This window comes from Hakea prostrata, chromosome 9 (assembly GCF_041222555.1).
Source record: "Hakea prostrata isolate BN-2017 chromosome 9, UWA_Hpros_2, whole genome shotgun sequence".
NCBI classification, from domain to species: domain Eukaryota; kingdom Viridiplantae; phylum Streptophyta; class Magnoliopsida; order Proteales; family Proteaceae; genus Hakea; species Hakea prostrata.
In genome coordinates, this window is record NC_142608.1 from 47,771,371 (window position 1) to 47,915,549 (window position 144,179).

General features: G+C 37.9%; 1 protein-coding gene and 3 pseudogenes across 7 annotated transcripts; 2 read left to right on the plus strand and 2 right to left on the minus strand.

Annotated features, from left to right (window-relative positions):
• Positions 1–30,728: 30,728 nt before the first annotated feature.
• Positions 30,729–32,338, minus strand: LOC149005376 (putative pectate lyase P59; annotated as a pseudogene).
• Positions 32,339–48,329: 15,991 nt separating this feature from the next.
• Positions 48,330–49,962, minus strand: LOC149005377 (putative pectate lyase P59; annotated as a pseudogene).
• Positions 49,963–81,397: 31,435 nt separating this feature from the next.
• Positions 81,398–109,148, plus strand: LOC149005378 (NagB/RpiA/CoA transferase-like superfamily protein). Of its 6 annotated transcripts, XM_089167738.1 has the most exons (14): positions 81,404–81,600; positions 81,679–81,757; positions 83,073–83,144; positions 83,638–83,717; positions 88,539–88,610; positions 88,723–88,877; positions 93,402–93,689; positions 94,061–94,190; positions 95,584–95,691; positions 95,839–95,941; positions 96,017–96,142; positions 101,997–102,190; positions 104,240–104,365; positions 107,330–109,144. In XM_089167738.1, exons 5-13 carry the CDS (start codon positions 88,558–88,560, stop codon positions 104,334–104,336), a joined length of 1,254 nt encoding a protein of 417 aa, XP_089023864.1. In that variant the 5' UTR covers positions 81,404–81,600; positions 81,679–81,757; positions 83,073–83,144; positions 83,638–83,717; positions 88,539–88,557; the 3' UTR covers positions 104,337–104,365; positions 107,330–109,144. The 6 variants fall into 6 exon arrangements, 4 of the variants coding, with proteins under 4 accessions (XP_089023864.1, XP_089023863.1, XP_089023862.1 ...); XR_016175462.1 differs by lacking the exons at positions 83,638–83,717; positions 107,330–109,144 and adding an exon at positions 106,564–107,317 and having other exon boundaries at positions 81,398–81,600; positions 101,997–102,167; XR_016175461.1 differs by lacking the exon at positions 83,638–83,717 and having other exon boundaries at positions 81,399–81,600; positions 101,997–102,167; positions 107,330–109,148.
• A 21,082-nt stretch (positions 109,149–130,230) lies between these two features.
• On the plus strand, positions 130,231–135,372 carry LOC149005379 (AUGMIN subunit 3 pseudogene; annotated as a pseudogene). The gene is made up of 2 exons (XR_016175562.1): positions 130,231–130,315; positions 133,220–135,372. The product of XR_016175562.1 is annotated as an AUGMIN subunit 3 pseudogene (transcript).
• Positions 135,373–144,179: the final 8,807 nt, after the last annotated feature.

Here is a 144,179-nt window from a genome sequence, read left to right on the forward strand (position 1 = left end):
TTCAAAGACGAATGGACGAAATATTTCTTAAACATAGGAAATTTGTTATAATATATATTGATGATATCTTAGTCTATAGCAAAACTTCCCAAGAACACATAAGCCATTTGAAAATAATATTTGCAGAATTTATGAATAATGGAATAATAATCTTAAAAAAGAAAATGGAATTAGGAAAACAATATATAAAATTTTTAGGAATGGAATTAGGCAATGGAACAATAAAATTACAACCACATATTGCAACCAAAATAAAAGAATTTCCTAATAAATTAACATCAATCACACAAATAAAGTCATTTTTAGGACTAGCAAATCAAGTTAGACCATTTATACAAAATTTAGAAAAATACTTAGGACCTTTATACCATAAAACATCACCAAATAGAGAACATAGATGGAATAATCAGGATATTATACTAGTACAAAAAATCAAAACCATTTTTAACAACATACCCCCATTGAGGTTACCCACTGATAGAGATTACCGAATAATAGAAACCGATGGTTGTGAAGATGGCTGGGGAGCCATTCTAAAAATAAAACCATCAGAACAACATCCTAAATCTACTGAGGAAATTAGTAGGTAAAACTCAGGAAAATTCGATACAAAAAGAGGCCTTATTAAAAGGACTTGATTGCATGAAATATTTTTAACAAATAGATCATTCACAATTAGAACAGATTGTGAAGCCATAGTAAAAACATACCAAAAATTGAATGAACGAAAAATACAACATAAAAGATGGGTGATTTTAAGAAATCACTTTTATAATAGAGGTTTTAAAATAAAAATTGAACACATAAAGGGCACAAACAACAAAACAGCTGATTTACTATCCAGGATACACCAAATTTTACAAGGTCCTGGTTAACTTTCTCTATTTTATGATTACAGGAAGACGACATGATCCATGCTATTGTAGAACGAAGTAGTATACCCCCTGAACAACCTCCTACAACCTCTCATATAATAGAAACAGAAAATCCTCAACCTTCTCTTGTTACCCCATCACAGTTATTGAACAATTCACAAATTTTTGCTCCACAAATTCCTGCTCAAACCAGAAGATTACCTGCTAGCATAATGGACACTTTCAACAATACCAGCACCAGTAGAACATTCCAACCCTTTTTTCCACAAAGAATACCATCACCACCTGCAACCATTAATTTTTTACATCATGTTTTGTTCCGAAATGAAAACATCAAATTCGACAATCTGAACAATAATTTGATAAATGATGAGGAACAGATCTGTCTTGATAATATTTGGTACACCGCCAACTGAAGCATTTCTCAACAAAAGCCCATTCCTGGATTAGCCAATGCAATCCACGCTGTTGCCTTTCTCTTTGCACAACTTCGAACAAAGAAAGGTAAATTCAAATTCTACGTCGTCGCTCAAGGGAACAATGCAGAATATTCCTTGACTTGGGAAGACATCATTAATTGTATAATTGAATTTGTATTTTTCCATCTTGAATCGTATATTGTTACTAAGGCTTTTGTTCATAAGTGTTTTCTTGTAAGAGATTTTATTCCAACTACAAATCTTCCAGTGTGTATTAGTTTAATAATGTTTTTAGTTATTTGTCTACTATTGGTAATCTAACTGTTTGTCCTTCTAAAAAACTTATGATTTCTTCATTTTTATGTTATGAATATTGTATATCTTGGAAATTTGGCTGTGTTATATAATGTTTTTGGATTTAATAGATTTAATGCATTATTCTTAAAGATTTCTATATTTTCATTTATATATATATATATATATATATATATATATATATATATATATATATATATATATATATTATTTCAGTTTTTTATTTTCTTAAGGACTTTTATATGTTTTAGATGATTGTTCTATCATATTTTTATTATTAGAGAATTTTTTTTTATCATTTTGCTTATTTTTTTGTTATTAAGAAAGTTGCTAATTTATTTGTTTGTTGAGGTCTAGATTCTCCTATTGATTTATTAATATTTAAATTTTACATTTTTGTAAGTATTTCATTTATATCTGTTTTCTTTGGTTGTATTGAGTGTAATTGGAGAATGTCTTGTCTTGTTGATCTATTTCTTTTAATATTCAAAGTTGTAATAATATAATTAAATTATTTTGTTTTATCATAATATTATCTACTTGTTGATGAGCTTCATGTTTTGTTAATCCTTTAATCTCATTATGATATGTTTTTGCTTAATTTATTATTTGTAAATAAAAAGGATTTGTGTCTTGACTCATGATGTGTAATGCCCCAATCTCCATGTAAGGAGAAAGTCGTCATTGATCAAGGATCGACGTTACTTAGGTAGTGAACCAAAATACACTAAGAGGGTTTCCACAGACAATGTGAATAATAAAATCCACCAAAACTACAAATGATCGCAGCGGAAAATATTCAAATATAAATCAAAATGCTTCCATGAATTGTCTCATAATTTTAATGAAATCTAAGTAAAGGTCTAGAATCCAAGATTTACAACTAATAGGAAATTTCAATATTTATCTATCCTAAGAGATGTAGTAGACATGATCTTGATCTTCATCCTTCGAATATCCATCATCCCTCTGATCAAGTCCATCATCTATAGAAGTAAGGGATAAATTTCGGGAAGAAACTTAGCAAGTACAACCTAACACATATCAACAGTTTCCTTTCTTTTTATATTTAATATTTAATTAAATAGAATCTTATACAAATAAAATTAATTAACATGTATAAATGAGAAAATAAAGTCATGATATGCCCAATGATATGAATGAGACTCAATGATGCCAAGAAGAAAGAAATTAACCACACCTTCACTGGTCTAGGGTCGATAGGATGTCCCATGCCGTTACATGGCTTGCGTGTGTTACACAGCTCAACATCCATCTACCCTAACCCAAATGTTTCCAAACTCAATGTATGTTCCATGCCGTTACATACGTTCTCATCCGTTACACAGCCTTAACATACATTCTCATGCAAAAACACAACTACCATCTCTCATGCAAAAACACAACTACCATCTCTCATGCATACATGGTCTAAGGTAGATCGGATGTCCCATGCCGTTACACAGCCCAACATCCATCTACCTTAACCAAATGTTTTAGAATCAATGTATGTTCCATGCTGTTACATGGTCTGCGCGCATTACACAGCCTTAACATACATTCTCATCCAAAACATCTACTAACTCAACATCACACATAATGCTAATATGACCATGACATGTCTTGATGAATCATATGCAAACAATGCAAGATCATATGAAAATGATGAATTTTGGATATAGTCCATTATAAAAATCAATGCATAATACAATAATAAATAACCCAATAAAACACAAATATAAAGATACATTCATGCTTATAGAAAAGATTAATAAATTCAAGGGAGAGATTAGTTATTGATAGATCATAATAATTTCATAAAATATAATCTAAAAGAATACATATTTATATACTCAAAGACAATATACTAATAAATCAAGATAGACAAAATTTAAAACGTATTCATACTCAAAATCAAATTATTAAATCAAAGAAATAAATCATATACCAATAAACTATGTAAATCAAACATCATATAAAACGTATTATTAATCAAGATAAGTTATAAATTCAATAAAAGAATCAATCACTAAGAAGTCACGTAAAACTATAAATTAGATCATAGAAAAAGAAGACAATAACACATTGAAAGTGTGAAGATTGTACTTAATGTGGAGAAATCACAAAAAGAATATCACCCTTCGATAGAGGGCCTTCAACGCTCTAAATTATCTTCTTCTTTTCTCTGCACCCTTGTCTTTCTTTTCTATTCTTGCATAACCAATATAGGCTCTCAATTCTCTTCTTTAATAACCAATATAGGCTCTCAATTCTCTTATTTAATATACCACGTTCTCATCATCTTTCTTCTCTCCCCTCAATATTCCTCAAGATTCCTCAATATTGTCTCTTCCTAAACTACACCTAAATCCTCCTAAAACTCCATGTTTCTTTCACCATCAATTTCTCTCTCCTCTCAATATTCCCTCCTCTTACCATCCATTTCTCTCTCCTCATCAATATTCCTCAAGATTCCTCAATATTGTCTCTTCCTAAACTACACCTAAATCCTCCTAAAACTCCATGTTTCTTTCACCATCAATTTCTCTCTCCTCTCAATATTCCCTCCTCTTACCATCCATTTCTCTCTCCTCAATATTCCCTCCTCCTAACCTCCACGATTCCATCAACCATCTCCTCCTGAATTCCCACGTTTTCCTTATATTGCCATACTTAGTTTCTCTCAATACTTGATTCCCTGAATATTGGATTCCTCTTTTTATATGATTACATATTTTATCTCTCATGCAATATTTGATTTGTCTTTTATTCCCTATTTATGCAATATTTGATTTGTCTTTTATCCCCTATTTATGCATATCCCCCTATTTATGCAATATTTTATTTATCATTTAATCATTCTTTTATTTATGCAATGTTTTTGACTTCCACGCATGAAATCCCCAAGATTCTAAAGTAGATCCGGATGGGGTTAAAACAATATCAAAATGTGTAATATAATTTATGCAGCTATGAGGCATTGAACTCCGGATCTCTTTCTTTATTCAAGGAGCTTGTTAACGGTCTAGCTAATTCTCAACCCATGATTGAATTTAGCAAATAAATCCTAGTAACTATGTTAATCCCATACTAGTTCGGCTTTTAACGGTAATTATTTGAATATCAATACAAAATGCCAAGACTACCCCTATGTTTTAGTTGCGGGTGTTACATGATGCAAATTGTGCTAATTCTTTTTGTTTAAATCCTAAGATTGCTTTTAATCTAATTATTTGGTATCTTTTATCTAATATTGTTGGTTGATTATCTATTTTCCAAAGTAAATTAACTAGGATATTAACTATGGGTTCATTATGATCTATTTCTGCCATTTTCCTTCTATAATAATTTAGTTCATTTTTATAATTATTTGTTTCTTAATTTATTTTTTTTTAAAATTCATGTGTATCACTATCTCCATTATAGATAGGTGTAGTTAATTCATTATCTTCTTCATTAAGTATAATATGTTCAAAATATTTCATTAGATTACTAATTTTTTTCAAATAACTTATGATTTGTTTTTCTAATTTTATTCATTTGTTTTCTTTCTTTTCTTGTCATAACATCTTGATTAAGATTATGTACTCTATGTTCTAATAATTTATTTAATCTGGTATAATTTTGTCTAATTTTATTTTTTAATTCGACTATTTCATTACTAATATTTTTCTGATATTGTATTTCTATTTTGAGTTCTTGTATTTTTATTTTTATGCATTCCGGTACGGTTAATATTCTATCATACGGATTATGTTCATATGATGTAGCTATTTTATTCTTCATTTTCTAAATTTTTATACCAAGGTAATTCATTATCTGGATTATCAAAGAAATTTGTAAGACAATATATACATAATTTTTATCTCTGTAATTTTGTAGCAATTTTTAATTGTTCTTTTTGTGCTTTTAATTTTGCATGGGTGGTTTCAATAGATGAGGATAATTTATTAAATATAATTTCACGAATTTCTAAAGGAAGATATTTATCCTATACTACAAGTTGTTCTGGAAGTTCTATATTATTCACAATTGTTTTGTAATATTCAAGTAAACTACAAAATACTACTTTCATTCCACTATTCATGTATCAATTATGCAAAGATACTATAAAGACTGTAAATGTATCTATTAAAGCATGCATGATTGAGATTGATCAGAAAGACAACATGTGAGAAGTAAAGTAAATAAAGTGAATAGTGAAGAGAATAGTAAAGTGATAGTGAGCAGAGTGAATCTTAACGTGAACAATAATTTTGTGTATTCCTACTCAGTACTACCGTCATAATTGAGACTTGTTTCTTGGGCCTAATGCAAATTACACTAATGCGAATAAAAAGATATTGAAGGGTTTTCTTTCCCGTGGTCATTAGGCGCTTTTTCAGTCATCTTGTCGAACATCCAAAGGCGCAAAACACCAGAGAGATAATTTAAGGCACACATGCCGGACTTATGGTCAACCGTATCTCTGGAATTATAACCGTAGAGGCGACCATACGGATTTACAATTTGCCGTTCCGAAGTATAAAATACTAAGGGCCTTTAAAAGACTCTCTTCGGGATGCATTCCTAAGGAAACTGTCAAGAGACTCCCAGAGTTTGATTTTAAGGGAATTGATGACCTTTATGATATCTTAATGTAATGCGATTCAATGACATGATCGATAAAAAACCACGCTCTGATACCAATATAAGTGCGTGGGTGACATAGTGCATATGCGAGAGCCACACACGGGCGGGAGCGAACGAATTGTTTAGTCTCCTCATCGTAGACCTCGTGACTTTTTGGTATCATTTTTTTTTACCACGTGTGTGTGTGTGTGTGTGTGTGTGTGTGTGTGTGTGTGTGTGTGTGTGTATGAAGATTCCTTCGGTGATTAACAAACTGGGTTCTGCTTGAAGGATGTGAGGGTCAAGTGACCAGATGGACTATGTGGTGATGCTTTAAATTATCAAGTTATAAAAGCTTCAAATCCTCATATTTGATTTAACTTCTGTTTGTTACTCAAAATCCTTCGGTGGCACCATCACATGCCTTTTCGATTCTAATTTAAGAACTTTACAGAATCAAGATGCCCAGCCACTACCCACGCTGCCCTTACACACATAGCTAGCGGGACTTACTTGCAGGACTTTAGGACTGGCACATCAGATCTCTGTATTGTTCAAAAATCAGCTAGTACTCAGGCCTTATAGGAGGAATTTTATGCCCAAATTTATCCTTATAACAGAAATTAGAACTTCATCTTTAGCTTTTAAAGGTTAAAACTTGATAAAAACAGAGATCAGTGGAAATAAATATAAGAAACAAAATTTACAGATGCAACTATTGCTATTGATGCATGAAATGCAAAAATTCGTAGAGGGGCCTAGGAGAGATGATAGAAGCACGACTGTAGGCTTTCATCCTCAAATCCTTCCTCTACTAAATTAAAGAACAAAATAAAAAGAAGCAGAAACAGGCCAAGAAACTACATCTCAATTACTAAGGGTTCCCTTTCCGGTTCCCAAAAACTATAAATAAACTAAGTAGGAAAGGAAAGACTCACCATTGTAGACAAATATTCACTGTATTGTATTCAGAAGTATTATAGTTACAGAGGTAGAGCTTCTTCGCTAACCATTACAGAAAACTAAAACTAAAACTAACACTCTTTCTTTTCGTCTCTCAGTCTCTCTTTTTCTCTCTCTTTCTCGGATTCTTCGGGTTCTTCTCTCTCTTCCCATTTTCTCAAATGAGCTCGAGGTTGGTTTATAAAAAGAAACAAAAGAGAAAAAGACAAAAATAAAAAAGCAAATAGTAACTACTATTACTATTCTTTGTGACATATCACTTCTTCATTGTGCACATGTAGATACTTTCACTTTTCATGAATAGTGGTAATGTCTACTATTCCATCTTGTACCAATTGTTCAAGTGACGGATATTTTTTTCTTGATTCACTGTTCATGTTTGGACTTCTTCTTGTTCTACTATTCATGGACAATTTTGTCCTTCTTCTTTTTAAGAAAATCCTAATATGTTTTGCAACTATTCATCTTGTGCTGACGTAGGGATCATTATACTTGGAATATTCCGTTGTTGTAGTGTTCTTCTAGAGTCTCTTTGAGGCATTCCATGTGAATAGTAAATTCACTGTTTTCCTCATTGATTTGACTCAGTGTGTTAATCCGATTTTATCCAGCAGGGTTTTTACTGGGTTGGTTTTTACTATCCAACAAAGTTTACCAAATATTTTGCATGGTTGGTACTACCATGGAGTCTATTCTTCCCAACTCAGGGGGTTACAGACAGAAATGTGATTTTACATGGTCATCTGATGAACCATGTGGTCCTTTATAGATTGGGCCAAAATCTTAGTGGTTTTGCTAAGGTCCACTACAACCATGCCTTAGTTTTACGTCATATGGCCGTGAGACGGATGATGAGGGAATCACCCCTTTGTTCACTTTACATTGTGAGTAGAAGAATAAGCCTTTCCTTTTCTTCGACGAACTAATTCAAAATCAGAATCAATCTCTTCTGATTGACTCAGTGGGTTCATTGTTCTTTCAAGCATCGCCTGTGGGTTTATGGGCCCAGGATGACTTCCGCTAAACTGTGCAAATTGTTGTTGAAGAGTTTCACTGAACTGTACAAACTGTTGTTGTTGGAGCTTTTGAACATCTCCCAATATTTCATTCTTGAATTCTGTCATGGATGTGTTGGCAACTTGAGCTGCTTCTTGTGTAGACAGAATATTATTGTTGCTTTGTATTCCAGATGATGGAGCAACTTGTGCTTTGAGAACTTGTATGTCAGCCAATAAGCTTTTGTTTTGTGCCTCCAATCGTTGATTGGCTCTGTCTTTGATTGAATTCTCCGTTTGTAAATTGTTGATCCTAATGTGCAACTGGCTATTTGATCTAACAATTCTTTATTCTTATTTTTTATGGGCCCACACTATTGGCATGGTAAATTCCTTTGAACCATATTTGAGAAAGAGGGTTGTTGAGGAGGTGCATTACGTAGTTTTGGATACATAGTAGTTTGTGCCCAATATAGATCTTGCAAATATTTGAGCTTGTTCAAGTGTCTCATATCCCTTGTAGAGGGGATGAGGATGTCCTTTCAAAGCATTTATGACGTCTTCCCAGTCAAGGAATATTCCTGCATTGTTCCCTTGAGCGACGACGTAGAATTTTAATTTACCTTTCTTTGTTCGAAGTTGTGCAAAGAGAAAGGCAGTAGCGTTGATTGCATTGGCTGATCCAGGAATGGGTTTTTGTTGAGAAATGCTTCTATTGGCGGTGTACCAAATATTATCAAGACATATCTGTTCCTCATCGTTTATCAAATAATTGTTCAGATTGTCGAATTTCATGTTTGCATTTCGGAACAAAACATGATGTCAAAAATTAATGGTTTCAGGTGATGATGGTATTCTTTGTCAAAAATTAATCTTTGTTCTACTATTTCATTACTCATATTTTTCTGATATTGTATTTCTATTTTGAGTTCTTGTATTTTTATTTTTATGCATTCCGGTATGGTTAATACTCTATTATACGGATTATGTTCATATGATGTAGCTATTTTATTCTTCATATTTTCTAAATTTTTATACCAAGGTAATTCATTATCTGGATTATCAAAGAAATTTGTAAGACAATATATACATAATTTTTGTCTCTGTAATTTTGTAGCAATTTTTCATTGTTCTTTTTGTGCTTTTAATTTTGCATTAGTGGTTTCAATAGATGAGGATAATTTATCAAATATAATTTCATGAATTTCTAAAGGCAGAATTTTACCCTGTACTACAAGTTGTTCTGGAAGTTCTATATTATTCACAATTGTTTTGTAATCAGGGGCGGACCTATGAAGGGGCCAGAGGGGGCCATGGCCCCCCCCCCCCCGGATTTTTTAAAATTTTATCCATATTCCCCTAATTCCTTTAATTTTTCCGATTTTTTCTCTTCCCACTTGTGAAATGTCACTATTTGCCCCCCCCCAATATTGTGAACAATTTTTAAAAGTAAAATGATGGGTATAAATGTCATTCCTAATAAAAAACTAATCCATCAATCCCTATTTATTCTCCCTTCTCTTCTCTCTCATCTTTTATTCCTATTTATTCTCTTATGTTTCTATAAACGTGGGTTAAAGGAAATTTTTGAAAAAAAAATCTTATTAGGTATTCAAAAATCAAAATGTTATTTCTAATTAAAAACTAACTCTTCAATCCCTATTTATTCTCTTATCTCCTCTCCTCTATCCTCTCTTTTTCCTATTTATTCTCTTCCCCTTCTATAAGCGTGGCTTAAGAAAATTTGAAAAAAAATCTACTCCACAATTAAGTTTCCTTCTCTTTCTCAATTTATTCATTGTTTCTTTCTTTTGCTCTTTTCTTTTGTTATTCCTTTTAATTTGATTTTATATTCTATGTTTCTTTATTTCTTCTGCAATTTTTGTTTTTTGATTTTGTATTGTGAATAAAATGTCTATAATTAGTAGGTAACTAACTACCATTGATTTGCATCTCTTACCTAAAAAAAATTTTGGTTTACATCTCCTACCAATGAAAATTTTGGTTTGCATTTAACTTTTTAGGGTTGAAGTCATGTGTATATTTTTTTTATATTGTTGCTTTAATTTTACCTATATTTTGTCGAAAAAAAATATACCATTATCAATAATTTATCATTTTTTTCAAATATGTGTGGGTCCCACAAAATATATGTGGGTCTATTCTTTAATTTAATAAAATAATTTAGCGGTGGGACCCCAAATAGGAAGGTTATTGGCTTTCATTCTTCGGCCCCCCCCACTATTGCATCCTGGGTCCGCCACTGTTTGTAATATTCAAGTAGACTACAAAAGACTACTTTCATTCCACTATTCGTGTTGCAATTATGCAACGATACTATAAAGACTGTAAATGTATCTATTGAAGCATGCATGATTGAGATTGATCAAAAAGCCTAAATGTGAATAATGAAAGAGAAAAGTAAATAGGGAATAGTGAAAGAGAATAGTCAGCAAAGTGAATCTTAACGTGAACAATAATTTTGTGTATTCCTACTCAGTACTACCGTCATAATTGAGACTTGTTTCTTGGGCCTAATGAAAATTACACTAATGCAAATGAAAAGATATTGAAGGGTTTTCTTTCCTGACGGTCATTATGGCTTTTTAAATCATCTTGTCGAACATCCAAAGGCGCAAATGTGAAACCCAGCCTTGACCCTAATCCGGAAACTTTGTTATTTGTAGGTCCCGTGCCCCGAAGTAAGGCAAGAAGTCATCTTTGGGCCATTTCTGTTGAAGACTTGATGGCTGGATTGGAATCCATGAGTGTTGATGCCAATGTTCCAATGGTGGAAACTGCACCCTGATGAAGATTGGATTAGTTGATGGTCTTGGAGTGGTCTCTGTATTGATTCAAAGGCATTTCTAACTCCTAGGTATGTCACTCTAGGTGTGTGCAAAACCCCTTGATGTTTGGACTTGATCTGAGCCTCCAATTCCCTGTTTTGAAGTTGCTGTCTTGATTGGTCGACTCATTGGTCGATTGGACCAATCGACCAATCAATCGACCAATTGATTTTGTTTTTGAAATTTGAATCCTGTCTCTTCTATTTAAGTCTAATCTCGGGAATACTCTGCCTCATCTGCCTCCTAAGCCTCTGGAACGAGTTAGAACCCTAATCTAACCCATTCCCTTGCATTCTTTGGTGATCTCTCACAAAGACTTGAAGAATTCTTCATCCTCCTACAGCAAAGGTATGATTTCACTCACTCTTTCTTCTATCTCCGATTTTCTTTCTTTAATTACGTTTCTTCGTTGAGATCGGGAAGAAGATGATGCACTCTTGCAACCGTCTATTCCATGATCTCATCATGTTCTTTAAGATCCATGATCATCATCATGATCTTAATCTCAGCCAGTGAAATCTTCGAAACCCTAACCCTAATCCTTTGAAACCCTAACCTGTGTGATCATCTGGAGAACTTTTGGTAACCTCCCTTGTGAAGGAAAACCTCTTGGGTGACATTTGTGTTAACCTAAACTTCATCACTGAATGACCCTTCTTGTTATTTTTGGCTAACAATTTATCTCCCTTCATCCAGAGCTCTCAACTTTTCCGAGGGGAACCAAAAAGGGTGAAACCCTAATTTTTTGGAATCAAACCAAGAACCCCTAGTTTGATCATGGTAACCCAATCAATGTGTTTTTCTTACTATATCTGTAATCTTCATATCCTAGTTCTTTTATCTTTGATTTTAATATTTTCCCCTCATAATCTATGTTTAACCTAGTAGGTTAACCTTTTTGTTCCTAGGTTACAACTTGGGAACTTGATTTGATTTATGAATTGATATCCTCTATACCCTAGAATACTACCATGATAATTTCCCTATGATTTGTACCCTTTTGAACCATCGAATTCGGTTCTTGATTCTCAAAATTCGGATTCTTGTAAGCCACTGTCTCCATTGGTCGACTCATTGGTCGACTGGTCTAGCAGACCAATCAATAGACCAATGAGTACAACAACCTCATTCTTGGTCTGTTTCGATTGATTTATGATCTTTTCCTTTATGCATCTTTCCTAACATGTTGTATGCACTTGTTTAGGACTGTCTTCTCAGTATTAGTCAAGATCATACTTGATTCTTTAAGATTCTATCCAAGTTAGAAGGTAAGGACAGTTAATTCCTTAACTACATAGATTGCTTGTTCTCTGGTTTCTACTTTATGAAACTATGAGATTACCTACTGTTGTTGTACTTTAATTCTGATCTCCTACTGTGGGAACAGTAGCACTTGTTTATATTTGTCTTTTTATTATTCATGATATATGAATTACTTATTATTGCCTAATCTGATTTTTGCTTTTACATTCTCTTGTATATGATGAACTGCTGGTTGTGTATGTCATGACTATTCTGAGAATGTGTTTGCTTAAGTTTGGTTTGGGATTGGGGAGTATCCTTTTGATGCTTCTGTCCTTGGACATCGGAGGGAATAGTATGGGATGTTCTCCGAAGATGCCCATCAACACTTTCCTGAATCATTGGTTGTCATACCTAGGGATGTCTAGCAGTATTTGGCTAGGATATACCCCTGTTATATCAGACCCAATTCAGAAGGGTATTGAGACCGAACGACCCGTGGTAGCAATGGGGATTCACGGGCGCTCAAGACCAGTGAGTTATATCCGTGAGAGGACGGGAATCACATTGTGGGGGCCATTTATTGGAGGGTTGCATATGGCTAGACTTGGGCTCATGGGCGCTTGAGACCAGTGAGTTATATCCGTGAGAGGACATGAGAGCTTCCCATTTACCATATGTGGATAACCAATAGGGTTGATGAGTCCGTAGTCCGGGACTATTAGGACTCTAGTGGAAAGGATACCGGAAAGGATCGCCCGGGGCGAGGAATGGAAGTATCTGGACCTGAGTTGATGTAACTGACTAGATGACTTGCATTGGGCTAGGCTTTTCCTTGACATGCACCGGTACTTATGCCAAATGGTTGTGAGAGAGTGTGTTGACTTAACCCCCTGCCATGGTTTGTCCTGAGGGATGCCGGACCCACTGCCAACAGGAGCCGTTTGCGTGACCTACCCAAAGAAGTACGGTGCTATGACTTAAAGCATGTCTGCCATAGAGACCAGCATACATAGAGTTTAGATGCATTCATACTTTATCTGCTTCATACTGCATTGCATCATGTTATGTTTTGCCACGTGTTATCTATGATGTTATGGATTAACTACCTTACTGAGTTTCTTCGAAACTCATTCGTTTTTGTATATTCTCTGTTTAGATTATCCTGCAGGTACAAATTATTATGACGAGCAAGACAGTGAAGCGCAAGCCGATGAAGCATATTACACGCAAGGTGCTGGCGACGATCAAGATTACTCTGATGATCCCCCGGCAGATCAAGCTGCGTACTACTTTTGAAAACAGCATAGAGTTAGAACGGATTCATTGGATTGACGAAGTCCACACTTATGAAGACGTTATCTATAAACTAGAAGATGCTTGATCTTAGTTTATTTCTTAGTACATTTGTTTCAGTTGTATTTCCTTTTGACTTTCATACTGCGTTCCGCTATATTGGTGGAGTGAGTTTCCACCTCACTTTACTCTTTTTGATATCATTGGATATCTGGTATCTTTTCCGCACTCTGATTATACTGATTATTCATTATTGTTTTGAACCTTTGTTTATAATATTAAACCTTGATTATTTCCTGTTTATGACTATGTTATTGTATATGTGGGAGGATGATTTCCTCGATACTTGATCTTCGGGGCTGTGGATCACACTCTCGGGTATGCCAGTTAGGGTACCGGCTGGGAGGATGTGACAGCTCAGAGGGGAGAGAAACAAAGGCCTCATTGCCACTATCGCTTTTACCGGCGCTTGGCACAGGGGAAGCCTCAGGGGAAACCCTATTATCTTCCATTACTAAAAGGTCTGACGGTAGTTTCTAGAGAAAAAGAAACCTGGAGATAGAAAGTAAACTTTGCAAAAAGATCAGTAAACTTACTGATTCACTAAGGCAGAGAGCTCGAGAATGAAAAAATCGTAAAGGCGCGAAGAAGACGACGAGGTTTCAAAATTCTAGATAAGAAGAATGAAACCTACGAAGACAACGAACCGCTTTTAAACACCCACACGAATGTTCGAGGACATCAACGATCGAGATTCATTTCGGCATCAACGATCGAGATTTGAAGATCGTTCGAAAGTTTGAACTCACGAATCCAAAATAGGTGTTCAAAAACCGTCGTTTTGATTGCGTGAGCCACGATAGTTTTCAATTGCAGGAGAATGTGTGTGGCATCCTCACAAAGCTCGAGGAAAAAGCGACACTACCGCATTAAATGCGAAATGACATTTAAAGGATTATGCAAGACTATTACTTGATGACAAACCCAATTAAAAACCAAGCCCTTGGGATCGACCGAACGCTTGGTTTGGGGGGCTCATGATATGGAGAAAACATGATCGAACTTGGTTCATTCATGGTTCGACCCTCGACTCCGGTCTAGACGAAGGGAATCGACTCGTTTCCGAGTGAGCCGGGTTCAGGAAGTAGCTTGTTGAGGAAGAAAACTAAATCAGCCACAAGCACGCCCTAATCCAATACTTATGGAGGAGGTTAATTAACCTAATGACGACAGGCAAAATTTGGCGGCTATCACTTATCACTTTCAAAAGGATAACCATCAGATAACGATCGGATTATCCTAGGAGTCCTCTACTAGTCCAAACTAGTAGAAGTCTATCACTCAACGGATCTATCTGTTGAGATCCAATGACTATCCGAAGAAAGCTCATATACATCCAACGAAGAAGATTTGAAGGTACACTCTATATAAACATCGCCTCCCTACAAGGGAGGGAGAGATCTGGATACACACACTTGAACGTGACACTTAGATGCTTACTATCTGAATCGTATTCCAATTATTCATTCCTTAGCTCTGTGTTCTAGCAGAGCCGTTTGTGATTAAGTTCATCAACTGACTTAGCCTTTTGAGGTGGACTCCCGAACCCAGCGGTCGGGCCACATCTGACGCTTTGTTTTGCAGGTCATTCTCAGGAGATCTAAGGGCTGAGAAGATTTTGGACGCATCACCACCTAATCAGATTGAAGCATGTGCTTTAAGTTCTAGCCTATCCCATCATGTCAGTGATTGCTATATGGCTACACAATACCCTGAGTTTGTTAAGGAGCATGCACATTTGGCCCAAAGAGTTTCTAAATTGAGCAATGACACTACCTACAACCTAGGATGGAGAGACCACCCTAATTTTTCATGGAAAAAACCAATGCCCAATCCCTCTAATCAAATACCTTATAGACCACCTCCATTTAATATGCACCAAAATGCCTATAGGAATGAGCAACCATCATCTCCACAACCCTCACATAATTCATCATTTGAGGATAAGGTACTAAAGGCACTTAGTGGACTAGAGCAAAATATTCAATTGTTACATTGTCATTCTCACTCTATTAACAAATTAGAAACCCAACTTGGTCAACTAACTGATGCCATTAGTAGGAGGGAGGCTAGCCAATTACCTAGTCAACCAATAGGTAACCCTAATCATCAAATTGGGTCTGGGAAAGAACAAGTCCATCCAGTTTCAGTTGTGACACATAGTGGGAAAGAATATTATTCACCTTTGTCCATGCCTAAGCCATTGCCCATCGATCCTGAGAGTCGAGAAGAGGTTGATTTGACCCATGAGACTAGTGATGATGCACACAAGCCTAGTAAAGAGACACCACCTATGAGTATTACCCATCAATTTCCTCGTAAGGGGTTGCACATTCCGATTGTAGATGGTCCTCCTCCTAAATCTTACGCTCCCAAAGCCCCCTTCCCTGAAGCTCTTGAGTCCTCAATTCAAAATCCTAGAAAGAATGCTAAGATGCAAGAAATGATTAATTTAATCCAACTAGTTCATATCAATCTCCCACTATTGGATGCTATCAAGCAAGTCCCAACTTATGCTAAATTCTTAAAAGATCTATGCACCCAAAAGCGTATGTTGAGAACTCAGACTCTTAAAATTGTGCGCCTAACTGAACAAGTTAGCTCTATAATTTCCAACCAACTGCCCCCTAAACTTAAAGATCCATGTACACCTTTAATTTCATGTGTCATTGGAGATCTATCCATAGCAAAGCATTGCTTGATTTGGGAGCTAGTGTGAATATTTTACTCGGTTCAGTTTATGATAGGTTTGGCCTAGGAGATTTGAAATCCACTGATGTGATACTACAATTAGCAGACCGCTCAATCAAACGACCTCGTGGGCTACTTGAAAACGTTTTGGTAAAGGTTGATGATCTATATTTTTCTATAGATTTTTTGATCCTAGATATGGATAATCCAACTACCAATAAGTTACCACTAGTCATTCTTGGGCGCCCCTTTTTAGCCACTGCGAATGCTTGCATCAATTGTAGATCGGGTGTCATGGATATATCATTTGGAAATAAGAAACTTAGAGTCAACATCTTCAATGCATCCTTAAGCCCAAATAGAGATGAAGAGTGCTTTGCAAATAACCTTATTGATGAGGTAGTGGCGGATTATACTCCAAACATGCTTATTGATGATCCCCTACAACATTACTTGACATCTGGAGAATCTGACCTGAATATTGACGAAGTCAACACATTGTTGGACTCTTCCACTCCTTTGGAGCAGCCTCCATTTACAAATAGATTTGAGCCTCTACCTCCATTAGCTGCATCTCCCCAACCCTCATCCCTCATTTCTCCCCCTAAGTTGGAACTTAAACCTCTCCCTTCCAATCTAAAGTATGCATTCTTAGGGGAAAATGAAACATTGCCTGTCATTATTTCTTTTGATCTATCACCTAGGCAAGAAGACCACCTTCTAGGAGTGCTTTCTGAATTCAAGTCAGCCATTGGCTGGTCCTTTGCTGATCTTAAGGGCATAGACCCTTCCATATGTATGCATAGGATATATTGTGAGGATGGAGCGAAACCCCGTAGGGATCCTCAACGTCGTCTGAATCCTAATATGAGAGAGGTGGCGAAAAATGAGGTGATTAAGTGGTTAGATGTTGGAATTATTTACCCAATCTATGATAGTGAATGGGTCAATCCTATCCAAGTTGTCCCTAAGAAATCCGGCATTATTGTGGTTCCGAATGACAATGGTGATCTTGTCCCAACTCGTACCACTACAGGTTGGCGTGTCTGCATCGATCACCGAAAGTTGAACACAATCACCAAAAAGGATCACTTCCCCTTGCCATTTATTGATCAGATTCTAGAGAGACTAGCCGGGCAAAGCCACTATTGTTTTCTCGATGGTTACTCTGGTTACAACCAAGTTCCCATTTGCCCTATTGACCAAGAGAAAACAACCTTCACTTGCCCCTTTGGTACATTTGCATTTAGACGCATGCCTTTTGGATTATGTAATGCTCCAGCTACCTTTCAAAGGTGCATGATGGCCATCTTATCTGATATGGTTGGCCAATCCTTAGAGGTTTTCATGGATGATTTCTCCGTCTTTGGATCTTCCTTTGACGAGTGTCTCAACCGGTTATCACAAGTTCTCAAAAGATGTGTGGAGACCAACCTTGTTTTAAGTTGGGAGGAGAGCCATTTTATGGTTCAAGAAGGAATTGTCCTTGGACACATAGTGTCTGCACGTGGTATTGAGGTTGATCCGGCCAAGGTTGAGGTTATTGCCAAACTACCCCCTCCCACTTCTGTTAAGCAAGTCCGATCGTCCTTAGGCCGTGCTAGATTCTATAGGCATTTCATTAAGAACTTTAGCTTGATTTCTAGACCCTTATGCAATTTACTTGCAAAAGATGCCCCTTTTACCTTTGATGAGAAATGCCTTCATGCTTTCCATACCCTTCGAGATTTATTGTCTAAAGCACCTATCTTGAAATCACCTGATTGGTATCTTCCTTTCAAGATTATATGTGATGCATCTGATTTTGCTCTTGGTGCTATATTGGGTCAAAAGGTAGATGGGAAGCCAGTCGTTCTTTACTATGCTAGTAAGACCCTCTCAAATGCTCAGATGCATTATACAACTACTGAGAAGGAATTACTAGCAGTGGTTTTTGCCCTTGATAAGTTTCGTTCATATCTTTTGGGCTCAAAGGTGATTATCTATTCAGATCATACAACTCTTTGGCACCTTCTCTCTAAGCCTGATGCCAAGCCTAGGCTCATCCGCTGGATTCTACTCCTTCAAGAGTTTGACCTAGAGATTAGAGATAAGAAAGGCTCGGAGAATGTTGTAGCAGATCATTTATCTCGGATTCCTCTTGATTCTATCCCCTCTAAGTTGATTAGTGAGACATTTTCTGATGAGCAATATCCTCTACATCTACGCCTTGGTATGCATATTGTTAATTATTTTGTTACGGGGAGGATTCCTTCTGATTGGGATAAGGCTGCTAAAGACCGCTTCTTCTCCTCACTTAAGTACTATTACTGGGAAGATCTTGAGCTCTTTCGTTATTGTTTAGACCAAGTCATTCGTCGCTGTGTCCCTGAGAGTGAGATTCAGAGTATTTTATCCTTTTGTCATACTCTCGCTTGTGGGGGGCACTTTAGTGGTAATAAGACCGCAGCAAAGGTGTTGCAGAGTGGTTTTTTTTGGCCTACATTGTTTGAAGATGCCCATTCTTTTTGTAGAGCATGTCTTAGATGCCAACAGGTTGGCAATATATCCCATAGAAACATGATGCCCCTTAGCCCCATTGTTGTTGTTGAAGTTTTTGATGTATGGGGTATTGATTTTATGGGACCTTTTCCTAAATCATTTGGACATGAATACATACTTGTAGCAGTTGACTATGTCTCTAAATGGGTAGAAGCTAAAGCTACTAGGATCAATGATCATAAGGTAGTGATGTCCTTCATCCAGAGCCATATTTTTAGCCGCTTTGGCTTTCCTAGAGCTATTATTAGTGACGGCGGTAGTCACTTCCATCATTGTCGGGTTGGATCTTTGCTGAAGAAATACTCCATTACCCATAAGGTTGCCACTCCTTACCATCCTTAGACATCTGGTCAAGTGGAGGTTTCTAATCGTGAGATCAAGCGCATCTTAGAAAAGACCGTTAGACCTGACCACAAAGATTGGTCTGTTAGATTAGAGGATGCATTATGGGCTTATCGGACTGCTTATAAAACTCCAATTGGTATGTCACCATATCGTTTAGTCTTCGGTAAAGCTTGTCATCTTCTTGTTGAGTTAGAGCATAAGGCATTTTGGGAAATTAAGACATTTAATTTTGATATGTCTGATGCTAGTTCTACTCGTCGTCTTCAATTATCTGAATTAGAAGAATTGTGTAATGATGCTTATGATAATTCGTGCATTTATAAGGACCGAGCCAAAGCTTTTCATGATAAACATATTACTCGGAAGTCCTTTGTGCCTGATCAGCGAGTGTGGTTGTTTAATTCTAAATTGCGTTTATTTCCTGGTAGGCTTCGATCTCGATGGGATGGTCCTTTGTGATTGTTCAAGTATTTCCCCATGGTGCGATAGAGATCTGTAACCCTCTGAATGGGCAAACCTTTAAGGTTAATGGCCAACGACTAAAGCCCTATATTGATGGCCTTGTTGATGGCCTTGCCGATGGCCAACTTATTGAGGAGTTAGACCTAGAAGACTTGCCTCAAGACTCTTCACGAGTCTCTCACTGAGTCTGGCTGAAGACTCTAAACTTAGCGCTTTATGGGAGGCAACCCATTTGTTTAGATGTTATTTCTTGTTCTTTTTCTTTTCTTTTATTTGTTTGTTGTTAGGTTTTACTGTTGCGTGCTCTATCACGATTTCAAACATCAGGTACACTCTTTCCTCTATTTGCTTCTATCATGTTTTTTTTTTTTATATATCTTGCATCCACTAAGGTCATTGCATAATTTAAGTGTGGGGGGGGGGGTGTCAACTCGAGTAAGACTTACTGATAGTTGGTAGAGCATTGTCACAAAGATAAAAAGTGCCCAAATTTTTCTGGCTTTGCTAAGATAAATGTTTTAATTCCTTGCTTAGATACAAAATGAGAGTTTAAGTGTTTTAAAAATTCCATCTGATGTAATGAACACCCTCTTGAGAGAATAGTAATGGGTTTTACATTTTGAGACTGAGGTTGAATCGGAAAATAGGAACTCCAGGTAGTCCAAAAGGTTTGACCATCTAGTTATCTTGTATTGCCTTGTGCTTATGGTGACAAGTTGAGACCGATTTTAGACTATTTAAATGTGAAGTGAATTGAAGTATAATGTGAAAAAAGAAAAAGAAAAAGAAAAAATATGCTGAAGTTTAAAGGTTAGACCTCCTTCTTAGTAACCGGGTCTCGGTGTCACCAACATCGTGCCTTGCATCAAACAGTTGGAGTGTCTTTGGTCCAGTCTTGGCCTGTAGCCTAGTTGGCTTGAGTAAGTAAGTTCGAGGGGTATTCTACACCTAGTCCTTTAAGGCCATCTGGCTTGAGAGCGGCTGACCCAACACTCGTTATATAGGCCATCTAGAAAGTTTAAGAGGCAAGACATTGCATGGACTAGAACTGTGAGCATTAAAGAAAGAAGTGAATTAATGTGCTTATAAAGGCGAAATGTCTAAGAAGGTCAATATTGCTTAGATCTTAAGTTCCTGGTATTATTTGGTACCTAGTTAGTCTTATCTGAGGGTGAACTGGTAGACTGAAGATAAGAGGAGACTTCTCAATTGAATTGTTTGCCTAGAGCTAGACTCAAGAGAGGGTGTAAAGAGCTTAAGTGTGGAGGTGCCTATATTCCCTTCAATCTTTAATGGAGTGTCTTTGTCTTGGAATCTGTCTTTTTACTCTTACTATTGCCAGAATAATTAGAAGAGCACTAAGAATTTTGTGTGTATATTCTCTGCAAACACTCACGAGACACAACTCGTCCACTATGGTAACCTAGGGGTTTAAAGGCTTGTTGCACATACTAAGTGCAACCGTGATTCCTACGAAAGTGAGTTAAGTTTTTCTTTATTTATTTTTCGTATTACTTTTATTGTTTCGTTTTGCTCGCGGACTAGCAAACACTCAAGTTTGGGGGTATTTGATAAGCATGCATTTACCATTATTTATTTGATTTAATTCCCCATACTTATTTAATTGAAGAGAGCTAATTGAGTATTTTTGTGTATTTTTCAGGAATAAAGTGATTTTGGATATTAGAGATAATATGGAGTAAAGTTGGCAAATATATTAGATATTGGTGGATTTTAAATCATAGCATTCAATCTTGCTGCCCAAGAAATCATGAAAAGTGAGATCTTAGCCAAATTGGAAACAGATGGAGGTCTAAGGAACAAAGTTGGTAATAAATCTGAAAATTGGGTAAACAGACCTACCTTCAGTATTTTGGGCATATCTCTCTCGTATGAGCTTGGATTGCGATGATTCAAGATGCTATGGAACTATATTGAAAATATATTACAACTTTCTAGTTTTGCGTTTTCCCAAAATCCGAACGAATAAAGGTCAAATATATGGGTAAAGAGAGGGGATTCATTGTGTGCGAGAAACATAAAAGAGAAGCCAGCCACAAAGAAGAGGAAGAAGACGGCAAATGCGGCTCTCATCTCTCTCATTACTGAAGAAGAAGACCAAATCTCTCTCTCTTTCTCCCTATGTTTCATCTTTATTTTTCTTATGAACTTTGTGATAATGATTAGCTAGTTCCTTTTCTTTGGGATGTAGATGAACCATGCTTATTTCATTAATTTGATTGTTTTATATCTTCTAGTTGATTGTATTTGAGTTTGGCCAAAGATGTTCTATAGCTCAGCAAACTAAGCGTGCCAAGCTTCCACGAAGGACGATAGTCTTGCGAAGATAGGGCATATCTAAGAAGACCATCCCTAATTTACTTTGAAGTGTAGAGTTATATCGGTTAGGGAAAAGCATTGGGGATTCGAAATCCCAAAGATCTTCACGTATTCATAGTTAACATTATTTCATTAATTAGTAGATTTAGTTTAAATTTAGTTTTGTTGAATTCAACCTTAGTGACTTAGCCTTTTAGTTCCCCATAGTTCGACCCCGTACTTTCTGCTTGCTAGATTAATATAGGATTTTATTTTTTATTGGTAAGCGACACGATCAGCAGTTGCTAGTGGCGGTTGATTGGACCAAACAACCGCCTGGTCCTGGTTGCGGGGTTTTGCCCTATTTTTCCCCCAGACTTCTATAAATAGCAACCCTCACCTATTTTACTAATATTATATACGGGATTGTTGTTTTTGGTGGTTTGGCGGCAAGAGAGACGTGCTGGAAGGTGAGAGAAGTGCTGCTGGTGATCTAGAAGCTTCTCCTTTCTTTTCTAGCTGATCTGGTTGAGGTAAGTGACTCCCTGTTCACTCATTCTTTACCCTCGACTATGATTAAAGTATATTTGTTTCCCTCTTTGGTTGTTCATGATCCTCTCTTACAGTACCTACCTTTTTAGTGCTCTTGATGAGATCAGGTCCGAAAACAAAACCCTGCTTTCGTGAAAAGGATTGATCCAATCAAGGGGAGGATTTGGGTAACCAATTTGGTGTCAATTGTTAGGTTTCGTGTTACCCCTTGGTTGTGGTAGTGTTAGGTTTGAAGTTCGGACTGTGATCATCCAAAAATCGGATCGAAATTAGATGATCAGAAGCCTGAGTTCGGATTGAAACTCTCTATTTTTGAGGCGGTCACTAGTGGCGGTTGCTCAACCTAAGCGACCGGCCCAAAGCGATCGGCTGGTTTCTAAAGAGCAACTAAATTTTGGCTTTTGTCCGATTTGATTCATTCGACTTACATATTATTGTAACCCTGTTTATAGGTGTCCTCTGTTTCCAATAAAAGTCTTATAATTGTTTCTAGTTTGCAATCTAGAGGATTTCTACTTATTTACAAGTAAGGACATACAACCTCATCTTTATGAAATGACTTGAACATGCTAGTCCAGTGTCTTTCAATAATGTTCTTTCATTTTATATACTGTTGTAACCATGAATAGCATGCTAATCTTATTATATGCTTGCTGTTTGTATTGTCTTTACATATGCTTTATCAATTATGAATGTGGTATGATGATGATGATGATGGTTTGTGGTTCTAATGGAAAGGGTATTCCGTTGGGATATCTTGGCTTGAGATATTAGAGGGCAGTGGTATGGGACACATGCTCACTAATGTCTCCAGCACTGTCATAACTACTAGATGACATACCTAGGTAGAGTCTAGAGTTGCATGGCTAGGTACCTCACATACTACTACCCTTTCGGTAGGGAATTGAAGCCGAATGACCCGTGACGACGATGATGTGACTTTGTTTCATCCTATAGTGGTAACCAGTCCGTGCGGAGACTCAGTGGTCCACTATTGTTCATACAATGGTAGGGTTGCATATGTTAGGGTTGGGCTCATGGATGTCCAAGGAGCGGACCGGATGTCGTGAGGAGTCATGAGAGATTTCCACCCCAACAATATGTGGATGACCATAGGGTTATGGAATGGAGTCCAATAGTGGTAGCCAATCCGTGAGGGTTCTCATTCCTTGGTTGCGAAGGATATTGAACCGAGTTGGTTGGTGCCATAGGGGATGTATCTGGACTTCATGTAGTAAGTTACTATTGTGACTTGCATTGGATTAGAAACCCCGACATGCGCCAGTACTCATGCCAATGGTCATGGTGAGAGAGTGTTCACTTAACCCCAACCATGGTTTGAGAGCTAGTGTGGCCTTACCATTTTAGCCAGAATCCCTACAGAGGTAGCCAATCCTTGCTGGATCAGAGTGACTAGACCTACCCAGAGGAGGGCTGGTGTATATCTTAAAGCATGTCAACTGTTAGAAACTTGTTGTGAAATCCAGCCCAAACCTAGCCAAGACACCCAATCTGTTTTGGATGAAGAAAGGTTTGTTTAATGTTTGATCTTAAAGTTGGACCTTGATAACAGTGTTGCTATCTTTGAAAGTCTTAGGAAGTCATGTCAGACCTTTCCCTTAGGGTAGATCCAATGTCCCGAAGTGAAGGTAGTGGTCTCTGTGGACCCTCTCAGTAGAAGACATGGTATTGGACCTAAAACCCATTTGGACATGGTTTGAAGGTACCCCTATGTTAGGTAAGCCATATGTTGAGTTGGGAGAAGCCCATTGGATTTTGATGAAGTTTGGGCCTTGAAGTCCCTGACTAAGCCTTATTATCAGGCTTGGTCGACTGGGTGGTTGACTGGGCCAGTCAACCAACCAATCGACCAATAGGGCAGCAAGATTTGGTAAGATCTTCTTTTAGGGTTTTTAATGCTCTATATATTTAGACTTCATTTTTCTTAGCCTCCTTTGTTTCTAAAACCCCTAGAGAACGTGGGAAGCTCCCCTCAAAGCCTCTCTTGGTGTTGTGGAAGATTCTCAAGCATTCCTCCTAGTTTCTAATTTGGTTCATCTTCAACAAGGTTGTTATTCTACCTCTTTCTTCTCTAATCTCTTCTCTCTACTGTTCTAGTTCATTGTTTTGATTGTGGAGAAGGTGTTACACTATTGTAACTACCTATTCTCTGATCTCCTTGTGTCTTAGAGTGAAACCCCATTAACTCTATGCATTCCTTGAAGCCATATGGTGAATCTCCTTGATTTTCCTTGTTTCTAAATTGGTTTTGATAGCATGATTCTTTCTTACTGTACTTTTTCCTTTCTAATCAATATTAGACATTCTTATTCTTAGTTTTCATTGCTGATCTACTGTATTCAATGTCTTTGAATGAATCTCCCTTCATTCCATTGATGCTATGATCTTCATGCTTGAATTCTTAGCCATGATTATATGATATCTTCATGATCATTCCTTTAATCTGATTTCTCAATCATATTAGATCTGAATTCATGTTAGTATTCATCTCTAATCTATTTCTAATGATCCTCTTGAGTGAATCCTTAATCCTCCTTTGCAACCATGGTTGTTTTCATTGAAAACCATGTTTTTGATCAAAATAGAAAGTCATGTTTCTAAATTAGAAAGTCATTGATTTGGATCATCGATGGTGTCTGATCCAAGCTAGATAGTCTTAGTATGTTTATGTAGAGTTCTCCTTCGAATTTCGGATCAATTGGACTTCAAACGAAGAAGTTATGATCGATTTATGGTTGTTGTCGCGTACTGTTCATCTGGTCGATTGGACCAAGCTACCACCCAATTGACGAAGGCAGTCAGCAACTCCAATTTTGCTCTGTCCTATCTCTTGGATTTACTTCTTATGACCTATACATGTTTTGTCAAGTTTGTTTAGGTGATTTTGGATCTGTTCTCTAAATCTCTTACTTGAAGATTATAAGTTCGGATTGCGAGGTGAGTATTCCAACTCACAATATGCCTATTTACATGTCTTATTTTATTATGACATGAATGCATGACCTAGCTACTGATGTTTTATTTTCTTTACATCATGATACTTCTACAACTACAACAGTGTATTCATATTGTTATTTACATATTGGAATTGATGATATAGTATTGTGAATGTGATTTGGACTATGATATGAATATGAATGTGAATGTGATTTGTATGGAATCATGATGTGATGTAAATGCCTAGGTTGTGGTTGTGGAATGGGGAATGCCCTATTGGCGTTTCTGTCTTTGGACATCAGTGGAAGTGGTATGGGACGCTTTCCTATGGTGCCCCTTGACTCTTTCCCTGACTACTTTTTGACATACCTAGGGCTTGTCTAGCAGTGTTTGGCTAAGAATACCCCTGTTATATCAAACCCGATTCGGAAGGGTATTGAGACCGAACAACCCATGGTAGCAATGGGGATTTGTGGGCACTCAAGAGCGGTAACCAACCCGTGAGAGGACATAAATCACATTGTGGTTACTCGTGAGAGGCCATTTATTGGTAGGGTTGCAAATAGTAGACTTGGGCTCATGGACGTTCAAGACCGGTAACCAATCAGTGAGAGGACATGAGGGCTTCTTGTCTATTATTTGTGGATGACCAATAGGGTTGATGAGTCCGTAGTCCGGGACTACGTTGACTCTAGTGAGAAGGATACCGGAAAGGATTGCCCGGGGTGAGGAATGTATGTATCTGGACCTAAGTTGATATAACTAAGTAGAAGACTCGCATTTGGCTAGGCTTTACCTTGACATGCGCCAATAACTTAGACCAATGGTGATGTGAGAGAGCGGTGACCTAAACCCCAGCCATGGAATGTCCCGAGGGATGCCGGACCCATTACCAACCGATGATGTGTGATTTGAGACCTTCCCAAAGAAGTATGGTGCTATGACTTAAAGCATGTCTGCCAATAGAGACCAACATACATACATAGAGTTAGAAGCATATTTGCCTTTATTGTTTCATATCATTGCATATATGTTTGTTTGTGAATGCATGTGAAGATGCTTATTGTGTTTCGATTATGTGCTAAGTTCTTTTGAGCTTACCCTTCAGGGGACTTGTTTTAGATGACATTGCAGGATCAAAAGAGAACTCGTGCCCCAGCACTGAGGACCTTTCCGTACATGATACAGCTTCCGAAGTCCTTGGACAAGGTAATGATCAGCGAAGCAGCCAACACTTAGATTTGGAATGCATTGATGGCTCCCATTAACGGCAACCGGCATCGTCTTACTCACCGATGGGATCGTGCACTAGATGCTGATCTGAAGCTTCAAGAGCATAACCTAAAGGTGAAGAAGATGAAGACTGAAGAAGAAGAAGAGTCGACTGAAGATGTTGATTAGACTTCTCTTGTTTCTTCTAGACTTTCACTTTACTATATTAGCTTAGAGCTTAACCTTAGATTTTGATCTACCTTCTGCATATGTTGTGGAGTATATTTCGCCTATACTCTACAGTTGTCTTTTGATTTGGTATCATGTTATTTCGCACTCTGATATTCTTTAGTGATCCTTCTAAGATCCTTTCTTGACTTTTATTATTAATTTATTAAAATACAATGATTTGTTCTTGCTTTTGATTATGTTATTGTAATAAATGGATATGATCGTTCCTAAACTTGATCTTCGGGGCTGTGGACCACACACTTGGGTATTCCAGATAGGGTACCGGCTAGATGGATTTTGCTGGATGTGACACTTGCATAGTTAGATCTTAGCGGTATTCATATTTTTGCATTTCATTCATATCATATTTGCATTTCTGATGGTATGACATATGGATGAGAATTATTGATGTTCTTACTGAGTTCATCAGAACTCATTCCTTTATTTTTCTATGTTATATTAACCTGTACAGATGGAGGATGTACGCCAGAAGATAGATTGGTTTCCCATGAAGGAGCCTTCTCGTATGAACAAGATGTGGCACCGGCAATGGAAATGGAGATAGCCTGTGCGGGAGCTCCTGCGGGTGCATGGAGTGCGCTTATAGCACCCATTGATGGGTGAAGGAGACAGGTTGCCAGGCAGTTTGCCCATCGTATGGAGAAGAATTGGAGGACCCCTCACCTTGATAAACTTGAGTCGAAGTTCTTAGCTTTAGAGAAAGAAACTGGAAAGAAGATTATTTAATTCTTTTTTATTGCTTCCGCTAAACTCATTATTCTTTTGATAGTTTATTCTTTCCTTGATTATTTTATTGGAGTATTTGGACTCCTGTAATCTTTTTATTTAATTATTGAACTTATTCCTGCTCATGATTATCTTTACTTGCATTTATTATTATTGATGGGTAAGACCGTGTATTTTGTGATGGATCACTCCCACGGGTTGTCAGGCAGGTAACCAAGATAGGCGGGTGGGGTGTGACATACATCCTTGTACTTTTATTCACAACTGTTGGATTTATATTTGTGCTCGTGGCGCGACTGTTGCTTGTGTCTAAAGATGCTACGCAAGTGCACATGTCGCAATCAAGTAATATATAGTAAGTAGATTATCAATCCCACGGAGAATTTTATCTTCAAATATCAATGTAAAAGGAAGACTAAATTTAAACAAGAATGATAAAGTGACTTTGTGATTAACAAACTAAATAGACAAAAGACAGGTGAAGTAAACTAGAGATACTAAATGGGAAATATGCAATAGAAGGAACTATAAGAGATGGAATGAGTGTTGGGAATCAATTTCCCCTCCCCTGAATTTATATTGTCAAAACTACAGCAACACTGCAGCACAACATATATCAAAGAACCTGGAACAAAATTACATACGGGTATCTTCCAATCCACATATGCATTAACATCCTAATTAAAGTTCCTCATATTCCTATGGAGAAGTAAAATGAGAATGCAAATCATGCCAAATTTCAATCATGATTACGTGAGACAGGTGAGTATTCCTACTCTACCCACTAAATTTCTAAACCCAAATAAGGATTAAGCTAACTCACGCCATTTAGCAATTATCTAGACTTAATTAACTTTCCAATTAACTAAAATCACAGCATTCATTCATGGATGATCAATCAATAAATGAAATTAATCATAAACTAACATGTTGAATTCATTGATAATAGATTTTACTGCACCAAAGATAAATAGCACTGGATAATTACAGCTCAAAACATAGGTTCAGGTACTCTTATCATCCCAACACGGTAAAAACTTAGCTCATATCAGAATTCAAAAGCAAAGAAATATATACAATCATCAACATAGTTCAGCTAGAGTATGAAGATTTTAGAATTATAAAACTGAATAGAAAACTAGGAGATGCTTCCACACTGCTCCAGCTTCCTATCTCCAGTAGGTATGCTTTCTTCCACGAGCTCAGCTCTCTTCCGTTCAGTCCTGGTTCTTCTCTTCTCCTCTTTGCCTCTTTTTCATCCGCAACCCTCTTTCTCTTTCCCCCAAAAATTCCTCCAATCATAGGGTAGAACCTGGGCTATAGGATTAGAACATTCCCTTCTGATATCCAGGGATGAGATCATTCACGTATTGACAAGAAGAAAACCCCATTTAGTTAGACCTTTTTAGTCATTTCTACGTGAAATCAATCTGGGAATATTCTGCTCCGTGATGCTGCAGCATCTTTACAACAAAGTGAGAAGACATGTTCTTCTTCTCTTATGGGTCTTCACCTAAAATGCCAAGAGAAAGAGGGTTAATCAAATTCATCCATTAATTGAAGAGAAATTCATGCAAAAATGACATAAAGGACCTTTACAAGACTTAAAATGTTAAGACTCACTCAAACAACATCTAATGACAACTAACACTAAACAAAGATAAAATACTCTTAAATCAAGCTATCTTAAGTATAAAATTACCAAACATAACTCTATTTCATAGAGTTATAAGAGACCGTAGCTGCTAGCTGCAGGCAATAGCGGCTGCCACAAATAAAAATTCTCCCAATGCAAGTCATATCAATCTCGAAGTTGGATACTTCCCTTCCATGCACTAGACAGTCTATTCCAGTCTCATTACCTCCCTTCTGTGTCTAGGCAGTAAGTTCCAGTATCTCCCTCCCTAGAGTCATCGTATCCTATGGCACCCAACCAATCGAACTATGGATTCTTAACCTTATTGGTCATCTACATATAATAAACCGGAAGCTTGTCCTCTCACGGGTTACCTACCGGTCTTGAGTGCCCATGAGCCCAGATTTATTATGTGCAACCCTAATAATAAAGCCCCCAACAATGTGAAAAGAGGAGAAACAGGTAGTGTTAAGGCAAAGGTTTCTATTTCAGGCAGTAGTTTCGGTGATTCCTGCGCTGAGAGACGAGAAGAAGTGAAGAACAAGTGAACAACAGAAGATAGAAGGGCTTTGGGCATATTTCAGTTTTAGTTAATTGGAGCTAGACCAATGTTGAAAAACATAAACTAGCATGATCCTTATGTGGGTTTAGCTAATCAATGGATAGGGTAGGGATATTCACCTACCTCACGTAACCACTATTGGAACTCATCAAGCATGATTCGCATCCTCAGTTAAATTCTCCATAGGGATATGATGATTTTGAATTAGGATGTCAATGCATATGTGGACTGGAAGATACCCGTGTGTAATTTTGTTCTAGGTTCTTTGATATGCCTTGTGTTGCAGCTTTGTTGTAGCATTCACAACCCAAATTCAAGGGAGGGAAAATTGACTTCCAACATTTATACCACTTATTATAGTTATTTCCATCGTGTGCTCTCCAATTTAGGACCTCTTGTTTAATTCTTCTGTCCTTCGTCTCTTTAGTTCATTGATCACAAAGTAATTTTGTCAATCTTGTTTAACTTAATCTTCCTTTTGCATTGAGATTTACAAAAAAAAAATCTCCGTGGGATTGATACCCTACTTACTATTAACTACCTAATTGTGACGCGTGCATTTGCGTAGCATTTTTAGACATGAGCAAATAGTTTACTAAGAGCATATCTGAATTTACAACATGCAGCCGTTTTTGTTGGCCTTTTGGTCTTGTTCTAGCTAGTATTGAAGTAACGGAAGACCCCTTTTTGTCAGTACTTCTATTCATTGTTTTGGAAAATCAAGAGTTACTGTTTTTATTCATTCCATGAAGACCAACATGCAGCGCCTAAACTTACAGAAGAATCAGCCCATGAAGAATAACTTACAGTGCTTGAAGTTACATTAATTAAAATAACGAGAAACAGCTCAGCAAGGGCTGCCGACCTTACAATTGAGTGCACCAGCAGACTGAGTGAGGCTGCTGACAGTGCTGCCGTCCTTTGGGCTAATAAGGTCTCCAGTGAGGAGGGCCTTCTTCTGTGCTGGGGAACCTGATTCAACAAAGAAGGCACCATTCTCCATCACATCACCTTGCGATACCCATGCCCAATTCTTCCACTCGCTTTCTGGCGCTGCAGCCCTCTTGGTAACCTCCTTGGTTCTCGATGAGCTTCCAGCGACAAAACGGTTGCCCTGGCTGAGGAAGGATGGGTTTAAGCTGCCCCCAATGGCATACATTCCCCATTCCGTGTAGTCATTGTTCACCACGTGAGCAAATCCATTTAGGACTTTGGGCAACCTCTGTGTTAATCCTTTCCCAAAATGGTTATATGCTATCGTAACCTTCATCTTATTGTTAGCAGAGGTATTTGCATTTAACAACATCACCTGTCAACACGATTGTTCACCAATAAGGAAGCAACAGTCAGTGGGTCGACTTGGAAGGTCGAAGTACTCCTATTTTTTACGTAGTCAATCCTTTTATAAAATAAGTTAGTTATATTTAGAGAAATCAGTTTTAGCAGGAGACTTATAGAAAATTGACCAGTTATACGTACGTGGTCATGATTGCTGAAGTCGATATTCGAGATGGTGATGGCAGTGGAACCCTCGACGGCATCGATTAGGCCATCTGCAGCTTTGGACATGGTCACGTGGTTGATCCAGATGTCAGAGGAGCCAAAGATGTTGATGGCATCACCGTCGCTGACGGTGCGTTTTCCGTAGTGGTCGACAGAAGCGCGAATCATACCACCTGGAGTTGAAACGATGTCATGCATATGGAGGTTGGTGATGATGACATTCCGGATGGACTGGAGGGTAAAACCAGCGCCTTTGGTAATGTGGACATTGGCACCACGGCCATCGATAGTCTTGTCAGGGGCGATAATAAGCTCACCCTTGAATACGATGTTCATGTCTTTCTCGAAGATTATCCATAGTGGTTCCTTCTGAATGACGGCATGGCGGAGGGTGCCATTCTTTGGGTTGACCATGTCATTGTCGGAGGGGTCAGTGACGGCATAGATCTTGCCGTCCTTGCCACCAGCAGCCTTCTTGCCGAAGCCCAAAGCGCAGTTGGCGTATGCCTTTCGATCGTCGGCCCAGTTAGCCTTGCACCTCCAGCACGCATCTATTGGGTTCGTCGCCTGGCATGCTCCTCCAGTCTCCCCCAGCCTCCGTTGTCTTGTCCTGCATCATTCATTCAGCCAAATCTATCGTAAGTACAGGAGTTATCAATTTCTCAACGTAAAATAGCTCAATTTATACATTATCCATGGAATTTTTTTTAAAAAATATAATTTGCGAGCACAAAGAATTTTCAGAAGATTCAAATTCGGGACCTACATGTGCACATGTGAGTTGAGCTGAGCAGCAACTGTCGTAGGATTGGGCTCAAAGCTGTCACTGCTGTGCTTTGCGGCCACCTTGGCTCGTTGTCGCCACACTGCATCAAAGTTGACTATATCGGCCTTCACTGCATAGTTGAACAAAAACAAGAAGACCAACAAGCTGATTGTTGTAGCTAATCCCATTTTCTTTTACTCTTGTCCCCCCCTTTTTCTTAACCCTCCACTGGTGAAATGGGTTTTTTTTTTTTATTTAGTTTTTGTACCCTCCACTCAGGTGGAATGGGTCAGAAATAAAATACAAGACCTTGGGCCCAAAACCAACAGATTGAAAGCCACCTGAGTTTCTCCAAAGCATCATCATCTCTATATATATTGCAATTGAGAGCCCAAATATGGGGAAGTAACATATGGGTTGAGAAAGTGAGGCCTTCCGTGAACTTCGCATATAACAGTTAATTTCCTCCCGTGATTTGTGTTTTCTTTTCCTATCTCCATTCTCTGTTTTGGCCAGATTGAAGGATTCAAACTCTCTACCACCATATGTTTCACTGCCTTATTATATCATTATTTCTCCCCCAAAAAGCCTCATGATATCGTTTTACCTAAATTAAGAGAGTGGGTTATCGTGCAAGCACGGTGTCTCATTTCAAGGAGCAGTTTCCAAATTTATACAAAGAGAAACAGGTGATTGCAGGGCCTTCTTCTCCTTTAGACCCATTTGCATCTAGAATCAGGATCTCATTCCATCCGAAGTAAAAAATTCTAGCCCTTCATGCTTATACATGCCTCCATTAGCTCCCGCTTGCACAGGGGCCATGCAAATACAATTAATTTCTCTCTTCCTTGAAATACATATATTCAGGAGAACATCAAAAACTATATTATATATTTACAACCATAAGAACCCCTCGAATCTAAGGACCAAGTTTCTTGGAGTAGTTTCCTAATTTATACAAAGAGCACAGGTGATTGCATGGCCTTCTTCAGTTTTTCTCCCTTAGATCCATTTGTAGCTAGAATCAGGGCTTCATTCCATACGGAGTCAAAAATTCCAGCCCTTCATGCTTATGCAGTTATGCATGCCTCCATTAGCTCCTACTTGCATGGGGCCATGCAATTATATTTAATCCTCTCCTCCTTGAAATACCTATAGTCAGGAGAAATAAAAAACTATATTATACATTTACGACCATAAAAACCTCTTGAATAGGACCAATTGTTAGCAACCAAAGAGAACCTTGTTTCTCAAATAATTGCCAATAATTCATGCAATATAAATTGGTTGTACCACCAAGTTAAACCTTGAATTTAATTGAAACTGACGACATGATATGGGAATTGATCTTTTATATGTTTGAGGTTAACAAGCTTAGCATTCAACAATTATGTCGCTTGCAGTCATTTAGAAATCAGAATGGGTTCTGGTCAACCCAGATTGGATCCTCATTTTCAAGCCAGGGATTGCTCCGGGTCTCGCTTCCAGCTTTTAAAACATAAGTTGGTTGAGTTGCTTCTGTTGTAATATAGTTTCAAGTGGTCTTCTCCTAATAGTTTAAGACTTTTACGAAGAAAACAATGTATTGAAGTAGGGAGACAAACTGTTCCACAACAATCATCTACAGAAAGAAATCTTAGACAAACGGATTTTAATACATGTTGGATTTTATTTTAAAAAATATATAATATAATATAATATAATATACTATTTAGATAAGTTTCAAAATCATTAAAACTCTATCTCCCTAGTTTTGTTTTAGGACTCTTGTTTCTATAGGACTCTTCTGGATGTCTATTAGGTGATTTAGATTACCATATGCGTTTAGTCCCACATCGGATGGAGCTAATGATTATATGATTATATAATCGTATATAGCTCCTAAGTGGGGTGTATGCTGGTAGAGAGCTATGTGTGGATCACGCGTATGCAACGAGCTGGACCAAGTCGGGCGTGGTTGCGGTAGTGGTCCGTAGACCCTAGTCTAACCAAGCCATGAGGCACCTTAATATTATATAAATAATATTAAGTTGTCTATGATGGGACTTGGGACTTGGGGTCGTGGGTCATGGATCTAAAAAACCCGGCTTTGGGTTTTGCAGTAGAGAGGTGATTGATCATACAGTCACAACTCTCTGCAGATGACCTTACGTACATATGCAGCCCTCTGAAGGTGTCCATACGAGTCAGTAAAATAGAGGTTAAGCTCTGAACAAGAGGCCATTCCGTTTTTGATGAAAAACAGAATTTCGAAAATCTAGTGTTAGAAAATTCCTTCTTTTGTTTTCTTCATTCGGTGCTGTGTATTACCTTCGGATCTCCTTTGCAAGTAGACTCCGTTGGAGTGCTGCCTTCGGATCTAAGAGTTGTTGTATCTTGGAGGTAAGAACGTCAAGGTCAAACCCAGCAGCATAAAGGGGGCGTTCAAATACCTTAAGGAAAAGTACAGTTCGTACACCTCAACTCACCCTGTGAAAGTTCGTGCTATTTTCCTTTCGTTCATTCTACTACATTCGGGTAAGTGATACTGACATAAAGATTTCGTTATATATTTATTTCTTTTTTATTCTGTTATTGGTCTGTCTGTACTGTGCCTCTGGTCTTCTGGTTCTAACAATACATAAACAGAAAGAAATTATCCCTGCGAATATCAATATGCGTGCAAGTCTATTGGTTTCGGTTTCATCTACGACTCTGTAGATAATGCCAACAAGTACGAGCCCAAGTATGGGCTTACCAGGAACAACCTTGATATCAAGGTGGAGAAGTTCAGAAAGCAAATGAAGGAAAGAAAGAATGGGTCCAAGAATATTTGTGGTGTTAAGAAGATTGAGGCTGGAGATGCATCTAAAGTTGGGAAGAAGAAATGAAAAAGATATGGAGTCATATTTTGATTTTATGTTTTCACTACTACTCGCTACACTTCTATTATAATTTCTTTATGAACGGGGAAGCACTTTAGGTGTTTTATTTAGATTTTAGTGCTTGTTTAAATTCTAGAATTATGAGGTTTGTGATAACTCTATGAAATAGAGTAAATTCTAGTGATTTTACATTTGAGATAGCTCGATTTAAGAGTGATTTCTCTTTGTTTTAGTGTTAGTACTAAATAAAATTGTTGTTCAATGAATCTTAAAGTTTTAAATCTTGTAAGGTCTTTTATATAATTTATGCATAAATTTCCCTTCAACTAATGGATGGAATTGGTCAGTCCTCTTTTTCTTGGCATTGTAAGAAAAGGACTATAATGGATGAAGAAATGACATGAGAAATAGAACAGTAACAAAGAACAAGTCTTCTCAATTTGCTGTAGGGATGTTGTAGCATTATGGTAGCATGATTTTCCCAGATTGGACACGTGACATTATCTAATGAAATCACTAAAAAGTGCTAACTGATTAGATATTCCTCTTGTCACTATGTGAAGGATCTTAGCCATTGATCTCATAAAAGAAGGTTCTAATCCTACAATCCATTTTTACCCTATCACTTTGGGAAAATTTGGGGGAACTAAAGAGGCGGAGGAGCCACTAAAAGAAAAAGAGAGAACCAGACATGGAGAAAAGAAAGCTCGTGCAAGATTGGAGATAGGGAGCTGGAGCATTGTGGAAGCATTATCCTAGTTCTCTATTTGGTTTTATATTTCCTACTTTTTATATTCTAGCTAAACTCTTTTAATGGCTGCATTTATTTATCTGTATTTAAACTTTAATATGAGCTAATTTCTTACTTTGTTGGGGCAATAAAAGTACCCGAACCTATGATTTGAGTTGTGATTATTCAGTTTTTTACGATGCGAAATCTCGCCTTAGTTCGCCAGTTCGCCTCGGTGAGATTTTGCCGATCTCCATGCCTCAGACATGTCTTTCTCATAACCAAACTAAAAAATAACAAAGCCTCTACCAATGGAGTACAAACTCACCTGAGCATCTAATTTCCAATTCCTCACTTCCTCACAACTACCATGGTGGCTTTCCTAAAACCAAATCATCTGATCAAGGAGAATTTGAACAAGTTACATTGATGCTCATATTCAGCCTATGGAGTAACACAAGTACAGTCAGGGGCGGACCTATGAAGGGGCCGGAGGGGGCCATTCCCCCCCCCCCCCCGGATTTTTTTAAATTTTATGCATATTCCCTTAATTCCTTTAATTTTTCCGGTTTTTTCTCTTCCCACATGTGAAATGTCACTATTTCCCCCCCCCCCAATATTGTGAACAATTTTTAAAGGTAAAATGATGGGTATAAATGTCATTCCTAATAAAAAACTAATTCATCAATCCCTATTTATTCTCTCCTCTCTTCTATCTCATCTTTTCTTCCTATTTATTCTCTTCTGTTTCTATAAACGTGGGTTAAAGGAAATTTTTGAAAAAAAATTTTACTAGGTATTGAAAAATCAAATGTTATTTCTAATTAAAAATTAACTCTTCAATCCTTATTTATTCTCCTATCTCCTTCCTCCTTCCTTCTTTTTTTTTTTTTTTTTTTTTATGGTACTGGTGCTATTTTAATACTGGAAAATGAAATGTCGCCGGACGGGTGTGAACCCAAGATCTCCCCATGGGAGTCTAGGCTTTTAACCGCTCTACTAACCCACCATTGACTTCTTTCCTATTTATTCTCTTCCCTTTCTAGCTTAAGAAAATTTGGAAAAAAATCTACTCCACAATTAGGTCTCTTTCTCAATTTATTTATTGTTTCTAATTCTTTTTAATTTGATTTTATATTCTATGTTTCTTTATTTCTTCTGCAATTTTTGTTATTTTATTTTGTATTGTGAATAAAATGTCTATAATTAGTAGGTAACTATCATTGATTTCTCTTACCTAAAAGAAAATTTAGTTTACATCTCCTACTAAAGAAAATTTTGGTTTGCATCTAATTTTTTAGGATTGAAGTCATGTGTATATTTTTTTTATATTGTTGTTTTAATTTTACCTATATTTTGTCAAAAAAAATATCATTATCAATAATTTATCATTTTTTTCAAATATGTGTGGGCCCCACAAAATATGTGGCTCTATTCTTTAATTTAATAAAATAGTTTAGAGGTGGGACCCCAAATGGGAAGGTTATGTGGCTTTCATTCTTCGCCCCCCCCCCCCCACTATTGCATCCTCGGTCCGCCACTGAGTACAGTTCCTTGCTTGGATCCACTTGGGCAAACCTTCCAAAAAAAAAACTTGTAGGAAAAAGAAAGGCCATAAGATTAGCTCATGAACTTTCTTCCTTGTTTAATGAACTTCTCATATGGTTTATAAAAAATTATTGTATTAAAAGATGAGCGACAAAATCTTAGTGACCCATTGTATAATATTCTCTCTCTCTCTCTCTCTCTCTCTCAAAAACGCATAAGAACAGAGTGTATGCCAGTTTTATACAACTTGACACATAATGTGTAGTTTCTTTTTTTAATTGAGAGGCTCATTAATGATTACAAATATAATTACCTAAATGATTAGGTTTAGTACTGTCTCATTAAGGTACTATAGTGCTTAAAAAGGAATCATTAATGAAGAAGAAGCACTATCAGAAGAAAAATAGTGAAGAGAAGAGAAGGGGGGGAAATTCACTACTACACCCAAAACCCAATCTGGGTCAGCAAGTTTACAAAGAAACCAAGAAAATTACAAGTTTCTGAGAACTTAATGGGTTCTTTGTTCAATGCTTATGAAGAGAATTCCAACACAAACCATATTGATATAATCTCTCCTTTTGTTGCTTAAGAGTTCAGCAATTCAAACAACCCTGCTATTTCACTATACTGTCTTGAAATATTTCACAGAGGAATCATTGTATTCCTCCCTCTTCCATGTCTTGTGAAGAACAATCTCCCAGTTGAAAATGATCTCTTCATGGTAATGGGAGTCATAAGACAATGCAAAGCCCTGCTTTTATTGCTAGACTTTCTGTGTTCACTGCGTGGTTTTAATGATCCAACATCCATCTGAACCTGGTTATCCTCCAATTCAGAGTCATCATCTTGATTAATTCAAGAATAACAGCAATTGAGATCTGACTTTGACAGTAATCCGTCGAAACCGATCGTCTAATAGGTTGAATGCTTTCTTCTCTGATCGTCTAATAGGTTGAATTACTATCATGTGTCATTATGTTATTACGGATTGAACTGCCTTGCTGAGTTCTTTTGAACTCACTCCTTTTTGCAACATCTATTGTTAGACTTACTTGCAGGTAATACTACTACTATTGATTATGACGGTCAATACTATAAACACTAAGTTGATGACTCTTACAGTACCCAAAGTATTGGCTACGGTATCTACGGCGATGAAGACTACCGGTCGAGACTGAAGGCTGTCTTACACCTTTTCTGGAAGCCCTTAGGTCTTACACCTTTTTTATTTTTGGAAGCCTAAAGTATCTTAGGTCTTACACCTTTTCTGGAAGCCCTTAGGTCTTACACCTTTTTTATTTTCGGAAGCCTAAAGTATCTTAGGTTTTACACCTTTTCTAGAAGCCCTTAGGTCTTACACTTTTTCTAGAAGCCCTTAGGTCTTACACCTTTTCTAGAAGCCCTTAGGTCTTACACCTTTTTTGGAAGCCCTTAGGTCTTACACCTTTTCTGGAAGCCCTTAGGTCTTACACCTTTTTATGCCTAAGGAACTTAGGACTTTTTCTTCCCAATGCTGGTCAAGTAGAGTTATTGATTTGGTCGTGCAGCTTCCTTCCAATATTGGTCAAGTAGAATGATTGTGGTCGACTCATAGGTTTCTAGTATAGTAGTCTTTTAGATTTGTACATCTAGACCTCTTTCGTCGAGCATGGCTACTTCTATGTTTTGCTTACAAGGAGGTCAAGATGTGAGATGTTTATCTCTCTTTACTCCCCCGAGCATGATAGGTCAAATCTTTTTTGAGTTGTTATGCTAGCTGAGAACTTTTGCTTGTATGTAGAACTCCTTTCTTTTGATCATGTATGGTCGATTATATCTCGAGCTTCCATACTTGTAATTTTGATGATATTTTGCTATCCACGAGCTCAAAGGCTTTCAAAATATTGTATATAAGACTTTTGTTGTTGAAGGTAAATATATTATTAATGCTGAATTCCAGTGCTACTTGACTTAAAGAGTAATATTGCTTGTTATTCCACATCCAATTCTAGGTTGTATATGGCGAATAATCCCGATCGTGCATCAATGAGTATGATGAAAGCAGCATAGTCAAAAATGATTCTTGAACAAGATTATAAATGTGATGATGGGTTCAGAAAATATATTAGAATAGTCTCATGACAAATATGTTTAAACAAATGTGTAGCATTGGAATATTAATCTCAATCAGCCCATGTTTGTCTTCTAATTCCCATTCATATACAGTCGATAGAATTGAAGAGGAAATTGAACATATATATGATATGCATGGTAAATATAGATACCAAAAAAGGCCATGAACGATAGGTAGAATAAAATTCTAAATCTGTTAAATTGAGAAAGTGGACGGAATCAAATTTAGTTTACCGTAATTGACACCAGAAAGAGCCCTGAGGAACCAGTAGTGTATGAATCAAGATATAGGAGCCCTGAGGAAGAAAATATCTCCTACAGATGACATTATGCATCTTAGTGAACTTCAAGTCTTTTCGTTCATCTCTTCCACCTGCGAATTGATTTTTTGAATCGTAACTTTGTGTGTATAAGAGAAACAATGGAAGATTTCGATCGGGAAAATCGTCTGATGTGTGCTCAAGATAAGCAATCCAATACGACGTGAGCATTTTTTTTTTCTCTCTGTCATTATAATTGTGGACGTTGATCTTGGAAAACCTGAATGTGAATCAACTTGAATCACGATCCCACTAATAATCTGGACTCCATTAAATTGCATTGTTGTTGCTTCTCCACTTTTGAATTGGTAGACGTGTCAAGCACAACACTAATATTTTCTCCACTTCTAATCTCTTATGTTCACCATTGGAGTAGTTGACTTGAGCGAACGCTCTACCCTACTACTGTTGTCCTCCGCATCATTTTTGCTATAAAAACTCATGGATTCCTGAGGATCATAGAAATCTTCACCCTCAGAGTTTTCTTTTTAAATTGAACGTGACGGACTTTGGCCAATCCTCGATTCTAATCAAACTGTCATCCAAACCGCTATCGACGAAATCGTCGTCATGGGAACGGTTTCGACCTTCCTAGTAATAAACTTCGGAGAATGCACAGGAGAGCTTCTACTCTACTCCACAGAATCATCTCCTTTCCCCTATGTCTGAATGCTTAATAGACTTCGCCTGGCAAGAGAACTTGGACTTTTCACTCCGTTGTCGCTCGAGTCAGAGGATCTTGATTTTCTTGTTTTCTGTATATTTCTATTGTTTTCAGGCCGTTCGTTGTTTCCTGTGGCGACAAGGCCTCACCTGTTAAATTTAGATTCCGACGAACTCTCATTCTTTTCACACAGTAGATTGAAAACGGAGAGCGAGAAGGCCTTATCACAACCATATAATCACGGACCGTTAAGGACACTCTGGTGGCCGATCCGGTCCATCTTTCTTTTAGAGTGCAGAAGGCCTTTGAGTTGCAGAGCTACAAGGATCTGCTTCAATGTTTCCAAATCTTTCTGTGGTTCATCGATTCCCCTCAATTTCAACCGCTTCTTTAGCTCTGGAAAGAAATCCTTATGAAGCCGCATTGTCTCTTTTGTGTTGTTGCAGCGATCTCGACAGCGACGCCGGTAATCCTGCATTTTTTTTTTTTTTTGGGCTCACTTCTCGGCTTCACAGCCGAGATTTGGGTTGAGCCGTGACCTATGAGGGGCAACACATGGGACATATTGCAGATGAGATGGCATCCGAGGATGGTGACTTGTGAACAATTTCCTTAAAATTTTCATCTTCTGGATTCCATTTGGCGATGGTGGATTCTCCTTGCTTCAAGCTCTTGCCAAAACAAAAATAACACATGGGAAGTAATTTCCTGTATGGTAAATCCAACAAAATAACAGTGGATGAAAGATTCTTCCACCCGGTTTCATATGTTGCTTAAAGGTGGTTGTAAATTGTAATATGCTTTGGCAAAAGACAAAAATCATGAATCTCAATCAATTCTCTTCTCTTTATGTAACCGCCTTTGCAAAAAGCACAATAATTAATTTATTGTAAATCTGCCCTATCATATGTTCTCTTTATGTAACCGTACATAAAAAAAATGAATAATTTGATAATGACATTTGATGATGTAAATTGGGTTAATTTAACCTTGACGATAATGTAACTTTACAAAACCGATGCAATTACTCAACCTTGTGGTTGGTTCTCATAAGTCTGAGAGAATTCCCACCAAACTTTGATTAATTCGTGTTGTAATTAGTCCCACATCGACTGATGTGGGAATATGTGGAGAGGAGGAGGCTATAAAAGAAAGCCTCCTCCTTCTTCTTTAAGCATCCCAAATATCTTTCCTCTTGGATATTTCTTTATTTATAGTGGAGTTTTCTCTCTTGCCCATATATTCTTGTGTTCTTCTTTTCTCTTATTTGTTGAATATTCTATTCGGTGGGTTCTTCATAACCCGATAGTGGTATCAGAGCGAGGTTTTTTCCAAAGTATGCTCTGTGGTTGCAATATAGTCTGATCTTTCCACATCGAAAAGGAAAATTCCTTAGAGGTCTGTTTGTTTGGTTTAGGGTGTGAGTATCTACTTATAGTATGCTCTGTGATTGCCACTTAGGTGGATCCTTCACATCAGAAAAATAAGTAAGATATTGTCTTTCATCCTACGGAGGTGCTGCAGAAGTCGCAATTTCACGTGGTTTCTTTTCGGGTATCCTAGAAAGGTGTATTGGGTGATTAAGTGCATGTCTAGGAAAATTTTGTCTAAGGAGTCTGGTATTTAAGCGGACTGTTTGTGTCCCTCCAGTCTTTCCTGGAAATTTTTCTGGTGCATTTTGGTTCAACCATATACCAGTTGAAGATAACCTGAGAAGACAAGTTTCACGTGAAATAGTGGGAGTTATTCTGCAGCCAACAACAGTTCGTGATAGAAGCAATGGCAGCAAGGATCGACATCGGCAAGTTTGACGGCATGAAATTTTCATTATGGAAAATGAAGATGAAGGCATTATTGATAAAAGATAACTGCCTGGAAGCCATCAGTGTTCGGTCGGCGGAGTTCACAGATAACGAATAGTGGAACAGAATAGATGCGATGGCCCTTTCCAATTTGCATCTAGCATTATCTGATGATATTTTAGCGGGCATAGAAGAGAAGAAAACTGCTATGGAGGTTTGGAATCACCTCATCAAATTGTATGAAGCCAAAATCACTTCACCTCATCAAATTGTAGATAAGGCAGAGACATCTCAAGGGTGCATTGCTGAAGGAGATATTCTTTACAGCGAATCAGCAATAGCAGCCAAGGATAGATTGGAGCATACTGATGCTTGGATCTTGGATTCGGGAGCAACATGGCACATGACCTCTCGCAGAGATTGGTTTCAAACTTATGAACCTATCTCTACAAGGTCTAGGTACATGGGAAATAATCATGCCTTGGAGATTACTGGAGTTGGCACCATCAAGTTGAAGATGTACGATGGTATGGTACGCACTATTCAAAATGTGCGGGCATGTGAAGGGCTTAAAGAATAATCTATTGTCTTTGGGACAATTAGATGAAATTGGGTGCAAGACACGCATCCAAAATGGAATGATGAGGATCGTTAAAGGAGCGCTAGTTGTAATGAAGGCTGAAAGAAGCGCTGCAAATTTGTACAAACTAATGGGAGAAACGAGTCTGAAGGCAGAAGCATCAGTTGCATCAACCGGTACTGCGGAAGAGATGACAAAAGTGAGGCATCAAAAATTGGCCCACATGTTAGAACAACGGTTGAAGGTTCTCGCAGAACAGAAATTACTCCCGGGTCTCACAAAGGTTTCATTACCCTTTTGTGAGCACTGTGTTACAATTAAGCAGCATAGATTGAAGTTCAATGCATCTGATTCCAGGAGTAAAGGTATTCTGCAATTAGTTCACTCTGATGTATGGCAAGCACCGGTTACATCTCTGGGAGGAGCAAGGTACTATGTATCTTTCATTGATGATTATTCCACAAGATGTTGGGTGTTTCCTATCAAGAAGAAGTCAGATGTGTTTTCAGTTTTCAAAACATTCAAAGCGCAAGTTGAACGAGAAACCGAGAAGAATATCAAGTGCCTCAGGATGGACAATGGCGGTGAATATACAGGGGATGACTTCTTTGAGTTTTGTAATCAATAAGGCATCTCAAGCCAAATCACGGTGGCTTACACTCCTCAACATAATGGAGTAGCGGAGCGGTTGAATAGAACTCTACTCGAAAGAACAAGAGCCATGTTAAGAACTGCAAGTATGGCTAAGTCCTTTTGGGCAGAAGCCGTAAACACTACCTGCTACGTGAATAATCGATCACCAACAAGATCGATTGATCTGAAGACATCGATGGAGATGTGGACTGGCAAGCCAGTTGATTATTCATGCCTGCACACATTTGGGAGTCCTGTGTACGTGATGTATCATCCCCAAGAAATTTCAAAGTTGGATCAAAAATTCAGAAAATGCAGATTCTTGGGATATGCTGATGGAGTCAAGGGGTATCGACTGTGAGATCCCACTGCCCACAAGATCGTCATCAGCATAGATGTCATTTTTGTAGAAGATAAGCTGCAAAAGGAAGATGTGAGTAGCATTTCAATAGAAATTCTAGAGAGTACAACAGTTCAAGAGGAAGAGAAGTCCAATCCAGAAAATTCTTCTGGAGGAGAATTAGAAAATGAGGAACAAGTACCAGTTGAGTCTACAACTATAGAAGTTCGACGGTCACCTCGTGAAAGACATACACCAACCTAGCAGTCTGATTATATTATGGAAAGCAACGTTGCATACTGTCTTCTAATAGAAGATGGGGAGCCATCAACATTCAGAGAAGCAATTGATATCTCAGAAACGTCACTTTGGATGACAGCTATGCAGGAAGAACTAGAAGCTCTTCATAAGAATAAGACGTGGGAGCTTGTACCTTTACCGCACAGAAGGAAGCCCATTGGTAACAAATGGGTTTACAAGATCAAACGAAACAGTGATGATCAAGTAGAGCGATATCGTGCAAGAATGGTGATCGAAGGATATGCTCAGAAAGAAGGTGTCGATTTCACAGAAGTCTTTTCTCCAGTGGTTCGACTTACTATTGTCCAGATAGTTCTGGCACTTTGTGCTACGTTTGATCTACATCTTGAGCAGTTAGATGTAAAAACTGCATTTCTTCATGGAGATCTTGAAGAAGAAATCCATATGCTCCAACTAGAAGGTTTTGAAGAACCAGAAAAGGGGAACTTGGTTTGCAGGTTGAACAAATCTCTATATGGCTTAAAACAGGTGCCAAGATGTTGGTATAAGAGACTTGATTCCTTCATATTGAGCCTTGGATACAACAGACTTGCTTCAGACCCTTGTGTGTATTACAAGAGGTTTGGTGTTGATGATCTCATCATTTTACTGTTGTATGTCGATGATATGTTGGTGTCAGGCCCCAACGAAGATCGAATCGTAGAATTAAAGGCTCAGTTGGCTAGGGAATTTGAAATAAAGGATCTGGGACCCGCAAACAAGATTCTAGGGATGCAAATTCACCTAGATAGAAATAATAGGAAGATTTGGCTATCTCTGAAGAGTTACTTAAGGAAAGTCTTGCGCCGCTTCAATATGCAAGACTATAAGCCAATTTCTACTCCTCTTCCTGTTAATTTCAAGTTATCCTCAAGTATGTGTCCTAGCAATGAAGCAGAGGGGATGGAAATGTCTCGAGTACTGTATGCATTAGCAGTAGGAAGTCTGATGTTCGCTATGATATGTATAAGACCGGACATTGCACATGCAGAGTGATTAGTTGGCATATGGCGAATCCAGGACAAGAGCATTGGATTATAGTGAAGAGGATCCTAAGATTCATTAAAGGAACCTTGGATGCTGCTCTATGTTATGGAGGATCTGAATTTATTGTCAGAGGATATGTTGATTCTGATTTTGCAGGGGATTTTGATAAAAGGAAATCCACTACTGGCTATGTGTTTATAATTGCAGGAAGAGTTGTGAGCTGGATATCTAAACTACACTACAGACAGTTGTAGCACCGTCTACAACAGAGGCTCAGTATATGGTAGCTACACAAGCTTGTAAAGAAGCAATCTGGATAAGAAGATTCATGGAAGAACTTGGGCACAAACAGGAGAAGATTCTCCTATATTGTGATAGTCAGAGTGCCTTGCACATTGCAAGGAATCCAGCTTTTCATTCTAGAACAAAACACATAGAAGTCCGATATCATTTTGTTAGTGAAGTGGTGGAAGACGGAAGGGTGGATACACAGAAAATCCACATGAAAGAGAACCTAGCAGATGCATTGACAAAAGCAATCAACACTCGCAAGTTCATTTGGTGCAGATCCTTGTATGGCTTGACAGAGATAGAGACAGTATGGTGGTGGCAAGATAGAGACTGGTGTGGAGATTGATTGGTTCTCAATCTAATCTCCAAGTCGGAGATTGTTGTATTATTAGTCCCACATCGACTGATGTGGGAATATGTGGAGAGGAGGAGGCTACAAAAGAAACCCTCCTCCTTCTTCTTTAAGCATCCCAAATATCTTTCATTTTGGATATTTCTTTACTTATAGTGGAGTTTTCTCTCTTGCCCATATATTCTTGCGTTCTTCTTTTCTCTTATTTGTTGATTGTTCTATTCGGTGGGTTCTTCATAACCCAACAATTCGTTTGGCAAACTCGATTTGGGAATAAGTCCTCAAATTTGATTAAAAAAATAATGATTATTTTAAGAAAAGGGATGTGCGACATACCTTATGGTTAAATTACCCTAAAGGGAATTTGAAGACAATATTACCTCACAAGTGAATTTGATCACCTCATTATTATTCGGAGGGTTGATTTAGCGTTCTTGATCTTATCTGCACGATGGCTTTTTGATCAAGTTTCCCACAGACAGCACCATTGTTGATACGAAATCTTGCTTGTCCTTCCCTGTCACGTTCTTGCAAAACACGTGCTCGACCTTGGGTGGTCAAGGTACGTCTCCGACGAGCAAGTCAATACCAATGATTTGATCTCAACTACTCAATAGATAATTCAAGTAATTGATCACACAAAATATGAATACTTACTACATAAAGCCTGCTTGAGGTGCTTATATAGCTTTAGATATCAGAGTTAGACTCCGAATATAACTCTAAGAAGAGTTGTATTAGGAAAGTAACTCTAGAAAGAGTCTTTTACCTAACTTATCCTTTCTAAGAAGTTGGGAGATGATAGAAGTTTATCTTGATTGGGTACTCTTGACACGATGGTCGGACCGTCCATTAACACTATGGTCGAGACAACTGTATTGAACCCATTGGTCAGACCGGTCAAGGTAGAATGACTATTTCAGTCATTAACACTTGTCTTGCATTGTCTTCCCCGGCACAAGCAACCTCTCCTCCATCATAGGATTTTTAGGTTTTTTTGAATAAACGTAGTGCTACTACATGCTCAAAACATCTACAAGAGGCATACATATTTTCTCCATCTTCACACACAATTGATTGAGTAAAACTAAAACCATTCTAGTGTCAGTTTCAGTTCAATTTGAACTTAAAGCACACTCTCCACCCTATTTTCCACCTCAACTATGATACAAGCATAGCTACCCAAAAAATCTTGCTTAGCTTTGTTATCAAGAGTGATGAGACGTCCCACTTCTTTGGCTATTGAAAAAAGTGTTCAGACATGCCAATACTCTAATGGAAGACCTAGGAAATAAATTCTCACCAATATAGTCAATGGTTGGGCAATGTTTACGTCAAAATCCAGCCTTCAATAATGAAATCAAACCACTTGCAATGCAATCCGGCAAGGATAATACCCATTCCCGATTCCCAAACCAATCCTTATAATACCCTATTATCATGACACACAATCCCAAGGTCCCACCCACTTTTAAACTTCAAAATCCCAACCCATTCCCATCATCACGCTCATTTTTCATAGTGGTGCGACATATCTCTTTTCATTTTTCAAAGTAGTGCGTCAAAACTCTTTTCATTTTTCAAAATGGTGCGTTAGAGATATTTCTTCTCTTTCCATGTGGGATAACCGGATAAGTTTTAGGCGGTGGTTCCAACTTCACATCTTCGCTCTTCACTGAGATTTTAAACAAATAAAAAGAGGAGAAATAGGAAGTGTTAAGGAAAAGGTTTCTATTTCAGACAGCAATTTCAGTGATTCCTGCGCTAAGAGACGAGAAGAAGTGAAAAACAAGTGAACAACAGAAGATAGAAGGGCTTTGGGCATATTTCAGTTTTAGTTAATTGGAGCTAGACCAATGTTGAAAAACGTAAACTAGCATGATCCTTATGTGGGTTTAGCTAATCAATGGGTAGGGTAGGGATATTCACCTACCTCATGTAACCACTATTGGAACTCATCAAGCGTGATTCGCATCCTCAGTTAAATTCCCCATAGGGATATGATGATTTTGAATTAGGATGTCAATGCATATGCGGACTGGAAGATACCCGTATGTAATTTTGTTCTAGGTTCTTTGATATGCCTTGTGTTGCAGCTTTGTTGTAGCATTCACAACCCAAATTCAAGGGAGGGAAAATTGACTTCCAACATTTATACCACTTATTATAGTTCTTTCCATCATGTGCTCTCCAATTTAGGACCTCTTGTTTAATTCTTCTGTCCTTCGTGTCTTTAGTTCATTGATTACTTTTTAGTTCATTGATCACAAAGTAATTTTGTCAATCTTGTTTAACTTAATCTTCCTTTTGCATTGAGATTTACAAAAAAAAAATCTCCGTGGGATTGATACCCTACTTACTATTAACTACCTAATTGTGACGCGTGCATTTGCGTCGCATTTTTAGACACGAGCAAATAGTTTACTAAGAGCATATCTGAATTTACAACATGCAGCCGTTTTTGTTGGCCTTTTGGTCTTGTTCTAGCTAGTATTGAAGTAACGGAAGACCCCTTTTTGTCAGTACTTCTATTCATTGTTTTGGAAAATCAAGAGTTACTGTTTTTATTCATTCCATGAAGACCAACATGCAGCGCCTAAACTTACAGAAGAATCAGCCCATGAAGAATAACTTACAGTGCTTGAAGTTACATTAATTAAAATAACGAGAGCTTGACTCGGCAAGGGCTGCCGACCTTACAATTGAGTGCACCAGCAGACCGAGTGAGGCTGCTTGCGATCTTTTGCCGTCCTTTGGGCTAATAAGGTCTCCAGTGAGGAGGGCCTTCTTACGTCTTTGGGAACCTGATTCAACAAAGAAGGCACCATTCTCCATCACATCACCCTGCGATACCCATGCCCAATTCTTCCACTCGCTTTCTGGCGCTGCAGCCCTCTTGGTAACCTCCTTGGTTCTCGATGAGCTTCCAGCGACAAAACGGTTGCCCTGGCTGAGGAAGGATGGGTTTAAGCTGCCCCCAATGGCATACATTCCCCATTCCGTGTAGTCATTGTTCACCACGTGAGCAAATCCATTTAGGACTTTGGGCAACCTCTGTGTTAATCCTTTCCCAAAATGGTTATATGCTATCGTAACCTTCATCTTATTGTTAGCAGAGGTATTTGCATTTAACAACATCACCTGTCAACACGATTGTTCACCAATAAGGAAGCAACAGTCAGTGGGTCGACTTGGAAGGTCGAAGTACTCCTATTTTTTACGTAGTCAATCCTTTTATAAAATAAGTTAGTTATATTTAGAGAAATCAGTTTTAGCAGGAGACTTATAGAAAATTGACCAGTTATACGTACGTGGTCATGATTGCTGAAGTCGATATTCGAGATGGTGATGGCAGTGGAACCCTCGACGGCATCGATTAGGCCATCTGCAGCTTTGGACATGGTCACGTGGTCGATCCAGATGTCAGAGGAGCCAAAGATGTTGATGGCATCACCGTCGCTGACGGTGCGTTTTCCGTAGTGGTCGACAGAAGCGCGAATCATACCACCTGGAGTTGAAACGATGTCATGCATATGGAGGTTGGTGATGATGACATTCCGGATGGACTGGAGGGTAAAACCAGCGCCTTTGGTAATGTGGACATTGGCACCACGGCCATCGATAGTCTTGTCAGGGGCGATAATAAGCTCACCCTTGAGTACGATGTTCATGTCTTTCTCGAAGATTATCCATAGTGGTTCCTTCTGAATGACGGCATGGCGGAGGGTGCCATTCTTTGGGTTGACCATGTCATTGTCGGAGGGGTCAGTGACGGCATAGATCTTGCCGTCCTTGCCACCAGCAGCCTTCTTGCCGAAGCCCAAAGCGCAGTTGGCGTATGCCTTTCGATCGTCGGCCCAGTTAGCCTTGCACCTCCAGCACGCATCTATTGGGTTCGTCGCCTGGCATGCTCCTCCAGTCTCCCCCAGCCTCCGTTGTCTTGTCCTGCATCATTCATTCAGCCAAATCTATCGTAAGTATAGGAGTTATCAATTTCTCAACGTAAAATAGCTCAATTTATACATTATCCATGGAATTTTTTTTAAAAAATATAATTTGCGAGCACAAAGAATTTTCAGAAGATTCAAATTCGGGACCTACATGTGCACATGTGAGTTGAGCTGAGCAGCAACTGTCGCAGGATTGGGCTCAAAGCTGTCACTGCTGTGCTTTGCGGCCACCTTGGCTCGTTGTCGCCACACTGCATCAAAGTTGACTATATCGGCCTTCACTGCATAGTTGAACAAAAACAAGAAGACCAACAAGCTGATTGTTGTAGCTAATCCCATTTTCTTTTACTCTTGTCCCCCCCTTTTTCTTAACCCTCCACTCTGGTGAAATGGGTTTTTTTTTTTATTTAGTTTTTGTACCCTCCACTCAGGTGGAATGGGTCAGAAATAAAATACAAGACCTTGGGCCCAAAACCAACAGATTGAAAGCCACCTGAGTTTCTCCAAAGCATCATCATCTCTATATATATTGCAATTGAGAGCCCAAATATGGGGAAGTAACATATGGGTTGAGAAAGTGAGGCCTTCCGTGAACTTCGCATATAACAGTTAATTTCCTCCCGTGATTTGTGTTTTCTTTTCCTATCTCCATTCTCTGTTTTGGCCAGATTGAAGGATTCAAACTCTCTACCACCATATGTTTCACTGCCTTATTATATCATTATTTCTCCCCCAAAAAGCCTCATGATATCGTTTTACCTAAATTAAGAGAGTGGGTTATCGTGCAAGCACGGTGTCTCATTTCAAGGAGCAGTTTCCAAATTTATACAAAGAGAAACAGTTGATTGCAGGGCCTTCTTCTCCTTTAGACCCATTTGCATCTAGAATCAGGATCTCATTCCATCTGAAGTAAAATATTCTAGCCCTTCATGCTTATACATGCCTCCATTAGCTCCCGCTTGCACAGGGGCCACGCAAATACAATTAATTTCTCTCTTCCTTGAAATACATATTGTCAAGAGAACATCAAAAACTATATTATATATTTACAACCATAAGAACCCCTCGAATCTAAGGACCAAGTTTCTTGGAGTAGTTTCCTAATTTATACAAAGAGCACAGGTGATTGCATGGCCTTCTTCAGTTTTTCTCCCTTAGATCCATTTGTAGCTAGAATCAGGGCTTCAGTCCATACGGAGTCAAAAATTCCAGCCCTTCATGCTTATGCAGTTATGCATGCTTGCATTAGCTCCTACTTGCATGGGGCCATGCAAACATATTTAATCCTCTCCTCCTTAAAATACCTATAGTCAGGAGAAATCAAAAACTATATTATACATTTACGACCATAAGAACCTCTTGAATCTAAGAACCAACTGTTAGCAACCAAAGAGAACCTTGTTTCTTAAATAATTGCCAATAATTCATGCAATATAAATTGGTTGTACCACTAAGTAAAACCTTGAATTTAATTGAAACTGACGACATGATATTGGAATTGATCTTTTATATGTTTGAGGTTAACAAGCTTAGCATTCAACAACGCTGTCGCTTGCAGTCATTTAGAAATCAGAATGGGTTCGGGTCAACCCAAATTGGATCCTCATTTTCAAGCCAGGGATTGCTCCAGGTCTCGCTTCCAGCTTTTAAAACATAAGTTGGTTGAGTTGCTTCTGTTGTAATATAGTTTCAAGTGGTCTTCTCCTAATAGTTTAAGACTTTTACGAAGAAAACAATGTATTGAAGTAGGGAGACAAACTGTTCCACAACAATCATCTACATAAAGAAATCTTAGACAAACGGATTTTAATACATCAACAGAAAGAAATTATCCTTGTGAATATCAATATGCGTGCAAGTCTATTGGTTTCGGTTTCATCTACGACTCTGTAGATAACGCCAACAAGTACGAGCCCAAGTATGGGCTTACCAGGAACAACCTTGATATCAAGGTGGAGAAGTCCAAAAAGCAAATGAAGGAAAGAAAGAATGGGTCCAAGAATATTTGTGGTGTTAAGAAGATTGAGGCTGGAGATGCATCTAAAGTTGGGAAGAAGAAATGAAAAAGATATGGAGTCATATTTTGATTTTATGTTTTCACTACTACTCGCTACACTTCTATTATAATTTCTTTATGAACGGGGAAGCACTTTAGGTGTTTTATTTAGATTTTAGTGCTTGTTTAAATTCTAGAATTATGAGGTTTGTGATAACTCTATGAAATAGAGTTAATTCTAGTGATTTTACATTTGAGATAGCTCGATTTAAGAGTGATTTCTCTTTGTTTTAGTGTTAGTACTAAATAAAATTGTTGTTCAGTGAATCTTAAAGATTTTAAATCTTGTAAGGTCTTTTATATAATTTATGCATAAATTTCCCTTCAACTAATGGATGGAATTGGTCAGTCCTCTTTTTCTTGGCATTGTAAGAAAAGGACTATAATGGATGAAGAAATGACATGAGACATAGAACAGTAACAAAGAACAAATCTTCTCAATTTGCTGTAGGGATGTTGTAGCATTATGGTAGCATGATTTTCCCATATTGGACACATGGCATTATCTAATGAAATCACTAAAAGGTGCTAACTGATTAGATATTCCTCTTGTCACTATGTGAAGGATCTTAGCCATTGATCTCATAAAAGAAGGTTCTAATCCTACAATCCATTTTTACCCTATCACTTTGGGAAAATTTGGGGGAACTAAAGAGGCGGAGGAGCCACTAAAAGAAAAAGAGAGAACCAGACATGGAGAAAAGAAAGCTCGTGCAAGATTGGAGATAGGGAGCTGGAGCATTGTGGAAGCATTATCCTAGTTCTCTATTTGGTTTTATATTTCCTACTTTTTATATTCTAGCTAAACTCTTTTAATGGCTGCATTTATTTATCTGTATTTAAACTTTAATATGAGCTAATTTCTTACTTTGTTGGGACAATAAAAGTACCCGAACCTATGATTTGAGTTGTGATTATTCAGTTTTTTACGGTACGAAATCTCGCCTAAGTTAGCCGGTTCGCCTCGGCGAGATTTCGCCGATCTCCATGCCTCAGACATGTCTTTCTCATAACCAAACTAAAAATTAACAAAGCCTCTACCAATGGAGTACAAACTCACCTGAGCATCTAATTTCCAATTCCTCACTTCATCACAACTACCATGGTGGCTTTGCTAAAACCAAATCATCTGATCAAGGAGAATTTGAACAAGTTACATTGATGCTCATATTCAGCCTATGGAATAACACAAGTACAGTTCCTTGCTTGGATCCACTTGGGCAAACCTTCCAAAAAAAAACACGCAGGAAAAAGAAAGGCCATAAGATTAGCTCATGAACTTTCTTCCTTGTTTAATGAACTTCTCATATGGTTTATAAAAAATTATTGTATTAAAAGATGAGCGACAGAATCTTAGTGACCCATTGTATAATATTCTCTCTCTCTCTCTCTCTCTCTCTCTCTCTCTCTCTCTCTCTCTCTCTCTCTCCTCTCTCTCGCTCTCTCTCTCTCTCAAAAACGCATAAGAACAGAGTGTATGCCAGTTTTATACAACTTGTCACATAATGTGTAGTTTTTTTTTTTTTAATTGAAAGGCCCATTAATGATTACAAATATAATTACCTAAATGATTAGGTTTAGTACTGTCTCATTAAGGTACTATAGTGCTTGAAAAGGAATCATTAATGAAGAAGAAGCACTATCAGAAGAAAAATAGTGAAGAGAAGAGAAGGGGGGGAAATTCTCTACTGCACCCAAAACCCAATCTAGGTCAGCAAGTTTACAAAGAAACCAAGAAAATTACAAGTTTCTGAGAACTTAATGGGTTCTCTATTCAATGCTTATGAAGAGAATTCCAACACAAACCATATTGATCTAATCTCTCCTTTTGTTGCTTAAGAGTTCAGCAATTCAAACAACCCTGCTATTTCACTATACTGTCTTGAAATATTTCACAGAGGAATCATTGTATTCCTCCCTCTTCCATGTCTTGTGAAGAACAATCTCCCAGTTGAAAATGATCTCTTCATGGTAATGGGAGTCATAAGACAATGCAAAGCCCTGCTTTTATTGCTAGACTTTGTGTGTTTACTGTGTGGTTTTAATGATCTAACATCCATCTGAACCTGGTTATCCTCCAGTTCAAAGTCATCATCTTGATTAATTCAAGAATATCAGCAATTGAGATATGACTTTGACAGTAATCCGTCGAATCCGATCGTCTAATAGGTTGAATGCTTTCTTCTCTAGTCGTCTAATAGGTTGAATTACTATCATGTGTTATTATGTTATTACGGATTGAACTGCCTTGCTAAGTTCTTTTGAACTCACTCCTTTTTGCAACATTTATTGTTAGACTTACTTGCAGGTAATACTACTACTATTGATTATGATGGTCAATACTATAAAGACCAAGTTGATGACTCTTACAGTACCCAAAGTATTGGCTACGGTATCTACGGCGGTGAAGACTACCAGTACAAGACTGAAGCTTATCAAGAGTAGTTCGACTCTTGCACTTGAGTGTCAGCGATGAGACATCGTCTCATTCTCTTTTTTATCTTTACTAGATTCGTTGAGACCTTAGTTGTTTGGTCCCCTTTCATGTTGGGAACCGGTTCTAATCTTCTTTTGCTTTTGATCTACCATCCGCTTGTCTGTGGAGTGATTTTCCGCCTCACTCTACACTTGATTGGTATCATTTTCCGCACTCTGATATTCTTATGTGATCGTTCTGAGATCCTTTCTAATGTAACATACAAAGAAAATGAATGAGTTCTGACGAACTCAGTAAGGAAAACACATCTCACATACATATCAACAACATATCAAAGCAAGCATATATGTAATGAATGTTATGCAAATATATGAAAGCTACTAGAATCTAACTATGCAAGTCTGTATATGGTTGACATGCTTCAAGATATAACACCAGCCCTTCTCTGGGTAGGTTTAGTTGTCACATCCACTCAGCTGGTACCCTATCTGGAATACCCGAAGGAGTGATCCACAGCTCCAAAGATCAAGTTTAGGAACGATCATATCCACTTAGCACAATAACATAATCAAAAGTAAGAACAAATCATTGTATTCATGTAATTTATTAATAATGTCCTCTCACAGATCGGATACTGGTCTTGAGTGCCCATATCCCCATTGTTGTCACGTGTCACTCGGCATCAATACCCTTGCCGATGGGGTGAGATATGACGGGGTTTCCTAGCCAGACACATCTAGACAATACCTAAGTATGTCATTGTAATTATCATGGAAAGCGTCAAGGGGCAACATAGAAAAGCATCTCATGCCACCTCCACTGATGTCCCAAAACATAAATGCCAAGAGGGCATTTCCCATTCCATAATTATAACTTAGGCAAACACATCATAATATGATTGCATAAAATATCATATCAAGGTCCAATTACAATAGCATCATTCACAATCATACAAGTATGCAAGTTAACATTATGAAACATATTCTAAAGTTACAAAAGTATAACAAATATGAATAAGTCCTATAACGGTAGCTAACACATGCCTGCGAGTTCTATCAAAATAGTGAATGTACGCATGCCAATTGTGAGTGAACATACTCACCTTTTATTCGATTAGTAAACTCTGAAGAATGAGATGAGAGGGTAAGTCCGAAATCACCAAAGAAAGCCTAAACAGACAAGTATTGAACGTAAGGAACAACCCTAATGATTGGAGACAAAATGGAGACAAAACAATGAAAGTTGGTGTCCTAAAACACCTTGGCCGTTTGGGGCGACCAAGGCAGTCGACCAAGCAAACTGTGTACAAACAAGAAACCTAAATTTAGATCGGAAACTCCTCGTTTGGGTTCCAATCACTCCGAATTTAATAGGAAAATTCTAAAATAGTATATGGAGACCATCTGTCATGATCTAAGCATCAAACATGGTCATTGGAAAGAAGATCTAACAATTCATATAATAGGCCTAATCCCCAGATTCTCATGGATAGACTAGAGTGAGTGGGGATTCACTCTAGAGATAAGAATTCAGTAGACCATGATTAGAAAACAACCTAGGAATAGATCTATCATAGATTAGAAGTTTAACAACTCACATAAGAATAAGGTCATGAAGATCATGCTTGGTTAAACACCAAAATCACACCCTGTTGCTCACAGAAGGAATAGAGTGAATGGGGATTCACTCAAAGATTATGAGGATGAATAAGTAGGTCATTATAGTAGCATAAGACCTTCCTCACAATCACAACAATGAGTTGAAATAGTAGAGAGAATAGATCTGAGAGAATGAGATCTATTACTAACCTTGTAGAAGAAGATTCGATGGAGGAGTCTCTCACGGATGCTTGGGGATCTTCCATGGCCTTGAAGAGAGAGCTCTAGGGTTCTTCTCACGTTCTCCAACAACTTAGAGGCAAAGTGGTACAAATTATATCAAAGTTTGTACATATCGAGCTTTGGAAACCTAAATTTCCAAAAATACCCAATTATGTCCCGAGGTAAACCATGGTCGCTTGGCTTGGTCTCTTGGGGCAACCAATGCAATTGACCATGAAATGTCAGATGGTCAAAAATAGATTTTTGGTCTCTGAAAGCCTCAAGCTTCACTTGGGTCCATCACCAACTCAAGAAGGGGTCTTGCCTGACTTTATAGGACCTTCCAAGGGTGTCAACACTGCACTCAAAGTCCATCTCCCAAGTCCTTCATCATTCAATTTACATCTCCTTCCAAAGTTAGTCAAGGCTTCCATACTAATCTTCATCATCAACCTCAATTGGTTCTAAGTCAGATCCAATGGGTTCCAAAGGGATAGCCCACAACTGTCTTCTACCTTGACTTCGGGTCTTTGGAGTTACAACATAGATTTTCGGGTTAGGGTTTGTAAGGGATTTCACACCTATTGGTAACTTCAACCTAACCATTACTCTAAGGGTATGCTACTGAGGAGAGGTGGTGTTCGATCCCCTGGTCCTTGTAAAATCTTTTGAACTCTGGATTCTCGAACTATTTTCCATGGTCGGTTACAACTAGTTTTGGAACTCTATATCTATATATGATGTTGTGTAATGAATTTCTTCTTCTGGTCGGTATTGATCGAAGCAAGAGGTTTAGCTTCTACCCATTTTGTAAAGTAGTCCACTGCAACCAACAAGTACTCTATGCTTCCTAAAGCTTTATGCAACTTTCCTACCAAGTCTATTCCCCATCTTGCGAATGGAATGGGTGATCCCCATCTTGCGAATGGAATGGGTGATAGAGTTGATGTTAGGGGCATTGCAGGGGCATCAGGTATGTTGGCATGGACTTGACATTTGTCACATCTTCGAACATAATTTCTTGTGTCTTCTTGTATAGTAGGCCAAAAGTATCCTTGCCTTAATACTTTATCTACAAGCGCTCAAGCTCCCATGTGAGCTACATTCCCTTCATGTATCTCCCTTAAAACTTTGTTAGCTTCTGGAGTTCCTAGGCATTGTAGCAGTGGTCGTGTCACAGACTTCTTGTATATCCGACCTTCTCTGATAGTGTATTGAGCAGCTCTTTGTTGAATTGTTCGGGCTTCTTTTTTATCCTTTGGAAATTGATCATGTTCTAAGTAGCGAATGATCGGATCCATCCAACCTTGCTCAGTCTGTATCTGCATGTGATCGATTATGCATATGCTTGTACTTAACAGCTCTTCAAGATAAATAATTGGTTTTGTGACGTCTAGATTTTCTTTAGCTAAGCGATAGAGTGCATCTGCTTTGTCATTCTCTGCTCTAGGTACCTGCTTGACTAGCAACTCTATGAAGTATTATCTATATTGGTCTACCATACTGAAATACTTACTCATCCTTTTTTCTTTAGCTTCATATACTCCATTCACTTGATTCATCACTTTTGACTTCTCTGTTATGGATCCCTAGAGTAGTTTTTACTCTTAGGCCGACTAGTAAGGCTTCATACTCTACTTCATTATTGGAGGCTCTGAATTTGAAATGAAGTGCATACTTTATTTCAAACCCTCCTGGACTTTGTAGAAGTAATTATGCTTCGCTTCCTTGTGCATTACTGGATCCATCCACCGACAAGGTCCACCCTTTTATAGGTTTGGAAGTGATACTCTCTTCTTGCTTGTCTTGTGAAGTTTCAAGAATGAAATCCGCCAAAGATTGAGTGTTGATGGTTGGATGTGGTCGGAACTCAATCTAATGTTCACTTAATTCAATTGCCTAGGTTACTAGTCGTCCCACCAGGTCTGGTAGGTGCAATATCTTTTTTAAGGGAAAATTAGTCAGTACAACAATAGAATCTGACTAGAAGTATGGTCAAAGCTTTCATGCTGCAATAACCAAGGCTAGCGTTTGTTTGTCTACTTTTGGATATCTGATTTCTACATCAATTAACACATGGCTTAATTAATAAACAGGATTTTGTTTTTTACCTTCTTCCTGTACGAGCACTGCACTGACTGCGACGAATGATGTGGCCAAGTATAAAGGTAATTCTTTACTTGTGGTCGGTCGGACAAGCAGGGGTCATGTCACACCCCACCCAGCCGGATCCAGTAATACCCGAATATCCGTTGGGGGTGATACACCGCAAGATCTAGGTTCAGTGACAAATCCATACAAAACATGATATAGCATAATTAAATGGACAAGAATAAATCAAGTTCAACTAATAAATTATCAAATCTGAAATAATGATTACAATCATCCATTACTTTAAATCAAAACTAAACATCAGAGTCCTAGAAGATAAAGAATATTTAAAGTTGAGCGGAAAATTATTTAAGGAAGCTCTAAGGAAAAGAACTCCATAAGAGCAGTCCTAGCATGAACATGAAGCGTCATGTGCTTCCACTTCTTCTCCAACAACGCCCTCTTGGTAGCCACTCATCAAAGGATCCTCAACATAGGAGGGGTCCTCATAACCTGTAGAGCAATCTAAAGAACAAACAAAAAAAGGAATGAGTTCATAGATCTTAGTGAGGTAACTAACATTCATGTTATACATTCATCCAATTTCCACATCATAATTCATAAGACAATCATGTAATTAATAATATAAACAAACAAATGTATGGTGATGATATGAGGTTCCTAACTCTATAATGTAGTCTCTAAAGTAGACATGCATTAAGTCATACACCAGTCTCTTCTGGGCAGTCTCAGTCACTCTCCCTCACAACACCAAAGCACGTTGGGTTCTCCACGATTGTTGGGTCAAGTCACATCAATCCGTGGCTGGGGTATAAGTCACCACTCTCTCACATCACCGTTTGGCATGAGAACTGATGCGTGTGAAGGATTACTCTAAGCCCAATGCAAGGTCATATGGTCTCGTACTACATATGGTCTAGAAACTTCCCCTATGGCACCAACAAACTTGGTTCAGAGATCTGTTCCCACCGGAGTCAACATATCCTATGGCACCAACCAATTCAGACTACGTTGACCCCTAACCCTAAGGTCATCCACATATAATGGATAGGATGCTCTCTATGTCCTCTCATGGGTTGGTTACCGGTTTTGAGCGCCCATGAGCCCTTATCTAGTATATGCAACCCTACCATCTCATGATGGTAGTAGGCCTTTGATGCTCACAGGACCAAGCCACTGACATCACGGGCTAACCGTTTTCAATACCCCTACCGGAAGGGTAGTAGTACTCATGAGGTTACCTAGCCAAACACTTCTAGACGTGCACTAAGTATGTCAACCAGTAATCAGGGAAAGTGCCAAGGACACCAAAGGAATGCATCCCATAACACCTCCTCTAGTGTCCTATGACAGAAATGCCAAAAGGGTATTCCCCATTCCCCAATCATAACCTAGGCAATCACATAAAGTCACTAGGGCAATGGGCGAACCCATAACCCTAGTAGAAATACAAGGTAAGGATAATAATATCATTCTTCCTCTTTCATCTCATACAATGTCATATCATATTCATATCAATAACATAGAATTCAACAACAAAGAGAAATACTCAAGCAATAAATCTTACATTCCATTTGTGCAAAGTCACACGCATGCATATCATGGTAGATAGAAATTTACAAGCAATTTATATTAACAATAGAAATTAAAATAGCAACAATTAATTATGTATAACATAATTAGTTATTCCTCACCTTTTACTTTGCTCCTTTCTCCAAAGTCCAATAATTCACTCCCACAAGTTGGTGATTAAAGATATATAAACCTATTCATGCAAGAGGATTAACAAAATAAAAATAGGAGTTAATTTTTGGGTTTCAAAGGATATCCCAAAATCTTAAAAAGGGTAATTCTCAACCTCATTAGTAAATGGTCTCAATTCACCACCAATTCGAAGTCGAAACGAAACGAAACTTTGGGGAAAACTAATTGGCAGCAAAAGGATCCTACAAGTACCTTCAATTTGATCCAATTTAATCAAGAGCAAAAAGCCCCAAATTGGCTCCCCTAAATCACCCGTGGGTGACTCGGAGAGTCAAATTCCGAAATCTTTTGTAAGGGGATGTACCATTACTCCCATAAACTAGAAAGGAACATTAATACAAGAAAACAAAAGCATCCAAGATACCTAACATTATTCCCTTTCAAATATCCCTCAAAAGAAGAGAAGAGAAACTCCCACCAACTATGATTAAAGAGAAGGGTTAAAGAAAACTAACATTTCCTAGTGATTTCGCGAAGATTCAGATCACAAAAACCTTCAGAAGGATGGGAACCGCTATTCCTCTTGGTTTCTCCTCTTCCCGCAGCCTCAAACTCATTCTTGCATGAAGAAATACGGTTACAGATGAGTTAAAATGTAAAATAGGGCTTAAAAACCCGAAATTCCGTTTTTGCCCCTAAACAGAAAATGGGGTGGGGGTTGGTTCACCCAAATGGCCCAACCGACCGGTCCATGGTTGGACCCCAAAAGGACTCCGATTTTGGTGATTTTTTTCTCGTTGGAAATTTCTTTCGATCTTCGATTTGAAACCTTATTCGCGTCAATTGGATTTTCCATCGTCGATCTATGGTCATTCCAATATCACCCTATTTACACCATCGTGATTAATCTTTTCTCTTCACTTAAACTCTAGCAGAGTTGTTGAGTCATCACAAGGGTCATCCACCAACATTGCGTCCATTCCAAACCTTCTGGCTTGACTTGAATGTCCACGGTTGTCGCCAACTTGAGGCCCAGGTTCTCGGTCTTGAAACCAAAGTGGATTTGATAATTTCTCTTTTAGTTCATCAAAAACTTTTTGACATTCTTCATTCCATATCTCTGTCCTCTGACTGGTTATAATTTTCAAAGCCTTGAAAAATGGCAAACATTTTTCTCCTGACAGAGCAATGAATCTCTTCAAGGCTACTACTTGACCATTAAGGCTTTGCACTTCCTTGATGTTTCTCAGCGACTTCATTTCCTGAATTGCTTTAATCTTCTCTGGATTTGCTTTGATTCCTCTCTAAGATACCATGAAACCCAGGAATTTTCCAAATGATACTCCAAAGACACATTTTTCCTAATTGAGCTTCATTCTATATGTACAAAGTACGTTGAATACTTCTGCCAGATCACTTAGATGGTCAGTCTTGAAGGTACTTTTCACCAGCTTGTCATCAATGTAGACTTCCATATTTTTGCCAATCTGGTTAGCAAATATTTTGTTGACCACCCTTTGATAGGTAGCTCATGCATTCTTTAGACCAAATGACATCACCTTATAGTAGTAATTGTCTCTATCAGTCATGAAGGTTATATGCTTTTCATCGTTTGGGTGCATCAAGATCTGATTATACCCTGAATAGGCATCCATGAAACTAAGCATCTCATGTCCACGGTTGCATTAATGAGAAGGTCAATCCTTGGGAGTGGATAACAATCATTGGGACATGCTTTGTTGAGGTTGGTGTAGTCCGTACACATCCTCCATTTGTCGTTTGCCTTTTTGACCATTACCACATTGGCCAACCAAGTCGGGTGATCAATGGGCCTTATGAATCCTGATTGTTTTAAACCTCCATTCTAATTGCCTCATGTTTCTCAATGGAAAATTTTCTTCTTTTTTGGACAATTGAAATCGCTTGAGGATCAATGCATAGTCTATGTTCAGCAACTCGTCTGTCTATGTCGGGCATATCATCTACCGACTAGGCAAAGACGTCTAAGTTTTCTTCCAAAAACTGAGTTAATCTGGCTTTGAAGTCTGCTTCTTGCTCTGCTCCAATCATTGTCCCCTGAGTTAGCTACTCGTGGTTAAGACAAATTCTGCTTCTTGACTGGTTAAACTCTTTGTATTGCTTCTTCGTCTTAATCATCCTTGATTTCAACAAACATGGTCGAACGAGTTCTTACCCTTTTCCATATACAATTAATATAACTTTGTCGACTAGACTTCTGATCGGCACTACATTCTCCAATAGGATTCTTGGCCAGAAATTTCATCTTCATGTATAATGTTGACACCAATGCTTCTAAAGCACAAGAGAGTTGGTCAACCCGAATGACATTATATGCTGAAAAATCTCAGACAACCATGAAGATCTAACCTGATAGTTCCTTCTTCTCAGGTTGAAGATCCTGTGAATCCATATAAATGGGCTCCACATGGGATGAGCATGTCTTCACTTAATTTCAATTTCCTGAAAGCTTCTAGAGATAATATGTTTACTAAAGAACCAATATCTAATAAGACTCTATGTACTTCAATTCTAGCTAGGATGACTTTGATCACAAGAGCATTGTTATGCAGAGTCTTTACACCTTGCATGTCTTTAGAAGAAAAGGTAATTGGTTATGATATTATTTTCATGTATGGCCTTTCAAGTTCAACATTCCCTATGTACCAAGCTTTCCTTTTAGCCTGCCAAGTTGATTCTTCTGTTGGACCACCGAGCACCGTATATATTGTCAATCGTTTCCTTTGGTTGACATCCTCACCTTCTAGTTGGCCTTTGCTAGAGCTTCTATGCCCTTCTCTACTGGTTGACTTAGCTCTTTTCCTGTCTCCTTTGGGTGGTTGAAGGGTTCCTTGCTTTGCTCGGACGTACTTCTTCAATTGTCCTTGTGAGATTAACTTTTTGATATCTGTCTTCAAATGCCTGCAATCATCGGTCCAATGACCATGCTTTTTGTGGAACTCACAATGTTTGTTTTTATCACAATCCTTTGGACGAGATTGAATCTTGTTTGGCCATTTTAGCAATCCTTGGCTCTTAACCTGGATCAGAATCTTTGACCTTCTGGCATTCAGCAGGGTATATACTCCTTTAATTTACTTGGTCGACTCTGTCTGACCAACCTTGCTGGGGTTTGTGCTTGGGTTCTTACTCGACTAGAATCTTTCCTTATTTGCTTTTGTTTCTGTGGTTGTTTCCTTCTTCCAAAACTCTATGGTTTCTGATACCTCTGCCTACTTATGGCACCGTTCGAGCATTTCCATATACGTCTCGAACATATCCAACAAAAGGCACTCGAGCAGTCCTTCATGGTTAAGCCCTTGATGAAGTACATGAAAGGCTACCTTCTCATCTAAATTCTCGATTTGAATGGTTAGATTGTTAAACCTCTGGAGATAACTTCTTATTGATTCCGTGTGACCTTGTTTAATGGAGAACAAGGTGTCTTCTCTTTTCTTTGTACTTACTTTGCATTGGAAGTGTGACAAGAACACCCAACCAAGATGATCAAAATTTTCTATTGAGCCATTATGGAGTCCCAGAAACCATTTGGATGCAGCTTCGATCAATGATGCAAGGAGAATTCTACACATGGCTACTTCATTATGTCTGTATGAAGACATAACATACTTATAGTGCATGATGTGATGTCTTGGGCATCTCGTCCCATCGAACATCGTGAAGGTTGGGCATTTGAAATTCTTTGGCATCTCTGCTTTTGAGATTGCTCAAACAAAAGGGTCTTCTTTCAAAATAGAATATAATGCATCTTTTCTCAAATCTTTTAACTTCTTCAACTTCTCATCAAGTTCTTCGAACAACTTGTTTACATAATCAGTGTGTTTGATAGAAACTCCATGGTTGCCCCCTTCTTGCGGGTCATTGGTTGGATGGGAGCTACTTCCTTGATCCTCATCATTGTTGCCAAGAGGAGGGTCCTTAGACACTGCCTCTCTCGATAGTCGGGATTTCTCACCTACCTTTTCCTTTCCATTCTCACAATTTCTCTAGCATGGTCATGATGAGTGGTCGGTTTGAGGTGCTCATATATCCTTTCTCCTCGAGGGTCGACCATCTCCATTTTCATCAAGATTAATTGGATCGATCTGATGGCCACTCCTCGATACTACTACTTATTAATAGATGTTTGCTCTAATTAGTTTGTTCAGGTCTAAGATTTGCTTTTGTAATTCATTAAATGGACCAATTGTGACGATCTAATTAGACAGATCGGCTGGAGCATCATGATGAGGAACTTTTTTGATTTTGAGGGGAGTATTGTAACAACCCCCATATTTCTAAACCGAGATCCGTATTTCAGGTCCGAGAACCCGAAGGTATAGTCAGGTAAATTTGTGGAGTGTCCGGATAGAAGTCCATAATCCATACCCTGAACCCATGGATCTGGATTCTCTTGATGAAGAACCTACCTTGCTTGGAAGTTGGACCTCTGAAAGGCAAGTGGTGTCTAGAGATATCCGGAATGAAGGTAAGACCTCCCCCATGTGTTGATTAGGGTTAGGTTGTACTTGGATTTAAACCCCCTGAGCAAAGCACCCTTGTATAGTAATATACTAGGGGGCGGTTGCTAGTGGCGGTTGATTGGACCAAGCGACCGCATGGTCCTGGTTGCGGGGTTTTGCCCTATTTTGCCCCCAAACCTCTATAAATAGCAACCCTCGCCCACTTAATGAATATTATATTTGGGATTGCTATTTCTGGTGGTTAGGCGGCAGTAGAGTCTTGCTGGAAGGTTAGCGAAGTGCTGCTGGTGATCTGGAAGCTTTTCCCTCTTTTTCTTGCTGATCTAGTTGAGGTAGGTGAATCTCCATTCACTCAGTCTCCTTGTTCAGTTATTAAATATAGTAGATTTGGATCCTCTCATTACAATATCCCCTTTTTAATGTTCATGATGAGATCCTGTCCGAAAACAAAACTCTGCTTTCGTGAAAAGGATGGATCCAATCAAGGGAAGAGTTTTGGGCAACCAATTTGCATTAATTGTTAGGTTTCGTGTTACCCCTTGGTTATGGGTGTGTTAGGTTCGAAATTCAGATTGAGATCATCCCAAAATCGGATTGAAATCGGATGATCAAAAGCCTAAGTTTCGGATTTGCAACACACTGTTTTTGGGGCGGTTGCTCAAGGCGGTCGCTTAAGCCAAGCGATCGGCTAGTTTCCAGAGAGCATGTGGCTTTTGGCTTTTGGCTTTTTTCCAATTTGATTCATTTGACTTATATATTATTGTAACCCTATTTATAGGTGTTCTCAGTTTCTACTATAAGTCTTATAATTATTTCTGGTTTGCACTTTAGAGGACTTCTACTTATTTACAAGTAAGGACATACAATCTTATCTTTATGTAATGACTTGAACATGCTAGTCTAGTGTCTTTCAATACTGTTATTTAATTGTATATGCTTCTGTAACTATGTATAGCATGCTAATCTTGTCATATACTTGTTGTTTGTATTGTCTTTGCATATATTTTATTAATTATGAATGTGATATGATGATGATTGATGTATTGTGGTTTTGATGGAAAGGGTATTCCATTGGGATATCTTGGCTTGAGATATCAAAGGGTAGTGGTATGGGACATATGCTCGCTGATGTCTCAAGCACTATCATAACTACTGGATGTCATACTTAGGTAGGGTCTAGAGTTGCATGGCTAGGTACCCCACATACTACTACCCTTTTGGTAGGGGAATTGAAGTTGGATGACCCGTGAAGACGGTGATGTGACTATGTTTCATCCTACAGCGGTAACTAGTCTATGCGGAGACTTAGTGGTCCACTATTGTTCATACAATGGTAGGGTTGCATATGTTAGGGTTGGGCTCATGGACGTCCAAGGAGCGGACCGGGTGTCGTGAGGAGTCATGAGAGCTTTCCACCCCCAACAATATGTGGATGACCATAGGGTTAGGGAGTGGAGTCCAATAGCGGTAGCCAGTCCATAAGGGTTCTCATTCCTAGGTTGCGAAGGATACTAAACCGAGTTGGTTGGTGCCATAGGGGATGTATCTGGATTTCATGTAGTATGTCACCATTATGACTTGCATTGGATTAGAAACCCCGACATGCGCAAGTACTCATGTCAACGATTGTGGTGAGAGAGTGTTGACTAACCCCAGCCATGGTTTGAAATCCAGGTGTGGACTCACCCTTTTACCCAGGATCCCTACAGAGGTATCTAGTCCTTGCCGGATCAAAGTGACTAGACCTACCCAGAGGAGGGCTGGTGTATTCCTTAAAGCATGTCAACTGTTAGAGACTTGCAACTAGATCTTAGTGGCATTCATACTTTTGCACTTCATACATATCATATATGCATTTCTGATGGTATTGACATATGGATGAGAATTATGTTGTTCTTACTAAGTTCTTCAGAACTCATTCCTTTATTTTCTATGGTATATTAGCCAGTACAAATGGAGGATATGTGCCGGAAAATGGATTGGTATCCTATGAAGGAGCCTTCTCATATGAAAAGGATGTGGCACCGGCAATGGGAGACGGAGATAGCCTGTGCAGGAGCTCCTGCAAGTGCATGAAGTGCACTTATAGCACCCATTGATGGGCGTAGGAGACAAGTTACCAGACATTTTGCTGACCGTCTGGAGAAGAACTGGAGAACCCCTTTTCTTGATAAACATGAGAAACATTTTCTAGCTTTAGAAAAAGAAACTGGAAAGAAACTATTTAGTCATTTTGAATTGCTTCCACTAAACTTATATTCTTTTTTATCATTGATTCTTTAATTGATTATTTTATTGGAGTATTTGGACTCCTGTAATCCTTTTATTTAATTATTGAAACTTATTCTTGCTTGCGATTATCTTTACTTGCATTTATTATTATTGATGGGTAAGACGTGGATCTTGTGACGGATCACTCCCACGAGATCGGTGGGTGGGGTGTGACAAGTATCCTCTTTGTTAATCTCTCGTTTGCCTTCACTTGAGTCATCTCCAACTATTCTTCCTGATCTAGTATGCATGATGGCTTTTTGATCAGTTTCCCACAGACGGCGCCAATTGTTGTTGCAAAATCCTGCTCGTCCACACGATCAACTGTTCTTGCAAGAATGTGTTCAACTGGGTTGGTCGAGTAACACCTCCGAAGCCCAAGTTAGTCAATTGTTCAACCTCTAATAAAAGAAAACATATTGCAACAAGCAAATAGTTAGCTGGAATGATCCTCTTGAAAACATACCTCAATACTGATGTGGGTATGAGATTTTAGTTGAAGTTACCTGGGCCATGTAATAGGTGAATTCATTTGGAACTCTATAACTAAATCCTTATCTATTGAGAGGGAGTGTTTTACTCATGTTATGATTGTTGAGTTCAATTCGGACTTTATGAATGATCCAACCTTCCCTACGTGGTTAGGATTTTGATTCCTAACTTCGAGGAGGTTAGTCATCTATTAGTTGCTTGTGGCTTTATCCATGGTTCGACCATCATTTGTTCGGACCATAGTGGTTATGGTCTAACCAAATTTGTTCGTTTTATTTTGCCCTTACCACCCACTGGCATGTCAATCTACAATCCCCAAATCAGGAAAATGATCTACTTTTTTGTTTTTAGGAAAAAGAAAGTAGTGATCTTGAGTTAGAGAGTTAGAGAGAACCTCACTTGTCTTTGCAAATCTAGAAAACACAATAAATGAAATTATTAAGAATCTAGAAATTCCAATAGTAATTGGATGCAAAAATTAGGGCTTCCTATTTCTTGCTTCCATCCATGACCTTTTTATGTACACCATGGTAATTAATCAAGAGATTGTTTATTCTCATCTTCTTCTTGATCATTGAGAAACCAAAACGTGTATGAACTTCGAAGACAATGAAAAAGACGGGTGAAGATGGTGATTTCTTCACCATATCCTAAATGTTTGATTTTTCAGAAGGAATAGTGTTTAGGGTAGAATAATGATTTCATTATAACTTTTTCCCATTAGTGATTTCCCTCGTCGGGGAGGTGGTGGCTAGTGGGGAAAGTGGGTCCCATGGTTTCTGGCAGTGGTGGGCGTTTTTCGGCAAGCTCTAGGAAAAAGTAGGTGAAGGGGTTGGGCATGGAATGCTAGTGTGTGAGTGAGAGGGCATTATGGTCATATTACCACTATAGGAAAAAGTAGGTGAAGGGGTTGGGCATGGAATGCTAGTGTGTGAGTGAGAGGGCATTATGGTCATATTACCACTAAGGGCAAAATCATCATTTCAAATTTAATAGAAAAGTTGACACAAACTAATAGTGAATAATGAGTAATAGTTTTTTTTTTTTTTGGATCTAAGGTTCATCCAAGCCAGTTTGGCGCACCAAGCTTTTTATATTATTAATATAGCGCCATTGACCTCGAGGGGATTTGAACTTTAACCTCCTATGTAGAAAGCATTGATCTTTTGCCAACTGAGCCACCCCTCAAGGTTGTAATGAGTAATATTTCGTTTTGATAAAAGTGGGTTACCAATAATATTTCCTACTTAAGAGGGGAGAACAGAGTTTCACCCCACTTAAGGTGGTACCAATAAAAAACTTTAATTTTTTTTATTTTTTATGGGTTTTTCCTTTTTCTCTATTTTAGTCTTTTGTGCACCCAAGGAGAGAGATAGAGGGAGGGTGGTTAGAAGAGTTTCATTGCAGGATGGAGTTATGTTGGAAACTTTGATTAGGTTTCTTTGAAATAGAAGTTAATGGTGGGTATAAATGGTCTTTTTGTTTTGTCTTCATCCTTTTGTGTCTAATACTATTGACCTAACAGAAAAGAGGATGTATGCTTTTAAAATTGGAAGGGGTGTAAATGCATTAAGGCATCTGCTTAGGGGTTGTCAAATTTTTTTTTTAAACCCATGAACTCGTTTGACTTACTGCCGAGGCTATCGCCACTGTACTAAGGGTCTGTTTGGTTGTGTGAATTCAGAGATTTCAAATCCCTAGAATCAGAAATTCAAGTTTACTATCTTACTTAACTGTTTGGTTGTCTATAACACATTTGAGACTGGTTGATTTGTGAAGAAGGTAAGCAGCTCTACAGAGCCATTTTATCTTTTCCTCCATTTCTTTGACTGCCTATACATGCTACTCTTACAAGACATTGAACAACATGTGTTTTGCGGGAATTTTGATTGCTTGTTTTGCTACTTGACTGACTCCTATTGGGATGAAACTTGAAAAAGAAAAAATACAATAAAGATTACCACCATACCAGCCACTTTGTATGCTATTTTCTTTGCTACACTGTATTCTAGAGAAATGTAAAAATCATATATTTTATCTCCATTGAGGATTTATATCTACTATAGATTTCAAATTTGGGATCAGATTAGATGTATGAGCACAGGTCTATGTTGGCCCACAAAAGAATGTAGAAAGTGAATCTAGACATGACATATTTCGTCTTCTATGGGCTTTAACAATCCTGATTACTCTCCGATATCCAGAAGGCACAAGATACTGCCTTTTATTGGGGTATCCTGAATGAAGTTTATTATTGGCCACAACCATTGGAGAAGGAATATAATTGGACCTTTTTGTGAACTAGGTTGACCAATATCAAGGAAAGCCTGATCGTACAACTAGAAGAAACAAGGGGCTATAATACAACCCATTAAAGTCCCATTCACTTGGCTTATAAACATTGATCTTGGTGTGAAGCCAAGGTTTGAGCATTAATGAAGGTATTAATTCATTTTTTATTGTTGCAAAGAGTATCTGCTTAATTGATGCTTGTGTTCTAACAATTTTATGGTACTTTGTATTGTCATAGATATGCATCTTTCTAACAGTTGTAAGAGCATTAATGCTCTCTACAACCCCCTCCCGTATTTCATTTCTGTAATTACATAGTGAATTGAAGGATAAGCAGTACCCAAGGACTGAAAAATTCTTGTTTCTTTATGGGCATCTTAGCATGGGTAGTGCGGTTGAGACACTATGTGGGCAAGCTTATGGAGCAATCAAATATGAAATGCTGGGAGTCTATATGTAGAGGTCAACAATCCTACTTATGGCAACTAGAATTCCACTCATGGTGGTTTATATATTCTCAAAAACCCATATTACTCCTACTAGTTGAATCCTCCACCATTGCTTCTGCTGCTGCATTGTTTGTGTATGGGAGACGATGTTTCTGTTGATTTCAAGAGTATTTTCCTCGACATGAAAGAGTTGCTTCACAGTTGAGCTAGGAGATAGAACAGCTTGGCAGGTTATCCTCTTAAATGTGATATTTCTGGTAGTAAGGCAAGCAATGAAAAGGACTAATTTTGAATACTAAAATTTTTCACTGTGGGGGAATTCTTTCTATAAATACCAAAAATGACTTAATGTATGTTCCTTCCCTTTAATTGGAACTCTCTAGTCTTCTTTATGTTCTAACACTCAACTGCAAAGCACTTCAGGTATGTAATGTTTCGTATGTGCCTATGTTGGAATTCAATCAATATCTCATGAAATTTAGGACTCTTGGAAGATCTCCACAAGATGCTTGCAAGGAGCTCATCATTTAACACTTGCACCAGGTTGTTTATATGGAGGTTTACTTAGAAACTCAAAATTGCACGCACTTGTCGTTGAATCTATTATGCTAACTTATTAATTCGTTAACCTTTGCTTTGAGGCCAAGTAATGGGTTTGATTCGTAAATGCCATCAGCGATGCTTATCTTCTAATATACTGATAGATTTGCCAAAAAAAGGAATGGAGATACAGACATGTAATTGATAGGTCATTTAATTGCATTAATATTATATCAAATCCTTTATATTTTAATGAGACTAATTGGTTGTTTTATTTGGATATGGACAGATTATAGCATTCGGATATCAAATCTATAAAAAGAATGGTTAGAACCATATTGGCATATTTTTAATGCAAATCAAAGAATCACACCCAAATTAAGATGGAAGATTTGATTATGTCCAAAGCTAGAGGTTTGATCTTGCCCAAATCAGAATGATTTTCGTAAAAAGTCTTAATTCAGCAATCAAATATTTTGTTCTCTCTTGCGATCAAACATCTAAGGAAGAAGCTGAATTGGAAAGGGACTAAATTGGAAACCATTGCATTGGCAAAGATGAAGAAAGGAAACAACTGAATTGGGAAGAATTGCATTGCCAAAGCGAACGATGGAAATAACAGATTTGGAAAGAATGCAGAATTAGCAAGAATCCTCTATAAGAAGGAACGCATTTTCAGAGATTGAGAAACACACACAAGCTACAACAAGAGGAAGCCACAGTTCTGAGGAAGAACGGCATAATGTTTTCTATTTTCATTTCTTTGTTTTTCTTTTCCATGTCTAGCTAAATCTAGCTTTCGATCAAGATTAATGGAAGTTTGATTTTCACCAATTGTGAGACTTTGGATTATCAGTTTTCTTTAATTCTCAGGTATTTATGCGTTTTCTATATTTATTATGTTATTGTATTAATCCTTAGACAAGAGGCCTGTTGTTTTATGATTAATACAATACTCAGTCAATTCTTATATAAGTGACAAATAGCATTCTCGAATGGGTAATCAATGCCCTAGAGAGTTTGTTATGAGAATGTATATCCTAGTTTAAATAAACAAGGCTTTTCCGGGTTTATTGACTAGGGATTGGGTCTTTCAATTTTTAATGCGATTAATAGAAATAACTCAAAGGACAGATCCGAAGGTTATGTTTATTAATTAGGGAATAACTCAAAGGACAGATCCGAAGGTTATCATTTAAGTAGGAAAAGATTGGTTGTTAGAGGACTGATCCTCAATGACCATAACCAATCTACCCGAAATTAAAGTTTTTATTTTTTAAGTCAATGATCAATTGAGAGAATCAATTCTGAAGTTGAATCTTGATCGAAAGTTTTTATTATTCTAATTTTCTTGTTAACTACTGCATTCGTTTATTTTTATTTAATTTGTTGATTCAAAACTCCCCAATTTTTATCAAAGAATAAATCTTCACCAATCTCTGTGGATTCGACCCTACTCACTACTAATACAAATTCAATTGAGATAAGGAGTATCTTTGGTGGATTCGACACCCATCAAATTTTGGCGCCGTTGCCGGGGATTGGTTCTTTTAGATTTATTCCTTTTGCTTTGTTTTATTTTTATTTTTATTTTTTCCTTAATCTCTTGGTTGTTTGTTTTATGCCTCGATCCATTCGTACAGGTGAACTTCAATTTGATCCTGAGATTGAGAAAACAGCCCGTAGATTGAGGAAGGAAACCAAACAACATTTTCAGGGAGTATCATCCTCATCATCTTCTAGTATTGATTTAATTGGATTATTTGGGGTTGAAGAAGAAATCATGGATGTTAATAATATTAATGAGAGGACCTTAAAAGATTTAGCCATGCCAGATTTGAACCAACAACCATTATGTATTGAATATCCAAATATTGAGGTTGCTTTTGAATTAAAATCTAGTTTGATTCATTTACTCCCCACTTTCCGTGGTCTTGCAGGTGAAGATCCTCATAAACATCTCAAGGAGTTCCATGTGGTGTGCTCCACAATGAGGCCACATGATGTAACCGATGAACAAATCAAGTTACGAGTCTTTCCATTTTCTTTGTCTGAAAAAGCTAAAGATTGGTTATACTACTTACCTTCTGGTTCAATAACCACCTGGATTGAGATGAAAAGGCAGTTTCTTGAAAAGTTTTTTCCTGCCTCGCGGGCTGCTACTATAAGGAAAGATATATGTGGGATCCGACAATATCATGGAGAAACTCTTCATGAATATTGGGAAAGATTTAAGCAATTGTGTGCTAGTTGTCCCCAACATCAAATTTCTGACCAACTTCTAATTCAATATTTTTATGAAGGGTTATCTAACATGGATAGGAATATGATTGATGCTGCTAGTGGAGGTGCGTTAGTACATAAAACCCCTATTGAGGCAAGAAATTTAATTTCTAATATGGCTGCCAACACTCAACAATTTGGGACTAGACGGGATGATCCACCAAGAAAAGTTAATGAGGTAAGTGTCTCTTCCATTGACCAACGTTTGGATAATCTAACTTCTCTTGTGGAAAAATTGGTTGTAGGAAATATCCAACAAGTGAAGGCTTGTGGTATTTGCTTCAAAACAAATCATGCCACAGATGCATGCCCAACACTTCAAGATGAGACTCATGAACATGCCAATATTGTTGGAGGATTCCCAGGTCCACCACAAAGAAGATATGATCCATACTCAAACACATACAATTCAGGATGGAAGGATCACCCAAATCTGAGTTATGGGCCTAGAGCTAACAATTTCCAACAACAATATCAGCCTAGGCGATCGATCAACAATATCAACAAGTTCCTAAGCAAGGTAAGTCTCTTGAACAATTAGTTGAATCTCTTGCTATTAGTTCTTATCAATTCCAACAGGATACAAGAGCAAGTATTCAGAACTTGGAGAGTCAAATCAACCAACTCGCATCTTCAATAAGTAAGCTTGAGAATCAAGGCAAATTGCCCTCACAAACAATTATCAATCCAAAGCAAAATGTGAGTGCCATGACATTGAGAAGTGGCAAAGAGTTAGAAAGACCCATTGCTTATCATTCAAATTTAAGAGAGGAGACAGAAAAAGAAGTAACACCTCCTGTACAACATGTAAGCCCTAAGGTAACACCCCCTCCTTTTCCAACAAGACTTTCTCAATCAAAAAAACTTGAAGAGGAAAAAGAAATTCTTGAGACATTTCGCAAAGTTGAGGTAAATATTCCTTTAATTGATGCTATCAAACAAATTCCTCGCTATGCGAAATTTCTTAAGGAATTATGTATTAATAAGAGAAAGTTGCAAGGCAATGAAAAAATTAAGTGTGGGGGAGAATGTCTCAGCTGTGTTACAAAAGAAATTACCTTCAAAGTGCAAAGATCCAGGTATGTTTGTCATTCCTTGTAAAATAGGTAATGTGAAAGTTGAGAAGGCCATGTGTGATTTGGGTGCTTCTATTAATGTTATGCCTTTATCAGTTTATAAATCTTTGAATGTTGGACCTTTAAAGAATACTGGCGTAATAATTCAATTGGCTGATAGATCAAATGTTTATCCTGAAGGAGTGTTAGAAGATGTTTTAGTTCAAGTAAATGGATTAGTTTTTCCTGCAGATTTTTATGTACTTGATATGGAAGAAGACTATTCTCCTAATTCAAGTTTGATTTTATTGGGGAGACCTTTCTTGAAAACTGCTAGAACTAAAATCGATGTGCATGATGGAACATTAACAATAGAGTTTGATGGCGAGATCATTAGATTTAATATATATGCTTTCATGAGATATCCTAATGATGTATATGTTGTTTATGCTTTTGATGCCATTGACACTCTAGCTCAAAAAACATTTAATTTTTGTGATGAAGACAAGTTAAAAATTGCACTTAGTAATGGTTTAACTCTTGAAGAAGTGCAGCTTACAAAAGAAGAGTTTGCAATAGAGGATGAATTGCAAAATCCTATTTTTGAATTAGAGTCACTTAGACCTATGAGGGCTGATGTTCCTTTTGCTAATCTTCCTATTTCTAACACAAAACTTTTACCCTCTATTGTGCAGGCCCCCAAGTTGGAACTCAAAACATTGCCAGATCATTTAAAATATGCATTCTTGGGTGATAATAAAAGTCTCCCCGTAATTATTTCAAGTAAGCTGAATGCATTAGAAGAAGAGAGATTGCTTAGAGTGCTTCGGGAATATAAGGAGGCTATGGGATGGACCATAGCAGACATAAAAGGTTTAAGTCCCTCAACATGTATGCACAAAATCCTACTTGAAGAGAATTGTAAACCTTCTAGGCAACCTCAACGCCGTTTGAACCCACCTATGATGGAGGTAGTGAAAAAGGAAATTTTAAAACTCCTTGATGCAGGTATGATCTATCCAATCTCAGATAGCAAATGGGTAAGTCCAGTTCAGGTAGTTCCAAAGAAAACTGGCATCACTGTGATTCAAAATGAGAATGGTGAGTTGGTGCCCACCCGAATCCAGAACGGATGGAGAGTTTGTATAGATTATCGTAAATTGAATGCATCAACTAGGAAGGATCATTTTCCTCTCCCATTTATTGATCAAATGCTTGAACGGTTAGCGGGAAAATCTCATTATTGTTGTTTGGATGGCTTTTCAGGTTTTCATCAAGTTCTGGTTGCACCAGAGGATCAAGAGAAAACCACATTTACATGTCCTTTTGGTACTTTTGCTTACCGACGGATGCCATTTGGACTTTGCAATGCCCCTGCTACATTCCAGAGATGTATGGTTAGTATTTTTTCTGAGTATGTTGAGAACATCATAGAAGTGTTTATGGATGATTTTACAGTCTATGGTGATTCTTTTGATATATGTCTAACTAACCTAACAAAAGTGCTGCAGAGATGTCTAGAAGCTAATCTTGTTTTGAATTATGAAAAATGTCACTTTATGGTAGATCAATGACTTATTCTTGGACATATCGTTTCTGCAAAAGGTATACAGGTTGATAAGTCAAAAATTGATATTATAAAATCATTGCCTTATCCTGTAACTGTACGGGAGATTGGTTCTTTTTTGGGGCATGCAGGATTTTATCGTCGCTTTATCAAGAACTTCTCCAAAATCACACAACCTTTGTGCAGACTATTGCAAAAGGATGTAGCATTTGACTTTGATAAAGCGTGCAAGGAAGCTTTTGACATTTTAAAAGACAAGTTGATTTCAGCCCCCATCATCAGATCACCAGATTGGAACCACCCTTTTGAAATCATGTGTGACGCAAGTAACTATGCAATAGGAGTTGTTCTTGGACAAAAATTTGGAAGAGTCTCACGTCATTTATTATGCTTCAAGAACTCTTGACAGTGCACAATGCAATTATTCAACAACGGAAAAAGAACTTTTAGCTATTGTATTTGCTTTAGAAAAATTCCGTTCTTATTTATTGGGTACTAAAATTGTTATTTACTCGATCATGCAGCTCGAAATATTTGTTTTCAAAGAAAGAAGCAAAACCGAGGCTGATCCGTTGGATACTCTTGTTACAAGAATTTGATTTGGAGATCCGTGACAAGAAAGGTGCAGAAAATTTAGTTGCCGACCACTTGAGTAGATTGATTTCAAGTGAAGACTCATCTCCACTACAAGACAATTTCCCAGATGAGCATCTCTTTTTCCTTAATGAGGTTCCTTGGTATGCAGATATAGTTAACTATTTAGTTACTAAAACTCTACCTAAGGATTTATCTAGAGCTCAAAAAGATAAAATAAAAAGTGATGCCAAATATTATGTGTGGGACGATCCTTACCTTTGGAAGCATTGTTCGGATTTAATTATTCGCAGATGTGTCCATCAACAAGAAATATCATCCATCTTACAATTCTGTCATTCATATGCTTGTGGTGGACATTTTGGTCAAAAAAGAACGGCTCGAAAAGTTCTAGAATGTGGGTTATATTGGCCAAATTTGTTTCATGATGCATATAGGTTTTGTAAATCATGTGAGCGTTGTCAAAAAACTGGGAACTTAGGACATAGAGATCAATTACCCCTTATCCCTATACTTATTTGTGAAATTTTTTATGTCTGGGGTATAGATTTCATGGGTCCTTTTCCTAATTCTTTTGGTAATTTTTACATAATTCTTGCTGTGGATTATGTCTCTAAATGGGTGGAGGCTAAAGCTACCCGAACTAATGATTCTAAAGTGGTTGTGGATTTTGTCAAGTCACAGATTTTTGTCAGATTTGGCACACCCAAGGCAATGATTAGTGATAGAGGCACTCATTTCTGCAATAAAGTGATTGAAGCATTGTTCCGCAAGTATAATGTCACTCATCGTGTTTCCACTGCATACCATCCACAAACAAATGGGCAAGCTGAGGTGTCAAACCGAGAAGTCAAGTATATTCTTGAGAAAAGGGTAAATCCAAATCGAAAAGATTGGAGTTTAAGACTTAATGATGCATTGTGGGCCTATTGGATAGCCTACAAAACACCTATAGGTATATCTCCTTACCGTTTAGTGTTTGGGAAAGCTTGTCATCTTCCTGCCGAGATGGAGCATAGGGCATTTTGGGCTGTAAAACAATGCAATATGGAAATGGACAAAGTTGGAGAACAACGAAAGCTTCAGTTACAAGAGTTGGAAGAAATTCGCAATGAAGCCTATGAGAGTTCAAGGATTTACAAAGATAAAACAAAGGCTTTCCATGATCAGCAATTGCGAGGTAAGAATTTTACAATTGGTCAAAAAGTTTTGCTCTACCAATCTAGATTGAAATTGTTTCCAGGAAAACTTCGTTCTAGATGGTTAGGACCTTTTGTCGTTACTAATGTCTTCTCTCATGGTGTAGTTGAAATCCAAAGTTTTGAGACTAATAAAATTTTCAAGGTTAATGGTCATCGGTTAAAACATTTTTATGAAGGTTTTCAAGTGCATAATGTTGAAATTGAGCTTGGTATTCCAGAATACAAGGAATGAAAATGCACCAGGTCTAGCCAAAGACGTTAAATGAAGGCGCTAATGGGAGGCAACCCAATTTTCTTTACTTTAATTATTTTTTTATTGATTTCATTAATTACTTGTTTTTTTTTATTAGAAATCTTAATTTAATTTTTTTTCTTTTCTGACAACCAGGTTTTTTTAACTCTTCGCCTTCCGCTTGATTGCTCAGCTTCCGTCCATTGTTCTATATATGAGGGGAGTATTCCTAGATTCTCTTATTTCTATGACAATGGAGACATTGTTAAATTTAAGTGTGGGGGAAGGGATCACATATTTATACTTTTTGTGGGTGAAATTTTCTGAAATTCTTTTTAATGATGTTTCATTTTCTATAAGTTCAATGGAATGCATGACCAATATTTACAGGTTGAATTCAATTTTGATGAATCATGATCAATTAAATTCTTTGAAATCACATGCTAATGAAAGATTGTTTTAATTTCTGATTTAGAGGAAAAGATGCTAAAGATTCATATACACAAACAATTTTTGTGAGATTTTGAGCCTAAGAGCATATATCATTAGTTTTGCTCTAATTTTATTGATTGAGTGATAATCTTTTATGGTTGGATAGTTCTAGAACTTGTTTAGTTTTGCATGCCGAAATCATATAATTGGATTAAATGCATACAAATGACAAGGGCACCTAGGATTTACCACTTTATAGCTTTCTTTTGATAGCATATTCTTGATTATTACCTCTAGGAGCCCACTTTGAGCCTTGACCTTTTCTTTTGATAATATACCACTGTATAAACCTCACTAACCTTTTTTGTTCTTTTCATTCTATTGAACCCAAATCGAAGGATGGTTGAGTTAATGATATGAAATATTAATTAATAGTGAGAAGGAAAGGCAAGTACTGTCAAACTTAATGCATCTTTTACTTAAAGTGCATCAAAAAAAAAAAAAAGAAAAAAAGAAGAAGAAGAAGAAGAAGAAGAAGAAGAAGAAGAATCAATTGTTTGGGAAATAATATCATTGAGAGAAATACTTTATTTTTTTTTTCAGTGCATACTGTTTTGCCTTTTTGCTTTATGGTTTCTATAAGTTTTTGAGAACCTAAAGAAAAAAAAAATTTGATTATGACATATTATTGTGACTCAACTCATTCCTTTGGTTTCATTTTATCTCAGTTTCCTTGTTTTTCCATACTCTACCTAAAGCATCATTACAACCTATTAAGGACCTTTGGATGTATGTGTTTAATTCAATGCTTAGTGGTGAAGGTGTAATTTCTTTACAAGCATATGGTAATTATCCTTCTGTGATTGATTTGAGTGACTTTGTTACCCTTAAACATTGAGTGTATAGAGTGAATCCAAATGAGAGGGTATTGGATCTTGATGCATCTTGAATCTGATGATTTATTGAAACTAGTTCATTCATGTCAATTGATGAAGTTTAGTTGAAATTGTTGAGTCTTAATTGAAATTCAATATATTTTTGAAATCTTAGAAGAAAAGAATTTTTAAAATAATGCTTGAGGACAAGCAATGGTTTAAGTGCGGGGGAATTTGATAGGTCATTTAATTGCATTAATATTATATCAAATCCTTTATATTTTAATGAGACTAATTGGTTGTTTTATTTGGATATGGACAGATTATAGCATTCGGATATCAAATCTATAAAAAGAATGGTTAGAACCATATTGGCATATTTTTAATGCAAATCAAAGAATCACACCCAAATTAAGATGGAAGATTTGATTATGTCCAAAGCTAGAGGTTTGATCTTGCCCAAATCAGAATGATTTTCGTAAAAAGTCTTAATTCAACAATCAAATATTTTGTTCTCTCTTGCGATCAAACATCTAAGGAAGAAGCTGAATTGGAAAGGGACTAAATTGGAAACCATTGCATTGGCAAAGATGAAGAAAGGAAACAACTGAATTGGGAAGAATTGCATTGCCAAAGCGAACAATGGAAATAACAGATTTGGAAAGAATGCAGAATTGGCAAGAATCCTCTATAAGAAGGAACGCATTTTCAGAGATTGAGAAACACACACAAGCTACAACAAGAGGAAGCCACAGGACAAGATGCCTGTTGTTTTATGATTAATACAATACTCAGTCAATTCTTATATAAGTGACAAATAGCATTCTCGAATGGGTAATCAATGCCCTGGAGAGTTTGTTATGAGAATGTATATCCTAGTTTAAATAAATAAGGCTTTTCCGGGTTTATTGACTAGGGATTGGGTTTTTCAATTTTTAATGCGATTAATAGACATAACTCAAAGGACAGATCCGAAAGTTATGTTTATTAATTAGGGAATAACTCAAAGGACATATCCGAAGGTTATCATTTAAGTAGGGAAAGATTGGTTGTTAGAGGACTGATCCTCAATGACCACAACCAATCTACCCGAAATTAAAGTTTTTATTTTTTAAGTCAATGATCAATTGAGAGAATCAATTCTGAAGTTGAATCTTGATCGAAAGTTTTTATTATTCTAATTTTCTTGTTAACTCCTGCATTCATTTATTTTTATTTAATTTGTTGATTCAAAACTCCCCAATTTTTATCAAAGAATAAATCTTCACCAATCTCTGTGGATTCGACCCTACTCACTACTAATACAAATTCAGTTGAGATAAGGAGTATCTTTGGTGGATTCGACACCCATCAATAATCAACATTATCCTTAGTTCTCCTAGGACGTGGATTTTCCTTCTAATAAAGGGTCTTCTTCTTAAAAAAAAAAAAAAAAAAAAAAAAAAAAAAAAAAAACAAAAAAACAAAAAAAGACTATGATATTTCTCAGTTCTCCTAGACATTCTTACACAAAGAACCATGGAAAAGCATATGTCTAGGAGAATTGAGGAAAAGCACAGTCTCACAATGTTCGTGGCATCTGTTTTTGATGCATAGCCATCTACTTCAAATAATTTTCGAGCTTCCTGTAAGTGAAGATCATGGCATAATTAAGAAATTTTAAGTTCCAAAATACAGTTGGAGTCTGATATTTTTAAAATATATAATTTAAATAAATACTGCAGTTCAATTCGGTAAATAAATAGTTTCCTTTATAAATAATAACTTAAATATTTCATCTTATTAAACATCAAATTTATGAAAGACTTCTAAACAAAATTATATTTCACTTAAATTTTTTTTTCTTCTTTTGTTAACCACATATATACCTTAATAAACTTAGGTTTTGAATTTGCATCTTTCAATCAATAGGACTAATTCAATTTTGATAATGTAGAACTTATGACGTATAAGCACAATCTAAGCATTATGAAGAAGCAATTTATGATTGTTGATGATGGAATATCTTAGATGGAGACAAATTTAAAAGTGAATTTGTCAATTTATATATTTGTTATATTGAAGTCTTTTTTTTTTTGTCAATTTAAATATTTGTTATTTTAAAGTTTTTTTTATTTTCATATAAAAATATACCAAATTAATAAAGTCAATTTTTGGAATCCATGATTCGATAACAAACAGGTTTTTCAGGATGAATCTATAGATTTCAAATCTACAGATTTAGGATAACCAAACAATTTTTCAGGATAAATCTACAGATTTCATTCCACAGACTCTAGTAACCAAACAGTTTTCAGGATGAATCCACAATGAATCAGTTTTTTGACCCCGTTTGGTTGAAAAACATGGGGTCGATTCATGAATCTAGCCATTTCAAAATTTAGATTACAAAGTAGGGGTGTAAACGGACCGGATTCGGATCGGATAGCAATAATACCATATCCGCCCTATTATATTCGGACGAATTCAAATAATATCTTATCGGTTTTCGGACTGATTCAGTCGGATTCGGATGATTAATCGGATAGTTATTTTCTTAAGTATATTCTTCTAAATGGGCATGAATATAGATTGAATACAAGTATTCGACTACCTATTTACATCTTTACCCTTTATTTGTGAGGGCTAGATTTTAAAATTAAGAATTTAATAACTTTGATAGTTATTTTAGTAGAAAATCTAGAAAAATACTCACATATCACTGGTAAAAAATTTATAAAAATAAGAAAAATAAATCTAAATAAGTAATTTAATCGAAAGGGGTATACCATATCCGCATCCTATTAGTAATCGGAAGAATTCTAATATTCCTAAACGAATGTGGATGCGAATTAGGAAATGGATTTCGATTATCCATTTATACCTGTTCTACAAAGGTGAATGAGTTGAGTCCTTAATTTTGAGTGAAATGAGAGGAATAATCCGATGTATAAAAGCCCTTGAATGAGCGGATTCACGCGACTCATATTGACGGAACGACACTCGAACGGCAAGCTCGACAGAGTCTCGAACTTTTTTCTCTCTCGACAGACAGAAGGTTTCGTTTTTGGAGAAGCTTGAAGGTGAGGTGAAGTTTGTTGTTTTTCATCTTCTTATTCAACTTTTCTTCTAGTTTCTCTGAGTTTTATTTCTCACGGTAGGGTTCCAGAGGACCGAAGGAGTTTTTTTTTTTTTTTTTTTTTTTTCTGTCGAAGGTTCTTCGTTCTCTGAAGCTTGAAGGTGAGGTTTAAATCTCATTTCATTTCAAGTCTTGTATTTATTTTTTTCTTCTATTCTCTGATGTATTGATCGATACAAGGACTGCTATTTTAAACCACTGCCTCCTTATAATCACTAACATTGCAAAACGCCAATGAAACTTACCTCCTGTAATCATATGGTCAAGCTTGTTCAACAAATTTCCAACAAAATTAGGTTTCGAAACTTTGTTTTGCTTCTTCCTGGTTATAGTTTCTATATCTAATTTCTTATAGTTGTAGTAATTCCAATGAAGTCTGCGTTTGGAATTTCGAAACAGAGGTGTGGACCTAGTCCCTTAAGACTATAGAATGAGGATAAAGGATTCCATGGTCGATCTGTAGCTAACCTGAAGCTGTTGAACATCAAAATCAACCTTCAGAAGTACTTTGATCTGAACATTCTGAGTAGCACTTCAAAATATTTCTTTCCTAAAAGGGACTCAGAAGCGTTTCTTATGCTCTTAGCGTAACATCTATTGTAAAGTTTCTATTCTTTCTTCGCTGTAACAGTTCTTATTAGCCCAACCTGTGATTCTGTCATTTTATATTCCTGTTGTTATTATAGCATTTCACAAAGTTGGTAGTGCTTAAATCCTGGTGAGAGTGACAGAGCTGGGATTTGTTATTATTCCTCTTTTACATGTCTATCAAGTGGGAGTTGCCTAGAAGATTTAGCAAAAAGAGAGACTCCTTGCAGAAAGAGAATGAAGCCATCATGTAGTCCTAAGGCTATCATATCAAAGAAAACTTCAAGGGGTTCAGCTCCAACATTAGGTAGAAGAAGTATCTTCTGGGGCAGTTTTAAGCCTCTAATCCCTGTACAAAGGAATAACTGCAAAGCAAATCAGTAATTTATATTTCTTTAAATTTGAAAAATTAATTTTGTACACATGGAGTATATTGTTCTTCTTATCAGTAATTTTGTTTATTGGTTGATGTATTCAAACAATGGGGATTTAGAAAAATAAAAAAACTTTCAGTACGTGAGTATGTAGACAGATCTACCATTAGAGTTGTTGAGGGGGCTGTTAACAAAACAACTGCCTTGCTGGAGCAGAAGTGGGATAAAATATTCTATATTGGTTTGTTTCCATTCCTTCTTTAGGATTTCCTTTCATATTAAGTTGTCATAGATAGAAAAAAATTTCTGATGATTTTTAGTGACATTTTCTTGCCGAAGGTGTTGGTTGAAGGTGCTTCGTCCTCTGAAGCTTGAAGTTGAGCTTAAAAGTTGTTATTCTTCATCTTCTATTTGTTTTTTGTCTTCTATTTCTCTAATGTATTTTCTCCGGTAGGGTTTTGGAGCAACAAGAGTTTATTCTTGAACCAAAGGCACAAAACGAGTTTTTTCTTCAAGCAAATCAGAGGTACAAATTGTGTTTCTTCTTTGTCTCTTTCTCATTGTTGATGTAGGTTGTAATCCTTGAGCACAACATGTACCTATAAATGCTGTTTTTCAAGTGCTATAATCATGTTATGGATTAGGAACCTATTAATTTAGAATTTGGAGATAAGATTTCATTTCACTAGATTCAGGCAACCAAACGGTTAATTTTTTGAATCATGAATCCATAGATTTGAAATCTCATTTCATTTCAAATCCTTGGGTTTATGAAACCAAAGAGACCCTACGAGAAACATCCACAGCCAACCGCTTGAGGTTAATGTGAAATCATACTATTTTTTTGGGTAAAAAAGGGGAAAAAGGGGAAAAAAAGGGAAAAAGGGGAAAAAAAGAGTAAGCAATTCGTACCTCCTCTAGCTAAAGTTTCGAACCCTAGTTACGGTCTTGCGAAGCTGATTCCTCCCCATCTTTCCCGTCTCCGATAATCCAGTCCATCTTCTCCGTCTTGGGTGCAGCGGTCCAATCTCTTCTCTATCTTGTCCGTCACGGCGTCTCCTGGTGGCGGGATTTTGAGTAGCAGAGCAGTAAACTGAAGGTCAGTTAAATAAGCTTCAGAATTAATGGGTTATTTAAGGTTGTTGCTGTTCATGTCTTCATGGAGAAAAAATGTGAAAGATTAGGCTTGGAGTGATACTAGTATGGCGTAGAGTCACCTTCTGATATTGGTAAATGGAGGAAACATGAGGTCTTTCTCGAAATTTTCCTGTTTCGTCTGTGCAACTGATAGAAAACACCCAAATGGCCCCATATGCAACATTTGAACTGTAATTTGCACACCTATCATAGTCTGGCATTCATTCATATAGTTACTGAAGTGAAACTGTGTAGTCCAGCCATTAGCAGTCGCTCAAATTTCAACAATCCTTTGGTTTACTTATCGACACCAAAAACATTTCATCATTCGCACGGATTGTATGGTAAATTTGCAAACCCAATCCAATTCGAGGGAAAATCTACGCATTGTTTGACTGAAACAACCAACATGAAGACAATAGCACAAGTCAGCCATATTATGGAAGATTTTCTTTCCATCTATGGGGAAACCCAAATTTTAAGAGATGAATGATGTTAGGACCTGGCCATGTACAGAAACTTTCCCATCATATTTTCATATTCAACTGATCCAAATGAACTTCAATTAGCAAATATTGGGAGGCGGATTTCAGATTTCAATTTTTTATTTACCATGTAGATAATCATATGGTATGCTGTTAGGATACATCATGTCTTGGGAGTTTCATGGATTATATGATGGATGTTGTGTAGTTTTTTTTATTTTTTTATTTTTTTAAATTAGAAAAATTTGACATATGCTATTATTTTGTTTATTTGGTTGTAAATGTCTGTCGATAAGGTGGTAAAACTTGACAATAAAGAGATTCTAGAGTGATTGTTTTAGGTACCTAAGTTCAATCATAAATAAAAGAGGTGATATAGAGGATAATGTTTTTCAAAGAATTAAAATAGAGTGGATGAAGTGGAGAGGTGCGTCCAGGGTCTTTTTTGATCGACGTATTCCATTATAGCTTAAAGGAAAATTCTATAGGACCATCGTTTGACCAGCTATGATGACAATGTAGAATGTTGGGTTGTTAAAAAGAATCATATGGATAAACACAGTGTAGTAGAAGTGAGGATGCTAAGATGGATGAGTGGCAACACTAGAGGATAAGATAAGGATGATCATATTAGAGTTTGTCTGAGAGTTGCTCCCATAAGTGATAAGCTTCGAGAAAGTTGTCTAAGGTGGCATGAACACTTTCAACGGAGACCTATAAATGCCCCTATACGGAGAAGTGATATAATCAAATTGATGTAACTAGAATGCTAGGGGCAAACTTAAGATAACCTTAAGAGAAGTGGTGAGAAAAGATATGCATAGCTTATGCCCTGTATCTAATATGGCCTCAAACATAATTCATTGGAAGGCAAGAATCCATGTAGCCGACCCTATTAGTTAGGACAAGGCTTATTGTTGTTGTTGGCTGTGAATGTCTGCCATATAGGTCCGTATAATTGGTAATAGGGTACAACCATATTATAGGCGTATGGGCATGTACATATCATTGCCATGTGTATTTTATTGCATCATATTTTTCTATATAGTATGTTAGGTACCTGAATGAGGCTACTTAACAAGGTGGAATAACTCAAGAAGATAATAGCAATAACGGACTTTGAATAAAAGTTGAACGAGAAACAAAACACACTACTAGCAGTAGGTGAATCCTACGGCTACCCAAGAGCAATGGCTCTCACATAAACTTCTCTCTCTATCTCAAAACATGTCTCTTCTACTCTTCCTTCCCCCTATTTATAGCAATTACGTTCCTACAGTATTAATTAACAGAATCATCCCAATTTCGAATAGGACTCTTCAAAAGTAACCTGAATTCGAATAGGACTCTTCAAAAGTAACCGAATGTAATATGACTCTTCAATCTAATCCTAAAAGTAACCCCGAATACAATAGGACTCTTCAAATCGCCAATCGTTTCCTTCCCTAGAATTTAGGGATTTACTTTCCCTGTCGAGTGTAGACTTGTGTTACTAGGGACCTATCAATACTCCCCTCCAACAGTTTCACCTTGTCCTCAAGGTGAAAATCTGAAAATCTCTTCTGCTGGGGTTTAATGGAGTGGGCTTGACCCAAGGGGGTTTCTTTGGGGGTCTAGCGGCCCAGTCTTTGTGTTGGGTTTGTTTGGGCCTTAAGTTTAAGACGAAACATAACTGATTGAGGCCCAAATAACACAATCTTTGGCTCATAGGGATTGGACCAAACCCATGAAGCGGTTTGAGGTGAACCAAACCAACCCCAAAAACCCTAATACTCCATCGTCTTCTTCTTCCTTTCCTGCGACAATTTGCTGCAACCCTAGCTACCGCCTGAGGTTTTCTGTCTGGCAGCGATTGAGCTCTTCTTCTTCGATTCAGTGGCAAGAGTCCTCGCAGCCCCGACGTTAATCCGGTAGGCATCGACACCCGAAACTCTCATTCGAATCGACTTGGATTTTTCAACGTGTACTTTCAAATCGACTTCGGCTACGTTTGTCTCAACCACCATACTGTGGTTGTCCAAAGCTGAGATGGATTTCTTATCGCTCTCATCTCTGAACTCCATTCTTAAGGCCTCCGTGAAGTTCGCCCAATCCAGTTTCGGCCAGCGTCTCCGGTAGACCCAATCTAACGCATCATCTTCCAGATGTTCGAGTGCTACTCAAGCAGCGTGTTCTTGCTGAATCCGATGTTGCCGTGAAGAGCTTGACTTCAATCAACCATTCCTCCGCTCGTTCTTCGCCGGAAAGATGACAATGTCATCTCACTCCCGGGATCGTGAATGCTCGATACCATTTGTTAGGTACACGAATGAGGCTACTAACAAGGTGGAATAACTCAAGAAGATAATAGCAATAACGGACTTTGAATAAAAGTTGAACGAGAAACAAAACACACTACTAGCAGAGGTGAATCCAGGCTACCCAAGAGCAAGGCCTCACATAAACTCCTCTCATCTCAAAACATGCTCTCTACCCCTCCCCCTATATAGCAAACGTCCTACAGATAAAAAGAATCATCCCAATTCGAATAGGACCCAAAAGTAACGAATAATAGGACTCTTCAAAAGTAACCCGAATGTAATATGACTCTTCAATCTAATCCTAAAAAGTAACTGAATACAATAGGACTTTCAAATCGCAATCGTTCCTCCCTAGAATTTAGGGATTTACTTTCCCTGTCGAGTGTAGACTTGTGTTACTAGGGACCTATCATAGTATTATTGCTATCAAGCTGTTTATATCTGTACCCACCATTTGGTGTTCCCGAAGTTACGTTCTAAGATTGACACCTGTTTGATTATTGTTCCTGAACTTGCTAGCCAAGGTTAGGCCCAATTGAGCTTGATTAGTTGATGCCCCTAGGCCCCCTTCAATTAGCTTTTAAACTAAAATGAATCCCAGTCAATTTTGGTTGATGTTTGTGTGTTTGTTGCATGAGATTTAGGAACCCTTTCTTTCTAGATGGGCCAATTGGAAGAACTGAAGAAAATTGAGGGTTGAGAGGGATGTACTTGCCCAATTGGCAAGCCAAGAACCATCTACCTTCTTGTGCAGTTGTGTTTTAGAGGCGAGGAGAATTTTTTTAGGTTATCTTTAGAATGTCCCCTTCTTGCTTTAGGTTTTGAGAAGCATCTGGGCCTTTCCTTTCTTGCTGTATTGTCATCAGTTGTGGATCAATTGCAATGAGATAGATGTGTAACCCTTGCAGAACATAAGAGGAAGAAATAGTACTTGTGTTTTTTTGTGTGTGTGTTGTGAAAGGAGGCTAGGACTGGGAGAGAAACCTTGTGAATATTTTTCTCCAAATAACCAGTCAATACACAATACCATTTGAAGCCTCCTTGGGAACCTTGTCTTCTTGATGTACTTGCACCCACCTACCTGCCCATCCTCTCTTGATCAAGGTTGTCAAGGCGGCAAGGCGACCAAAACGATTGAGGCTTGAGGGCTAGGCGATTAGGTGACAGAGCGGCGCTTAGGTGGCAATAAGGCAACAAAAGCGGTTGGGTCAAATTTTTTTTAATACAACTACTTTTAAACTACTTTTTAATACAACTACTTCCTATAATAAGCTAAACAAACGTTCAATAGTCACATTCATCCAAAAAAGAAAGCATTCAAGAATCATAATTATAAAAAATTACCCAAAAAAAGAACACAAACATAAGTTCATCTCATCAAGCATCATAACAATGACGATGTACTAAATACTAATAGGGCCCAACACGATAAATTAATAGATCTCATTATTCTGATTTTCAAGTCATGGTCCATTTAATGATTTATTGATTCTCGATGTTGAGTATGGCTCATGCTTCACATTCTATTGCCGACAGACACGGAGGTCCTATGTCACTTTGGGCCTCGGAGTTTCTTTGCAATTTGGGTCTCGATTCCAAAATGACTAAGCTATTAAATTTACGTATGGCTTTGTAGAATAAATTTTGATTAAAAAAAAAAAAATGTTAAGAAAACAATATTATGTACAAAATGTCAGACTGCTTTAGCGTCTAGGTGGCAATAAGGCGCACAAGGCACAAAGCGATAGTGCATAGGTGAAAAAGCGGGAAAAAAACAGCGCGTCAATTAAGTGGTTCAAAACAAGGCGGTTGAAGAACCGCCTAGGTGGACGCTTTGACAACACTGCTCTTGTCCTTTGTAACCAAAACTCTCTTATGGTGGTCCTTGATAAGAAGCAACAAAATGCCTTACAATCAAGGAAGTCTATTTGCTCTATGCTTTAATTTTTTGTCCAAATTGTTTTTCTGACAATGAAGTGGATTTCTGAATGATTTCAGTTCAAAATTTGTGATAGCCATGCCAGACACGCAGAGCATTGTTAATGACTTTGTCATCAAGCTGAAACGACGGTAAATGTCTTTTTTTTCTTCTTGCTTGTCACTTCCATTTTATTTATGTGCTTGGAGTTGTGGGAAATGCTTTTTGAGATCGAATTTTTTGATGATATGTTAATGATGGCAGTAAGGTTGAGGGATCACAGGCGACAGCCAAACAGACTGCAGAGCTGCTTCGGTCGGTGATTTCTCAGCAGAGGGTGCCACATACAAACCAGGCTGGGGCTCTGATTGAGGCTGTCAAGGCAGTTGGCGAGCAGCTGATTGCTGCGAATCCTGTGGGTATGCATTCCTACACTTGTGATGATTTATAACCTACTTGTGATGATTTATAACCTATTAGATTTCTATTCAGTATTTTTTTATCATTTTGTGTTTGGCCTATTTAAAAAAAAAATGTACTGAAAGCTGTTTTTATCAAAAGAATAAGAAACTAATTGCTTGATTAACTGTAGAATGAAAATTAGGTTTGCTATGCTATGTGTAGAATACTTTTTTTGACCTGGAAATGTGTATAACTGGAAAAGAATTTTGTTTGCAACCCGTTCCTGCTACTCACACTCACAGGTGCCAATTTGGAATGGTTCCCTTCCCCTTTTGGATGCACAAATACTCCTTTTGATTTTATTATTTTCCAAAATATCCTGTGTCATTGGCACAGACGATGGGATCAGCAGGAAGAAGAAAATCTGCACTCTGCAACAAATGAGAGGTGGGAAATGTTTCTTCCTCCCCGTCCAAATTGAAAGACTTCTCATCATTGAAAAAGCTTCATTACAAGTGTAGATCGCCTGTTCGCATGATTCTGATCAGTGTAGGTACTTGAGCATAAAAGTTTGAAAAATTTTTTAGATGGTGCTTCTGTTTTGTGATGAATTATGGGTGTTGCAACCTCTTGGTGATGTAAGCAGCTTCCAGGACCATCTAAGGAGGGCCCAAAGGGCTTGCCGGTGTCCTATGGTCCCACTAGCAAGAATTTTGGCCAGCACCAGGGTATTTTGGTAGTGTTGAAATTTTGTGGTGCCCTAGGTCTGGGTCCCATCAAGCCCAGTTTATTGTTTGGATCTTAGATATATTTTTAATTTTATTTTTCTGATTAGTATTTTACCATTTATTTAAGAGTCCCAGTTTAGGTGAGATTCCCAAACAGGTTGGGATCCCACAAGTTGATTCCACTTTAATCTCCTTGATCGTAGGACTCCATGTCTATTCTTAGAATTTGGATTTTAGTCCTCTAGAGTTAGTTATAGAGTTTTTTGATGTCAAAGTAATTGAGTAACAGTTAAGTAGTAGTTGGGTTGTTGGATAAGCCAATTAGAGTTGTAGTTGGTTTTTCAACTTGGATTCCTTTTCCATTTCTTAGTTGAAGGTTAAAAATAAAGCCCTCCAGTTATGTAATTAACCCGTTGAATTGAATAAAAAATCTGAGTTTGGAGGAAATTCAGGTCATGGTCTTCTTAGAAGGGCCTCGGCATATTTTGAGATTTGTCTTCTTCAAACTACAGCAGTCATTCAATGCAAACAGGAGCCTTTTTCCTCAAACAAGTAAGTACAACTCCCTCCCCTTCCCTTTCCAGCCTCCCCCTTCCCCCTTCACTAACTCACGGTACCCTTCCCCAACCTCCCTCTTCTTCTCTCGTCACCCGCAAGTCTTCCTCTGCCCTTCTAACTCTAATTCTGGAAATTCCAGCAACGCGTCCCCCTATTGCAGGCCTTCCCCATCCCATCCCCTACCCTGCAGCACCTTTAGAACCCCTCCCTTTTGACCCTAGTCCATCTTCCTTCTTTCTTCTTATTCCTTCTTCTTTTCCCGTTCTTTAACTTGCGGCAGCCAAGAAATACAAGTGCAGAAGTTTTGGAAAGAAAAGGAAAGGAAAGGAAAGGAAAGGAAAGGAAAGGAAGAAAGAAAAGGGGGAAAAAATTGAAAATAAAAGAGAGAAAAGTAAGTTCAAGAACCATCCGAAAACCTTAAGACAGCCCCCCACTTTCACTCAATTTATCACTAAATTTATCCAAGACCCAACCACAAGCTCCCTATCCGTTTTCCCCTTTGCTGCAAGACCCTAGCCCCAATTACTTCCCTAACTAAAAACTTTACCTATCCCCAATCCATTCTCAAATCTAATTTTATCTTATAGTGGAATTACCATCAACCCAACCCATCTAGATTATTGGTCAGCCCTAATTTTCCTAATTCCATCCAAAACCTTCCCATTAGCCCGTCCCATTTTGGGGTATTGTTAAAACCCTACTTTTTCCCAATCCCATTCCACACAATCCGCAATTTACTACTGTTGGTTACTTGATTGCTGGTCCACAAGGAGAGGATTCTGGAGTGCCCCGATTTTAGGGTTTTATCTCAAATCTTAAAGCCCTAGAATCTTGGGTTACCTCACTTTGTGGATATCTATATTGCCAACCAGACCTACAAGATCCCCTATGTCCCTAACAAAGCCCCAAAGAACATAGAAAACTTCAAAATTGCAGAGGATCAGGTTCTGCTTGGCCATACTGCTCTCCTTGTGTCTGACCTGAAATTGGAGTGAACCAATTTTAGGGTTTTATCTAAAATCTTAAAGCCCTAGAATCTTGGGTTACCTCACTCCATGGATATCTAAACCAAACCTACAAGATCCCCTATGTCGCTAACAAAGCACCAAAGAACATATAAAACTTCAAAATTGCCATGGAAACCCCTAACTTCACTCCCTTTTTTTTTTTGACCCATTCGGTTTCTCTCTTTTGAGTTGGGTCAGTTCCCATTATTTGGTTCAAACTTGTTACTTGAACCACCGATATCTTCTCAACCATTGGGGAGGGGGGCACCTGAAATAAAACGCCCTAATCAATCAACCAAAGCGGCAACCCATGAAACAGTTTCCCAGTAATTCAACGGTTTCAACCATTGCAAATTTTGTCCAAAATTTGGTTTTTATTCCTTCTTTGCAGTTTCCAATGTAATTCATAATTTTTAACCAAAAGATGTAATGGGATTCAAAGATTTTCTCAAGGGTCATCTCAGATTTTTCTTCCAGGTTCGCCTTTTTACCTTCCTTGATCTGGTCTCTATTTGGAAGAAGGATCTTCTTCCCATTTTTACCTTCTTACCGTCCATGATTAATTTTTTTGTCTTCAAAAATTTATTTATTTCTTTATTTTTTTGGGATAGAACAGAAAACCTTTTTTTTTTTTTTTTTTTTTTTTTGAGGAGTGCATTTCCTAGTGTTTTGCCTTCATCCCATTTCATACATCTATGTCCAACTGTGTGCAGTTCTCATATTTTGGGTCTGTCAACAGGGAGCAGATTGAGAGCAAGACCTTGGGTGGCTTGAAAGGGTAATCGGGAGGAAAATGAATACTAGCGAGGAAAACCTCCTGCATATGGCTATCGGGAGGGCCCATAAACTTTGCTTGCCAATGAAACATGTCTTTTACAACAGGACCGACACTACAAGATGTTGGGGGATCCTTTTGCAAATCCTTGGGTTTCTTCAGTATATGCTTTGACGCTGTTAGATGTCATGAAAGGAAAACTAGAATTTCATGATAGAAGGTTGATCCTCATTGTTAAGCCCCCAAATTCAGTAGCTCAACAATGGTGGATCAACACCGGAAAATAGTATTAATATTAGATTTTATTAAATATTGAATTAGAAAACAGAGCACCCTACCAGCAGTAGGTGTTCCTACAGCTCCCTGAGAGCATTAGCCCTCACCCTTATTTCCCTTGATAACAGAAAACATGAAACTAACCTACTCTCCCTTCCCAAAATTAATAGTAAATATTTGCCTACAATATCCCTCAATAGAATCACCCCAAATCCAATCCTATAAGGCAGTCTGTATCTCCCAACTGTTTCCTTCCATTATGGGCTGCTGTTCAGCAGATCTTGTGACCCTCTTGCCATGCTTGCGAGTATAGACTCGTGAAACAAGGGGCCTATCACTCACCAATAACTATTGCAGCGGGCGGAGACGGCTCTAGAGCGGATCGACGATCACCCTGGAGTCCGTTGATTCCCTTATTCTTGTCTTGAAAATTCATTTTTATGGTCATAATAGGCCTGAATGAGATATACTTTTTGTTTACCCGTTTTGCTTGTTCTTCACGCAAAAAATAAAAAGAACAATAAAACATATGCCAGTAAAACAAGCAGATTGGAACACGTCTGAGGGGGGGGGGGGTTTAAAAAGACAGTAAAATGACTGAGAAAGATGCCATTCCTTTGGTTGAATGGCAAAGTCCCCCGATCGTCTTTGGGATGATTGGAATTTGGAAGAGAGAAGTAGAAGACAGTAGAGTTGACAGTGTTTGAGAAGATATAATAATAGTTCGGTGGTTCAAGTAATTAGTTTGAACCAAATAATGTGAACTTGAAGGAAAGAAACTGATTGGGTTAAAATAATAGAGGGGTAACCTGGGTATTTAAAAACATCATGGGAGAAAAAGATGTGAGAGTTTGGATTTTTTGGGGAATCAGATGTGTAAGTTTGAGTAGGGGAGTTTTAGTAAATACACTCTAAGGGAGTGATAGAAATGTGCTCATATTTTCTTGTGGATCTGTAAATCCGCTAGTATCCAGATACATAGAACTGATCTGGTCCTGAATCTTGATGCTTAAATTTGTTATTCCTTTGGGAGCTGGAGTTAATCTTGGGGTTGCATGGTCTTTATGGCTTATTGGATAATGACATGATGTTGGTCAGTTTGTCTGACTTTTATGTGCAGCTAGTTATTTTTTTTTTTCTCACTGTTGGGGGCATTTTCTTATATTCTACTATGTTGCTCTATGAATATAATTGCAGAACTTGCAGTTGGAAACATCGTGAGGCGTGTTCTACACATCATCAGAGAGGAAAATGTTTCCCTAGCCACAAATGCCATTGGTAGGTTGAGTGTATCTTTGGGAAGTGATGATGAAGATGATAATGAGCGGGGTGATTTCCCAGTACTATCTGCAGCAGCAGTTGCTGCTGCTTCCAGAAGTACTTTGCGTCCACCATCTTTGCATGCCCTTCTTGAGGATATGCCTGATACGGGAGCTGTTCATCACACTTCTTCTTCAGGAGGTGATTCTGAAGGAAAAAGCAAGTGTAAGCACTTCATTATTTATTATTATTATTTCAATTATCATTGAGGTAAATAAATTAGTATACATATATAGCCTGCATGCAACTCATTTCATACTCTTAGAAGGCCCATGGAACTAGTGATTCAGTTTTGAAAGAGTGTCTTAAATTAGGACAGTGACAGCTATTTCTTCTATAGGTGAGAATTTATCTAGAAAAATCCCAAGAATCTCAAGAAGTTTATTTCACCTATTCACCTTCTTGGTTACTGCAGGTGGATTCCACTTGATTTTTTTTCCGATTTAAATTGAAAATAACAATAATGATCAAAATTAAGTCCATTGTAAATTTATGTTTTTGAGATGTTTTTCTTAATGCTACATTCTCCTTTGCAGCGGCTGATAAAAGTTCAAGAAGCCGGAAGCTGAAACATGATGTCATTGAGGCTGTTAATGAACTCATTGAAGACATTGACACGTGCCATGAACAGATTGCAGAACAAGCAGTGGAGCATATTCATCATAAGTATCCTCTTTTTTGCACCATGCGAATCTCTCCTTAAATTGTTTCTGTGAACAGATAGATAACTCTGCTTAGCAATCCTCTGGTTAGCTATAAGTGTCAATGATCTTTGGAAGTGTATGGAAACATCGATATTTGCTAGATTTATTAAATGAGTAGATTCTTGATAATGTTTATTGGCATTCAGATCATAATATACTATATGTACTGGTCTGAATACCCATTTTGTTTAGGTACTAAGAAGTTTGTTAATGATATTCTTTTAATGTGGATAGCATACAAATACAATAACGGTATGTTGACCCATCATCTCATATCCACCAAGTAGCCATCTCTTTATCTTTCATAGAAGTTAAAAATTAAAACTTTAAAGTGACTATTACCACATGTTAAACTAGCTCACTGGAGTTCTGCAAATCATTACTCCTTATACCACTTTTTTCTTTTAATAATAAAATATGAGCTATCTATGCAAATACTTTAAAAATAAGTTTCAGTCTTGACATGATCTTAGTTGTTTCTTCTTCAAAATTTATTTTCTACATGACGTGCATTTATGATTAAGTTCATGCGTCCTACCTCTGTTCCTAATTTACCACAAAATTTTCCAATTGGTACTCTGTTGAAAATATCTTGATCTCTACTTCGGCAAGGTTTCCATTTTCTATAAACGCTAATTTTCCTTGGATTTTTGTTTACCTGGAAATTTTCAAGTTCATCAATGTTTTGTTTGTAGATATACAAATAAACTTGTAGGATTTTATTTTTCTTCTCATTGCAATTTTAAGTCCCTACATGCTAGTCTGAAAGGAGGAAGCAATTGACTATTGCTTTTCCTGGACTGGACTAGTGGACCATTGGAAATCACATGGATTTTGGTTGAGACTTGTGAGTGGCAGAGCTGTGGTATAATCCATGTCATTTGGTGGTTCACTTATTAACTACTGAAGGAGCAACCTGATTTAGTTGCATTGACTGGCATTTTGAGTCTTGGTACTGTCCGTTTTGTTAATAGATATACAAATATATTTAAGGGTGAATTACACAAACGGAAACTTCAAGGTGATTAGATATAGGGTCTGAAATTCTATTTCTATTTATCAAAAAAAAAAAAAAAATGTAGATAATCTATGTTTTACAGGAATTTGCATCTATTTGGATTCTGGAACTCATGTGAAGCTTTTGAAAGAGTCTCAAACCTTTTTCATGCTCCAAAATGATCTATAGCGAGCTTTCATCATCAGCTTGATATCTATCTATTTCTTTCTCTCTCTCTCTCTCTATATATATATATATATATATATATTGTAGAGCTAGTTTGCATAAGGCTGAAGTTTTTTTTTTGGAAGTAGTTGTAGATATTAATATTAATGGCATGTCTGTTTGTGTTTTTCAGTGAGGTAATTTTAACTTTGGGCAGCTCAAGAACAGTGATGGAGTTCCTTTGTGCTGCGAAAGAGAAGCAACGGTCATTCCGGGTATTTGTTGCAGAAGGTGGTCCAAGGTTTGTTAATGGATTAAGCTCTATGTTGCATGGGAATGGAACTGCTACTGTTTAGCTTGTTTTATTTGTTCTTTGGAATAATCTAATCTTCATTTCTTGGTTGACTTTTGTTATCTCTAATTACTTCCTCCTCCCCAAAATTATCAGGTATCAAGGCCATGCTCTTGCAAAAGAGTTAGTAGCAAGAGGTTTACAAACAACTGTAATTACTGATTCTGCAGTTTTTGCCATGATTTCTCGTGTGAATATGGTATAAGACTTGCACTTATGTTCTTTATTATGTCCTGCTACTACTTCTCTTTAACTAAAATTTGTAATGCAAAAGGTAATTGTTGGAGCTCATGCTATTATGGCCAATGGCGGGGTGGTTGCACCTGTTGGATTGAATATGGTTGCACTTGCTGCTAAAAAGCATGCTGTTCCATTTGTTGTGGTTGCTGGTAGTCATAAGGTATGTTGCCTTCAGAAACAACTTTATTCAAGATATCTCACAAAATGATAATATTTTTCCTTAAGTCGTACATGAGTTATCTGCTTCAGGTTGCTGCTCTGTCTGCACTCTGTATAAAATGGACAACTTTTATTTTTTGTTTTTGTTATCAGTAACTAATTAGATATAGTAAAATGACGAAATAATGATGCAGCCAGCAGGAAGAAAAGGGTTAGTAATCCTAAAATTGACCAGCTATCCAGCCCCTTTCAAGAGTATTCTAGAAGAGAACCTGCAGCACAATCTAGAATCTTAGTTCGTAATTTTGTTTTGAAGTTCACAATTGGTGCCTTTTCTAATCGAGTTTCTAGGTGTAGCTGTTTTTTTTTGGATGAATAAAAAATTATATTAAAGAACCGGAAACAAAGAGAGATACAAAGAGGGGTGAAAAAGGGGGGGGGGGAGCAAGTAGTCAACAGGGTGATTGAAGCGTGGATCTAAGACTCTAGGAACTAATAATCAACCTATTCCTTGGAGAGTCGAAACCAGGGGGTGGGGGATAGTAGAAAGCCTAGAAAAAACATTAAAATAGATGGCATTCCAAATCAAGATTCTGGATCTAGATTTGGAGGTCCATCTTCTCATGTTGCATTCCCACCACAAGTGATGAATAGTAGCAACAAAGACTAGCTTCCCCACTTGGTCACAAATCGAGGTGCTAGAGAAAGTTCTCCAGACCCAGTTCCAAACTCTAGCAAAACCATAAGCATGTCTCAATCTAGGCCAAATAGAAGCAAGGGCTAAACTCCAGATAGATCTAGAGAAGGGGCAGGAGAGAAAAAAGGTGGTCAAGGTCTTCAACACCGTTCCAACAGAGGGTACAATTTTGATTGGCAAGGATGTGGCGATTGACGAGGAAGGATTGGGAGGGGAAGGCTAGGTTGAGGGATCTCCAAAGGGTGAAGGAGTGGTGGGGGATGTGGCCTTTGAACCAAACTAGAGGGGCCCAAGGGACAGGGGGAGATGGGTCTAAGAAGGTTCTAGGCAGAGACGGTGGTAAGGTATTGGTATGGGATGGGGACCAAATAGGGGTATTTGAAGCACTGGATGAGAGGGAGGGAGGGAGTTCCAAACTTGTGTGAGACTAGGATGGGGGGAGGGGGACCAAGCGCCATTAGAGATGAAAGAGGAGAGTTGGATAACTTTGGGGGATACGGGAGTCATAAACAACTCGGGGACCAAGAAGGGAGAATAAAATACCCATCGGATGCTAGGGATCAAGCTAGAAAGAAGTGGAGGATCCAAAAGAGATTTGAATAGAGATAGCAAAGAGAGCTCACGGTCGCAGGGATAAGAGTTTTTTCCAAATCTAGAACGAGGTGGAAAGGGTTGGGATACTCCAGTTGGAATCCGTTTTGAGGAGGTATGAGTAGACCCAGGAGACCCAAATGGAATCATGCTTGGAGGCAATTTTCCAGATGAGCTTGAGGAGACAAGCCAAGTTCACATAATAAATCCTACGAATCCCAAGACCTCCATCAGATTTAGGCCAGCAAATGGAAGACCAACTGATAGGGTGGAGAAAGCGAGAAGTTTCTTGGTCCTTCTAGGTGTAGCTGTTAGTTCCCCTTTTTTTTTTTTGACTTCCGATTTGGAAAGTTTTTGCTTGGAATTTGAGCAACTTGGATGATCCTTGGCCTGTAAAGGCGTTGACCTCTATTAGTTGCCCCTCTTATTGCATGTTTTATGATCAGCAAAACTTGCTGTTGCTGCACATCTTTGTCTGGATTCACACTGATTTTTGGTAGTCAATGCTGCCAATAATCTTCCATCTTTTCTCTTAGTTCAACTTGTGTTTCTTCAATTTTTGTTCTAGAGGTCAGCTACTCAGAAAGTCAGAATCAGCTTCTACTGGCTTCCTTCAATTTCTCATAAACCTCTTCAACCTACCCTGCTTTTGCCATATGTCACCTTCAATTGTTGCATGCAATTCCCTTTTCAACTTCTTGTAAATTCTCTCAATCTTGCTCTGCTTGCCACCAAATTTCTCCCTTCATCATTGCATCCCATTCCCTTTTCTTCTGGTAGTTTTCTTAAACATGACACATTTCCACCCCCCCTCTATGCTTACTATTCTCTTCTAAACCCTGCCATAAATTCCTGTGATATAACCAGCCAGAGATAGCCTAGAGGAGCCGGAAAGAAGGCCCAAGCTTGCTAGTAGCTTGCGGCACTGGCAAGGGGGCCCGACCGCTTGTTGGTGTATTTTGGTCATTATCCACCCCTAATTCGTGCCTTTTAAGTTGGGATAATTCCAGCTAATTTTGGAGAGTGCTAATCTACTTTTGTAATTTGAAGTCCTAGTGGTGAAGTAACTTAAGAGTCCCAGTTTTTGTAGAAGTCCTCTTAGTTAATTAGTTGAGGACTCCTAACTTGTTAATTCAAATAGAAGACCTAGTTAGGAGCAAGGTTCTAAATTTCACAAAATTTAGCCATCTTGGAGGTTGGGGAAATGAAATTTATAATAAAATCAAGAAGTCTCAGACTTAGGTGAAATTTCGGTAATTTTGCCGAATTTTCATTCGTTTCAGAGAAATTGCTCTGTAATTTCATTCGTTTCGGTGAAATTTTGAAAATTCCAAGGGTTCTACCATACAAGGCTTCTGGTTATGGATATGTATATTGTGGAGCATATGGTGGTTCATCTACTGGTTGTTATAGGTTATGGAGATGGATTAGGTATATCATTTGTGACTCCATCTTTGGAATTTGGATATCCATTATGACTAGCACAACTAGTTATACTAGTGGCAAACTATATGGACAACATTATCTGTACCATGCCATGGCATGCTTATGTCCAGTATTTAGAGTACTCCATGACCTTGGGGATGGATGTAACCCGACACATACATGTATGTTGAATTTTACAACTTGTATGTGTTGTTGTATTTTAATGAAAATCTTAGTGTTATCATGTATACTATCCATATTTACATTGGTTAAAATTTATGTTCTAGACTTCCAGTTTTGCCCGCATATAGCCGAGCATGTGCTGATCAAGAACATCATTGTGGTTTAGGTTTTAGACAAAAATAACACTCCTACCGTGTTTATTGGCATCAAATTAGGCTAGACACCGAAAACTAGGCCAACATGACGCCAAAAACCCATCTAGATGAAGGGTCGAAATCTTAAAAAAAGATTCCCTAATTTCGGCAAAATGTCGCCAAAATTTTGGAATTTCTACCTAGATGATTGAGTTGAGAGAGATTTCGTACCTTTGTTAAGAGTTCGTTTGGGTTTCTTATTATGAGTCCAAGTAGGAAGCTTAATATTAGATTACAAATTCAGATCTTTGCTTGTAATTCAATTTTAGTTTAAACCCCAAATTATCCTTGATTATCGTAGTAGTTTAAACCCCAAATTATCCTTGATTATCGTAGTAGTTAAAACTCTAAATTATCCTCAACTTATATTATTATTAAAACCCCAAAATGCCTCCAATTGCCTTAGTAGTTAAAGTCCTAAACTACCGCAACTAATTTTGTTGTTAAAACCTTAAAATACCCTTGTTTTCTTTTGGGGATGAAATACGGTTTGATGAGCCATTTGATAGTGGTTAGACCTTGTCGACCCAAGAAAAGGGAGGGAAAGATCTTGTGGGTTTCGGATTGTCTATGTAAGCAAGCAATAATTTGTACGTATTTTCGTAATTGTTTCATAAAAAAGGAGGGGTATTTTGGGGAACAATAAAATTAATTGAGGGTAATTTAAGGTTTTAACTACTAAGGTAATTGAGGGTATTTGTTTTTTTAATAATATTATTAATTGAGAATAATTTAGAAGTTTTAAGTTTTAACTGCTAGGAGGGTAAAGGTTTAAACTAAAATGTCCTTTTTGTTAAGGATAGTTGTGTTTAAAAAAAAATTTAACTGAAAAAGTTAACATGAGGGAGGTGTTCGATACCTTTGCCTGATAAGAGGGGAGGTAAGTGATATTATCCAACTAATAAGGGGTCCAACCGTCCAAGTATCATTTGGTCAACTAAGAGGGGAGGTAAGTGATATTTACCTTTTCCTTATACATGAAAATTTCTACTTTCCAACGAATCAATCATGTGTTCTTTAACGAGCAAGAATGAAATAGGAATTTGAAACAGCTCCTCAACTATTTCAATATTTCTGTTCTACTTGGTTTCTAGTTCACTAAAATAAGGTCCAAAAATCCAGTGAAAAAATTATGAAATAGAAATCACCCCTGAAATTGAAATAGAAATCATACCAAAACAACCTGTTGTTGCCTCAATTAATGATGGCCAATGCCAAGATTTTACTCAAAACCAACTCAAATGAGAGAAAAATAGGGTTTCTTGGAAATTTTGGTTATGGTGTATGGGATGATCTTAAAAGCGATCTTGGATAGTTTAGTTAGGATTCAAATTACTTGGGGTTAATGGAATGTAATGATTGCAAATATGGAATTAATAAAGATTAAAAAGATTGGGCTTCCTTAATTAGAATTCAGGAGTTTTGTCAAATAGGGTGAAATCCTTGGGATGAGAAAAGATGATTTTTTTCTACTGGGATGGGCCTGCCACTAGGATCAAAATTAGAAGTGGTGCAGGTGTAGTTATTGTTTGTTAAGGTTTGATAGGTTGGCAGAAATACAACTTCTTGGTTTTTAGGGCTTTAAGAACTTGATTTTCAGGATGATAATGGTTTTAGGGATTGGACAAGGGGAGGGCAGGGGCTGGGACTAAAGGTCAGGGTAGGTTTGGGGGGGTGGGGAAATATATGTATGAGGTTCAGTCAGAACATGTGGCGGGATCTTTGGGCATTGAGCATTTTCTGTTAAAGCTGAGGGTTATGGTTCAATGGGCTTCTTGGATTCAAGAAATATCAAAAAGGAGAAAAGAAGGGGCTTTTTTTTTTTTGGGGGGGGGGGGGGGGGAGAGGGTGGAGGATTGATCCCTACATGTTCCAGTACTTAAATGGCAGCTATAGTAGGATGGTGTAGACTGAATTCTGCAGGCAGATCTGAGAAGGATATGACACCACAACTCCAACCAGAAGCTTGATTTCAAGCCTGCAACCTAGATACAACTCATCAGGCTTCTTCAGTCTACATATGACTCTCTAGGCAAGAAACCTCACACAGGTGAAGAAAAAATTGTTTTCTTAAGTCTTAAATTTTATTCCCCATGGTGGGGGTTAAAAGGCACTTTAACAACCTTAGAAAGTCCCAAATAGAAAAGGACTTGAAAATAAAGTAACCAAACCAGACATAACTCCCATTTTTCGCTTGGAGTGTGAACAGACCTAATTACATGCTAAAAGACATAATTGCTGTAATTTAAATTGGCCAACACAATACCCTAATGAAGTTGCACTATTGTATAAAAATAAAAATAAAAGTCAAAATAAACTAAAGCAACTAATCTATTTTTGTACTTCAGCTAGATACCCCATTAAGGTCTACGCGTAGGCCCATGTCAATTAAAACTGAAGGTTCAAAGGCCTAGACCTAGTTAACCAACCTTTGGCTTATTTTTTGGGAAAAGGCCCATTTTGGTGGTGGATCTGCATCATAACCCTAAGACAGTTGATTGTTGCCTTGTATTCTTTCAGGGAGAGGATTTCTTTTGTGTTAGGTTTTAAAAAGTATTTGAGCATGGGTTTCCCCCCTTTGCATGATGTCACTTTTTGGATCGTGATATTTTTCTTTGCTGTTGGTTCAATGGTTTATTGTTAGATGACTGTTTTGCAACCTTGTGTCTTTACTTTGTTTTTGGCCCAATATTTATACCTTTTTTTGCTTCCGGGTTTTTTGAACCCTTGATCTTGTTTGTGATGTGGTGCTTTGCTTCTGACAGTTATGCCCATTGTATCCACACAACCCGGAGGTTCTACTGAACGATTTGAGATCACCATCTGAATTGCTTGACTTTGGGGAGTTCTCAGATTGCATGGATTTTGGATGTGTTGGTGGTTCTCCTCTTTTACATGTTGTCAATCCTGCATTTGATTATGTGCCTCCAAACCTTGTTAGTCTTTTTATCACTGACACGTAAGTTCAATTGCTCTTTGAGAAATGCATGCAGTTTTTGAAGCCACTGTTGTTTTTTATATTTTATTTTTGTTATTTTTTTCTTCTTGCTTTTGTTTTTTTCCCCAGCTAAAAGGTTGATTTTATTAGATAAGCAAAAAATATGGTACAACTTTACAAAGACATATCCAAGGATATCTATCCCACCACAGGGGCATTCAAAAATTAAAATGAAAGCCTGTATCTAGGCAATGTAGCAGCAACCCTTCAATCTCCGTTACCATCATTCTAGATCAATTTCTCGCCTGATTGGATCTAGATGTTGCAGCCTTTGCCTACCAATTTGCAACTGGATTTGCCTCGCAAAAGCAGTGGAAGATTTTCCGTTCAATTCCCTCCAAGTAATCCTGAATATTCCATCACCTTTGCAACACTTTCCAGGGGATCTGACGATGCTGAAACACCAATACTGCTGCCGCTGAGTCCATTCTAGCTAGTGCTTTTCTGCCCCCAGCTCCCTTATCTGCTCCAAACCACTCATTACTGCTTCCACCCTGCCACAAAATTTGAGCAGACACCTCCTCTTAAAAGCATCCCTTCTTGTGAGCTTTTTCTCTCTCTACACCTCCTGCAACAGGCCAAAAAAAAAAAAAAAAAAAAAAAAGGAAGAAGGAAGCTATACTTGGGTTTCCAAGAGCACACCCATCTATATTTAACTTACACCAATCAACCTGTGGAGGATTCCAATGGATCTCAAAGGGCTCTAACCTTGGCCTTCCATGCAACTTCAACACAAGACATCTTGAAATTAGCAAATCAGATTGTGATATCGGTCTAGATACAGGACAACTCTCACCACCCGCCTCCACAGACTAGTCGCCTGAACCACCCTCACTGCTCTTCTACTAATGCCTTCAAAATGTCTCATATTGAGTTCCATCCATTTGCCGACGTAGAACAATTATAAACAATTTTATCCATATTCATTGGAAGCCTGTTCTTGTACTCTTGTACCTCTGCCGACTCATCCATTCCTTTACCGCATCTACTGCCATCCAATGAAACTTGAACCAACTCAAAACTGAGATCCAATTTTTTGCAGCAAACTGATGACTTACAAACAGATGCATCATTGATTCCTCCTCCAAGTGACAAATCACACCGGGATAGAAAAGAAAACCCACGCTTCTTGTGTCTCACTTCCACTGGAATTCATTTACAAAAGAATCTCCAATCAAACACCAATTGATGAGGGCTGAACAGCAACTCCTTTTGTTCATTCGATTCATGTGTTATAATATCTTGCAAACATCATATAATATAGCTAGTCTATTCTCTCTGTAAGAAATAAAAACAATAGATTTGGAAATCAACATTTGTTCCTCTCCTTTTTTTATGGTTTTTTTTTTTTGTGGGGGGGGGTGTGTGTTAGGTGTTGGGGGTGGAGGGATGGATAACCCAAATTTGTTGCTGAGAAATAAAGACATGAAGCTAAAGTTGCAAACAGTAACAATGAGGAAACCTGCCGCACATAGAAGAAAACCCTGCCTGCTGGGCTATGTAGTAGGATAAGAGCCCATACATATGATATCCATTTCCACCCTTGATCTTGTCAATTCATTAACCAAATAATTCCCTGATTGATTCTTTTAGATAAAAGTAATGTTATTTAACAGAAAATTGACCATGACCTTTCTGGATCAATTGGATGTGTCTCATGGCCCACTGGGCAGTAGCTGCAGCCAACCAACCAAGAGCACAGTAGTTTAAAGGCAATCTTGATATTTTTGATGTCTGCTTTCAACTCTGTAGTAACTGAGTCACACATCCCAATAGGACCAGAATATGCTAAATAGAACCATTATGTTTCTTATTGATTTTGACCATTCAGGATTATATTCCAGACGAGATTCAAACTCTTATGTTGTGGATTTCTGTTATTGTGAAAATTTGAGCATGTGGTCATCACTTTCTAACATATCTATTATGACAACTTTTTTTTTGCTTTAACTTGTTGGGATGTTTTTCCTGCATTCAGCAGTGTCTTAATCATCTTTTGCTTATTCACAGAGGAGGGCATCCCCCTTCATATATGTACCGGCTCATTGCAGATTATTATTCTGCTGATGATTTTGTTGTGCAAAAGCGACCAGCTGCTGGAAATTGAAACCAGCTTCAGATCTTAGAATGTGATGAGTAAGTTATTGTGCGTTATTTAAGTTTCACCAACTCCTGTTTTTCATTTAATAATCATGATAGTTGTGAGTGTTCTTTAGTGCTATTACTCAAACTTTTAGATATTAGATTTGTCCTGTGATTGATGATCTTAAATTATCTTATAATTTCAGAGGATTATGAACATAACCCCTTCTTTAGGATGTTTTGTCTTGTCACTCCATATTTCTTACTCAAATCAGTAAGGAGAAAAGGATGGGCATGCAACCAGGGTCTCCATCCTCCATGGAAAAGGAGCACTCTGCTTCTCCCATCCACCACTCCCACTGGGCAAGGCCACCCATTTACCTAAAGTGGGCCTGATGTAAACCAAAATTCTAGGGTTTACCTTTTAATGACGTTGCCCTAGATTTAGGTTCCAGGATCCTCTTTCAGGGAACCAGCTGTCTTCTAGGAGATATCGTGGAGGAATTAGGTTTTATAATAACAAATCAATACCCTAGAAGGGTTCGGCTGGGCTGGGAATTGAATGAATGAGGGTCTTGAGAACCATTGATTTGCTGTAATTAAGTCTCAGACAGTCAGACCTAGGAATCAGTTTTGGGTTGGTTTTAAGGGTTTAGAGTTGAAGAATAAGGAAATTAGGTTTCGGCTGCTGCTTTAGTTTATTTCCAGGTTAGGGGAATGGGATTTGATGGTTTCGGTTGGCCTTGGGAAAGGGCTGTTTCTGGGGCTTGTGATTTCAGGTTGGTTTCAATAAGTCTAGGTCAGTCCTAGTTAGTTTAGGATAGGGTTGAAGAGTCCTAAAGAGTTTGGGATTCTTGGGTTGGGCTGTGGGATTGGGATCAAGTGTGGGAGGGGGAGTGGGAAGCTAATTCTAAGAGGGTGGGGGTAAATTGGAGTTGGGGGTTGAGAGATATGGGTGTTATAGGATTAGGTAAAAGTTTGCAATTTAGGTTTTCTGGTTTCCTAAGCTGCCTCAGGTTAGAAAAGAAGAAAAGAGGGAAGAAAGGAGAAGGGGTAACCTAGGGTTTTGGGTTAGAAGAGGGTAGGGAATGAACTTGGGCTGACAGCAAAGGTGTCCTAAGGGTGCCACAAGGTTTAGAGGGGTCCGGGGATGTCTATGATAGAGGGAAAGAGTGGCGGAGGCTTGCAGATGGACTTGAGAAGGGAATTTTATTTTTTTTTTGGTGGGGGTGGGGGGTGGGGTGGTGGGTGTTTACTTGGGAATTGTAGGTTGCTGCTGGACTTGTTGAGTTGTTGCTGGAAATTGAAGAATAATGGCTGAACTTGAAGAAGACGATCACTCATTCTGCAGTGGCCCTCCAAGAAGCCCACGACCTTACCTGCGTCCAAATTCAGAATTTTATTCATCAATTTCAACTTATCAATAACTTAGTAAGGAGGCTTTATTTATAGCCTCAATAAGAAACAAAACATGACTCAAATCACCTAATTGACTTCAGACTCACTCACAAGATCTAATTAGGACTCTAACTTACTGACTTCCAACATAAACTATGACTTGATCGTAACTCACTTTAGAGAGATCTAATTAGGATTCTAACAGTAGATATGGAGTCCTAAATAAAAGTTGAATAAATGTAGACTCAAATTAGGGGATCCCAACACAATTGAGAATCACACCTAGACAAGGACTCCTCAAAATACTAATCCAAATAAAAAAAAATAAAAAAATAGATCTAGGGTCTAGACAACTAACTTGACTCAATAGGATCCAGACCTAGGACACCCAAAATTTGATAAAACTTCCAAAATACCCCTTGTTCGGCTTAGGTGTCCTAGGGTTTTGGGGAAGTAACCCTAGGCCCTGGGGAATCCCTGGAAACAATTTAAGTTAGGGCCCCAACGCTCTCCCAATTCGGAAATAAGGATTACTTCCCACTATGGTATCGTATTAATACTTATTACCTGACAAGCCAAATTCATTTGCATTCCCTTGAAAGTAACTGTGTTTTGGGTAATTAACTGTCCAAAGTCCAAAGGTCAGTACCAAACCCGGTGACTGAAAGTTCAGTTATGACTCCTTTGATCTAATAAGCAATTGACTATTATCAAATCAGTAAGTTTTGTATTTTAAATATGCACTCTCTTGACTGAAATTCGCCTTTTACCACTATAGACTATATATAATCAGCTCTTGGGCTCACACTCTACATGACGACAAGATGGATGACACTATAATATTTATCTGCCAGGTTTTACTCACAATAGTTTTTCAGTTACAACCATCGCTGGGTTCTATATTTTCAGTACTTAATCTAAGGACATGTTATAAATTGGCCATGCGTCTTTAAGGAAGAAAATTATGCAGATGGCAGAATAGATTTTGTAGTTACATATTACATCATGGTGCCGTATCTCATGTCTGTATGAGTATAATGATAATGAAGTGCTGTTCTTTTTGAGCACTTGATCTTTGTTATTGAGAGAAATTGTTAGATACAACTTGAAGTGTTTAAGATAGATAAACACTGTGTAGCCACGGAAATTTATCAGGTCCATTTCCTTGTCAGAGACGGACCATCCATTTCCTTGTCAGAGACGGACCATCCATTTCCTTGTAGATGTGTGACGTGTTCCAACATCACATCAAATGGTTGAAATCCATTTATAAGTCATATCAACTCCATGTAGATGTGTGACGTGTCTCAACATCACATCAAATGGTTGAAATCCATTTATAAGTCACATCAACAAGTTGATTGATGTGACCTGTAAGTGAATTTTTACCATATGATGTGATGTTGAGACACGTCATACATCTATAAGAAAATGGACCATCCATTTCTTTGCAGCCACCACTTCAAGAATTACTTCATATTTATAATAACGGATTGAGAGTGATTGGATTTTGGACACTCTACGGTTTCTTAACTTGATAATAAAGAAATCTCCCTTTTATATAACATTTTCTAAGGTTATGGAGAGTAATACTTGTTCTTTTTTTTTTTTTGTGGGAAGATGTATGGTCTTGCTGTGATCTGAATGTAAACTTGAGCTGACAGTGTGGAGATCCAGATTCAAGTCTTGAGAGGGGCCACGTTGCAAAAAATTTATAAGGGTTAGGACCTCTTCCAATCAATTTCTGAATATCATATGAAAGCAAAAATTGCAGAGTCATGGCCCCCCTAGTATGTGGGAATGAGTTTTGGAGAATGCACACTTGTCCCAGGCATGATGCAGTATTTGTTTGGGCTTCTTGAATGTTATATGGTGCTTGGTGTTTCTAGTTCTGCAATATACCTAGTAAGCTGTAAGAGGTACATAAATCGAGTTTTACCTCAAATTTGACATGTAGCCATTCTTGATTGTGCTGCGTCTGATACTCCAATCAATTATTGAAAGCCTGAAGACTCCAAAGTTTAGTACACATTAATATCTTCAAGAAAGAAGATTTGGCCCTTCACTATATCGTCATTTCATTGCATAGACTATTGACGTAGAAAGCAAATAAATATGTATATATTTCTTGTGTTTCGATTTCCATCTCCAACCCCGTCTTAATTTTTCACCTTCATTATAAAACTACACAAGCCTGCCCTCTTCTAACTTCAAACTGCTCAACAAAAACAGCTGACGGCAGAGTATATGAAAGAAAGAAAAAAGAATGAAAAGAAAAAGAATGATGAGTTGTTGCGGTGGCATGACTAACGCCCTTACTGAAGATGTGGTTGAGCCAACTCCATCTCCTATCCTATGTAATATATAAAAACCCCTTTGTATCCCAAAAAAGAAAAAAAGAAAAGGAAAAGAATGAAGATTTAAATTATTTTTACTTTAGAATTGTGAAACTTGAATGCATTAATTGGATCACCATTAAGTGAGGGGTTTTGCAATGTGTGATTTTTTAATTTTTAGAGCAATTTGCGGCGGCACCCAAAGATTATTTTACTTGTGCGCCTCTATAATTTGTGGTGGTAAAACCGTATGAGATGAGCCACACTCCCTTGCTTTTATGTATGATGGAAAAGAAAAGATCACTTGTACCCTTGAGTTCCAGTTTTATTCTTAATATGATCACGATTTCCCTCACACTTGGAACCTTATCTTGTTTTGGAGCTTCATCCTATTAACTCCATTCTTGGAGCTCAAAGCACATAGTTGAGCCCTGACGAGTAGTAGACACCAGTACTGACCACCAACAGTGAGACTTGCAACCTAGCCCTCGACATTGGAATGGATAATAGCGATGCCAACCAGCAGCTGAACCATCAGTGCGGCAACCAACAGCGGAACCTGCAACTAGCAACGACAACCACCATAGCAACCATAACAGCAGTAGCAACGGCACCAGTAACTGTGCTCATCACTTGACCTACATCAAACATCAATTGCAGGTGTAACAGAAGAGTTGATGTTCATGTATCAGAGTTCCCCTGATAACCCACACAGCCTATGCTAAGGCTGCAGGGACTTTTCAGCAGCAGGGTGTAATTTTTTCCTACGGAGTGGCCCAATAAATCCACTAAAGCCTCGTGAGACACATTGAGATTTGGAAGAGCTCAAGGAAGAAAGCTGCAAGATGCAGTACATGATGAAGATGATAGAAAAGCTTGAAGGAAAAATGGAAAAGAAGCTTAACATTATTATAATTTATTGAAGGTGTTTGTATTGAGTTTATCTCCATATAAATATATACTAGTAAAGTAACACGTGCAAATGCACGTAGCCATATGAGAGAGAAAAGATATCTGAGTAAAAAAATAGAAAGAAAAAAACAGAAAGAAAATTTTATATTAAGAAAGAAGACAATTGAAATTAACAATCAAGTTTTGGGGTGAGGGATTAATCAGTGAAACTTTTGAGAGGGAGAATAAGTACATGGAAAATAAGTACAGGAAATAGTATTCAAAAACTTAAAAACAAAAAGAGATAAAGATGATTATTATTAAAACAAATATATCTGAATTTTGCACATAAATAGGAATCCAATTATTGTTTTTATTAGTTTTATGTTTTTACTTTCCCCTAAACTATGTTATGCAATGAATGCCAATTTCTTTTGATTTAAAATACCTTTAGCATCAAGGTTTTATACACAAATATTCATTTCCTATAATTTTTAATTTAGTTGTTTGCTTATTTATGTCCTTATCAACTTTTGTTCTTTTATTTTTTGGGTCATTATCAACCAATTATAGTGACGGGGGCCCATAGGTTCTCTGGGGGAAAGGAAAGATGTGGTAGGGACAGAAGTTTGAACTCATGACATTTTAGGACTTTCTATCTCTACAAAGGAGGTTGCAACCATTGTCAAGTTTTATACATGTTAAGAACTCATTTAATTTCTTTTGATGGTTTCTTGTTATTGCTATTTTAGACATTTAAATGACTCTTTGTAGAGCTTAAATCATTAGTTGAAGTGATAATTCTTTATAGAGATAATATTAAACTCTTTTCAAATTTGATGTCATAAATAAAAATTTGAAATATAAAAGAAATGGTCTCTAATTGGTGGGTTAAAATAATCGAAAAAATGACATTTTGGTGATAGTAGACAATATAATTGTGTCTTTATTCAATAGGAACGATGAAGGCACAAAAAACAAGAGTGAAAACATTGAAACACAAGTGTTCTACATGTAGATCTCCATTGAATTTGTTAAAGAGAAACAATGGCATCTTTCTGCCCAGTAATGAACTCGAATTTTTCTCTGCTGCATATAATGTTATTCTCTTTAGAAAGATAAAATTGCACCTCAAGATCGACTATTGCAATGAGCTTGTTGAATTGGCCCAAAGGATTTGCGAACTGGGCCCATAGGTTCTTTGGGGGAAGGGAAAGATGTGGTAGGGGCAGAAGTTTGAACTCAATTATAAGTTTAATATATATATATATATATATATATATATATATATATATATATATATATATATATATATATATATATATATATATATAGAACCAAGAATGGCGGTTTGCTTTATTTTGAAAGAAGAATGCATGGTGCCATGCATCAATATAATCAAAATAATGATATTGGTTGGGTTGGTATGCGAGTTGGAGAAAGTCCGACATCGAAGTGGTGCGGCACCCCATTCTTCGGTGTGAGAACCTTGAGAATAATAATAGTGGTGTGAGTCACCAATGAGGGGTCATTTCTATCCATTGTTTGCTTCCGGATGACGGACTCGGTGTCAACTAGGATGTATTCATAGTATTCTTGGGATTTCCCTGGGTTGGTGGAGTAGTAGTCCCGACCTTGCCGGAAGAGTCTACGGGCAATGGTTAGGGCATCGTTGTTCTTGGCCCAAGAGGGTTCAATTGCTAAGGCGTTGGTATGAAGGGGGGTAATGTATTGACTTTTCGGAGGTGGTTGAGGTGTTGGTTGGGATCGGGTAGTCATTGTTGTTTGAGTTGTTTAGCACAAGAGAGGTAGTACGTGGGCTTGGAGTGGCACAGAACAATGTGAGAGTATGGTTTGTTTGAGGAACGATGGGGGTGTTGTCTTGGCTGGAAGAGGAGTCTTGGGGACGTGCCATAAGAGGTCTTTGTTTGATGGCGGTGTTGAAGAGGTGGTTTGAGGGGTAGCCATGTTGGGAGGTAGATCTGGAAAATGGAGGTATAAATAGGTCGGGAATGAATGATGATGATGATGGTTGTCTTTGTTGTAAACAAATGATGAAAATTTGAAATTTGTAAAGGTGGAAAATGACTAATTTGGTTAATTGGAAAAGCAATGGTTTTAATTGATTGATTTGAGAAATGGGATTTTCCAAGAATTCAAAAATACTCTTCCGAATGTTGGTGGATCAGATCAATTAGTAAATGGTTTAATCATTTCAAGAAATGGTTGCCCTAAGATGACATTGGTAATGATATCTTTAACAAGGATGAACACCAAGGAGGGTTGGAAGCAAACGGGATAATGAAGAAGAGACGCCAAGCAGAAAGTCTATGGGTAGTCTTTTCATAAAATTGAGTAGGGAAAGTCCCTCGAGGAGAAGTGCACGCGGAGGCAATGGTGGATAGGGTGAAGGAACACGATGGAGATGAACCGAACATGCCAGCGGAAATGGATGCTATTGATAATTGGTTGAAGTCTTGCCTAGGGACAAAATGGTGGTGATCGTAGATTGATGGGAACATATTGTTCGGGGTTTGAGCCGTAGTTGCTTGAGTGGAAATGTTAGAGAGTTGTCCCCGGAGAAGGTTAACCAGCAATTTGGGTGACTCGTGAGACCGGGGGTCTCAAGGGTGAATCTATAGTCATTATTTGGGGAGAAGATATTGAGGGAGTGGTTAAACCGATTGTAAATGTTGTTAAGGTTGTAATTGGAATGTTCGTGGGAATAGGTTGAGGAATCAAAGAAGCTTTAACTTGTTCAAGATATTGTTTCTTTAAATCGGATCTGAATTTGATCAACAAAATCAAGAAAGAAACTTGGAATAGTTTCATTCCTAATCATATTGATGGTATTTGTGGAACATTCACATATTCGAAGGAGGACAAGTGAAGAGTATGGCGAATCATCGAAAGGCTACGGAGATTGATGTTATGATCGGTGGAATCGAGAGCTATCGGTTGGAACAAATGGAGTATGAGCGAATTTTTCATCATCAATTATTAAATGACCTTTGGAAGGCGATTTGGCTAAGTGTGACTTTGTGCATTTGAAACATTTTAGTGAAAGTTCTTCTTTGTTCATGTTTGGAATGCTCTTATTTTTGTTGGTGGGATTTTACGGTATTTATGTTGGAGTTGTATTTATGGGATTTATAGTAGGGTTCGAAGACTGTATTTTCATATTATTGTCCTATGTTTCCAAACGGGCTTTTAGTGGATTTTATTGGGGCAAACCAAATGTCACAAAATCCACAAGCATAAGCCAGATCTGGTATTGCTACGAACTCAGCGACACAAGGGTGCCATGTATAAGACTAATGATATTCCGTAAGTAAGGTTATTGTAAGGGATTTCATTGTTATGGTCTTCCTAGAGTTGTTTAATCGGAAAACATGTGGAATCCGTGATGAATTTTCTTCCAGAAGGATGAATGCATCACCGGTTAAAACTTTAGAGATGAAAGTGTCTTTGTACCATTTGAATTGGTGAAGACCCTTGCATTAGATAGATAATTGTTCAAAAGATCTGCTTTTAAACGAGATGGATCTCCAATAAAATGAATGGTGATGGTGTAAATCAAAGTATTACAGACGGAATAGGTTGATTATGTTCAAGTAATGGTTCACCAGATGGGCATTGGTTTGGGTAGCATTAGGATTCAAGTGGGGGTGAGGATGTGGTCCAAACCTCAATGTCAAGAAACGAGGAAGAGGGGGTCATTGGTCAGGAGGATAAGCATGGAACCAGGTATTCGGAGTTTATTGTTGATTTGATAATCGTTAAACCATCAATGTTCCATCATAAATGATAGATTGGTATGGGCTGGGTCTTCGTGTAATAAGAGGTGGGAAAGTGGGTGATGGTAGTAGTGGGCCAGTTGGTGGGTGTTGTTGTTGTTGATGTTGATTTCACGGACTAGCTCGGTGATGGACTCACTGAGTGGATCATAACAAACCACTTGAATCGCTTCAATTCGGTGAGTGGTATGAAGCGGATGGAGACTTCGGAGTATCGGGAATGATGAGATTGCAGCGAGATCAACGAGAGATTGAAGTTTGTGATTTTAGGAATTTGAACGCTAAACATAGGAGTGTTTAAGGATTGTTTTGGTTAAAGGATTTTGGGGTTCTTTGGAATTTTGGACAAGATTTTCGACTCTAGTTAATTGTTCACCTATTGTTTGAAGATTAGAGTTGGCAAAGTTTAATTGTTCAAGTTTAAGACTCACCTAAGACCTTCTTTGTTTTTAAAAGGGGCAGCTAAAACATCTTCACCTCAATGTTTAACTGATTTGGTCCATTGGAGGATGGACGAGAGGTTATTGTTTCCTTGGTTCGTTGAAAGCCATTTCGAATGGGTTAATAGTTTGATTTATTGTTCCATTGGTCCATGGATAATCTATGTGATTTTCTCAGGAGGAGGAACGGAAAAAAATCTCATGTAATGTGTATTGTTCCATGTCATGATACCAAGCATCACGTATTTGGATTTTTGAAAGATTAAATTTACCGTTAAACCAACTTTCCTAAGGGCATGTCGGGCGTAAAGTCTTGGGAGCAAAACTTTATCGATCGAAAAAGGTGATCGGACAAAATCGTCATTAATGATGAATTCTGGGGAGAACTTCTAATTCGAAGAGAAGAACGTTTGTTCTATGGCCTTGATGGTTTCTCTAAGATCAAAGATTAAATGTTGGTGAATCTTTGTTGGCTTTGGCATTCTCCATTCTACAAGGATTGGTCAAAACATTGTTCAATTCTTTTGGTTAAGGATATTAGTAGCCAAATTGATCTCGGGCTCAGTTGTTGAAGACATGCTTGGAAACACACCATATTTTCAAACTCTTTCCACCTAAAAGAAAGGGGTCCACTTAGAGAAGTCTTCACCGTCACTAAGACCTAGCACAAAAGAGGACTTACAAGCGCCTCACCTCTAGGAATCATACCATGAGGTCTTTTTACTTCTGGATACCCTAGCCAAACGATTAGGAGGGAATTTAAAAGAAAGAAAATAAAAGTATGAATTTCAAAAGCATATAAACAAAACAGTAAGCTAATAGGCGGAAAATCCAGCCATCAATATACCAAACTAAAAAGAAAGGAACAAAATATGAACAATATTTGGCATAAAGAAAAATATGCGGAAGGAAAATTATAGGACAAAAGGTAAAGAAATGAAAGAAATGATAAGCAGGAAATGCATAACAGAATTTAAAAGAAAATCTTAGGCGGTATAACCGACCATAAGAAATATAAAGAATTTAAAGCAATAATGAAATGAAATGCGTAACAGAAAGAAATTTAGGCGATAATTCGGCCATATGCAAATGATACAAGAAAAATAAAAGAAAGGTCGGCAGAGCCATCCCTTTCATGCATAAATGATAATGAGAATGCATTGATGAAAAGATAAGGTTACAAGGAGAAGGGTAACCGGAGCATTGGTGAGGGTAACCGGACTTACACGAAGAAAGCTTGGGTTACACCGGAGTTGTTCTAATCATACACCACGCCTTCATGGCTCTGATACCAGGGGTAGATTAGGATCTTTTGTGGTGAAGGACATTGTTACAGCATTGTTACAACCATTACAAGATGATACAGAGAGGGGAAGGGGGAAGAAATCCTAAGCCTAGAGGAGCACTCCTCTGAACTCTCTAATCTTGCAAAGAAAGCAACCTCCATTCTTGGTTCTTCTGCTTCGCACATAAATTCCCTGTGCACACGACATTTCCTTACTGGTTCAACCAGTGGTGGGCAACTATGGGACCACTTGAAGCAATCCTACCAAATTCTGTGGCAGAAGCCTTCACTGTCTTTTGCCAGCATACAATGACCTGCCCAACAACACCGGACCTACTCAGGTTCTTTGTCCATTGCAAGCTGGCATGGATAATGTACTGGGAATATCTCATTGCTGAACAATCTAGTGCAGCCACCAGCACCTGACAACGAATGGACAATTCCGTGTCTAGCACGGTCTTACCATATTAAATGGTGGGACAGTTGCGACACATCCAAATGTAGCATTCCGGCCCTCATTAAGTCCCTGACGGGCCTTGAACCAATACCAACAACTTCTCAAACCTCATCTACTAGCAGCAGAAAGCCAAACTCTTGGCTAAACGAGGCTTTGCTCGAAGCCCAAATTGCGCTCTTGATGAAGAAGACGAGGAAGAAGAATATGACCAATCCATCGGTGATTCTCTCGATGCATCACCGCCACATTGGACAATATGCTCGGGATCCGCGGATGAAGATGAAGATGATGAAGATGATCTTCTCAGAGTCGTTGCTTCATCCCCCTTTGTTCGTGTAACAAGCAAACGCGGCGAGGACGCGGACGTCCTAAGAATACCACCAATGTCACCGGCAAAGGCAAAAGGCCTTCTGCCTGAACAATCCTTCCAGTTCCCAGGATGCGAAGATGGGAAACCGTTAACCATAACGGCATCAAAGAATGGTCCGTAAGCCGTGACGGTAATATCGGCACCCTTTACCCAGGGTAAAATATGGGTTCTTGTTACTATTCGGCCCTGAATAGTTTGACGTGTCCTGTCCAGTAAAAAGGGCAACCGGTTCATCATTTCGGTTTAAGAATGGTCCACCAATATCCGGCTTGGTCAAATTGGATAAAATCAACCAGCCAAAACCGGCTCACCAAATTGGGTTAAACAAATTGAACCGGACCAATAGGGAAAACAGTGTCGATGACACATGGAATGCCCTGGAATGGTTCATCATCTATAATTTCTACATCCAACGGTGCAAGATGAAGATTTGCATCCAATGGTGTAAAACAAGCTTATCAAATCATGGCAACATCAACGGTGCAAGATGAAGATCTGCATCCAATGGTGTAAAACAAGCTTATCAAATCAATGCAACATCAAGGGTCAAGAATCGAGCCTCCAATCGGACGGTCGAGGTTAAAAGAATCTAGCCTCCAATCGGACGGTCAAGGTTGAAAGGAATCTTATCCCACCAACCTTATCTTCACTTTATCCTTGAAGATTGCTAGCAATCCAAAAAGACTTAATCATGGCCATCAATCTTGATTTCATGGCATCCGACGGATGACCATCTTCTACAAAGACCCTCCTTCTTCTATAAATTGAAGGGTGCTCTCAAAGGAGAGGAGGTTGCTTTCTTTGCAAGATTAGAGAGTTCAGAGGAGTGCTCCTCTAGGCTTAGGGTTTCTTCCCCCTTCCCCTCTCTGTATCATCTTGTAATGGTTGTAACAATGCTGTAACAATGTCCTTCACCACAAAAGATCCTAATATACCCCTGGTATATATATATATATATATATATATATATATATATATATATTTGTTTTGAATTTTACAGCATAAAGGCAAACTTCTTTTATGTTATTGTTTACTAATGTTTGAGAATGACAAAATCAGGGTATTTGGATTGGGATGATTTGTGGAACTTCAGTGCAAACATTGGTATTGGCTATCATCACCATTCGTTGTGATTGGGATAATGAGGTAATTTATCATAATTTAATTTCTTAAGGAAATTACTGAACTCTCTGTCCTTATTTTCTGGTTTGCCTTTTTTTTTTTCTTCTCATAAACAGGCAAAGAAAGCAACCCAACAAGTAGAAAAAATGACGATACCACTGCAGATGGTGAAAACCAAATCATAGAAAAATGAGAGTTGATCGAAAGGGAAATCCATAACTTAAAAGCTTGATTATCTGGGAAACATCAGCCATTGATCGAAGTTGGAAGAAATGCCCTGCATGGTTTCCCATCACTGATGATTCAAAGATTGATCCATTGATGTAGCACTTGATGAAGAAGTGTGCCAAGTACTTATATCTGTCTACATTGGGAGACCCAGAAAAGACCAGAGGTCTAATTTGAGGGTTTAATTCTAATGCTAGCTCCTTACTATGGTTCTCCGGAGGTTGTAAAGCCTTAATTGGTTTGGCTTACCAAGATAAAGCATGATTCATAAAAAATGGAAGCTTCATTATTTGTTAATTGAATAATGTTATATTTACACTATTGGTATATATATATATATATATATATATATATATATATATATATATATATATATATATATATATATATATATATATATATATATATATATATATATATATATATATATATATATATATATATATATATATATATATATATATATATATATATATATATATATATATATATATATATATATATATATATATATATATATATATATATATATATTTTTTTTTTTTTGTTTTGAATTTTACAGCATAAAGGCAAACTTCTTTTATGTTATTGTTTATTAATGTTTGAGAATGACAAAATCAGGGTATTTGGATTGGGATGATTTGTGGAACTTCAGTGCAAACATTGGTATTGGCTATCATCACCATTCGTTGTGATTGGGATAATGAGGTAATTTATCATAATTTAATTTCTTAAGGAAATTACTGAACTCTCTGTCCTTATTTTCTGGTTTGCCTTTTTTTTTTTCTTCTCATAAACAGGCAAAGAAAGCAACCCAACAAGTAGAAAAAATGACGATACCACTGCAGATGGTGAAAACCAAATCATAGAAAAATGAGAGTTGATCGAAAGGGAAATCCATAACTTAAAAGCTTGATTATCTGGGAAACATCAGCCATTGATCGAAGTTGGAAGAAATGCCCTGCATGGTTTCCCATCACTGATGATTCAAAGATTGATCCATTGATGTAGCACTTGATGAAGAAGTGTGCCAAGTACTTATATCTGTTTACATTGGGAGACCCAGAAAAAACCAGAGGTCTAATTTGAGGGTTTAATTCTAATGCTAGCTCCTTACTATGGTTCTCCTGGAGGTTGTAAAGCCTTAATTGGTTTGGCTTACCAAGATAAAGCATGATTCATAAAAAATGGAAGCTTCATTATTTGTTAATTGAATAATGTTATATTTACACTATTGGGTTTTTTCTTTAAAAAAAAAAAAAACGAAAGAGAAATGACATTATTGGTTTTTGTTTACCAGGGTTTTAATTTCAATTTTCAAGTATGTTGCCTTGTTCTCTTTCTTTAACTTTACTATTTACTGGTAGTACTCAATTGTGTATATTTTTCGTTCAAAAACAAAAAAAATTGTGTATATTTATTAGGGTGTGTGCAGCAGATAGCTTAGTTGTTGGCTCCCGAGAGACAAGCTAGGTCACCTCTTCAATTCCCACCTAACTACAATTTTTTTAATGAAAGTTGCCTTCGTGCTATTCCTTTTATCTCCAAAGATGTACAATACGATCTTTAAATATACACTAATTAATTTTTGGTATTTGAAAACTTGATAACTGGCACTAATTCTGTTGTCAAATGTTTATTTAATTGTTCCTGAGCGGTGCCAATCTTTGCAGAAAATGAAAGCAGCTTCTCCAAAGCTAGTACAACCACCACTTTTTTAAAATCAAACTACTCTCCCTCTCTTCCTGCATCACCACACCTATCACGGAAAAAAATCAAAACAAAGTAAAAAAAATAAAAAATCAGTTAAATAATCCAAAAATATGTCGGATTTAAACTTTATTACCTAAAAAAAAACACACCAAGATTTAAACTTAACCATACTCACTGTTAAGCCAATCCTTCAATGTTGGTTAACGCATTAGTTTGTGACAATAAACTAATATGTCAGAGTTTATTATATTAGCTGGTTTTATGGAAGAACTCCAATCTAGCTAGACTCAATAGTCATACAAGGAGATAGCAACTAAAGATATTATATTGGAAGAACACAAGATTTTATATCAAAATCTGTTGATGCTTCACTACTTTCAACTGTTTTAAAATTGATTCTTACAAAACCACATACGATATTATTGAATAAGCAGCGGCAGCCAACATTCAGGTGACATCAAGACTATTAGTTCATTCATAAAAGCAACTCAAAGACCGGCTGAATCAGCTCCTCAAGCACCCTTGCTGCACTAAAGGTAATCAACCCCTTTGACTTGGGAGGGGATCTTTCCAGTCCCATACCACAGGATCTCATCTCTCTTCATCTTTTTCAATTTTACTTTATTATGCTTCCATTTTGTTCACTGCAATTTTTCTTAACAATGTCCATAACCATTTATACTATTTCAGTTCAGCAATAACTCTTCATAAACCTCAAAATTGTTTGCAGATCAGCAGAAGAATAAACACGCACTGTGAAAAACCAAAGTGGGAGAAATTGAGTGGTTAATTTATGGGGAAGAATTGAAGAGGAAAACAAACTAATGTGTTTGAAACCAACACGGAATCCAAAAGAAAATAAATAACGATAATAACAAATATAGAAATAATGATTAATTTGCTTGCAAATCAAGGACACCGTGTTGCTCCCAACTCTCCCTTTATTTCCTTCCCCAAATAACCAAAAGCCAACACACGGACGAGAGAGAGTCACATCCACCCAGCCGGTACCCCATTTGGAATACCCGGGATGTGATCTACAGTCCAATGATCAATGATCTGAGGTCCATGCCTCTCACATACACGGTAACATAATCATGAACAGTAATAATCAATGGTAAAAACAGTTAATACTGAGTATCATGAATAAGATAAGATTAACTAAATCAGAGTGCGGACCACCATAACATTGAAGTATAAACATAATCATAAGGGTGAGAGAAGGTATGATAACCACTCTCTCAGAGCAGCGGAAAAGAAGTGTGATAACGTCAAATACATGTCCAAGTGTCAAAAGATAATCCCAAAGACAAGTTAGTTACAAGATCCAAGGTTCCATAAATACACCAGGGGAATGGGGCACTATGCTAGGGTTTCTTTTATACTAATAGTAGTCTCCTCAACAGTACGGATGAAGTAAACCCAACGTTACCGCTCCCGCACAACTGTGGGGCTAACCCTGGTGCGGATAGTAATCCTCCTCGGCTCCAATATACGGATCCTCACCGACGCCACTACCTGGAGGGTAGTATGTGGAATCATAGTTCGCCTCATAGGAGGTGCCATCGTAATCTTCAATACCTGGAATATAATCTAAAACATTCGCACAAAAGAAATGAGTTCGAAGAACTCAGCAAGGAAGTTATTCCATAATTAGAAATCATACACATTCAGAACATATAATAATGCAATGCGATATGGAACATATGATGTAAATATGAGTCTAACTCTATGAATGCTAGTCTCTAGGGTAGACATGCTTTAAGTCATAGCACCGTACTTCTCTGGGTCGTCAGTCACTCTCCCATTTCCATATCTTGGGAATGCCCGGGGAAGATCGGTAAAGTCATCAAAAAGCCGTGGTAAGGGGATCGGTCACCGCTCTCTCACATCACCATTTGGTCAAGTGCATGGCGCATGTCACGGAAAGCCTAGCCCAATGCAAGTCATCTACTCGGTCGGTCAAGTCGATTCAGATACGTCCATTCCTCGCCCCGGCGATCCTTTCCGGTATCCTTCACACTAGAGTCAGTGAAATCCCGGATTTCGGACTCATCAACCCTATTGGTCATCCACATATAGTAAACGGGAAGCTCTCACGTCCTCTCACGGATTGGTTACCGGTCTTGAGCGCCGTGAGCCCAAGTCTATCCATATGCAACTCTACCAATAAATGGCCCCTTTCAAGTATCCTGTTAGCATGGTTTATGTCCCCTACCGGATTGGCTACCGGCCTAGAGCGCCCATCCAACCATACACTACCACGGGTTGTTCGGTCTCAATGCCCTTCCGATTCGGGTCTGACACGACAAGGATGAACCTAGCCACACAACTAGACAGTCCATGTATGTCATCCAATAACTCGGGAGAGTGTCGATAGGCACCATCGGAGAACATCCCATACTATTCCCTCCGATGCCCAAGGATAGAAGTGTCAGTAGGACACCCCCCAATCCCAAGTCATACGCAATCACACATCCAATCTCATCATTTCTCATGCATCCAATGCATATTCATAATAGTAATCAAATCATGATATTGAAACGAATCATTATAAACATAAGCAAATCAAAATGATAAAGTAACACAACAAGAGTATAAAGATTTAAATGTTACTGTTCTAACACATATGTAACAGTCTTATAATGGTTGAAAGGAAATTAAGGGATTTCATTCTTTAAATAAAGCACAATTCAATATTTGATGACTTATATGTTTATTGAGATAACCATCCTTACCTTGGGTGAATTGATGATGAATTGAGAATACCAAGAATAGTCCAATAGAATTGTGAAGGCCCTAAACAAACATCAATAATAAGTTAGAAAAGAAGTCGGGAGAATCGGATGTCATTTGGATCAAAACTGGCCAAGGTTGCTGTCAACAACAACTTTGGTCGATGGTCTTGGTCGATGGTATCGACCAAAAGGATCGACCAAAATTGTCTTCGGGACAAAAATGTGGATTTTGGGGGTTTTCATTCGAAATGAGTCTTCCGGTGTTCGGATCAATCTGAAACTTGGAGGCATACTTAACAACAGTAGTAGGACACTATAAATCAAAAAATTAACCCAATCCAATGGTCTAAATAAAAAGCCCCAATTTGAGCTATCAAGTTCAAGTGATAAACATCATGGCATGAGTTGGAATTGATTGCATTGATGAAGAATAGCATGTAATAGTTAGAGGAACTAATAGAAACTTGATTGGAATCATGTGGCAATGTTAAACATGAACAAAATACACTCTATAGCTCAGTTTGGTATCAAATGGCATGATGTTAATAGGTAAATCATGGAATACATATGCTAGGCATGAGATAGAAGCATAGCATCAATGAATAGCTAAGGAAATCATGGATTGAACATGAGTAGACACTTGGAGTGGTGGTTGCAAGGTTGCAGCACCATTCCCAATGTCTCATCAGCAAGGTGACAATAGAAAAGAGTAGAAAATGGTAGGGTAGAGAGTGGAATGAGGAGTCATACCTTAGTGTGGAAGATGAAGACAAGAATCAATGATAAACTAAGTGTCTTTGATGAGGTACCCTTCACACTAACCAAGGAGTTGCTTTGGGAAGCTCTCCCCACGTTCCCAGGTGAGAAAATGATTGCAAAAGGGCTCAAGGCTCGAAATTATATTAAATAGAAAAAGAATATTCCATGGAATCATTAACTTGGCAGACTGGGATATTTTGGTCGATGGTCCTTGGTCGATGGTATCGACCAAAAGGATCGACCAAAATATTTTCAGCAGAAAATTAAGGTTTAGAACAGCAACTTCAAATAGGGATTTGAAAGGCTATACAAGGTCAAATTGAGTGAGGTTTTCTTCCACAATTCAATCAAGAAGTCTAGTTTCAGGGAATACCTTCGGATTGTGCACAAGAGGTCATTTGGTACATCAACCATATTAATCTTCTCCGATGCACAGACTTTCCTTAAACACTGACAATGCGTTTAAGCAAGGGGTATCATTGTCAATGTCCATGGGCTCAGTCTCCGAATCATGATCATCAATCAGAATGGTCCATAAATCTCTTCTTCCACCGCTTTGGGTCTTCGGACTTGAATACAACAGTGGATCCGGGTCAGGGTCAAGGTTAGAATAGGGCTGGATATTACAGAGAGAGAGAGAGAGAGAGAGAGAGAGAGAGAGAGAGAGAGAGAGAGAGAGAGAGAGAGAGAGAGAGAGAGAGAGAGAGAGAGAGAGAGAGAGAGAGAGAGAGAGAGAGAGAGAGAGAGAGAGAGAGAGAGAGAGAGAGAGAGAGAGAGAGAGGTGATAAGCTCAAAACCTGTGTGTTTGCTTATGATTAGAGAGTTTCTCTCTCTTTATATCATGCGAACTTTAATCAAAATCTATATGCTTGATGAAGCGAGTTCTCAAAAATCTGAGCGAATTCCCATAAGATTTTGATTGATTGGTTTCGCAATGGGAATAGCGTAGCAATAAAAAAAGCCCAAGTCAGCAGCCAGCTTGCAGCACTGTCCAGCGGGGCCGAGCTACACCAAAGGTGTTTTGGTCATTGTACACTCCTAGGTTGAGTTCCTATCAGTGTTTTGAGTAGTTTAGAATATTGTGGAGAGTCATTATTTGATTTTGTTTTGTTATTTGAAATCCTACTTGGTCAAGCTATTAGAGAGTTCCAGTCCGAGTAGGAATCCCTTAGTTAATTAGTTGGGGACTCTCTAGTATTAACAATACTAAAAGAAGCAACACAATAAACAAACTTACTTTAGCTCAACCTCTGGCTTGTTGTGCCTTTCAACTTTTTGACAGGGAAAGTTCTGCAAGAGCAAAACATAAAGAAATGTCAAATGTGAGAATTCTTTTACAGTTATCACAAGACATAATATGTGGCATGTTAGAACATTTATGTGGGTCAGTCAAACAGCAAAGGGCAAATTAACCTTCTAAACACTTTGCATGTCATATAATGCGACATTTAGTATCATAATGTAATACTGGTTATGCTATGTAATCTTATATTACATTTCTCATGTTTCTGGATGAAAACCTCAATCTCAAATTCCATTATCAGTTTCATGGCTCTATATGAGTCTTTTCTAAGGCTTGCACACTGCAGTTTATATTAAAAAAGGACTGAGTTGACCTAACACTCCTCTTAGCAAAGCCAACCAACTAAGAAGTGAATGCCTGATCACTAACATTAAATGAATTGTACATTCTAACAATCCAGCACACAATCTGAACCGCAATATATTCACATCAAATGATCTAACAACCGGACACACACCTGCAAGCACATGGCAGCCTCTAGAGTGTTTCTTATGCAAGCCAGGTACGATCTCAATGTGTTCGCCTGAAAATGGTGACCAAACGAAAAAAATTATCCATTCCAAACTGTGTCTGTGACATCTGCTGCATCTGGTCTGGAGAAGGGTGACAAAGAACCATTGCTTCTCTAAGGTTCGTGAATTGGTTGCAAAAGGAAGAACTATCACTATTAGAAATCGAAACCCTAAAATATATGATACGTTCACCTAAGAAGAGATTGAGAGAGATTGGGAAAGGAGATTGAGAGAGATTAATACCTTGAAAACACTTGACACCCGATTTATTTTCTTGGTCCTTCGCAATGCATGATGAAGAACCATCACTATCAGAAATCAGAAACCATTATTGATCCATCTTCCTTCTTCTCCCATCGTCCTTCTTCTCACCATCGTTCACCTAAGAAGAGATTGAGAGAGATTGGGAGAGGAGATTGAGAGAGATTAATACCTTGAAAACACTTGACGGACCACTTTATTTTCTTGGTACATCCTTCGCAATGCATGATGAAGAACCATCACTATCAGAAATAGAAACCATTATCGATCCATCTTCCTTCTTCCCCCATCGTCCTTCTTCTCACAATCGTTCGGCTTCTCTGCAATGAGTGAACAAATACATAGATTCAGATAGATCGAGAGGGATTCAGAGCGACTTCGAGAGGGATATAGGAATATATTTGCAATGAGAGAACAAATACATAGATTCAGAGAGATCGAGAGGGATTTAGAGCGAGATCGAGAGGGATTCAGAGCGAGTTCGAGAGGGAGAGGGATATAGAGAGCGAGAGACTGAGATTGAGAGAGGTCGTTAGAGATAGTGGTGATTTAGAGAGAGATTCAGAGAGAGTTCGAGAGGGAGAGGGATAGAGCGATAAAATTTGAGAGAGATTGAAAGAGGTCAAGAGAGAAATCGGGATTAAAATTAAGGATAAATTCATAATAATTCATGACTACAATGTCCAAATTATCCTTGCAAAAATAACTAAAGAAATAACAAATAGTACAACATTATTGGTATTTAGAAAAATTCTAAGGACAGAAAAGGACAGAATATATATATATATATATATATATATATATATATGGTTAGTAATTTAAATGACGAAAATGAAATTCTTATTTTAGAATAGGTTAATTATTGCTAATTTTATGTATCTTTGTAAAGCACTGTGCACTAGGCTGCTAGGTTCTTGATATTCGACACAATGCAATCCTCTATGTCTAACCAATCAATGTGTTTGGGCATTTGGCTGTTGGATATCCTGCTTGTGATATTCCGTAATCAACTTTGGTATCACAGGTAGGGCATCTAGTGGCTGGATGCACCGATGCTCAAAAGTAGAGGATTTGAACTCGTTTTACGCATGATTGACAAAAATTGTACAAAATCCTAGATGAGTTGGGTACTCAGACCGCCAATGCTTCTTCAATGACCCAATTAATTCTAAAGCTGAGATGTTCTAGAGCTCAACGAATGTTGCATCTTTTTTAGAGGTTTTTATCTCGCTAGATCTTGCTTGAGTAGTGCAATTGACGTTCTGGCGCTTGTATCCATGGTTAGTATTAAGGATATATCTGGAAAGTCAACCAACATCCTAGCCGGCACTTTATCTCAAGCATATGCGGCTAGGATTGCTTCCAAGAGTTCCACTGCTGATCAAACTTCCAAGAGTTTTATTGCTGTTAGAAATTCTACAGCTAAATGATCAAACTTTCAAGAGTTCTATTGATATTAGAAGTACCATAGCTAATCAAACACCAGTTATTACATACAAGAAGAACTCTACAATTGGTACTCACAAAGACACTAGGCAACCCAAAGGAGATACTGATTGGTACAAACTCCTAATCAATATTTTATGTAATCTAGAACACTAGAGTCCTAGCACCACAGCCACAAGACTCCTAGAACTATACAGAGAAGGACTCCAAGAACACTATGAAGAAGGACTCCGTTTCTAAATAAAGCTATGTACTAATTCATTGTAAATTAATGTGATTATTATTTTCTGTGCTCTTTCATACGCACACTTAGACTCTCTCTCTCCTCAATGTCTCTCTCTCTTCCTCTCAACGTCTCTCTCTCTCTTATTCTCTCTTGCTCTCTTCAACATGGCATTAGAGCACCAGTTTTTTTCTTCCCCTTGCTTCGCTTCCCTCCCTCAACAGTCTCTTGACCATCAAACTTACCGACAACAATTACTTACTATGGAGGTCGCAACTTGTTCCTCTCTTGAAGACTTATGACTTTTTTTCTCTTGTGGATGGCTCCTCCATCTATCCTCCTACAATATAGTCATTGAAAAAGACTTCATTCCCATATGCAAACCGAATCCTGCCTACAATTCATGGATTCATGAGGACCAACTTCTCATGTGTTGGCTTATTGCTTCACTCACCGAATCCGTCCATGCTCAAATTGTTGGATGTTCTACTGCCAGAGTAGTTTGGCTGTAAATCTACCTATGCTACACCTTTTATAGCAAAGATTATGAAACTTCGCTTTCAGTTACAAAACATGAAACGCGGTATTAGTATGATTCATAATTATTCGGCCTTTGTTACTTCTATTATAGCTTGGCCATCTTGCTTTTAAATTTGTTCGTCGTCTTGTTTCTCAATTTAGATTACTTGTTACTTTTGAGAAAATTTAATTTTTGTGTGATGCTTGTCAAAATGGAAAGAGTCATAAACTCCCCTTCTCCTCTTCTACTTCAGTCTCTAAAGCCCCTTTGGACTTGATTTATTTGGATGTATGGGGACCCTCTCCTATTGCTTCTATTAACGGTTTTCGGTACTATGTTATTTTTGTGGATGCCTTTAGTAAGTACACCTGGTTGTATCCTATGCATTTGAAGTATGAGGTTGTTAGGATTCTTCAACAATTTAAATTACTTGTTGAAAATTTATTTTCCAGACGGATTAAACGCTTTCAGAGTGATTGGGGTGGCGAATATCTCCCTGTATCTACCTTTCTCACTTCTTGTGGGATTGATCATCGCCTCCCTTGTCCTCACACTCGTGAGGAAAATGGAGCTGTCGAGTGCCGTCATTGCCATATTGTTGAAACTGGCCTTACCTTGTTAGCTTATTCTTCTTGGCTTAAAATATTTTGGAACATTGCCTTTGAAACTGCAATATTTCTTATAAATAGGACTCCTAACCCTGTTTTGGGCAATGTCTCACCCCACTACAAATTCTCCACAGTCCATCTGGACTATGCCTCCTTAAGAGTTTTTGGTTGTGCATATTACCCTTACCTTTGTCCTTATAACAAACACAAGCTAGAGTTTCGCTCTAGCATGCATGTTTTTCTTGGTTACAGTCCTCGTCATCGTGGGTATTGTTGCTTCAATCCTAAAACAAATAAACTCCTAATTTCCCGTAATGTTGTTTTTGATGAAAAACAGTTTCCTTTTCACCATCAATCATTCACTGCGATTACCCATCACTCTCAACCACCTTAGCCCTCCTCCTGTGTTTCCTTCCCCTCCTCCATCTCCTCCTCTTGTGCCCCCCCCAACCCCACCCACACCCTTGGCCGAATCACCTCTCCTAGAAGACCATGACTCCCCTCCCCACCTAACCCCTATTTCTTCCCCTGGCCTAATCCCCTCCCTTATGTACTCACCACCCCCATCCCCACCCCTGGCAAAATCACCTCCCCTTGGGCCCCACCCTCCACCTCATCCTTATCCTCTTCTCCTTCTTTGGATCTTGTTACTGATCTCCTCCTCAATATCCATCTACTTCCCCAACTCCTCCAACCACTTCTCTTAACACTCATCCTATGATAACTCACTCCAAAGCCCACCATCCACCCAAAGCCCTACTTACATCCATCTCTGATGATACCCACTTTGAGCCTACCTCTTTCACTACTGCCAACAAATACCCTCATTAGCGAACGGCTATGGATGATGAATTTAATGCCCTAATAAAGAATGACACTTGGTCTTTTGTCCCTCCTCCTCCTCAGACAAATGTTATAGGTTGCAAGTGGGTGTTTCGAATTAAAATGCAGGCTGATGGTTTTATTAAAAGACACAAAACCCGCTTAGTGGCAAAACAGTTCAATCAATAAGAGGGTCTTGACTACAATGAAACCTTTAGCCCTGTTGTCAAATCCACTACTATCCGCCTGGTTCTATCTTAGCTGTTTCTCACCCTTGGCCTATTCACCAACTTGACATCCAAAATGCCTTTCTCCATGGCTTTCTAAATGAAATAGTCTATATGAAACAATCACCAAGGTTTGCTGACCCTCTTCATCCTGTTATGTTTGTTGCCTTCACATATCTCTCTATGGTCTCAAACAGGCCCCTCATGCTTGGTTTGATTGTCTTAGTTCCTTCCTACTGGAATTTGACTTTGTTGGATCTAAAACTTACCCTTCTTTTTTCATTTATCATGGTATTTCTGGAACACTTTTTATCTGAATTTATGTCGATGACATCATTGTTACTAGTAGTTCTGAAATGTTACTATAAAAATTTATGATTGCTATTGCCTCTGTCTTTGCCGTCAAAGATCTTGGTCCCCTCCATTACTTTCTTGGAATGTCTGTTTCTTTATTCCCTGATGGTCTTCACCTTTGTCAACAGTATATCACTAACCTTCTTTGCAAGGCTAACATGAGTGATTGTAACCCCGTTACCAATCATTTTTCTCCCTCTACCCAATTGAGCAAATTTTCGGGGGAGCTAATGGATGATCCTACATTATACATAAGTATTGTGGGAGCCCTACAGTATGCTACTATGACTCGTCTTAACATACAGTTTGCAATCAACAAGGTCTATCAATTTATGCAAAGTCCAACTCTTGATCATTGGTCTGTTGTCAAAAGGATTCTGCAGTACTTAAATGGTATACTCTCATGGAATAGTCATTAACAAATCCTCTAATATGAATTTAACTGCCTTTATCGATGCTGATTGGGCTGGATGACCCGATGATCGTAAGTCTACTAGTGGTTATGCTGTCATTCGGGGGCCCAACATCGTTTCTTGGAGTTCTCGAAAACAATTCACTCTTGCTCGCTCTAGTACAGAGTCTGAATATCGAGCTCTTGCTAATGCCGCTGCTGAGCTCACTTGGTATAATCTCTACTTCACGAGCTTCATATATTCCTAAGTGTTGCTTTTGTACTTTGGTGTGATAATATTAATGCCATCTATCCACTGCAAATCCTGTCTTTCATGCTCGTACCAAACATGTGGAGATTGACTTCCACTTTGGTCGTGATAAGGTTGCCAAAGGAGATCTTCATGTTCGTTTCTTATCTACTAAGGATCAACAAGCTGATATCTTCACCAAGCGGTTATCTACTCCATGTTTCATCACCTTATTGACCAACCTCAAGGTCACTTCACCTCCCTTGAGTTTGAGGGGGCATATTAAGGATATATCTGGAAAATCAACCAACATCCTAGCCGGCACTTTATCTCAAGCATATGCGGCTAGGATTGCTTCCAAGAGTTCCACTGCTGTTAGAAGTTCCACAACTGATCAAACTTCCAAGAGTTTTACTGCTATTAGAAATTCTACAGCTAAATGATCAAACTTCCAAGAGTTCTACTGATATTAGAAGTACCATAGCTAATCAAACACCAGTTATTACATACAAGAAGAACTCTACAATTGGTACTCACAAAGACACTAGGCAACCCAAAGGAGATACTGATTGGTACAAACCCCTAATCAATATTTAATGTAATCTAAAACACTAGAGTCCTAGCACCACAGCCACAAGACTCCTAGAACTATATAGAGAAGGACTCCAAGAACACTATGAAGAAGGACTCCGTTTCTAAATAAAGCTATATACTAATTCATTGTAAATTAATGTGATTATTATTTTGTGCTCTTCATACACACACTCAGACTCTCTCTCTCTCTCTCTCTCTCCTCATCGTCTCTCTTTCTCTTCCTCTCAACATCTCTCTCTCTTCTTCTCTCTTGCTCTCTTCAACTATTATTATCTTCAACAGTTAGATGCATGCAATATGGATTCTATTAAATCCTAATCGTTCAAAATATGGTTTGGTTCCTTTTATAAAAAAAAATGATTTTCTTTCACTTAAGTTGATTATATGTGCACATAGTGTTTTAAGCGGTTAAGATTTAATGAAAAATGCATGCGACATGCATCCAATAGTGAGCACCACAGATACCACCATGTTAGATGTATTACCCAAGCAATATACCGTCTCACTGCCCGTGGATGGTTGGAGGAGTAATGATTTCTTTTCTTTTGGAGTACAAGGATGCTTTTAGTATATAAGGGATTGAAATATTACATATACTATTGATAGTTGAACCCATGACTTATTCATCAGCTACCAATTGAGCCCCTTGAATGATCACAATTTGTTTTTTTTTAAACAAAGGGAAGAATATTGATGACCAAACAGTGAAGATGACGCCCCGTTTATGTAGAAAGAAAAAAATGACGAAGATGACAAATGTTCTTCTGCATTATTTTTAAGAAAGGGTATTCAGGTAATTTGGGAAACAAACAAAAAGGTACTTTTGAATCGAGAAAAAAACGATGTTTTAACTTTTAACGAACCTGGGGACTTGGACTACAACGGCCGAGAGAAGGAAACGGAAGGCCGAGAGAAGGAAACGGAAGTGGCGAAACGAAAGTAGCGAGGCTCCTAATCAGGTCAGGTTCTTCGTCTTCTTCCATTCGTTTTTTTTTTTTTTTTGGCTCTCTTCTGCTTTGTCCTATTTAATTGTATTTTTCTTTCAATTGGTGACCCAAGAGGGATAGAAAGGCAAAAAGGAATAAGGCGGACGAGTAACTTTGTTATGTGTGTGAGAATTGGAAAAAGGATTTGCAATGCGGTAGGGTTTCGGCTCTGCCCCACTCTCTTTTTCTTTCTCAAAGAAAGAAGGGAGTGGAAGTTACTGATCATCTGGGTTAAATGTAGTGGGAATTGCAGGGATATGGGTTCGTTTCGGTTGGATGTCAGTGGAGTCAAAAAGAGGAGGGATGCGGTAGTGGTGACGGTAGAACATCAATTATTATTAGGGGTCAAAAGAAAATAAAAAATAAAAAAGGAAAAAGAAATATAGAGGAGGACTATGAAAGGAGAGTGGTTGATTGAGAAGGAGGTGTAATCCTTAGCCCTAATACCAGATTAGTGGAGGGTAGGGGTGCAAGTTCCGCCCTAGGCTTGGGCGGCCTGAGCCCGAATAGGGCTTGGGCTAAAGATTTTGGCCCTAAGGGCGGGTTTGGGCCAAAATATTCTGGCCTTGAATTAGGGCCAAGGGTGGGCCTGGGATTACTCTCTGGCCCATCCAGCCCATCCCGGCCCGTCCCTGATCTTGGTCCTGATTGGCCCTGATTCTGGCACTGATTCTGACCATGATTCTAGCCATGATCTTGGCCTTGATTTTGACCTTGATCTTGGCCCTGATCCTAACCCTGATATTGGCCCTAATCTTGGCCTTGATCTAGGCCCATGATTTTGGCCCTGATTTGAATATTGACCCTCCACCCATATGGAGAGGAATTAATTATAATCCACATGGGTGAATATTTGACACCTGTCAAATTTTAAAAACATGATCATGTTTTGTAAAAAAATTAATAAAAATAAATTATATCTTCATTACCAATGTAGTAAGCGTCCACCTGATTTTGGCTCGATCCTAACCCTAATTTTGGCTATAGTTTTAATGTTAATTTGACCATGATTATGTATTAGATTTTTACCCTAATCTTCACATTAACATTGATATAACTATAAGTCTTGATTTTGACCTTTAGTCATTTTGATAATATTAGACTATGAGTTCACTTTTTATATTATTTTTAAGATAATTTTTATTTTTTGAATTAAGTCATTTTTAGTTCAAAAAAATCATTGATTTTTTTTTTTTGACTAAGGCGAGATAATATATTATAAATAATAAAAGCTAGTATATAGAGAATTTATATCTAACAAATCTACACCCCAACTTCTCATCATGAATATTGACATCTTTCTTTTGCCTCCAATGTGATATTTCAAAGAAAAAAAAAAAAAACTTATTAAGGACATATAGCTATGTTTGTAACTAAATATAATTTTCTTTAACCATGAAAAAAAATATCAATACTAAATTATTGTTGATTTACTTGTTAACAAAGTTTTGAATATGATTTTTTTTTTTGTTGAATAAGGATATCAATGGGAGGGGTTTTCAATTTCCATCACCAAAGTAATGGGAGAGGTTTTTAATTTCCATCATCAAAGTAATGAGAGACTTTCAGAGATCAATATTGAATTATGGAGTAAGAATTTATTTATGTTTAAAGCAACACTATTAACTTATTGACTATTTTATCATTTTGTATGAGCTTGAATCATCTTATATTTCTATGAATTTTATTTTTAGTTTACTTATGATATTTTTATTTTTATTATTATTATTATTTTTTATGAATTTACATTTATTATTTTAGGTCCAAGAATATGACCAATTAAGGCTAGGGCCAAGATAGGGTCAATCAGGGCTAATCAGGGCCAATCAGGGCTAGGGACATGGCCAATCAGGGTCAGAGCCAATCAGGGCCAATCAGGGTCAGGGCTAGGGCCAATTAGGGCGAGAATGGGCTTGGCTTGGCCCTGTAGGGCTTAGGGCCAGGGACAATAATCCTTGGCCCTTAACTAGGGTCAGGGTGGGAATGGGTTCAGATTATAACATATAGGGCTGGGCTTGGGATTGCAAAAGCCCGGCCCAGTTGCAGCCCTAGTGGAGGGCCATTTAGGGGAAGTGGGGGGAATTGGCTAGATTCAGAATTGCCTTAGATAGAAACAACTTCAAAGAGGACTAACCATAATAAGCTATAACAACAAGGAAACATGAACCATTACCAAGAGAGCGAGAGCTGGATTTTGGTAAACTTAAATATTTTCCTCCACTGGTTTGTTTGTATTTATTTGAATTACATTGCGTGTATGGCACTCTGTATATCTTGCTAACTATTTTTATTTCATTTGTTGAGTAACTTCTCTTGCTCTATCAACTGATTCATGTAGTTAATTTAGTTATGTCTCAAGTAACTAATGATTTCACAGAAGCACACGATTTTTGTGGGGAAAATTTAAGCACCTAGCAGCTGACAAATCCTAATTTATGATCACATGCAGCCAAAAAGCAAGCCACTAGGAGCGAAAGCAACTCGATTGTAAAGGAGACAGGCGAAAGCACCCTTAGACGTAAAGGCGCTACTTAGCCCAACTCTAAACCAAGAAGAGAGTCCTGCCAAATTTCCATTCTTACCAAAAATTTTAGTAGTGATACCAATTATTTTTAAAAATAATTACCCAACTTCTATTTATCTTTTGTTGAATTTTTTTGAGTTTGGCCATTTTGCAGTTGTTATATCATTGATTTTTATCCCCAGATATTAATTTGGTTTTCGATTCCAGTTCTATGAGATTAAAACTCTATTCCTTGATGCAGCTAACCTTGTAGGTTTTTAATGAGAAGTACTATCCATTTTTCACTTTTTGTGCACAACATTGGGTCATGGGTTTTGGAACTAAGCAAATAGTTCTTGTCTCTGTAATTGCAGGAAAAAGAGCATCAAATGTTTTACTGTAAAGGTCAACAACATCAGAAACGCTAATCCCTTAGATATGGAGGAAAAATGGAAAAAATGGGCTTCTATTTGACTGTTTTCTACCTTTTCTTGCAAAGCCAAAACCCAAATGAAAAAAATGAGTGGAACAAGACTGTGCAGTCTGTTGAGTGAACTTGGATATGAAGGGCATGAGGTTTTAGACCCTGACAGCTTTGAATGGCCTTTTCTGTATGAGGGTGCCCAGCCCCTCCTTGAATGGATATGCTCTAGCCTCCGCCCTGCCAATGTTCTGTCTGCTGTTGAAGTCTCTCAATATGAGCAGTTTCTACAAGAGGGGAAGCTATTGGAGGGGGAAGACTTGGACTCTGCTTTTGATAGCATCTCAGCTTTCACAAGTAGGAGGGATGACCAAGACGCAGTTTTTGGTGCTGAAGAAGGATTGGAAGATATCCAGGATGCAACCGTAGCATACAAAAACGAGGCTTTAGAATTGCAGAAACAGCTGAAGCTTCTACAATGTCAGTGTGATTTGCTCAGCTGTCAAGCTTCATCTTTGAACCAAGGAAGAAGATCACGGGCCACAGCAACATCAACAGTCACTGGACAACTCACTGTAATTGATGATGAGCTTTCAACAAGAAATTTGGAGATGAATGCGGTGCTTGGAATGATCTCTTCTACGGCACAGGAGTTGTCTCACTATCATTCGGGGGATGAGGATGGTGTGTACTTGGCGTATTCAGATTTCCGTTCATTCTTGTTAGAGGATTCAGCTTGTTCAAAGGAGCTAAACCAGTGGTTTGTGAAACAGTTTGAAGCCGGTCCTTTTCAATTAGTGGCTGAGGATAGCAAGGTGACATCTTCGTGGTTGAGTCTTGATGACTCTCCAGATTCTGTACTAGAAGATTCAGAGATGTCTTGCCATCAATATGGGGCTGAGTTGCAAAGGCTTCGCTCAATATTTGGAACGAGTGAAAGACAGTGGGTAGAAGCACAAGTTGAGAATGCTAAACAGCAAGCTATTCTTGCAGCAGCTAAATCTCAAGTAGCATTGGGCAAAGCTCACATTCATCTTAATCTTCGCTCTCTCAGGAGGAAACATTCCGATTTGACGAGAGAACATCCAAAGTTACACCATAAAGTTAAGTCATTGTCTGAGAGTATTCCAGATCTTTGCTCAGAGCTGGCTCAACTTCTGGACACATGTATCTTGCAAGGTCATTATGATTTAAAGGTGTTGCGCCAAGAATCCTATATTGTTCGACAAAAGGTGTTCATAGGTCATTTAATTAATCAGCTTGCTATGCATCAGTTTCTGAAAATAGCTTGCCAATTGGAACATAAAACCATGCTTGGTGCCTACTCATTGCTAAAAGTTATTGAATCAGAACTGCAAGCACGCCAATCAGCCACCAATGGCCGAATCAGTCGTTACTCATCACTGATTCAAGCTGCATCTGAAGAACATGAACAAGGAATAGTTGATGACCGGGATACTTTTCTGCATGGTGTAAGTGGTCTTTTAAGTATTCATTCAAATCCTCAAGCTGGGTTACCAACATGTGTATCTGCACCTGGTATTGTTCAGCAGATATCTAGTCTTCAGTCAGGTTTGATGACCCTCCAGTTAGAGCTTGAAAGTGCACTCCCGGAGAATAGAAAAAAATGTATCAATGAGCTGTGCACTTTTATTCAAAGGTTGCAGGAACTACTTTTTTCATCCTCAACAACTGCACAGCCTATTCTGTCACCTTGGCCGCTAATGAGAGAAATTGTAGGAATGGAAAATGTCAATGCACAACTGTCAGCAGCCATTGAAGAAGTTATTTGGGTGCATGGTGACAAGGCTGAGATAGTAAAACATCATCCACATGAGGTGGGGTGGGAGAGGCAGGTTTTTGTTGACTTTTTCTGCTATCCAGAACACCTCAGGAATCAAGTTAGGAGCTGACTTATAGGGTGAAGGCTTTTCAAGTTTAGACATGATCAATCCGTCAGAACTGTCTAAATATTTTTTAATTTTTTTGGTCACCTGAAGCCATTGTGGTAATTACAGTATATACCGCGCGATTTCATTTCATTTAGTTTGATTGTCCATATGAACACTTTAATCTGATTCTCTTTCAGTGAACTTCAATTTTAATGGCAGCTTTTCAAGACTCTCTTTACAGTCCTGACACAAATTTTGGACAATTGCGTGCTACTGTGATGTTAATGACCATCCCAGCCGCAGAATGGTATAGATGAAGAAGAGCACTGTGCTTGAGGGAAGCTTGTTCTGTTGATTTTTAGAGTCTTGTTTGGTCTTTACTTCATTAAAAAAAAAGTCTTAGTTGGTATAGGGAAGTTACAGAGTTACAGATTTTAAGAACAGACTACAGTCCCAGGATCTGATTCCTCAGCTTGTTCTGTTGATTTCTAGAGTCTCATTTGGTGTTTATTTCATTAAAAAAAGGAGAAGAAAAAAGAAAAGTCTCATGCGGTCTGGAGAAGTTACAGAGTTACAGATTATCAAAGCAGACTACAGCCTGAGGATCTGATTCCTTCCCCCACTCTCCTTTTCTAGGTGACTTGGTGAAGGCCCAGAATCTGATTCATTGTTGGGAAACAGGATTTTGTTGGTTTTATATCTCCGCGTTTCTGGAAATTAAGATCATATATTCAGCTTTCTATGGGAAAATGAAATTCTAGTAGTTTACTTGGATCGTCCTGAAGATGGTATCCTGAACCCTGCACAGATGGGATCTAGACATGATATAATAGTAAATATGTGTGATCATATATACGTGCGTATCAGAAATGAGAAAATTGCAGATATTGTTGAATGGTGAAATTTCTCTTTGCCAAGAAGAAGATGCGGGTTTCGTTCCCACTATCCGCCCATGTTGAAGTAATACATGTAATATGATAAATTTTTCTGTATAGTTGATGTGTAGTGGTTCTATCCCCCTCCCTTCTTTTCCTAAGGCTGAGATCTTCTTGGCTTTTCTTTTCCTCCTTTCAATTGAACATTGTTGGCTCAAACCTGATTGCAAATTGATAAGAAAGGAATAGACCGAACGAACAAGTCACAAGACCCGACCCGGTTTGACCAGAACTAGACCCAGCCAGAAGTTTGCAAGGCAAGACGTGTGAAGCAAGAAAGCTAACACGAAGGGAGTAGACATACTCAAGGATAGAATCCAAGTCCCGATTGACATGGGGACGTAAAAAGAAGGGAACCTACATAAAGGAGGAGATTGGGATACTTTAGGACTCACAAATCATAAAAGGATTCAGACCCTAAGACAAAACAAACGGTAAGGAAGCCCACTGATAGATCTGACGGTCACTAGTCAAAGGTAAAGTCTATATAAACCCTCTTCCCAATCAAGGCCAAGGTAACTGAATCACTTTTATTTTTGTGTGATTTCTTGCTTGAACCTTGCAACTGTGCAAAGCATTTTGAGTGGTGCTTCTAATGACTTGATCGTCGAAGGCGGCTTTCCTACCACCTTGGTCAGCCCGTGTCTAACCTATTCTTGCAGGCTTTCAACGGTTGAGTAGATTCTAGACACATTATTTTGGCACTGTGGGAATTTGATCAAAAAGCCAATCGTGAATCTCTCAACTTCACGATTGAGGCCAGGAGTTGAAACTAGGTCAATGACCCAAAGGAACGCGAATGCATCGAGACATGAGGAGAACTTACCTTCCCCTCCTCCCTTGGGTAAGCTGCAAATCCCAGAGCCCCAAGAAGATGGTGAAGAAATTAATGGAGAAGATATCCCGATTGGCCAGAATAACGAGGTTCCATTGCCGTAGTCTCATATCAACAAGTCGGCCAAATTCAACAAGTCCTGAGTCTGAAAGCATTGATAAAGAGTTTGGTTCACCGAGTGGGGGTCCCGAGGGGTCCCATTCATTATACATAGGAGGAGATAGGAGGTTGATTCAGGAGGCTTGTTGACACCGGATCTCGGGTGCCATTGGTTGCCAAGACGTCCTCGTTCACCAAGGCCCTGAAGGGATAAAAAACAAGGACAAAATTTCCAGCAGCTAAGAAACGATAATCCTGCTCGAAGGACTAATCATCCAATTGATCAAGTGGAAAACAAACAATCTGGACCAGGACAATGGCTAGCCTCCTGAAGAGAAGTAGTAATGATGAATCAAGACATATGGAAAGGAGCCGGATGGGAACCTTAACATGCTTGCAACGAGGGGTCAAGACACATAGCCCAGCTTACCCTTCGGTCGAGGAAAGTGTATATACGTCGTCTATTCGGGTAACCCAAATCAACCAGGAGCTAGAAAATATCAATGAGTGATTGGGGCAGCTTGATAAGAAGGGAGTTGATGATATCAACCCGGTTCTTTGAAAGACTCCATTCTCAAAAGCAATTGCTCAGTTTGAAATCCCCTCAACTTCTGACTCCCGACTTTCACCTTTTTTGAAGGAAGAGAAGATCCAATGGCACATATGAGTTACTATAAGCACATCAAGGCAGTGGCTGGGAATTCTGATGCGGGTGTTCCCCTCGTTCTTAATAGGAGCTGCACAAAGGTGGTTCTTGAACCTCCTTTTGGGCTCTGTAACCACTTTTGATAAACTCACAACAAAATTCATTGGTTAGTTCCAGAGTGGGATCAAAACAATGAAGATCACAAAAACCTTCTTCATCATTAAACAAGAGAGGAATGAGTCCATTCATGACTATCTGCTGCATTTTAATAAAGCATCAATAGCGGTCGAGGATTTGGACTAGCACATGGCAAATATTGCATTGTATAATGGGATAACCCATCCCGACTCTTGGAGGCTTTACTGCAAGATAAACCGACAACCTATGCCAAACTACTATCGAAGTGCCAAAAGCAGGCCGAAGTCCCAAAGATAATTGAAGCCCAACACCGAAAGGTGTGAGCGGCAAACAAAGAGCAAAAGAATATTGACCAATCACAGAGTTTAAAGCCTCGAACAACCAACTGTAGCAAAAAGGGATGGATGAATTGGAGAAACAAATCCCTTGATTGGGAAGACTATACACCTCAAAATACAAGAACGTCTAAAATATTGATGCAGATAAGGGATCTAGATCTCTTAAAATGAATAGCGAAGTTCAAAGCTTGAGGAAAGGAATATGAACAAGTAGTGCAGATTCCATAAAGACTATGGCATTACACATATAATTGTTGAAACCTTAAGTTTGAGATTGAGGGACTGATATTAATAGTCAAGTGAGAAGCCAAGTAGAAGAAAGGAAAAGAGACCGCTTGAGGAGCAAAGACAAAAAGAATGAACAACTTGCCACTAAGAAAGGATGGGAAGAGGTAGGGAATCAGTCACCATCTATACCATCTTTGGAGGACCAACCCCAGAGTCTGTAAGAAAATTAAAAGCCAAGTCAAAATTTTGTGGGGGTGGCAGAGGTCATGAAGAAGTGCATGCATGAAAGTTATCCCAAACCAATAATGTTCACAGAAGAAGACCAAAAAGACATCCAAACTCTACATGATGATGCAATTACGATCAAGGTAGAGTTAGCCCACAGGAAGTACATCGAGTTATGGTTGACATAGGGTCATCAACGGATCGTCTTTGGACGAAGCATACCAAAAGTTGAAGTTGGATGATTTACTTGTCCCTAGCTCAACCCACCTGTATGGATTTACAAGGTCTTCAACCATAGTTGAAGCAACAATACAATTGGACTTAACTGTCGAAACACATCCCCAAGAGGCGATAGTAAGAACAACCTTCTTGGTTGTTCGAGATTTATAGCTTACAACGTGATCCTTAGAACGTGATACCCTCACTTAGTTGGGCGTTGTGGTTTCAATGAAGCATATAAAGGTGAAATTTCTTACTAAGAATGGAGTAGGAGAGGCGATATTTGATTAGAAGGCATTTCAACAGTGCTATTTGATTTACGTGAAGAAAAGGGAAAAATGTATAGCAACTACAACAACCATGGCCATAGAAGTTAGAGATGATCAAGACGAGGAGAGTATGCAGAGGGCAGAGCCAGTTGAAAAGCTCAAAAGGGTACAACTGCACTATTCATCAAGGGAACTTCATAGGTTTAGAGCAACCAAAAAATTTTAAAAGTGCCTTGACTGAGTTCTTGAGGAAGAACGTTGATGTATTTGCATGATCGGTGGAAGATATGCCTAGGATTGATCGTAGCATAGCAGAACACCAACTATGGATAGACTTGAAGGCGAAGCCAGTGATCCAAGGAGAAGAAAACTTTCCATGGTGAAACATAAGGCCATTGGGACCAAGGTAGCAAAGCTTAAACAACTGATTTTATTCCATAAGCAATGGATACATCTGCATTACAGTTTTTCTTAAAGTCTAATCTTCTATTTCAATGAAAGAGCCTATTTATAGCTTGGCTGAAGCCTTACAATGAATAAAAACTTTTTAACTGGAAATAGAAACTATTAACCTAGTAACTAATGGCAATAGAATACAATAGAAAATAGAAACTATCTTGAATTAGAAAACCACTAGACTTCATAATTCAGCTACATGGATGAATAACTAAAACGGAACCAAGACTAACCAAAAAACCGCAGCGCCAAACGAAACCACCAAGGAGAACCACCAGAACAACCAAAGAAGCGAGGGAAGACAAGAACAAACAAGGGCGGGACAGAAGAGACAAACGGACAGAAAGAAACCGGGGAAAAACCAGACAGAAAAGACACCCACAAAAACGGAACGAGAAGGGAAGGGGAAACGAGACAAAAACAACAGCCACAAAAAACACGCGACAAAAGAAGAGAACCAAGACCAACCAAACACAAAAAAAGACCCAAGAGAAGCAAGAAAACCAGAAGAAACGACCGAACAAAAGCCAAACAAACCAACGACAACCAACACAAGCAACGAAGAAACGAAAAAAAAACAAACAAACAAGCAAAAAAAAGACGGAAAAAAGGAACAAAAAAAAAAGGAAAGCGAGCAACACCACACCAAAGCGGGAGAGAGGCGGAGGCGAGAAAGAAAAAGACGAAGAAAACGAAAAAAAAACAAACAAAAACAAACAAAAAAGGAAAAGAACCAACCAAGAGAGGCACCACAAGACGGAAGGAAACAAAAAAACGAAGAAACAAAAAGAAGGAGAAGAAGGAGAGGGGAGAGAGACGAAGAACACACCACCCAAAAAAACGAAAAAGAGAACCAACAACAAAAGACAGAAAAAAGAGAAACCGGAGAAAGGACCCAAAAACGAAAACGAAAGCAGAAAAACAAAGGAAACACAAAAGAAAAAACACCAACCAAACAAACAAAGAAGAACCCACAAAAACAAAGAAGAGAAAACAAACAAAAAAGAGAAAAAAAAACAAGAAACAAAGAAAAGAAAGGAACAAAGAAAAAAGAGAAAAAGAGAAAGAGGAGGAAAAGAAGAAGGAGAAAAACAAACAAGGAAAAAAAAAAAAAAACAAAAACAAAAAAAAGGAGAAAAAAAAGAAGAAGAAAAAAGAAAGACAAAAGAAAAAAGGGGGGGGGAAAAAGGAGAAAAAAAAAAAAAAAAAAAAAACAAAAAAAAAAAAAAAAAAAAAAAAAAAAAAAAAAAAAAAAAAAAAAAAAAAAAAAAAAAAAAAAAAAAAAAAAAACAAAAAAGGAAGGAAAAAAAAAAAAAAAGGAAAACAAAAAAAAAAAAAAAAAAAAAAAAGCACCGCAACAAAAAGAAAAAAAAAAAAACAAGAGGGTGGCCAGAGACGAGAAAGGGGAACCAGACAAGGAAAACACAAACCCGGGCACCAAAGGAGAGTGGTCCACATAAAGTGCCATCACTAAACCTCTAAATGTACCAAGAATAAAATTTCCAAGTAATCTGATTTTGGGCCCCACAAATCTTCTCATAATACTTCTAGTTAAGTCAATTATATTTTGGTCTATTTCTTCTTCATCCATGCTTCTATTTGGAGGTAGATTGCCTTATATAATGCTCCATTGGACCAACAAACACTCACCATATCATCAAACTAGACTGCCTCTGACAAACAGTCACATCCCACAACCTTGCTAGATTGCTTCTGCATTTACTGATTTGGTTTCATAATTGAGTTATATAATTGGAATCTGATAGAGATGGCTTATGTATGCATTGTATACTAAATCATCACTAAGAATGCCCATGTTGCATACCAAATCCACCACCCAAGTGGTACAAGTCAGATCAATAGTGAGATTATCATACGGAAAATGGACACTCCATGCATAGATGATTGTTGAGTATAGTACTCATGATATAGTGGGTCAAACAAAGGATGAAGATCGAGCAAAAACCTTGAGTAGAAAGAGTCCCAAGTGAAGATCAAGTGATGTAAACCAGTCCAAGCCCACCAAAAGAGGGCCCAGGGAGTTTACCAGTATCCAGCGGCCCTGCCAGCAACACGGGGAATTTTGTCCAACCCAGGGGTATTTTGGTAATTTTTATTTATTTTTTGGGTTGGATCCACTTATGATTTAGTTGGGTCCAATATGTTTGTAGGAGCCTAAGTTTGCTTTTACTTTTGAGTTTGAGTCATTATTTGATGAATTATTGAAGAGTCACTATTAGGTTCAGATTCCTAAATTGTAAGGGAGTCCCCTAGTCTCAGTCTATTTCTTGCAAGGTAGTCTTAGTTTCCAATTTGGATCTTTCTAGAGTGAAATGTGAAAGAATCCTTGTATGAGTAAAAGTCTTTAGTCAAGTAGGAGTTTAGTTTGATTTGTCTTCTAAAATCGAGTCCTAGACTCCTAGTATGAGTTCCATTTGAAGGCTATAAATAAGCATCAAGTAGATTACGTTTTATGAATAAAATTGAGAATTGAAGGAAGTATTCAGCTAGAAGTCGTGAGCTTCGTTAGAGGGGGCCTATGGCACTTTAGAGAAGAAGAATTCTACAGAATTTGAAGATTCCGTTGAACCGTTGCCTTCTTCAACTAAGGCCAAGACAACCCAACCCCAAACCCAGCCCCTTCCCTCTACTTCCTCTCATTCAAACCCTTCCCCTATTCTCCAAACCCTTTGTCTGCAGTTGCAGCCCCCTTCCCCATCACAAGTCACCATTCCCCTGTAACGGAACATTCAAAAATTCAAAATTTGAATGTTCCGTTGATAGAGTTAGCTACGTTAGAAACTCAACCACCAAATTCATAAACTTGAGTCTCAATCAAACTCAACTGTATTTCCCTGTAATTCCAACCAAGGTTTAATGTATCTCACAATACCATACGATACTAGCCGATACGTATCCATATTTGACCTAATCGATACGATACATCTCGATATGCCTTTCTATTGAATTACACTAAAATATATTAGTTTAGAGCGATACAATACTCAATACAACATGATACGTCTCTTAAAATCACCTGACCGATACAATACTCGATACAGATACTTTAAACCTTGATTCTAACTATAGAATTGTAATACACTTGTAACTCTCCCTAAATTCCAATATAAATTTAGATGCTTCCTATCGTGAGAACGGTAGAGAATAAACTTCCCTAAAAAATCAAAATTTTTGAATGTTTCTGTTGGAATTTATCAATATAATTAATAAATTAAATGCCCTAGGGCAATATTGGAAAATCACTATTAGGATGGTTATAAAATAGGGTTATATATTTTGGTAACCATCGCATAATTGAGGAAATGATTCATTCGTACGAGAGTTTTTCCAGAAAACGGCGGCTCCATCTCTCTCTCTCTCTCTCCCTTTCTCCAAGAAACGCAAGAAGGAGAACTCATTGGAGGTTTCCTTCCTTTGCTTTAGATCACTCTTCCATCTTCTTCCCACACGGCATTTGGGTTGTGGAAATTATTCCCTATCCTAGTGATTGTGGGATCACCTTGGTAGAGCTTTGGTGGTGGAACGAGAACGTGGATCCAGATTTACTTCCATTGCGTATACTTCATTATTTAGGAAAGCAAATCCAGGTAAGGATCTTTCCCATCAATTAATCGAATTGAGATATTTGGAGTATTACCTACATTGGTATCAAAACCGTGGTTCCCACGATTCTTTGTTCCTCTCCATTGTTTAATTTCATTGTATGGATCCAATGGGAGGATCAAGGGTTTATGGAAACCCACGGAGAATCCAGGGTTTAAAACGAAACCCATGGGAGAATTGTTAGGGTTTTTGGAAACCCTTATGTTTTGGGTTCAGATCCAAATGGGAGGATCCTTGTAAATTTCCCTTATGATTTTTTGCATGAATTGATAATCCATGATAAATATTTTTTTTCAATATTTATTGCTGGATTTTTTTCATGTGTTTGTGGATGATTTTTTGGGTGAAAAAATGTGTTTTACCGTTTTTTGAAAAAAAAATTCGTTCATGAAAAATCCGAAAAACGTTGTTTTTTGGTCACTGTGGACCAAACGGATTTTCCGTCTGGGAGACGGTTATCCGTCTGGACCAGATGGTCGACCATCTGGTTGCAGAAAGACAGACGGATTCCTAGATGGAGAGCCGTCTCAGAATCCGTCTGATTTTTTGTCCAGTTTTGAATGTGTTTCTATTTACTGGACATCAATGGCTCACAATCTATGTGATGTTTGAGCATTAATGGCCTAATGGGGCCTAGTGGGAGCTAATGAGGTTGAAGTATTCTGTGTGAACCACCTCATAGCATTAACATGATTGCATGTTTTATTTTATTAAAAACTGTTTTAATTATGGGTCTATCAATCATGTTTCTTGCACATAATGAAACTAGTATATAAGTCTATGTGGGTTTGCATGAGAATTTGATTGAATGTTTGTTAGCATCTCTTTTGGTTTAAATGCTTATCCCATAGGTTGACTATGCTAGTATGATTTGTTGTTGCATGAGTTGTGTTTTATGCTAGAATAGTTGAACTCATCCTTGTATGTAATGTCTTTAGAATAAATGGCTGCTACAAAAAGCATAGTTGTTGACCTTACTAAATGAGATAAGCTGAATGAGAGGAACTAT

Coding starts and splice junctions, on each gene's coding strand:
- LOC149005378 (XM_089167738.1), top strand. CDS start 88,558: ATGCCAGACACGCAGAGCATTGTTAATGACTTTGTCATCAAGCTGAAA. Junction 94,191..95,583: donor GTGGAGCATATTCATCATAA/GTATCCTCTTTT, acceptor TGTGTTTTTCAG/TGAGGTAATTTTAACTTTGG. Junction 96,143..101,996: donor TGGTTGCTGGTAGTCATAAG/GTATGTTGCCTT, acceptor TGCTTCTGACAG/TTATGCCCATTGTATCCACA.